The sequence below is a fragment of the Danio rerio genome, chromosome 14, assembly GCF_049306965.1.
Source record: "Danio rerio strain Tuebingen ecotype United States chromosome 14, GRCz12tu, whole genome shotgun sequence".
In the NCBI taxonomy this organism is placed as follows: Eukaryota; Metazoa; Chordata; class Actinopteri; order Cypriniformes; family Danionidae; genus Danio; species Danio rerio.
This window is the reverse complement of record NC_133189.1, coordinates 24365581-24509759: the sequence shown is the minus strand read 5'-3', so window position 1 is coordinate 24509759 and position 144179 is coordinate 24365581. Positions and strand designations below refer to the sequence as shown.

General features: G+C 39.7%; 3 protein-coding genes across 3 annotated transcripts; 1 reads left to right on the top strand and 2 right to left on the bottom strand.

Moving 5' to 3' along the window:
- Window positions 1–11613: 11613 nt before the first annotated feature.
- Window positions 11614–12768, top strand: LOC101884552 (paraneoplastic antigen Ma1 homolog). The gene has a single exon (XM_021481313.3). The coding sequence runs from the start codon at window positions 11614–11616 to the stop codon at window positions 12766–12768; it is 1155 nt and encodes a 384-aa protein (XP_021336988.3).
- A 31425-nt stretch (window positions 12769–44193) lies between these two features.
- LOC137487580 (uncharacterized) lies at window positions 44194–46846 on the bottom strand. Its single transcript, XM_068213325.2, has 2 exons — window positions 46770–46846; window positions 44194–45734 (listed from the first exon to the last, which is right to left on the bottom strand). Exon 2 carries the CDS (start codon window positions 45721–45723, stop codon window positions 44857–44859), a length of 867 nt encoding a protein of 288 aa, XP_068069426.1. The 5' UTR covers window positions 45724–45734; window positions 46770–46846; the 3' UTR covers window positions 44194–44856.
- A 28584-nt stretch (window positions 46847–75430) lies between these two features.
- On the bottom strand, window positions 75431–108159 carry fmr1 (fragile X messenger ribonucleoprotein 1). The gene is given in 15 exon segments (NM_152963.1): window positions 75431–76097; window positions 86341–86420; window positions 86994–87176; window positions 88755–88953; window positions 95993–96079; window positions 96330–96442; window positions 96526–96604; window positions 96714–96884; window positions 102675–102791; window positions 102881–102974; window positions 104618–104766; window positions 105387–105458; window positions 105535–105628; window positions 106129–106181; window positions 108014–108159. Coding segments are annotated over 15 exon segments (1710 nt in total). The 5' UTR covers window positions 108065–108159; the 3' UTR covers window positions 75431–75929.
- Window positions 108160–144179: the final 36020 nt, after the last annotated feature.

Sequence of the window (144179 nt, the reverse complement as noted above, 5' to 3'; positions counted from 1 at the left end):
TGCTCCGCTCTCTCCAGCGCCAAGTCTCTCCACCTCCCTCCGATTTTCCTTTCTTTTTCAGCACCAAGTCTCTCCGCTACCTCCGCTTCCTTCTAGCACACACCTGGCTCCTTTTATGTTCCTTCCGCATAGGCCCTCACTCACCAGCTCTGACTCCTGGAGTTACCCCCGAGCATGACTCTGGCCACGGAGTCACTACTGCCCCCTCCTGCTCCCGACTCCAGCGGGGACAAAACTGGCCCAGCAGCTCTGACTCCGAGCTTCAACTCCCGCGGAGTCTGTCACCGCCCACCCCCGCCCCTTAGAATTTTTATTTTTTCCTTCCAGCGTCGAGTGCTCCGCTACCTTCTAGCGTCGAGTCTCTCCACTTTTTCCCTTCCTTCCGGTGTTGAGCGCTCCGCTCCCTCAGAGCTCTCGAGTCTCTCTGCCTCCTTTCTGTCTCAGCGTCGAGTGCTCCGCTCCCTCTTAGAGTTGAGTCTCTTCGCCCCACTTTTCCCTCTACCCTGCGGCATCGAGTGCTCCGCTTACTCTAAGCGTTGAAGTCTCTCCGCCCCCTCCCTTTTTTCTATTCTTTTCAGTGACGAATACCGCCACTACTCCCTCTAGCTCTACTCCTTTATCTTCCTTCCACTTAGGCCATCACTCCTAGCTCTGACTCCCGTTGGAGTCTCCCAAGCTTCCCTGCCCAGACTCCCACGGAGTCTATGCTTACCCATGCTCCCGCAGGAGCCCCACTCTTTCTCCTACTCTTTCCTAACTATATATCCAGCAGCCGGATATAGCATTGGTATCAGCGGCTCTGGGGGGGTTATTCAATACGCGGCTGCTGTCACGAGCATAAAGCACTTTGGGGAGTTCTCGAGATCTACCCGAGCTCAAACTTCCCTCTCGCCCTGCAACGGGAGGGAGCCTCGGGCTCGAAGCTCTCATGAGCTCGGGGCTCTCTCCCAGGACAGCATGCCAAACTAGCTCATTACCAATCATCAGCTAAGTGTGAACTCTTGAAGTGAAGTTTATTCATAAACTATTTTCGAGAGGATCACGTGCTTATGATTGACACGGCTGGCCCAGAGTCAAGCTACTGTACGAACCACCAATCAGACTATTCCTAACCAAGTATAAATAACCAAACATCTTACTCTTAGTCATCTTCGTCTTGAAGAATCCCCCCTTCCACCCCTTCGCCTCCTCTTTTGTCTACAGGGCAGCACGGTGGCCAGCACTGCGGCCTCACAGCAAAATGCCTCCGGTTCGGGCATCTACCTAAACGGTTAGCATTTTTGTGTGGAGTTCATGTTCTTCCCGTGCTTGCGTGGGTTTTCCCTTGGTCCTCCGGTTTCCTCCCACACTCCCAAAAACATGACACTTAAGTAAATTGACTAAACCAAATTAGCACCAAATTTGATTCAATTCTGTCAGCAACGCATCACCTTAGCAACCCTCACGCAGCAGGAGTGAGGGGGGGGGGGGGGGGTTCTCGAGATCTACCCGAGCTCAAACTCCCCTCTCGCCCTGCAACGGGAAGGAGCCTTGGGCTCGAGGCTCTCATGAGCTCGGGGTTCTCTCCCGGGACAGCATGCCAAACTAGCTTATTACCATTCATCAGCCAGAGTGTGAACTCTTGAAGTGAAGATATAAAAACCTTGAGAAACACCAGGCTCAGTTGGACATGATCATTTCTACGATGGCCAAACTTCTTCTGCAGGGCTGCAGTCACCGGATGTCCATTGTGGAGAACTGCAGGTGTAAGGTGTTCAGGCTCGTCTCTCACTGGGGTTTTTCAGGAACCAATCTCACACTGTCCGCTTCTCCATGACCACCATATCATCAGCTTAGGATACAGCCTGGTCCAGGATTATGGAGACCTTGGCATAATTTCTTGACAGGTCTTGGATGACATCAATGGCACTGCATAATCTCTAGGGGCCTCAGGATAAGTATCCCTAGGCGGAAATAAAGAATACAGAAATTAATTAGCATAGCTGCTGTTTATAATGTTTTTAAACAAGATGCAAAAAAAGTGTTATAAATGAAAATAGCAGTTAAATAACAAACATAGAAACAAACATGTAAAGCATTTGAGTATTTCTAACAAAAATGTCTGGTGCATTAAGACAGGAGGAGTGTGTCCTACAGGTGGTTTATCAAGCCCGCTCACGTGCGCGGAGCACCCATGCATCATAATATCATGTGATGCATTGTGTGTATGCTTTGCTAAAAAGATTTTTCAAAAGAAGTTTTGAACTGAGAGAGTGTGTCTGAGTCTCAGACATTATCAAGAAGGCTATTCCAGAGTTTAGGAGCCATAACGTAGAAGGCTTGACCTTCTTTAGTAGACTTTAAATGCTAGGAACTACCAGAAGCCCTAAGTTTTAATACTAAAAAGCGGGTTGGATTGTAGTGAGACAGAACATGGGTTAGATAAACAAGAGCTAGATTATTTAAAGATTTATAGGTAGAAAGCAATTTTTTAAAAACAGAAAGTTAACAGGAAGCAACTATAAGGATGATAATATTAGGGTTATATGATCATATGTTCTATACGTGGTAAGAACTCTGGCAGTGCATTTTGCAGTAACTGAAGTTTATTAATAGAGGATGCTGAGCAACCAGCGAACAGGGCATTACACAGCATTACATTAAAGTAAATGATCTAAGACTATGATCTAAGATGATCATAAGACTAAAAAATTCCTCCAATTGAACATTGTCAGGTGGATAATTCCCATAATTCTGATAAGTAGCCCAAACTGTCTGTCAACAAATGTAGATTTGTACATCTGCGCAACCATTCAGGCAGATCTGCCATTTACGCTGTGTTTAGGTGCACACAAGAGAGAAAGTGACAGTGGCGAAAACAAATGCTGAATCAAAACTTTTTAAAAACCTAAATTAATATTGAAGTTAATTTTGCACAGGTAATGTTAATGTAAATGTTTTAAAACTATTTTAGTTATGCAAAACTTATGTAGATTGTGTTGTTTTGAATGGGTTATATGCACAGAAGCGTTGTTTAGCCACTGAAACCTTCCAGCGAAAGATTCATATGACTATTTTCAATTTCATTAGGTTCCTTTTACAGCATCGATAAAGTAGATTTTTATTTAGTTTAACAACAAAACATCAGTCAATAGCGCTATTGCACCTAGCCTGCTTTACTGAGGTCAAGTTGTTTTTATATTCACATTGGTTCATTTTTGAACAATGAAAACCTGTAACGTGCTCCCTATATTGTTTACCATGCTACTTTAAATATTTGGTCTGAAATAGCATATAAATATGGCTTTGTAATAAGTGTAATTCCTGCACACTGCCAGCCAGCCACTAAGCATACAGCAGTCACTTTAGGACAAAGCGCGTGAAAGAGTGAAACCAGCTATCATTGCCATGCATGAAATATTACACAATATAAAAACTTTCGCTTGCTTCATATTCGAAAACCTGCTAGATATAATACAGGTTTTCATTCGGAATTGAAGTATTCTAAAGTACTATAAAGTTTTCTAACTAGAGAATTACATGATCTAGTCAGTGGGTTGTCTGTCATCGTTAAAAGTGTGCATTCGTGATTTCAGCAGGCGGCTTTGGATGACAGGGGAGGGATTGTGTTTCAAAGATATTATGCTAACAGATAGCATTTAGGCAGATCACCTACTACACCTTTGTGTTGGGCCAGCATGAAGGAATTGTGTGGAACCCAGCATTTTTACACTACATGTCAGAATAAGTAAGTTTATTGTTTCTCTCATTCATTTACAAACTAAATTTCAACAATTATGCTAAAACTAGTGTGACAGGGAGAGCATGGCCGAACATCCAAGAAGGTGGGAGAGCGAGTGGAGACACCAGTGACTGGTCAATAGTCCAATAATAAATAATTTATAACAACTGTTTTCTCTAGTGATTGGGTCAGAGAGACACTGTTTTAGGGGAGCGGGAGAGACGAGTCTGTAAAGAGAGAATTGAGTGAATGCACACACACACACACCTTGAGCCCTGTGCTGATTATGCTCTCTCTATGCGACCCTGTCTTTTTTAACCCACAACAACAAACTTTTCTATAACTAACATAGGGTAGTAACAGGTGGACATTATGACAGATAATATATGAGTGAATGAGCTCCTGGGTGAGTGAATGAATGAAGGAATTAATGCAAGATTTATTATGAATGAATGGTCAAATGTGTCACTGAATCAGTGAATTAATCAATAAAAAAACTGAGTGAATGAATGAGTTACTGATTAAATGAGATGCAAAGTTAATGAATAAATAAGTGAATGATTGAAACAAGTTACTGAATGAATGAGAGTTAGGTAATAAATGAGTGAACGAGTCACTGAACAATTCAGTGAATGAATGCGAGTGAGGGAATGAATAAATAAATGAGTAGCTGAGTGAAAGAATGAATGAATTCATGAATATAAGTGTAGCCCTTATTAAAAAAGAGCTTACTTAAACCTACTTGCATCTAAAAGCAGAGCATACTATATTTTTATACATAGAAATATACAGAGATTATAATTATATTTTTCATATTATGGTAATCTAATAGACAGAGAATATTAACAGACCACTATTCTGTTAAGAAAATGCATTTTAGTATGCATACTATTATAGGAGTTATATGGTATGTTTCCCTTTAAGTAACTCGTTCGCTACATTTCAGTGTTTGGTTGATTTGCACTTGGGTGAAAATGTGCTTTTTGCTATCAAGTTTGTGTGTTAATACCTGATTGGGTCTATACGAATTAGTCCCCGCCTCTCTTATAGGTGAATAAGCTATTATTGGTTTATCGTGAGAGTTGAGGAGAAGATCGAGAGAACGAGACCGCAGAGGCTTGTCTCTGAGAGAAACTTGAGTATTATAACTGCAAATCGTGAGTTATATACAGTCTATATTGATTTAAAGTGTTCTAAAGTTGTTTAAGAACCTTAGTGTAGGAGACTTCCGGTTTCGATATGAGCGAGTAGCACGCACGTCAAGACAGCTCCGTGAAAAATCTAATATAACTTTGTCAGAACATCTTGTACAAGATAGTGAGCACTAATATACTTATAGTCTCACATTCTAGAAACTACTAACCGACATCAGGATTTAATTTGTCCAGTTTTCTTATTATGCCGGCAAAATCTCGAAAAAACTCGGACCAGGCCGCAACAGCCTCCGGCTCTTGTGTGGAAGAAACGCCTGAAGAGGATGCTCCAGAGGCGGGCAGCTCAGTCATCCTTAATGCGATATCTTCTCTCCGTGCAGAACTTCACTCAATTAAATCAGACATTGGGGAAATTATAGATTCAAAGATCGAGCAACTTGCTGTCACTATCAGAGGAGAACTGTCAGCATTTAAAAACGAGGCCAACTCGGCAATTTCGGAGATTAAAGCTACGGCGGATGATCATGCCGCGAAATTAACAACCCTGGAAAGTTACGCTTCTACTTCGTCGGACACAATGGTTAAGATGGAACAAGATCTGGTTAAACTGAAGCTCACCGTGGAGCAACTTACTGAAAAATGCATAGACCTCGAAAGCCGCAGCAGAAGGCAAAATATACGCATACTGAACATTAAAGAGGGTGCTGAATTCGGAGTGAAGCCTAGAGATTTCGTTGCTCAACTCCTGACAGAAGCCTTGTCACTTGAGAAACCTCCACTTGTGGATCGTGCCCACCGAGCTCTACGCGCCCGCCCTGGAAATGATGAACCACCTCGCGCTTTCATTTTGCGCCTGCATTATGTCCACGAGATGGAAGAAAAAATGCAAAAAGCGGCTAGGATGCAACAGATTGTCTTCAAGGCACAAAGAATTAATATCTTTCCGGACTATCCACCTGCTGTGGTAAAACGACGCGCACTTTTCAAGCGCGCGAGGGAGTTGCTGAAGGATAAACCAGGAGTGAAATACGGACTGCAATACCCTGCTAAACTGAGGGTATCACACAACGGCAAAGAGTTCTACTTTACCGACCCCGACAAAGCGGTTAGGTTTGCTGAAAGCAACTTTGAAATACCAGGAACAGTGTAAAGGATGTCAGACTCAAGATAAGTCAAGATAAGAATAACGTAACTGTCGAACTTTAATTTTGAGCATTATTCTCTAAAGGACTCTTGTTTCGTTATGTTATATTGAGATGTTCTTCAAAACTCTTTATTACGGAGCTGTGCTGCTGATGCGAGTTTGTTTTTGGAAGTTTAAGGTTTGATAATTTTGAAAGTAATTGTCTGTTTTTGACTAACGTTTATTGTTTATTTTATTTTATTTATTTTTTTTTTTCGTGTGTAATTCCGTATCGTGCCGCGAGTTCTGGTTTGTCGGTTAGATGACGGGGTTAATGTTTAAGTTTCGGGAAAGGAGCCTGTTTAAGATACCTTATAGTAAACGAACAGTGAAGATTATTGATTTGATCTTTTTTAAATCAAGAAAAAATAACAACTAAATGTAGTAGGAAGGGTCTCAAATTTGTCTCGTGGAATGTAAAAGGATTAAATCATCCGGTTAAGAGAAGCAAAACAATAGCGCATTTAAAGTCTCTTTCCTCAGATATAATATTTTTGCAGGAAACTCATCTAAAAAAAGATTCCAAAAATAAACTGAAGGGTAGCTGGATAGGACAGATATATCAATCCAATTTTTCAGTTAAATCTAGGGGGGTTGCTATTTTATTTAGAAAAGGGGTTCCATTTAAACTAAACAACCTGGAAACAGACAGGGAAGGACGCTACATCATTCTATCTGGTGAGATCTGTGGCTTACCAATTACGTTAATAAATTTGTACGGTCCAAACCATGACGAACCAGAATTTTTTAGAAAAATATTCTCTTTAATCCCCAAACTGTCCCAAACCAATCTTGTCATAGGCGGGGACTTTAATTGTGTCCTTGACGGATATCTTGATAGATCCTCGATTAAAATTGCCCCACATTCTAATTCAAGACATTTTTTGAATGCTTTTATCGATAATTCTAATTTGGTGGACATATGGAGACTTATGTACCCAACTGAAAGGGATTATACATTTCACTCACATGTGCATAATGTATATACCCGTATTGATTTTTTTCTAGTCGACAGCAATCTCATTTCTAATGTTTTAAACTCTAAAATTCATGACATACTGATTTCAGACCATGCCCCTGTTTCATTTGAAGTCATTCTTGATCAAACATCTTTTACTCGTCCATTGTGGAGGATGGACCCTCAGTTAACAGCTGATCCTAAATTCATAGATTATATGAATTTGCAGCTAAACATATTTTTTGATTGTAACGATAAGCCAGAAACATCACCAGCATTACTCTGGGAAACGTTAAAAGCGTATATAAGAGGTTGTGTTTTATCATATCAAGGGTCCAAGAATAAACTATACAAAACAAAACTAAGTGATTTAGAAAAACAAATCCACCAGCTAGACATTGAAAATGCAATAAACCCCTCATTAGATGTTTATAAGAAAATTTTACAGTTAAGGTACGAATACAATAATATAGTCTCTGCTAAAATTAATAGAACTTTTCATTATGTAAAACAGAAATATTTTGAATTTGGAGAGAAACCCCATAAATTACTAGCTAGACAGTTGCGCAAAATTGATAGTGAAAGAACAATCCATAAAATAAAAACCAAACATGGGACTCACTGTATCTCAAATAAAGAGATAAACAAATGTTTTAAGGAATTTTATTCAAAGTTATACTCCTCAGACACTGAGTTTGACTCACAAACAATGGACTTATTTCTACATAAATGTAATCTCCCCAAGTTATCTCCAGAGGACAAAGCATGTCTTAATAAAAACATTACTTTGGAGGAATTAAAGATCACTATAAATACTTTAAAAAACTGTAAAACTCCTGGTCCAGATGGGCTGCCTGCTGAACTATATAAAAAATTCGGCCACATACTTACTCCATATTTGCTTAAAACCTTTCAACAGGCATTAAAAACTGGACTACCTCCAACTTTCTCTGAGGCTATTATTACAGTAATTCCTAAAAAAGATAAAAATCCAGAAGAAGTTGAGGCGTATAGACCTATCTCTCTCCTCAATGTTGATCAAAAAATATTGTCTAAAACACTCGCTAATAGGCTCTGTAAATTTATCAATAAATTGGTTAACGTAGATCAGAATGGATTTATTCCAGGAAGAAGCACTATCCATAATATAAGAAGATTATTTAACATAATTTATCACCCTAAGGCAATCCGAGACAATTTGATTGTAATATCATTAGATGCCGAAAAGGCATTCGACCGAGTCGAGTGGGGTTACTTGTTCGCTGTCCTGGAGAAATTTGATTTGGGTGATGATTTTATAACTTGGATAAAAATTTTGTACAATAGTCCATTAGCACGTGTTTTAACAAATAGAACAATTTCAGACTCTTTTTATCTTAAAAGAGGAACCAGACAGGGTTGCCCTCTCTCGCCTCTTTTGTTCGCATTGACGGTAGAGCCTCTTGCAGAAGCCATTCGATCCAATTCTTGCATACATGGCTTTCATACTTCAAATACTATTAATAAAATATCATTGTATGCAGATGATATTTTGCTTTATATCACCCAACCACAAGTGAGTCTCCCAGCTGTACTCAAGATTATTAATACTTTTAAAAAGTTTTCTGGCTTTAAAGTTAATTTAGAAAAAAGTGAACTCATGCCCATTGGTTTAAAAGACCTATCTATAATACATACTTCTCCATTTAAGGTGTCCACAGAAAAAATTGTATACCTTGGAATTGTAGTTACCTGTAAATACTCTCTACTCTTCAAAGCTAATTTTAACCCCTTATTTTCTAAACTACAGAAGTGTATAGACTATTGGAAGACGCTCCCAATCTCTTTAATTGGCAGAATAAATGCGATAAAAATGATTTTTCTTCCTCAAATATTATATTTATTTCGTAATATTCCAATACTATTATCCAAGTCCTTCTTTAAGCACTTGGACTCCATTATTCTTCCGTTTCTGTGGAACTACAAAAGTCATAGAATTAAAAAAAATCATCTTTGTAAACCCAAACAGGAGGGGGGTTTAGCCTTCCCAGATTTTCGTCTCTACTACTGGGCTACACACATACAAATCTTCACATTATGGTTGGAACAATCGGCTACTGCCCCAGACTGGCTTCAGATAGAGCGAGATTACTGCCATCCTTATGATCTTGGAGCAATGTTATTATCTCCAGTGATAACAGACCAAACAGTAGTTAATAGTATTGTTACAAAGAATCAGTTACGAATTTGGAGACAGATAAGAGAATATCTTAAGATAAAATCACTTTCTCTCCTAATCCCAATTGCAAATAACCCATCATTTCTCCCTTCAAAATTAGATACAACCTTTAATCAATGGAAGAAGTTGGGTATAAACACAGTCAAGGATCTTTATATAGATGGGGTTTTAGGTTCCTTTACTCAATTACAACAGAAATATAACCTTCCAAAAATACATTTTTTCAGATTTTTACAAATAAGAAATTACCTGCGCACACATAATGTTTCCCTAGAGGAGGTGCCGCCCTCAATTGCTGATGACTGTCTCACACAGTGCAGGGGACAAAAACATCAATTATCTCTAATTTATGAAAGGTTATTTGCAGCTAATGCCCCCACTACAAAGATGATCAGAGAAGAATGGGAACGAGAGTTTGGCATCAAAATTTCAGAAGAGATTTGGCAGAATAGCTTAGAGGACATTGATAAACAATCAATCAACACTAGATTATGCCTCATCCAGTTCAAGGTCTTACATAGGCTACATTTCCCAAAAAAGAAATTACATAGGATTTTCCCCAACATATCTCCCATTTGTGATAAGTGCAAATCAGAAGAAGCTGATTTAGCTCATAGTTTTGTATTCTGTCATAAAATACAGGGATTCTGGAATGAGGTCTTTAAAGTGCTTTCAGATGTTCTTGACCAACATATAGATCCTGACCCAATGCTTATTATATTAGGACATTCTGATTATACATATTCATTGAGCAGTCCACAACAGAAATTCCTTGCATATTGTTTGATTACAGCCAAAAAGCTTCTATTATTGTATTGGAAAAATGTTAATCCTCCAACTGCCAAACTATGGCTTGAAGAATTGACATCTACTCTGCACCTGGAACGAACCAGATTTATTTTAAAAGGCAACATTGGACAATTTCAGAAAATTTGGGGCCCTTTCTTTTGTTACTTCATGGGGAATTCTTCCCCCCAAAGCAATGTATTGTAACTAAAAGTTGTTTTGATTATCACTGTAGTGTATACTTACAGGCTGGGCTTGGGGTGTTTGGTTTTTTTTTTTTATGTTTGTTTGTTTGTTTGTTTGTTTTGTTTTTGTAAATGTATGCATATCAGAAAACTAATCCTGTGATTATTGTAAGTTTATAGTTGATTTAAAGTGTTCTAAAGTTGTTTAAGAACCTTAGTGTATGCAATAAGTGTTATAATTGCGAGTATATTGAGACCGTTTGCGAGCTGAAGACATTGAAGCTCGTGTGAGACCATATCCTCGTGTTTTAGCAGTCAATGCTACACTAGACTGACGCAGTGTTTTAGCGAGTGAACTGTTAAGAGAGTGAAAGCTCGTTCAGGAGGACAGATTCATTGCATCGGCGGGAGGGTTCATGCTGTGTGCTGACGCTGCATCGGACGGACGGTTCGCGGTGGAGGACATCGATCGCGGGACGGACGACGATCGTGACGGCTGCAGGAAAGCCAGGTACATTTACAGTGTTTTCTTTTTGCTCTTTTAAGAGTGAAGAGGCCATTTTGCAGTTTCAAAGGCCACTACGCACCCGAGCAACATAACAGGCCTGCATCGAGGGTGGGTGAGACTGTATGTGTGTGTGTGTGTGTGTGAGAGTGGGCCCACTTTCAATATTTCAGTGTTGCAAAAGTGTTCATTTTCTGTTAACGTTTACAAAAAAGAGAAAAAGGTGTTATTTTTACATTTATTTAGAGAATATTTGCTTTGAGATTCTATAATCTGAGATACGAGTGCACTAAATAATTGTGAGTAATCTAAATCATTCAAGGGTGAATTTACAGTTTTAGTAAGGGAGCGTCTAAAAAGTGCATCAAGTCACAAAAGTGTAAAATGCTTATTGCTTAAGTGATTGGGGTCCAGTTGTTGGATACTCATACTGTGTGTTTATTGAAGGTTAATAACTGTTTCTCTTTGCAATTAGTGTTTTATCTATTGTGTATTGATTATAATTATATTTATACCTATAATATCACCTTTATAAATAACAAATACCTCTATACTCATCTTTATTTTTATTTTGTTTATAAATAAATTTCTATTTGTTTATAACTTAATTTGTTTTGCTTACTTATTCAGTGAAGTTCTCTAAAAGTGGTATCTGATTAGGGGGAGTGAAATAATAGTCGAGAGGCTAAACTGTAGGAATCCGGTGCTCCACCCTATAGAGCTTAGGTCAGGACAAAGCCTAAGAGGGCAGGGGGCGCTACACAAATTGGGGGCTCGTCCGGGATACACTCTCACCTTTTCCTGATACCCTAAGAAGAGTAAATTAAACACCTTAATACACGTTAAGAACACTGAAGAGGAAAAACTGACACCATCCTGTAACTAACTGATTATTATTGAGAAATGTCTTTCAGAAGTGACCCACAACTGCAGAGTGAACTTCTTGAGTGGTGCAGAGAAGCAGTAATCGACCCAGCTCATGCGTTGTTGCTGACAGGAGTACCACAAAACACTGAGACTGCTTGCATTGAAAAAGTGGCCGAGAGTGTGAAGCTTTTTGGACGAGTACGGGTTCGAGACTCAAAATGTGGAGCCACTCCGACAACTCTGTTAGTGCTGTGTGAATGCAGAGAAGTTGTAGATCCCACTAATTGCCCTGAGGAATTGCATCCTACAGATGGTGAGGAAGCCTGGATGATTATCTTAGCTACGGAAAGAGAATCAGCTCATGTTGCTCCAGCAGAGTTTGCTGACAAGCTCTCCAAGTTTCTGAAGGATGAAGGCAAGTCTATGACTGATGTACATGCTCTATTTTCTCCACAGAATGCAAATCCCAGTTCACCTGAGTCAATAATTCGTGCAGTGGGTGAAATTCTTGAAAAAACAGTAAGACCATCGAGTGATGGAAGTGCCTACCGTCGTTTACGTACCTTCTCTGGTATTGTTCCAACCCCTGTAGGAGAAGAAACTATGGATCACTGGATTGAACAAGCTAAGTTGATGATATCTGAATGTGAGTGCTCTGAAAAGGAGAAACGGAGAAGAATTGTGGAAAGTTTAAAGGGACCAGCCCTGGAAATCATTAAAGCTGTCCGTATGTCGTGTCCTGATGCTGAAGCGTTGAAATATGTGGAAGCTCTGGAAAGTACTTTTGGATCTTCTGAGTCTGGAGAAGACTTATACTTTGCTTTTCGGCTTCTTAGACAGTGTCCTGGTGAGTCACTTTCTGCTTTTCTGAGAAGAATGGAGAAATCACTGACTAAAGTCATCCAAAAAGGGGGACTGACTTCTGCGAATGCTGATAAGGCTAGAGTAGAGCAATTGATTCGAGGAGCTGTTGAATCCGACATGATGCTATTGCAGTTGCGATTAAGGGAGCGGAAAGAAAATCCACCAACTTTCCTGAGTCTGTTAAATGAGGTTCGTGAGGCTGAGGAGATAGAAGCCACTCGACGCAAGATAACTGCTACTGCAAAGCCCATACACTTGCAGGAAGAAAGCATTTGTCCCACTGTTGTACATGAACTTAAAGCAGAAATTCAAGAATTGAGGGCTTAGATAAAAACTGATCGTTCAAATATTGCTTCATCCATGATGATCGAGAACAGAGTGAAACCACGCAAATTAAGCCCCACAGACTCAAAGGAAGTCTAAGAGACTGAGGTTCAGGTGTTGAAAAAACAAGTACAGCAGTTACAACAACAGTTAGCTATAATGAGTGTTGGTCAAAGTAATTCAACAAGCCATGCCCAGTTACCACAAACCCCTGTTTCAAGTTCATCGCAACACCAGCTTTCAAAACCCAAAGCTGACTACTTTTGTTACCGATGTGGTGAAGAGGGACACCTCGCAACTAAATGTAAAGCCCCTGAAAATGCCACTCTTGTAATCAACAAGCTAGTACGTTCCTTAAAAAGGGCTAAAGGAACAAAGAGTAATCCGAACAGCCATGCTGAAGATAGAGCTTGTTTTGCCAAAAAGAGCCAGATACACAGCTGTGAGCCAAAGGGTCTTCCCAAGGGTTTAGTTGGACCAGCGTCTACCATTGCTGTGAAAGTAGGAGGACATCCATGCTATGCTCTTTGGGATAGCGGATCTCAAGTCACTATTGTTTTCGACTCCTGGTATTCTGAACACCTGTCAAATGTGCCCATACTTCCTTTTTCTGGCCTATCCATCTGGGGCCTAAGTTCATCCAATTATCCCTATAAAGGATACATTGTAGTTGATGTCACATTCCCTGTTGCTCTTACTGGTGCAGAAGAAACAGTCACTATCCTTGCTTTAGTCTGCCCAGCCCCTAAAGGACCACAGCAGTTTCCATTAATCATCGGAACCAATGCTAGCTTCTTCCAGCGAATGACAAATGGTGAAGGTACTAATATCACACGCAGTGCCCACTCACTCAGAATACAAACACACCTGGACACCACATCTTTTGCTGTCGACCAACCTGAGGGCCAAGTGAGATGGAAAGGCCCAGGTATGCTTAATGTCCCATCACAAGGTGAGCGATATGCTTCATGCAAAATTGAGTCTGAAAAACCTTTGAGAAGAGACATCTTTCTCATTGAAACCTCTCCTGTTGATTCCCTTCCTGCTGGACTGCTTGTTTCCCCTGTCGTTCTTCCTTCATCAGCAGTAGATGTAAACAATTTCAGGATTTTGATTCAAAATGAGACCAGCAAAGAACTCTCAGTTCCTCCAGGGACTGTAGTTGCTCAAATATTCCCTACAGATACAGTCATTGTTGCTCATGGAGTTACAGAGTCTAACGATCAGATTAATCCTGACGTGTTTAACTTTGGTGATTCGAACATACCTACAGCTTGGGAGAAAAGATTACGCTTGAAGCTGGCTGAGCGAAAGAATGTGTTTTCGACACAGGAATGGGATGTTGGCTTGGCTAAAGGAGTCACCCATCAAATTAGACTGCATGATCCTCACCCATTCAGAGAGCGTTCAAGGCGCATTGCCCCAGCCGATATCGATGATGTCAGAAGGCATCTGAAAGATCTTCTAGCTGCTGGTATCATTGAGGAGTCCAGAAGCCCATATGCATCGCCTATAGTAATAGTGCGCAAAAAGAGTGGTGCTGTGAGAATGTGCATTGATTACCGGACTCTAAACAGTCGCACTACACCTGATCAATATGTCACCCCTCGCATTGATGATGCATTAGACTGCCTAGCGGGAAGCAAATGGTTTTCAGTTTTGGATTTGCGAAGCGGCTATTACCAAATTGCGATGTCTGAGGAAGACAAAGAAAAAACTGCATTCATTTGCCCACTGGGGTTCTACCAGTTTCAACGTATGCCACAAGGAATCACTGGGGCCCCAGCGACGTTTCAAAGATTAATGGAGAAAGTGGTTGGAGATATGCATCTATTACAAGTGATTGTCTATCTTGATGACCTCATTGTCTTTGGAAGTACACTGGAAGAGCATGAGGAGCGATTGATGAAAGTCCTCGACCGTTTGGAGGAATGGGGGCTGAAAGTGTCTATCGACAAGTGCCAGTTCTGTCAGCCAAAAGTCAAGTATGTGGGACACATTGTTTCTGCTGCAGGAATAGCTCCAGACCCCGAGAAAGTAGCTGCGGTGACTCAGTGGAAAGAGCCTACTGACCTAAAATCTTTAAGATCTTTCCTTGGATTTTGTGGATTTTATCGCCGTTTCGTTAAGAATTACTCCTCCATTGTAAGACCTTTGACAGAGTTAACGAAAGGTTACCCACCTGCAAAAGGAAAGAGTAAGGTGGAAGGAAAGAAGTACTTCAAGGAGACTGATCAATTTGGTGAGCGTTGGGACAACGCATGTAAACAAGCTTTTCAAGAGATAATCAAGTGTTTAACTCAGGCACCTGTACTTGCCTTTGCTGATCCATCCCTACCGTACGTACTCCACATTGATGCAAGTCTGAGCGGCATTGGTGCTGTGCTGAATCAAGAACACTCTGATGGACTTCGACCTGTTGCTTTTGCTAGCAGAAAGTTGAGTGCTTCAGAACAGAGATATCACATACACCAGCTAGAGTTCCTTGCATTAAAGTGGGCTGTTGTAGACAAGTTTCACGATTACCTGTATGGAGTTCCATTTGTTGTGAGAACTGATAACAATCCTCTAACTTACGTACTGACAAGTGCAAAGTTGAATGCAACTGGTCATAGATGGCTAGCAGCCTTGGCCACATATAACTTCAGCCTGCAGTATAAGCCAGGCAAACACAACATTGATGCTGACGTGCTTTCCCGTTATCCTGCGGAACCTGCCACTTCCTTTTCTTGGACTGAAATTCCACAGTCTGGAGTAAAAGCTATTTGTCAGTTGTCCAACTTGTCTTGGAGTGATGAAAAGTCCAGACTGATAGACCAGTTAGGTGTTTCACCTGGTAGCATCCCCACTGTTTACTCTTGTCCTGCGTTGCTTGATGTTTGTCACCTAGAACAGTTGACTCATGCTGACCTAAAATTGTCACAAGAACAGGATCCTGTTATTGGCAAAGTAAAACAAGACATTGCACGAAACAAGCCACTCACCCCTATAAAAGGTTCTGATCCTACCCTCACTCTCCTGCAACGCCAAGGTCCCAAACTTGTCATTCGAAATAATCTGTTGTACAGAGTCACCAAAAACCAAAGTGGAAAAGAGAAAGTTCAACTAGTGTTGCCAGAGAAATACCATTTAACAGTGCTGAGGTCTCTGCATGATGAATCTGGTCACCTAGGAGTAGAGAAGACCACAGAGTTACTGAGAGATCGTTTTTACTGGCCACGTATGACCAGTGACATTGAGCAATACATCAAAAATTGTGGTCGTTGTATTACACGCAAGACCTTACCTCAAAAGTCTGCCCCATTAAGCCACATTACCAGCAATGGTCCACTAGACTTGGTTTGTATCGACTTCTTGTCCCTTGAGCCTGATAGTAAGGGTATTGCTAATGTGCTAGTGATAACTGACCACTTCACCCGCTATGCACAAGCATTCCCTACTAAAGACCAGCGAGCTGTGACAGTTGCCAAAGTGTTGGTAGAAAAGTTTTTCGTTCATTACGGATTGCCCTCACGCATTCATTCCGATCAAGGAAGAGACTTTGAAAGCCGGTTGATACAGGAACTTCTGGGAATGTTGGGGATCCGCAAATCACGGACCACACCTTACCACCCACAAGGTGACCCACAGCCAGAACGCTTTAACCGTACCCTTCTGTCAATGCTAGGTACTCTGGAGCCAGCCCAAAAAAGTAAGTGGAGTCAACACATCACTCAGCTTGTACACGCTTATAATTGTACAAAAAACGAGGCTACAGGCTACTCCCCTTATCAGTTGCTTTTTGGAAGAGAGGCTCGTCTGCCCATAGACATATGTTTTGGCATTTCCCCTGCTGGTGAGAAAGGAGTGACTAATCTGCAATACGTTGAGAAAATGAAAGCTGAACTGCAACAAGCATATCAGCTGGCGGCTGAGACTTCGTTGAAGGCTCATCAAAGAAACAAGAAGCTCTATGACACAAGAGTGAAACCTCAACTGTTGACTGTTGGAGACAGAGTGCTCATTCGAAATCTTGCTGTAAAAGGAAAAAACAAACTCCAGGACCGATGGAATTCCTTACCATATGTGGTTGTGGAGAAGTTTAAGGACTTACCGGTCTATAAACTGAGGCCTGAGCGTGGAATGGGAGCAATAAGGACAATGCATCGAGACCACTTGTTACCTGTTGGAGAGAATGTGAGATTCAGTAAGGCGAATGACTTCAATCCCTCAACACAGTCACCTGTAACAAGAGCACAATCAGGAAAAAGAGTACAAAAGGAAAAGAAAGTTGAAAATGTTGAGCAAGTAAGAGGTGAAAACCATGAGACATCTGAGAGTGAGGATGACGACCTTTGTTATTACTACCCAAAGTTAATTCCTGCTCTGAGAACTCTGCCAACACCTCAAATTGTTGTGGAACCTGAAATTATACCTGCTGAATATGGTCCAGAACTAAATTCAGAGTGTGAAGCGAGAAAAGATACAGTGGAAGAGGAGGAGGCGAGAGAGGTTCTCAATCAGCCTGCTGAAGCTGTGGATGATCAAGGTGTAGGAGACAATGACCACAGAAATGTTCCCAAACCGGGGTCTGAACCTGCTGTGTGTCGTAAGTCTTCAAGAGAAGTGAAACCAGTAATAAAGCTGAGTTATGATGATTTGGGCCGACCCACTGATAAACCATTAACTATGGTTCACCGAGGGATGGTAGTACACATTGAAGATTTGTCAAAGACCCGAAAGAGCTGCAACACAGTTTGGTGTCACCCCATGGCTCAGTGTTCCCAGTGTGTCCCTACAGCCCCTGGCCCTATTGTCAGAACTGTGATTCAATTTTAAATGTCTCATGAGGGCATGAGAAGTTTAGAAGGGGGAGGATGTAGCCCTTATTAAAAAAGAGCTTACTTAAACCTACTTGCATCTAAAAGCAGAGCATATTATATTTTTATACATAGAAATATACAGAGATTATAATTATATTTTTCATATTATGGTAATCTAATAGACAGAGAATATTAACAGACCACTATTCTGTTAAGAAAATGCATTTTAGTATGCATACTATTATAGGAGTTATATGGTATGTTTCCCTTTAAGTAACTCGTTCGCTACATTTCAGTGTTTGGTTGATTTGCACTTGGGTGAAAATGTGCTTTTTGCTATCAAGTTTGTGTGTTAATACCTGATTGGGTCTATACCAATTAGTCCCCGCCTCTCTTATAGGTGAATAAGCTATTATTGGTTTATCGTGAGAGTTGAGGAGAAGATCGAGAGAACGAGACCGCAGAGGCTTGTCTCTGAGAGAAACTTGAGCATTATAACTGCAAATCGTGAGTTATATACAGTCTATATTGATTTAAAGTGTTCTAAAGTTGTTTAAGAACCTTAGTGTATGCAATAAGTGTTATAATTGCGAGTATATTGAGACCGTTTGCGAGCTGAAGACATTGAAGCTCGTGTGAGACCATATCCTCGTGTTTTAGCAGTCAATGCTACACTAGACTGACGCAGTGTTTTAGCGAGTGAACTGTTAAGAGAGTGAAAGCTCGTTCAGGAGGACAGATTCATTGCATCGGCGGGAGGGTTCATGCTGTGTGCTGACGCTGCATCGGACTGACGGTTCGCGGTGGAGGACATCGATCGCGGGACGGACGACGATCGTGACGGCTGCAGGAAAGCCAGGTACATTTACAGTGTTTTCTTTTTGCTCTTTTAAGAGTGAAGAGGCCATTTTGCAGTTTCAAAGGCCACTACGCACCCGAGCAACATAACAGGCCTGCATTGAGGGTGGGTGAGACTGTATGTGTGTGTGTGTGTGTGTGAGAGTGGGCCCACTTTCAATATTTCAGTGTTGCAAAACTGTTCATTTTCTGTTAACGTTTACAAAAAAGAGAAAAAGGTGTTATTTTTACATTTATTTAGAGAATATTTGCTTTGAGATTCTATAATCTGAGATACGAGTGCACTAAATAATTGTGAGTAATCTAAATCATTCAAGGGTGAATTTACAGTTTTAGTAAGGGAGCGTCTAAAAAGTGCATCAAGTCACAAAAGTGTAAAATGCTTATTGCTTAAGTGATTGGGGTCCAGTTGTTGGATACTCATACTGTGTGTTTATTGAAGGTTAATAACTGTTTCTCTTTGCAATTAGTGTTTTATCTATTGTGTATTGATATAAGGTTGTATTAATAATTCATATCTTATTATAAATGGCATTATAATTATATTTATACCTATAATATCACCTTAATAAATAACAAATACCTCTATACTCATCTTTATTTTTATTTTGTTTATAAATAAATTTCTATTTGTTTATAACTTAATTTGTTTTGCTTACTTATTCAGTGAAGTTCTCTAAAAGTGGTATCTGATTAGGGGGAGTGAAATAATAGTCGAGAGGCTAAACTGTAGGAATCCGGTGCTCCACCCTATAGAGCTTAGGTCAGGACAAAGCCTAAGAGGGCAGGGGGCGCTACACAAGAATGAGTGAGTAAGAAACTGGTTGAATGAAAGAATGTTGGACTGGGTGAATGAATGAATCAGCGATTAAGTAAAAGAATGAGTAACAGTGAGTGAATAAATCAATCAATATTGTAGTGAATGAATTAATGAGTGATTGAATAAATGACTGAGTGAATGAATGAGTGAGAGAATAAATCATCATTTAGTTCATTATTTAATGACCAGAGTCTGTCAAAAAGCACATTATTAAAGTAAAAGCCATATTGATTTGTGTCCTATTTATTACTTGCTGAAAATATTCACTCTGTCAAAGCACTCAAATCTAATTTGAATCAATTCGTATGAGACCATTAATGTAAACACCAGTATAACACATTTTTTCAAACACCAGGTGTTACATGAGGTGAGAGGCATATGTGGTGATGTCATTGGCCATTGAACATTTCCTGCTTGTTGTCAAATTATATTATAACTGAAACGAGTGGCAATTCAATCATAACTTAATGTTAAAACAGGTATCATACCATTATTTATCAATGTGTGGCACTTTTTGAATTCTCAGAAGCTATGGAAATTAAAAATTGTAAAACAGGAAATACGCTGGGACCATTGTTTTTGTTTACATCCCTCAAAATGGTCTATATACTAAACAGCTTACTGTCTGTCTTCAGAAGAAGTAACATTGTTATTACTATGTGCTAAGTTTATGATACTTTTTATTCTTTAATTTGTACCTGTTCATCATACATTCTAATAAAAGCATCCTGGAGTTACAAAGAAGGTTAGGCAGACAGGTATTGACTGCGTATTAAAAGAAAGAAAAACAAAACACCTGCACAACGACACTGTAAATAAATTTTGAGCTTCTTAAATTTTTAGGTTGTATTAAATTTAAATGTCAACTCTCGTGGTAAAATAGTAAAAAATTAATAAAATAGCAGTTAAATAAAAAAATTATGTGCAAACAAAATATGCAATGGGTGGAAATCCACAGATTTTTAGCCTACAATTGAGTCTATTTATTGACATGTAAATATCATTCAGTGTTCATATTAACTTCAGAAATATTGCCTGACAGGACGACGCAGTGGCGCAGTAGATAGTGCTGTCGCATCACAGCAAGAAGGTCGCTGGTTTGAGCCTTGGCTGGGTTGTTTCTGTGTGGAGTTTGCATGTTCTCCCTGCATTCGTCAAGGTTTTCTTTGGGTGTTCCGGTTTCTCCCACAGTCCAAAGACATGCAGTACAGGTGAATTGAGTAAGCTAAATTGTCTGTAGTGTATGAGTGTGAATGGATGTTTCCCAGAGATGGGTTGCGGCAGGAAGGGCACCCACTGCGTTGAACATGAATGTGTTGGCGGTACATTCCACTGTGGGAAATTGATAAAGGGACTATGCCGAAAAGAAAACGAATAAATTAATAATGTTGAACAATAAGCTAATATTTAGATAACGTACATTTTGCATAGGAATATTTTCTCATTAAATAGACAATAGAGTCTCTGTTTACCAAACAAGTGGTTCTAATTGTTGATTTGCTGTCATTCCATATAAATCTGCAGTTTTTTTGTATTGAAATTAATGTCTGCACATTTCGCTTTGCTTTTTATATACACACACACTCACACACACACACACACACACACACACACACATATATATATATATATATATATATATATATATATATATATATATATATATATAGGCCGTCTGCCATTTTATTAGGTACATTTTACTAGTATTGGGTTCATATTAACATGATAGCATCCTGCAGTGTTGCAGATTTGTCGACTGCACATTCATGGTGTGAATCTCCCGTTCCACCACATCCCAAAGGTGCTCTATTGGATTGAGGATCTGGTGACTGTGGAAGCCATTCGAGTATAGTGAACGTATTGTCATGTTCAAGAAACCAGTCTGAGAGGATTCTCGCTTTATGAGATGGCACGTTATCCTCCTGGAAATAGCCATCAAAAGATGGGTACACAGTGGTCATAAAGGGAAGGACATGGTCAGCAACAATATTCAGGTAGGCTGTGTCATTGACATGATGCTCAATTGGAACTAATGGGCCCAAAGTATGCCAAGAAAATATCTCCCACGCCATTACACCAACCAATACCAACCTGAACTGTTGATACAAGGCAGGATGGGTCCACACTTTTATATTGTTGATGCCAAATTCTGACCCTACAGTGTCAGTCTCTGAATGGACCGCACACTCTAACCAAACACACCAATTGTGAACGCAAAAATGAATGATGTTGTAGGTGGCAGATAGATTCTGTTTTCAATAAAAGCTGATGCAGAATAAGAAGGAGGGGAAGTGAAGAGCGGTAAGTGAAGTGCGGGAAGTTGAAGTGCACTGCAGAGCGAGTCACGGAGCAAAAAGTAAATCCCATGTTTGCCGATTGCAATGAATAACATGCTTACCTGAGAGAGCCGCAGTAAACAACCTAGCCTCTCCTACCAACAGCGCCACTGTTGGGGCGACGTGGACATCCAGGTCATAGCTGAGTGTGTGTATGACGAGAGCATTGATGATATTCCACGAGGACGATTTCTAGATTCAGCGTTTCCAAATGGATCTGTCGCTGTGGGGTCCAGTCTACTTCTCTGCTAAATTGATGGCTAACTGTGAGTTTCTACTACCTTAGCTGACCGTCCAAGGGGCATGTGCAGGATAAATTATTTGAAGAGCAGGGGGGGGCATGGTTGTTGTTGCACGCGTACTGAAGAGCGGTGTTGTCGCGCGTTCTGATCAGCTGTGTTGTCGCGCGCGTAGTCAAGAGCGGTGTTGTCGCGTAAATATATTTGTTTTTAATTTCTATACTCCATTTGGTAGGTTTGGTTCTACCTGGCGCCCGAACAAAAATATATACATTTAAGGATTAAAATCTTTTTTTTGTAAATTCATTGGTTTTCTCTAAAATTGAAGTATGCCAGCGCCATAACTGGCGCGCAAACAGGGATCGTAAAATACTTGAGACTTAAACACTTAAAAGGACAAAATATTAAAAAAAGAGGAAGAGACTGTGACCTTTTTTTGTCATCAAACATTGAACTGTAAAACTGCTACCTATTTTTTGTGACTTTTCAAATGATGTTTCTTGTGAATGTGGGATTTATTTTTTTAACTAATTTTCTTCCAGTTAATAGAATTGGGTTATTTAAAGTGTTCTGTTGAAATTGTCATGTCAAGTAATTTTCAGGAATAATTATATATTTTTTTTCGTTTGTTTTCACACCTATATATACACATCTACTTTGATTAATCTTTCTACCTTTTACACAGCCAGCTAAGAAACTTTATTCAATGATGTCTGTCACACAAACCCCTCAGGCTCCATTTACACTAATGCGTTTTCTTTTTAAAACGCATAGGTTTTGCTGCGGTTACGACATCTGTCCACACTAACGCTGCTGCTCTGTCTCAGAGTGGATGGGGGAAAACGGAAACAACTGAAAACGGAGGCGGGGCTGCAGACAATTGCCTACCTGATTGGGGCTTTTCCTCAACATTAAGTAGCCTACACACATTTCAGTCTCAAAGATTTAAAAAACATACAACAAAACTTTCAAAAAAGTCATGACCAGTTGACAACTGAAATTCAAAAATGCTGATCTCTGTGCAGATTTTGAAAAGTTCCAGACTGAAGTGACTGATCTGTGTAAAACACAAGACAGTAAACTGCTGAGTATGTTTAAAGAAAATAAGAAGTCCACCACTCTTCACTCTGCCTGCCACTACTTCAATGACACTCAACTCTTCATCACCTTTACCTGCTCCTCCTGTTTTTATAGAGGTAAGAAGTGACCAACTTAAAATGACTTTTACGAATTTTGGCCATCCAGCTGACAATTCTGACCCTTTGCTCTACCTCTACCCTTTGCTCTTTCTGCTTTGCTACTGTTCGGACGTCTTTGCCTACTGCTCCGCTCTTTGCACTCTTGCTTTTATATCTTATACCCTAATTTTAACTTGAGCCTATCAGCACAGTGCTCAAACATTTATTCAGATCAGCATCTATTCTACAAACTTTCTGGAATATATCTTAACTAACAAAAGGGGAATTACCGTTTAAACAATCCTCCTGCTACCAGCTACCAGCTGCTTACATTCCGGAGACGGGAAAACACGGCTGTGAAAATGCCTCTGGATCGGATTAATTCAGAGTCTCACTGCTGTACAAGCTGCCACAAACTTCTACAAAGGATTGCAGTTCTTGAAGCGAAGTTGCTTGCAATCCGACCAGCACACAGCCGGTGAGTCCCATAAATCTGTTCCTGCTACTGTTTTTAGCACAGAAAAACAGAATAAAACTGTTGAAAATGAGCATTGGCATAAACAAGGTGCGAGACCAAAGGGTACTCGTGGGGTCAGATCATACACTGCCGCATTAGCGTCTTCTACCCGAAATACAGCTCGGACTCAAATACAGCTTCAGAACAGATATGAAGTTTTGAGTAATATGGGTGAAGAATCCCCAAATGAAGAATCCATAAAGAAGGTGGTCAGCGGAGAGGGAAGACACGGGTCCACCCGAGAGGGGGGACTGAACCGTGGTGGAATAGGCATGTGGGATCACCTAGTGGGGATCACGCATAGCAGGCACCTATACCCAAAACGCGGGCTGACCGGCGGGCAGGCCTACAACGTAGTGGGCCAGCAAGTGACTCCTCCGCTGAGTCAGTGCTGGGGGCCATGGAGGAATCTGCAGGGCTCACCTGACGGGGAACTTACTGACAGATAAGAAGGCGCACATATCTCCGTGTTAGGGAAAATGGCGCAGCAAGCGTGTTACAACACCCTACCGAGTTGTTTTCTCAATCACCAAATGGTTACCTAATACCCTTGATGAAACCGGCTCCACTCGCAGATTGTAAAACCTAGCAAATGTGTTGGGTGTCACCCAGCCCGCAGCTCTACAGATGTCTGTTAGAGAGGCGCCGCGTGCACGCGCCCAAGAGGATGCAACGCTCCGAGTGGAGTGCGCACGCACTCCCGGGGGACACGGCTCAACTCTGCTCGAATAAGCAAGTGAAATGGCCTCCACAATCCAGTGGGATAATCTTTGTTTCGATACGGCACTTCCCTGCTACTGACCGCCATAACAGACAAAGAGCTGCTCAGATGATTTAAAGTACTGAGTACGGTCCACATAGATGTGCAGAGCGCGAACTGGACAAAGTAAGGAAAGGGCTGGGTCTGCCTCCTCCGGGGGCAGCGCTTGCAGGTTTACTACCTGATCTCTAAAGGGAGTGGTAGGAACCTTGGGCACATAACCCAGGCGGGGTCTCAGGATAATGTGAGAGTAATCCGGCCCGAATTCCAGGCCGAGTCATTGACCGAAAATGCCTCCAGGTCCCCGACCCTCTTAATGGAGGCCAACGCGACAATCAGAGCAGTCTACAGGGACATAAATCTTAAAGATACTGATTCGAGTGGCTCAAAGGGATCTGTGTGCAAGCTCGTGAGAACGAGGGCGAGATCCCAAAAGGGCATGAGGTGGGAGGGAGTGTTGCCAGAGCACAACACAGATCTGGCAGGTTCGGGGGTCTTCTCTGCGAGAGACACACCATTCAGTGAATAGACTCCACTTCAGGGCGTAGGCACGCCTCGTGGAGGGGGCTCTAGCCTGAGTGATGGTATCAACCACCGCACTCGGTAGGTTACCTAAGTCTTCCTCGCGTCTAAGGACCACAAGTGGAGGTTCCAGAGATCGGGGCGAGGGTGCCAGATGGTGCCCTGTCCCTGAGAGAGTAGGTCCTCTCTCAAAGGGATCCGCCAGGGTAGGGCCATCGCGAGGAGGGAGAGCTCTGATATCCAGGTCCGGTTGGGCCAGAGAAGCGCAACTAGCAGAACCTGTTCCTCGTCCTCCCTGACCTTGCACAGTAACTGCACGAGCAGGCTCACTGGGGGAAACGCATACTTGCGCATGCCCCGAGGCCAGCTGTGGGCCAGTGCATCCGTGCCGAGAAAGCCCTCGGTCAGAGAACAAAACAACTGGCAATTGCTCTTTTAGGAAAAATGTGACTATATGCACCTCTCTGGAGGACCGGACCCAAAGAACGCCAGGCAAGGGAGAATCCCAGCTCGACCATCTGCTGCCGCGTATACCCACTCTGGACCGGGAGACACTCGTTCACTCGGAAGTAGCTGTAGTCAGCAAGAGGAACCCTCATCGACTCGATCAGAAAAGTCTCTGAAGCGAAAAGGATGGCGTCTGCTTGCTCCACGTGTGCTTATATGCTGGGTTAATTGGCAATGAAGCACACATGCGCAAGCTTACGCTGCCAATTCATTGGCATTCATTGGCCCGTTCCATACTCTTTCAGACAAACGGCTTCTGAACCGAATCCTCCCAATTCATGGATTTACCTAAAATCAAATCCACTAATAGCACCCGAAGGGGAACGCTAGTCATAGGAGATTCAATAATTAAGAATTTCAGGAGAAAATCTACAATGACATACTGCTTTCCTCATGCAACAGTTTCTCATGTAAATAAAGAACTTAAGGAAATTCTGAAAAAGCACAAGACTGCAAAACGGATTATTATTCAAGTGGGGAAGAATTATATTCGGAAGGAACAGTCAGAACTGCTCAAGAAAGATTTCTGTTAGATCTTGGAAACAGTTGAAGGATTAAAGTTCAGCCGTTCTTAAGTGGACCCTGCAAGAGGGACAAATATGTTTTCACAGCTTCTTGGTCTAAATGTATGGCTACAGAAAACATGTAACAAGAAAGGACTGAATTTCATTGACAACTTCAATCTCTTCTGGAACCAAAGACAGCTGTTTACATCAGACAGCCTTTATCCAAACAAACTTGGTGCAAAGGTGCTAAAGGACAATATTTTTTTCTCCCTCAATCATCCATCAGCTGTGTATGCCACTGAACTGAATTGCACACACACACCTAGCAAATGTCCGGATGACCACAGGACCTCAATTCAGCTCCTAAGTGGACTTGTGGCAGATGAATCACCCAAGGACAGTGATAATGCCACGCAGCCAAAACACACAATGTTGATAGAAACACTATCAGTTGCTTTCTGCTCAACAGCATCAAGTCTCGTCACTCAAAATTGATCCTCAGGAAAACATATTTCTGCAGCTAGAATCTCCAGATCCACAGCCTCTGTCACCGGACACGTTCTCATTGTCACCTTGCTCGCCCCTCTTGGGTTTTTCAAAAAAGATGGAGGAACTGGTATATGCTGGAACTAAACTTTCAGACTCCATTGCCGCAAGCCCCCAGTTAACAACCAAAAAGCGGCCTGCTCCACAACCACCTATGAGCTCACCTGGAAGAGCCCTCTGACTTTTGCCACACCGCCAGGGCCCAAACAACAACGCCCCATCTTCAGCTGGTGAACACAACAGCTCCCACTGATGTGTGTCGGGGGCCTGCTTAGATAACAGTGTCTTTATCAAATGTTTTCAGAACAAGCAGGAACCCAGTGTGTCTGTAGCTTTCTCTTAGCAGATATGTGTTGTGTTAAGTGACAGAAAACCAAAGACTTCTTTCAGCCGTAAAGCAAATAATTCAAATCTGGTGTCTATTAAATGTAGATCTGAGACTTCTGTAGAACATACGGCTAAAACTGTTAAGTTAGCACTTTTAAACATCAGATCACTCAACAATAAGTCACTTTTAGTCAATGATTTTATCAACCCAAATTGCCTTGATTTCATGCTTTTAAATAAAACTTGGCTAGATGACAGTTGTAGCGCAGCAGTTCTGAATGAAGCAGCTCCTTTAAACTTTGATTTTTTGAGTGTTTGCAGAGTTAATAGGAGAGGTGGAAGTATCGCTGCCCTGTTTAAAAATGTCTATGAGTGTAAACAAGTGTCATTTGGGGACTATTTGTCCTTTGAATATCTGAGTATAGCACTGAAAGGTGCTCCACGCATCTTACTGATCATTATCTACAGATCTCCAAAATATTCTCCAGCTTTTATTGATGATTTTACAGAGCTGTTATCAATAGTAACATCTGAATTTGATTATTTTAGTATTGCTGGGGATTTTAAAATTCATATTAATAATCCAGAAATCTATGCTGTAAAAGACCTGATGACTGTTTTTAGCACTTTTGATCTGACTCAGCATGTTCAAGGACCCACACACAATCGTGGACACACTCTTGATCTACTTATAACTAAGGGTTTACACATTTCATCGACTGTTGTTAAGGATGTGGAACTATCTGGTCATTTCTGTATTTTCTTTGATATATTGATTACTCCATCTATAAAGACAGATCTGTCTCTGTCAGAAAGAAAAGCATAAATGAGAACACTAGTGAGCAGTTGATGAAGGCCATATCGCTAGCACCAAGTATATCTGCAGATCTGCAAAGAAGCACTTTGAATTGCCACTGTGTATGAAATGTGTTATATAAATAAACTTGCCTTGCCTTACCTTACCTTACCTAGCTCGCTGTCAAGATTTCCTTGCATTACATCCCCTTGTTGATGCAGAAAATTTGGCCACACTTCATACTGTTTTATATGGAACAGCTCGTGACTGGTGGGAAGTTGTCAGAACAACTGTAGCCTCCCGGACTGAATTTAAGTCTGCTTTTCTGTCTGCCTTCCTCTCTGAGGAGTATAAAGAAGTGTTGGCTGATAGAGGTAGGACAAAAAAACAGAGAAAAAGAATCGATCAGAGACTTTGCATTTTCATATAGAGCTCTTTGTAAAAGGTGGAAGTCAAAATTAACAGAAATTAATTAGGTGAAAATTATTCTTAAAAATATTTAACCTTATCTTGCTAGCCAGCTACGTGGTCAAGTGAACACTGTTGAGGAACTGGTAAAATTAGGCCATCAGCTGGAGAAGAATTTTGCTCAGCAACAAAAATGTCAGGTACAGAAAAATCTCAAGTCACTTTAAATACCATCAAGAAACCCCTCTATTCCACCTCTAAAGAAGCCTCCTTATCAGTGATGGTGGTATAAGGGATATAATTCACCTGGAAATTGTCCTCATTTTTTTTTCTGCACAGTTTAACCAACACAGGAATCAGCATAGACCCAATAATGCCAAGCTGTTCAGTCAACCATTGAAGCCTAGTGGTCTACCTCATCACACCACTACACCCTCTGGGAACACCATGTCTATAGGAGTTATGCCTGAGACATGTTTAATATCAGAAGACTGCAGCTTTGTCAAAAAGTCACCTTCCATTCATTCGCCTGCAATTCCTCAGCAATTAATCGTTCCCATTACTATTGCTTCCTGGGTAGGGAAAGCAATCCTTGATACAGGAGCAAGTTACACCTTGCTTAACAAAAATCTATAGACTGAACTTGTCCCACAACCAATTTTGAAGCCATGGACCCTTGGACCTTTATATCTTGCCGATGGTAAAGATGAAGTCCTATTAGGATGGGTAACTTTGTCAATTATTCCTAATCATAAGTCTTTCCCAGTGCAAGTTGCAGTTCTCCCTTCTTAGCCCCTTGCATACTCTGTGATCTTAGGATTGGACTTCATCTTTTCCAGTGGGTTACAAATTAATGTGACAGACAGAAAGTATTCATTCAAGATGACCTCTGATGAAGAATATCTTTTCCAGCCAGGCCATGCAAGTGTTCCACACCAGTCGCCCCATCCAAAAAGGAGGCCCAGTCATCAAGATGTCCAAGAGAGCACCTCCCTTCTTAGTTCAATTCCTCCACCTTAAATGCAATCAATTCCACATGACAATATTAAGGATCAAGACCTCATAGACATTGCTGTAACTAGTGCTCATTTACCTATTGAGGGAAAACAAAGACTTCGTCAACTCCTAGAAACCAACTTTAAGGTGTGTACTCTCCGTGTGGGACGTACCAATGTTTTTCAGCATCAGGTTCACATCATTTATCCTATACCCATCAAGCAGCAGCCTTATCATCTTACTTCATCGAAGCAAACTGTTGTGAAAAAGCAGTTGAAAGAGATGTTGAAGGAAGGCATTTTGGAGCTGTCTTGCTCACCTTGGGCATCTCCCATTCTCCTAGTTCAAAAGAAAAATGGGAAAATGTGATTTTGTGTTGATTACAGGAAAGTAAATCGTATAAGAAAAAGTGACACCTACCCTCTTTCACACATGACTGACATAATTGAATCTTTGTCTAGAGCAGCTATTTTTTCATCCATAGGTCTCAACAGTGGTTACTGGCAGGTGACAATGGATCCTGCTAGCAAGCCCATGACTGCCTTTGTCACCCCGTCTGGTGGGTTATTATAGTTTAGAGTCATGTCCTTTGGATTAAAAAATGCTCCCGCAACTTTTCAAAGGCTGATGGAGAGTATTTTTGGAAAACTTAGAGGAAAAATTTGTTTCGTCTATATCCATTATATTATTGTCTACTTTCCATCTGTGGAACAACAATATGTGGACCTGCAAACAATTTTTTCACCGGTTGCAGAGAGCTGGCTTGACAATCAATCTTAAAAAAAGCTAATTTTGACTGCAAGAGTTGATGTTCCTTGGTCATCTAGTGAATATTCGTGGCATTTCTACGGACCCAACAAAATTGGAAGCCATAAAAGCCTACCGAGTACCTCGAAACATCAAGAAGGTCCAGCGTTTCCTTGGACTTGCCGGGTTGTACCACCAGGTTTGTCACAAAATTTTCTCAGATCGCAGAGGCCATTAATGCCTTGAAAAATAAAAAACACTAATTTCATTGAACATCAGATTGTCAGCATGCTTTTAACCAGCTCAAAACCTGTCCTACCTTTCCACCCATTTTTGCACATCCAAATATTGATTATCCCTTTACCGTCTATACAGATGCCAGCGACAGTGGCCTAGGTGCAGTCTTGACACAGCGGAAGGACCAAGACACTGAACAGGTGATGCTAGCAGAAAACTCACTAAAGCAGAAGCTAATTACTCTGACCGAGACAGAATGACTTGCCTTGGTATGGGCTCTAGACAGATGGCAGCACTATCTTGAGCCAAAGTTGTGACTGATCATTCTGCCTCACAATGGGTAATGAGCTCTACAAAAACCACCAACCGACTCATCAAATGGGCACTACGCCTCCAAAAATGTAATTTTATCAGAGTATAGAAAAGGCAGACTTAATACAGTGCCAGATGCTTTTTCCTGGATGTCAAGTGGACCCACATGCAACCTACTTACCATACAGGAGCAATTAGAAGAAGAAGAGTTGCCTATTTCTGCTGTGGATCTTTGGGAACACCAACGTGAAGATCCTGAAATTATAAAAATTCTTACAGAAACAGCTGAAATTAGGCAAGACACCAAACAGAAATTTGAGGTAATTGAAGATAAACTGTATCTCAAAACTCCTTTGACCTAAGAACAAATTCAGTACCGCATATTCTTACCCAAGAGTCTCATTTCTACAGTCATCCAACACTACTGTACCATTCGCATCCATTGAGTGGTCATGGAGATGTTTTCAAGATCTTTAAACGTCTGCAAAATCTAGTCTTCTTGCTGAACATGTAGACTGACATAAAGAACTATGTTAAATGCTGCAAAAAGTGTCAAATCTACAAACACAGCAATCAAAAACCAGCTGGAAAACCTTAACCAATTTGGACAACCCATCACAACAAAATGCTGGGAGTGGACCTTATTGGACCATAACCATGCAGCATCCCTCACCGCATCTGTTAGTCTGTGTTCTGTTGACTATTACTCAAGCTGGGTAGAATTGTTCCCCATCCGAAAAGCGAGTGCAGAAGTTGTGTCAACAATTGTCAAATAGGAGATTATTACCCGTTGGGGTGTCCCAGACTTAATCTTATCTGACAGAGGAACACAATTTGTATCATCTATCTTTAAAGAATTATGTTCCAACTGGAATATTTCCCAGAGACCAACGACCACTTACTACCCACAAACTAACATGTCTGAAAGAATTAACCATACTATAAAGTGTGTGATCTCCTCTTATGTGGAGGAAAACCTCAAAAAATGGGACCTCTACTTACCAGAGTTCTGGTTTGCAATAAACTCCTCCATCCAAGAATGCAATGGAATGTCTCCAGCAGAGTGACATTTAGGCAGAAAACTTCACAGACAGGCGAGCCAGTGGCGCAGTAGGTAGTGCTGTTGCCTCACAGCAAGAAGGAAGGTTGCTGGTTCGAGTCTTGGCCTAAGCAGTTGGTGTTTTTGTGTTGAGTTTGCATGTTCTTCCTGTGTTCACGTGGGTTTCCTCCGGGTGCTCCGGTTTCCCCCACAGTCCAAAGATATGCAGTACAGGTGAATTGGGTAGGCTGATATATATATATATATATATATATATATATATATATATATATATATATATATATATATATATATATATATTAGTGCCGTCAATCGATTAAAAAAAATTAACTAATTAATCGCAACTTTTTTTAAAAATGTAGCGCGATTAATCACATTTAAAATACTGAAACTTGTAATTTTGGCTATTCAAATGTACAATTAATGTGAAAGCAAGACAAAAAACTATTTAAATTCAAAATATAATTGTTTATTAGAATTTTTGTTTAATTTGTTACATAGATTTCTTCATGTAAACAACATACCCACAATAAACCATCAAGATCCTGGCTTGACAGCCATATTTATTAAATAAATTAAAACACAGGCATGTTAATGACATTTAAATTTCAAAACAATCAATGCCAATACAGCAAACATTTATTTCTATAATGGATTCTAAGTGGACTGCAAAAAAATGCCAAAATACAGGCATTACAGATATGGAAAATGAAAAATTATAATAATAAACTATAGAATACAAAATGTTGCACTCATTGTAAAGTTTTATTGCTGTGAGTTGAGAACATTAATTATAGAGTAGAAACAATTTTGCTTAATCCTCCTTTACATTCATCCAGTTGCTAAGATTAGGAGTATCCAACAAGTGCCCAGAGACTCCCGGATGCCCGCAAATGAATGATAATTTCTCGCAAACCGGTCGTTAAATACATTGCAAACCTCTCTTCACCGCATCCCTCCTAGCTCTTCAGGTAGCCTATGTCGCGCGCAACTCACCCCCACCGTCCTTCAGGTTCATATATATATTCATATATATATATATATATATATATATATATATATATTCATATAGGTATATTCATATATATATGTATATATATATATATATATATATATATATATATATATATATATATATATATATATATATATATTAGGAATGTGCGGAGCAGCTGGTATTTGTACCTGTATTTGTTGAGTGGGGAAAAGTATTTGTATTTATATTTCATTTGTATTCATATATATATATATATATATATATATATATATATATATATATATATATATATATATATATATTCATTCATATTCATTTATATATATTCATATATATATATATATTCATATATATATATATATATATATATATATATATATATATATATATATATATATATATATATATATTCTCATTTATTCATATATATTCTAGTTTAATAAGAATATATTATCTTTATCCAGTACATCAGGACTCAGTAGCAGATTAAAACATTGAGAAAAAAACCCAAAACATGTTTGATCCATTAAGTTTGTCAAATTGTCAAAAAAAATTGGGGGGATAAATCAGGGGAGTTCAACTTTATTATTTATAAAGAGTTTAGAATCATGCAAATCTTTACTGATTAAATAAGTAGCATTATATACTTTATGCAAGCCTTTGTCATTATTTAAATGATGTAAGTCATGTAACAACAAAAGGTTAATTATTGCCATTGATGGTTCTATGTAGAACCATGGTACCTTCCTAAAATATAACACAACATTTTCTTTAATAAGCACAAAACAGTTTAATGGCATTACTGTGACAACCCCATTTTTTGAAACCTTTATTATTAATTTGTGGGGGGTGGGGGAGGCATATATCTATTAGATGTATATATTAGAAACATATATGTAATATCTCTATACAAAGCCTAAATCTACTCAAATTTAATCTACCAACATTAAATGAACCATGACTAAATGATAGTGTTATCAATAGATGCTGTTCAATGGGTCTCTACTGAGAAATATACTTTAAAGTAGAAGTCACGAATCTCGGTCCAGGAGGGCCGGTGTCCCTGCAGGGTTTAGCTCCAACTTGCCTCAACACACCTGCCTGGATGTTTCAAGCATACTTAGTAAGACCTTGATTAGCTTGTTCAGGTGTGTTTGATTAGGGTTGGAGCTAAAATCTGCAGGACACCGGCAATCCAGGGGCCTGTTTCAGCAAGGAGGTTCAAACAACTCAGAGTTTAAACTTGAACTCTGAGTTGATTTACCGAGAGATTCAAAACTCAGAGTTTTCGGTTTCAGAATAGCGGATCTGAGTTGGGTCAATCAACTTTGAGTAGACCAACTCAGAGTTAAGCGCGCACACCATGACTATAAAAAGGCATTATCAATGGAGCACAGATATTACGAGAGACCATGGCAACATTTAAAAAAAAAAAGAGATTACCATTTCTTTCCCCAGCTGAACTTGATCTGCTCATACAAAGTTATAGCAAATATGACTGTATATATTTAAAAAGAAGCAACCATCAGTGAAACAGAGACAGTTAGCGTGGGAAAACAGCTGCTCAGGTTAATGCGTAATTTTTAATTTAAAGAATTTAAACGTACAAGTATAATAAAATAAGTAATGTAATGTGTGACGTTTATACTTTTTTCTAAACTTTTATACACATTTATCAGTTTTAATAGATTTAACAGTGCACTTGTGTGTCTGCCTTTTTATTGATCAAGTGATAGATGTTGATATAACATTAAGCAGGTAAGCAGTGCGAAAAATAATTTTTAGACAGAATAATAATCCCATTAATCTAGTAACAGTACATGTCGAAGGTTAAATTAATTATTTATGAAAAAAAGGACAAGCCTCATACGTGACTTTGTTCTGTGTCTGACAAATGTAGGCAATAGCTGTGTTTCCATCAAAATATAGGCTATTACATAAATTTGTGCAGAACTGGAATAACGCCTAAAAGATGCAAATAAAGCAGCATTTTTATTCAACGAGTCAAAGAGAACTCAATCAACAATTCCTGATTAATTTGCGCCAAATATCAACAGTAAAAACAATTTACTGCAGTAGAAGAAGCTGCGTCAATGATTTTTTTAATTAATGTACTTGCGCCTCAGAAGACAATTGACTCACAATGAACACGTGGGGGCGTTTGAAGCCAGACACGGAGACTCTTGACACGCTCCTAACGGTCGGAGGTAATTAATAATATACACTAAAACTGAAACAGTTAAGGCATTTTAGAATGACTAAAACAACATTTAAGATGTTCTACAGTGTTCTCAGTCTGCTGGTTTGTCTATACACACACACACATTTTCATCATCATCTCTAACAAACCTTTTTTTAATGTACAAACTGTAATTTGTTAAGTGCACTTCGTAGTTTATGCGCATCTTTTCTTATCAGAAGTTTATCCTACTCAGTTATGCACATGTTTTATTATGCGTATTTTCAAAAGTTAAGTGCATCATAACGTTTCCATCAATCGTTTTTATGAGCATCTCCAAAATGAGCTCTAAAATAGGTGTGTGGAAACGTAAGGCTAAGGCAAGAAATATGCATCATCTTTAAAAAAGGGGAGGAGACCGACAAACTTGGCGTTTAGAGAATAAATTCTGCTCCCGACCAGGTTAGATTCACAGAGTAAGTTACCACGGTAACTGACTCTGAGTTAAAGTTACCTTTCTTTCAGAAACAGGCTTGACCTACCCTGATTTCTTGAGTTTAACAAACCTGCCATTTTGAAACGGAAAACCCAGAGTTTCTCTCATTTCAGGGTTAAAATACTGAGTTTTCACTTAACCTCCTTTCTGAAACAGGCCCCAGGAACAAGTTTGGTGACCACTGCATTAAAGAGATACTGGATATTTTTAACACCCCATCTGAAGTATCAAATGTTTTGCAGGTTGTTGAACTGACTAGACAAGGTCATCAGTCAATTTTGTGAGACAGTTAAAGTCAGCAGGTGGTCTTTAATGTCTACTGAAGTGTTCAAAACCAGTCCCACCATTAAACAAACGCCTACAAGCAGTACTTGCGTGTCAAATGTTTCCTTGTTTTACAGATGAACATCTGCAGAATTTCCCAAGCTGCTGGAAAGCTCAATGCTATCATTATTTTTTTAGGTAGGAAGGAAATATGGATTGAGCTACAAGCAGCAATTAAGGAACCAAGCAATCTAGAAGCAGAATAGTCAAAGTTTTTGAGTGGCTTTTACCATGAAGCCTGTGGTTATTATTTTTACCAAAAAACTAGAAACTACCAAAAACGAAAACTACAATTAACTTATAATTACTTTAAAAAAAAAACAAAAAACATGTTTATTTAAAAAAAAGAAAAAAAAGAGAAAAAAGAAAACAGAACTGAAACTGCATTGTATACATACCAAACTGACTGAAATGAAGTAAAATTATAGCAAAAATCTTTTCATCTTTGTAAATGTATTTAAAAGTAAATCTGTTTGCTTCACACTGCTAGGTGACCATGCTGCACCTTAAAGTTTGTAATCCTGATGCCACTGGCCAGATCCTTCAGTCTTCCTCGCTGTTGCTTCCATGGGGTAAATCAAGGGCTTAAATGAGTGGATCTGGCAAAACGTAGGTTTTTCATAACAGAAAGTCGTAATGGAATTTAAATAAGTAAATCATGCTTCAGTTGGGTTGCAAAACATAAAAAAAAATTCAGAACACAGTGATGTTCCCATGTCCAAACATGGGAAGATTGTCAAAAAAGATCCAGTTCGTGTTAACTTCACATCACTACGATTTAATCTTAGAACAGCTTTACACACATATTTTACCTAAGGCTGCTATCTTGTGGGCTGTTGTATTTGAATTTGAGGATTGGTAGATGGTAACGGTAGACTGTAGTATTTTTGTGTCAAATAAATGTAGCTCATCTTTGAGGTTTTTTTTTTTTTTTTTGAGTTGCTATTATAAAATATTTATTTGGATAATTTTGTATCTTTACACCATTAAATCCTAATTTACAAAAAAAAAAAAAAAAAAAAAAAAAAGATTAGTACTAAAAATAACCACTAAACTAAAACTAAGCAATTTTAAAATATAAAAACTAATAAAAACCAGTAAGAGTTTAAAAACAAAAAATTCAAAATTAAATAAAAGCTAAAACTAATGAAAAATACAAAAAGCTATTATAAGCTTGAGTCAGACTAACCGACTAGCCTGTTAATTTTCAGTTTAGTTAGCACCAATCCTGTGTTTTAGGTATCATGAAGGTATGGAAAAGTGGGAACAGGCATCAGAGCAACTGGCAAAACAAAGATTAGAAGCATAATAGCTGAAACCTCATATATTCAATTACTTGTAATGTGTCAACTGGTTAATGCATTTGACCAATTAGTCAATTAAGTTTGGTGTCAATGTTGCAGATATACAACCTCAGATGCAGTTTTTTTATCATACTAGCACATTTGTCTGTGCAGTAAAGAAAAGAAAAGAAAAGAAAAAAAACACCTTCACTATTAACACAAATTCTACAACGTTTTGCCAGCATGGTCTGTAGATGAAAATAGGGCCAGCAGTCTAGGGGTTTGCAAAATGTTTTTGAACAAAATCACCATGCCATACAATACAAATAAGGTAGACAGATGATTATATGAAAGAAAAAGAGAGGGAGACATACTGTACAAACTAAAACAAAACCTCTTTACTAATTTGCCAACAAAAAAATTCAAATTCATCTATCCATATCATTATATGCACATAACATATTAAAAATAAAAGTTTGTGTTTAGTGTTCACATAACATATAACGATGTTTGACAAGTTTGTACACACCTTATTGGCAACTCCTGATAAAGCCGAAGAAAAGTGATTGAACATATAAACATATAATTTGACATAGGTTGCATCTATATCAACGTGACAGCATGTAGGATGGTTGTGCCATGATGAGTGTGAGAGCAATATCTCTAGGTACTACTTTGAGGAAAAATACCAAAACAGTTTTGCACAGCTCTGTATATAACACTTTCAGACACTAAAACTGTAAGTAAAGGTGCTTTACCACTGCATTTTATGACACAATTTGTTTTAGTACAGCTCACTTTTGGGTGTTTTTCCACTGCGTTCCATATATATTCATTTGTTCCCAAACCCCTCCTTAGCGTGATGCAAATCTGTGCTGATTGGTCCGATGACATAGTCTGTTGTGATTGTTCAACTGCGTTCAGCCGAGACAGAGAGTATATGTGAGCCCAATGCAGGAGTGCATTAAAGCAATGCAGTCAAACACCTGCCTATTGCTTTATTCTTAACCATAAGAAAAAACAGTGACACACATTCAGTATTAATACACACAGTGGCAAAAGCTGAACTATTTTAAAACTTGACGGCCACACGTGTAAAAGCAGCTAATGGTGGCCATAGCAATGACAAATGAAAGAGAATTGCGAGCTCAAAGGCATTTAAATCTGTAAACAAATCAGCAAATGTTGTGTTTTCAATATGGTTTAGACGCGATATGAGTATTTCAAAAATCAAATGAAATGCATAATTTGCAAGCTAAAGAAAACAAGGAAGAAATCTTTTTAATCTTCATTATTTACTGTAGTAAAGTTCGTTGCTGTGTGAAGAAGAAGAGAGGGTCGGCGATTCAGCTAAGCAAAATGTTTTATTATTTTTTTAAATGGCACCACATGGAAGGTGTATGCTTGTGGGTGTGCTCTTTCTTCTCTCAATTGCTCCTCCCATTCACCTTAAGAAGGGAGTCTTTCTGGCCCAGTCACTAGAAAGACAGGTGTTATTTATCATTTCTGATTGACCTGCTGATTAGCTGCCAGGCTCTGAGCATGCTCTTCCCCCTTATTGGGCGTTTGATCAAGCTCACCTCTCCACATACCCCCACCGCCCGCCTCAGACCAGGGTGCCTCTTGCTGAGTTTGTGGATAATGTACAGCACCGGCTGTTCCACTCCCGCCACCTCCTGTGAGAGAACTGCCCCAGTCGCCGACCAGACGCATCCATCTGTAAAACAAAGGGGAGAGCAAAGTCAAGAGTGTGCAATAGTGGCCCCCCGCAGAGTATAGACTTTAACTTCGAGAAGGCCTGTTGGCATTGCTCCGACCATTGGACGATATCTGATCCCCTCTTTTTAGTGAGATCAGTCAATGAGCTGACAAGGGCTGAAAAATTAGAGACAAAAGGCCTATAATATCCCGCCAGTCCCAATAACCGTCTTATCTTTTTTATGGTCTTAGGTCTCGGACAGGTTGCAATAGTTGCAGTCTTATCAATTTGGGGCTTCACCTGCCTGTGACCCAAGTGAAAGTCCAGATACCTTACCTCCACTTGCCCAATTGCACACTTCTGTGGGTTGGCCGTGTGCCCGGCCCATCTCAGCGCTGACAATACCACCCTCAGATGTTGCATATGCCACTGCCAGTCATTACTGGAAATGATGATGTCATCTAAATAAGCAGCAGCATATGCTGCGTGAGGGCAAAGTATTTTATCCATCAGATGCTGAAATGTCGCCGGTGCCCCAAACAGCCCGAACGGAAGTGTCACAAATTGGTGTAAATCCATAGGCGTATTGAAAGCTGTTTTTTTTTTTTTTTTTTGCGGGATATTGGAGTTAAGGGAATCTGCCAAAATCCCTTTTTTAAATCTAATGTCGAGTGATACCGAGCAGCACCTAACTGGTCAAGCAACTCGTCAATACGCGGCATTGGATAGGCGTCAAACTTCGACACAGCATTTACCTTGCGATAATCCACACAGAACCGGACCAAGCCGTCAGTCTAGGGTACCAAGACAATCGGGCTGGTCCAGTCACTGTGGGATTCTTCTACTACACCCACTCAACAAATTACTTAATTCTTCCTTGTGTTCAGGTAGGTGATACGGCCGGGTCCTAACGACCATGCCCGGTTCGGTCTTGGTATGGTGCGGAATCAGGTTAATACGACCGAGCAGGGGTGAGAACACAGAGTATTCCCGTTGGAGGTGCCGGATGTTGAGGAGCTGGCTCGCTGAGAGATAATCGCCCCTGGTGACCAGAGCGCTCGGCCGTTCCTGGCTGGGGCTCTCTGGCCTCAGGGCATCCTCGTTAGTAACAAGCGTAGCCAGCGCCACTTCCTCCAGCTCCCTCCATTGCGTCAGCAGATTAACTTGATACATCTGACGTGAATCCACCCTGTCCAAACGAACCACCTCGTAACCGAGATCACCGACTTGTCATGTGACTACAAACAGCCCTTGCCATTGAGTAATTTAGAGCTGGAAGTGGGAAACAGTACAAGGACTTTATCTTCCTATGAAAATTTACGTAGTGTAGTGCCCTTGTCACGTCGTCAACGTTAGTCATCCTGGGCCTTGAGCAAATTCTCCATACAGAGCAACCCCAGTGTGTGGAGTTCTGCTCTAAGGTCCAGAATATACTGAATTAAATTTTTACTCTACTCGTTCTCCCAAGCCTCTCTAACAACATCCAAAACTTTGGAACCGGTATGCACCGGATCAAATCAGCATATGAATTTCGGTGCCTTATTTCGGTGCTGCAACAAGAACGTAAAGCAGGTTGCACATTAGAAGCGCCACACAGCGCCATGAATTTGCAAGTCAGCGGCTGTCCGCGGCACCCAGGCACAACTCATGACTGTTTATACTGTATTTCTGCCATGCCACAGAGCACCATCTGAATAATTTCATTTTAAATAACATGCGAATGTTCAATTCAATTCAATTCAGCTTTATTTGTATAGCGCTTTTACAATGTAGATTGTGTCAAAGCAGCTTCACATAAATGGTCATAGTAACTGGAACAGTGTGGTTCAGGTTTTAGTGTTTAAGTTCAGTTCAGTTCAGTTTAGCTCAGTTCAGTGTGATTTAATCATTACTGAGAGTCCAAACACTGAAGAGCCAATTCATCGATGCGTAGCTCTACCAATCCTAAACCATGCGAGGCAGTGGCGACAGCGGAGAGGGAAAAAAAACTTCACCTGATGGGAGTGAAGAAGAAAAACCTTGAGGGAACCAGACTCAGTTGGGCACGACCATTTTAATTTCTCCGCTGGCCAAAAGTCTTGTGCAGAGCTTCATTCGCCGTGGTTTAGGCTGGAAGATGGCCTCAGCGAAGACTCGTCTGTCCCTGGAGCGCCGCTGGAATCAGACTCATGTTCTCCACTCCCCACGACCATCAGCGCAGCAGCAGCTCAGGATATGGCCTGGTCCCGGATATGGAGTCCTTGGGATCATCACGTCGCTGGTCTTGGATCCAATCAATGACTCCGCATAATCTGAGGACCTCGGGATGAGTATCCCCAGGTGAAAATAGAGAATAAAGAGAATAATTAGCGTAGCTGCTGTTCATAGTGTATATAAGCAAGATGCAGAAGCCTGTGTGGAACCCGCTAGGTGATGCATTGAGTGTATGCTTTACTAAACAGATAGGTCTTTAATCTAGTTTTGAACTGGGAGAGTGTGTCTGAGCCTCGGACGTTATCAGGAAGGCTATTCCAGAGTGTAGGAGCCATGAAAGAGAAGGCTCGACCTCCTTTACTTGATTTTGCTATTCTAGGTACTACCAGAAGCCCTGAATTTTGAGATCTTAAAGAGCGAGTTGGTTTGTAGCGAGACAGAAGGTTGGTTAGATAAACAGGAGCTAGATTATTTAGAGCTTTATAGGTGAGAAGTAATATTTTAAATTCAATACGAAACTTAACAGGCAGCCAGTGTAAGGAGGATAAAATTGGGGTTATATGATCATATTTTCTAGACCTGGTCAGAACTCTGGCTGCTGCATTTTGTACTAATTGAAGTTAGTTAATAGAGGATGCTGGGCAGCCAGCAAATAGAGCATTACAGTAATCCAGTCTCGAAGTCATAAAAGCATGGACTAGCTTTTCTGCATCTGAGATGGATAGCATATTTCGTAATTTAGCGATATTTCTCAGATGAAAGAAGGCAGTTTTTGTGACATGGGATATATGGTTTTTAAAAGTTAGATTGCTGTCTAATATGACACCCAGATCTTTTATAGTAGAGCTAAAACTAACTTTGTATCCCTCTTATTGTAAATTGAGTTGCGAGATCTGCTGTGTGCAAGATTTAGGCCCAATAAGTAATAATTCTGTTTTGTCGGAGTTTAAGAGAAGAAAATTGTTGGTCATCCAGTCTTTGATGTCTTTGATACACTCAGTTAGTTTAGAAAGTTCAGACGTCTCGTCAGGTTTAGTTGAAATATATAATTGAGTATCATCTGCATAGCAGTGAAAGCTGATCCCATGTCTTCTAATAATGTCTCCCAGAGGTAGCATGTAAATTGTAAACAGTAAAGGGCCTAAAACTGATCCTTGAGGCACCCCATACTTTACTGGGCTGACTTGTGAAGGCTGTCCATTAATATTCACAAACTGGTAGCGGTCAGTTAAGTATGACTTAAACCATTGTAGAGCCTGTCCCTGGACACCTGTAGACTTTGACCACAATATCCTCATAAATCGCTTAATGGTATCAAATGCCGCACTAAGATCGAGTAAAACTAATAGCGAGACGCACCCTCGGTCAGCAGCTAAGAGTAAATCATTGGTTATTTTCACTAAGGCGGTTTCTGTACTGTGGTGAGCCCTGAAACCTGACTGAAACACTTCAAAAATATTGTTCGTCTGCAGAAAAGAGCATAATTGAGTGGAAACAACTTTTTCTAGTATTTTAGACATAAATGGAAGATTTGAAATAGGTCTATAGTTAGCTAAGTTGTTGGTGTCTAGTTGCGGTTTCTTAATAATAGGCTTAATAACAGCTAGCTTGTAAGAGTTTGGAACATGGCCTATAGATAAAGAAGAGTTGATAATGTTAAGAAGAGGTTCTCCTATAGCAGGTAGCAGCTCTTTCAGTAATTTTGTTGGAATTGAGTCCAGCATACACGTAGCTGGTTTAGAGCTATTTATAATTTTCACTAACTCTTCATGTTCTATGATTTTGAAGCAGTGTAGGTTATTATTATGATTCAATTAAATATTTACAGGATTTGGAGTATAAGCCGGTGCAGAAAGTTTGGCATCTCCTATTTTCTGTCTAAAGCCTTCTATTTTATTACTGAAAAAATTCATAAAGTCATCACTACTAATTTGCGGTGGAGTAGTTTGTTCCAAGGATGACCGATTATTTGCTAATTTAGAGATGGTGTTAAACAAAAATCTAGGATTGTTATGATTATTTTCTATCAGTTTGCGCAGGTGCTCGGTCCTGGCAGATTTTAGAGCCCTCCTATAGCTGGACATACTGTCTTTGTACGCAATTCTAAAGACCTCTAAATTAGTTTTTTTCCATTTACGTTCCAGGGCGCGGGTTGCTGTTTTGAGCGCACGAGTATGACTATTATACCATAGTATAGTTTTAATCTCTCTAGCCTTTTTTAATTTGATGGGTGCCACATTATTTAGTGTGCTAGTAAAGATGGCATCCATACTGCTGGTTACTACATCAAGATCATTTGAGTTTGCGGGTGCATTACGAAATAGAGAGAGATCAGGTAAGTTATTTATAAATTCATCTTTAGTTGACGGAACAATAGTTCTACTAGGGCGGAGTATTGGAGCGGGTTTGCTGATTTCAGGTAAACACAGCTTATATAGTAAGAGGTAGTGATCTGTAATATCATCACTTTGTGGTATAATGTCTACGTCAATAACCTTGATTCCATAAGACAGAATTAGATCTAATGTATGCTTTAAGCGATGGGTTGGACCCACAACGTTTTGCTTTATCCCAAGAGAGTGTATTAAATCCATAAACGCGAGCCCTAATGTATCATTAGCGTCATCTATGTGGATGTTAAAGTCACCTACATTTAGCATTTTATCAGTTTTGACAAGTAAGTCAGAAATAAAATCAGAAAATTCTTTTAGAAATTTGACATAGGGTCCTGGGGGTCTATATATGGTGATTAAAGCGAGAGATAACATAGGTTTTTGCATAGTATCTGGAAGCTGAACATTAAGCGATAATATTTCAAAGGAGCTAAACATAAGTCCGTTTCTCTGTTTAATATTAAGGAAATCACTAAAGATTGATGCAACTCCACCACCATGACCAGTTTGACGAGCCTCATGTTTATATAAGAATCCTGGAAGAGTTGCTTTATTTAAGCTAATATAGTTATTTTGTTTCAGCCAGGTTTCAGTGAGACAGAGTGCATTAAGATCGTTTTCTGTTATTATTTCATTAATGATAAGTGCTTTAGGTGCAAGTGACCAGGGGCCTCATGTATCAACGCTGCGTACGCACAAAAAACTTTGCGTACGCCAGGTTTCACGCTCAGAATCGCTCACGTTTGGATTTACTAACAATGAACTGAACGTGGGAATTTGCGCAGGTTCACGGCAGCTTTCTGGCAGGCGTACGCACATTTTTTGTGCGTGTCTGTTTTATTTCCATTGGCGACTCCTAGAGGCAGTTGTGTTAAATTCTTCTCTACAAAGTGTCTGATCCTTGCAATGGCGTCTGTATGAGACGGGTTCATATAGTAGGTATGTAAGATTTCCATACCATACAGTTGACCAGCTAAACATTAAAGCACAATTTGCAGCGGTCGCCTGTTTTCCCAATGTAATCTGAGCTATCTACTGCACGCACATTGCTATAAAGACACTATGTGAAGATAAATTTGCATGCGTGAATCAGAAACATTTCCATTCAATAAATGTGCAAATAAAATATGATGCACAAACTTATTGATGATTCCTACTTGTCTTTCTCGTGATAAATAGTGGGCAAAATCTGATATGTAGCGGGGAAAAAAAGAAGAAGGAATTCATCAGACGCTGGATTCGAACCGAGTTTATGCTCGAACGTGTCAGAACATGATCATATGCTTCTTATGAGGTGCGCCACTGAGACTGCAAAGGGTACTACAACATTTTACAGATATAAACCACACTATTTCTTTTTTAAATGCATTCAGTGCGATGTTCAGACCCAACTGTGTTAACCGTATCAGCTAAACTCTCCCACTCTATTTTTTTTCTTTTGTTGTTAATTCCGCCGAACAAACTTGCAAATAACACCGCTTTTCTCCGGTCTACCTCCGAAAGCAGCACCTCCATTTCACATTCTGTTCAAAGTTTCTCTTTTTGCTTGCTTTTGCCATTGCTTTTTCGTTGGGTTTTGACATTAGCATAGTCATTAGCATATTCATACGGGGGAGGAGGCAGGGAGGGGTTTTGTGCTCGTGCATGTTGCGCTCAGTTTCACGTTCATTCGGATGTACAAAAGAATATGCGTGAGACTCGGCGTACGCAGTGTTTCATACATCTGAATTTTTTTCTGCGTACGCACATTTACAGCTTTGTGCGTACGCAATGTTTTAGTAAGATTTCCACGCAAGTCTTCGTACATGAGGCCCCTGATGTTTAGGAGACCAAGTTTTACGAAATTTGTATTTTCACTTTCAACTGGTTTTTCTGGTTTGATTCTTACTAGATTTTTTCTGGAGCACACAGTACGTTTATTTCTTAATCTAATAATACGAGGAACAGACACAGTCTCTATAGGATTTGCCAGATATGCGTTACTGATGTTTAAGTGGGGTGAACAAGAGTCTAGGTGGCTATAATGTGAATTTTGTGAATTTTTACCTGCTAGTCAGATGGTGCGAAGTAATCTGGAGATGTTGTCCGACAGGAGTTCAGCTCCGGCTCGACTGGGGTGCAGGCCGTCAGGACGGAAGAGCCTAGGACGCTCCCAGAAAAGATTCCACTTATTAGCAAAGAGCAATTTCTGTTCTTTACACCATGTTATTAGCCATTCATTCAGAGCTAAAAGTCTACTGAACCTTTCATTTCCTCGGCGGTGGGTAGGAAGCGGCCCAGAAACGATGATCTGCGTGGCGGGCGAGGTGCGTCGAACCGTCTCGATCAGGCTCCTGAAGTCCTTCTTCAGGATCTCCGACTGCCGGAGCCCGGTGTCGTTTGTCCCCACGTGGAGGACAAGGGCACCAGGGCTCTTGGCAGCGCCCAGGATGGTTAGAATCTGTGTAGAAATATTTCTCACACGGGCACCAGGAAAGCAGAAAGTACATACTTTATTACCTTTTGAGGAGGCGGCACGGACGTGACGAACGATCGAGTCACCGATGATGGCCACATCGGGACCCGACTCGCGGAGAGGGGAAAAGCGGTTCTCCGTGGAGATCTCGAACACGGGAGGAGACGTTCTGTCCCGAGTTCTGGGAAGCACCTTGCGCGGCTGCACCCAGGCGCCGTGGTAGCCGGGTGTCGGCGTGAACGACGCCTGGCTGAGCCGCGCCCCGGGTGCGCTGGGCCTGGACAGAGAAGGACGCGGGGTTGAGGAAGAGGGAATGATGTGGTTGTAATTACCACGTACCTTAGATGATGAGACGGCCTTAGCATTAGGTACAACAAGGAGTTGTTCCCGTAGCCTCGACCGTCTCACCAGAAGCGCAAGGATCTGGGACTCCACTTCTTCCAGCTCCAGCTCCAACGCCTCCATCGATGCTTCTCCTGCACACAAGGACAGAGACGGAAGCGACATTTTACGGGGTAAAGAGCAAAGCCAGTAAGTCAAAAGTGTATGGTATAAGAGGTCGGTAGCTTTAGCTGACCAGCGGCGCTAGCAGGCTAAAGCTACAAACAACAGGCGGATGCTCGAGGGACAGACCATTTTTAAGGCAGTTTTGTTTGTATAAATGTATTAAGGGTTTGGTCACCCTAAGTAGGAGAGACAAATACTTAGCGAATGAGGAAGAATTTTATGATTAAGATTTAAATTGCGAGTAAATAGCAAGTCCAAACTTCAAGCACACGCAGTATGCGACCGAACGGAGACAGTGACGCCAGTGATGTGCACGTCTGGTGTGTGATACTATCAACTGAAGGCAAAGCGCGCAGTACGGCACATGCGGTGAGTGACTCACTTCATCAACGCGCATGAACGCGTTCATCTAATTTGCTTAAACTAAGCATTCTACAGTATGGCTATATTTTTCAAGCAAGGATTCTGACACACCAACATGCAGCAGATGTTTTACAAAAGTTACGTGTAAGGGAGAAACACGTCAACTTATAAAATGTGAGGGCTCATGGAATCTACTTAAAGGTGAGGAATGGACTGTCTTTGACAGCTTGTGACATCATCTGACACATTATCCGAGTATGTTTACATGGACACCAATACTCTGATTTTAATATGTTTAAGACAGTACTCTGATCACGTGTCTACTAAGTAAACAGTGATTTTTGATTATCCTAAAGGACCACAGGAACAAACTGCGGAGTAAATGTTAGGCTTGTGACACAATGATATTACTGATCTATGTGGTATAACATGTAATTGGGAATCATGAATGTAACATTCAAAAAGCAGCTCATGTAAACACCTGATATATATATGCACAGTTTTGACAACGGTACCAGCACCGCTATCGAAAAAAACCCAAATGATGCTCAACCCAAGTCTTGAAGCAGGCTTTGGTGGATGGAGGATTGGTTACACCCTGAATCTACAAAAGCTTGATATGTACCCCCTTTTATACTCACTGGTATCCGGTATAGCCCGTTGCCACCCAGGATGCAAATCAGAGCACTCACAACCTTCATGGAGCAGACTTTTGGTGCGCTATCCTCGTCCTCATCCCTCGTCCACTATACCCCCGTGGCCAGCAGGACCAACCGATTGAACCGGAGAGAGATCTGTCACTGTCTGGGTAACCGCCAGGGGTCATGGCTCCACCCTGCTCCTCTTGGGACACTCGGCAGATCCGCCTCGGTGCACCGCCGTCCGGGTGCTGGTGTAAGCAGTCCCCACAGTCCAGGCCTGGGTACAGGAGGAGAGAGAGAGGAGGAGAAGAGAGAGAGGTTATTTTGCCGACCCTGGACCTTGCCACCAGGTGATCCTCCATCAGCCGAATGGCCGTCTCCAGATCATCTGGCCGGTGGCACTGAACCCACTCCAATGTTCGGGAGGGAAGGCGGGTGAGGAACTGTTCTAGTACCACGGCATCCACCAGCTGGACGGTGGTCTGGCAATCCTGCACCAGCCATCTGCAGCAGATGTCACGGTGCTGCTGGGTGAATATGAAAGGGCGGCCGCTTTCAGTCAGGATCAGCGACTGGAAGCACTGACGTTGCTCCTCCGAATTGCGGCCGGCCCGCTGAAGAATGGCTCACTTCAGGCGAGCATACTCCAGGAGATTCTGGTTCAGTAGCTGCTGTGCGATGATCTGAGCTTCTCCCGAGAGCAGCGGGATGACTCGTAATGGCCACTCGGCCCGCGGCCAGCCACACCCCTCCACCATCTTCTCGAATAGATCGAGGAACACTTCCGGGTCATCCTCCACCGACATTTTCTGGAAAGTGATGGGAGGGTGGGCACAGTTGTCGGAGCGGGCCGGATCTCCTGGGACAGCAGACTCCGGATTAGCTTGCGGTTCTCCTGCTGGGTCTCCACGAGGACTTGAAACCGCTGATCTGGTCTTGCTTCAACTACACCTGCGCATGATGTTGTTGTTTGTGGAGAACCGTGAGCGTCTGGATAACTTCCGCACATGGACTAGTAGACGGAGTATACATTCTGGCAGCGAGGTTTCTTCTTCTTCTGGGGTTTCAGCACCACTGTACTAAAGTTTGTTGTTGTGGGAAGAAGAAGACGGGGTCGGCGATTCAGCTAAGCAAAATGTTATATTATGTTTTCAAATGGCACCACACGTGAATCTGTATGCGTGTGTGCTCTCTCTTCTCTCGACTGCTCCTCCCATTTTCCGTAAGAGTCTCTCCGGCCCAATCACTTGAAAGACAGGTGTTATTTATCATTTCTGATTGACCTGCTGATTAGCCACCGGACTCCGAGCATGCTCTCCCCCTTATTGGGTGTTCGATCAAGCTCACCACTCCACATTTACACTTTTGAAATAAAGCAAGGAACTGGTCCTTGAACTGTGTACTGTAAAGTTCCTGTCAAGCTCTGGCAAGTCCCAAAAATCAATAGTCCTTTCTTTAAGAAATGTCAGATGATTATCTCGTTGTGTGCGCGTGTAGATGGCTAAAAGTACTCGTCAGAAAAATGACTGGAACACAGCACAACCATTGACTCATCACAGCCTAATCTTTGCGTAGGGAAAATAACGCTAACTTTCCCTCTTCAGAGCAGAGCTCTGCTACAGTGTTTGTCTTCCTCTGTTTCTATCGACAGTGTTTGCTGGCGGGGCATACCGGGTCTGCACATGCATCAAATAGGAGGGGCTTAAGTTCTGTATCAACATCACACCGGCATGGCTAGAGAATAGTTACCGTGGCGATTCATTTGAATTACTCTGAGTTGACTCTTTTATAGATAAATTAATAGTTTTAAACACGGTGCAATTTCAGATTTAAGCCTTAGCTGGATATTTCACTTCACTTAGAGCTGTGTTACACAGTGCATGGACAGTAATTTTCAAAAACCCATAATAGGGGCTCTTTAAGCTCATTTTAAATTAGTTTAATCAAGCATCAAAAATCTTAGTAGATTTTTTTAGAATAGAAGCTGGATCTTTTTTTTACAAGATCAGGTACTAGATCAGGTGAGATTCCAAGTGAGCCATACCATTACCAAAATGTGATACACACTGCTGATCTGAGAGAATCATTTCACAATATTAACTTACTATTTATTCAATCTTGTATACGAATCTATATAATTTGCACTGCAATTGGGCTCTATACTAGAGTCATTTAAAAAAAAAATGCAGCTTGTCACACCATTTTCTGATACTTTTTATGTTTTATTATTTACTTATTTTTATTACATTTTTCTTGTCTGAAAATAAAGTTTTTGGTAAATGGTGACTTAATTGACATTTCTGTGGAACTAATTATTCATATACAAAAAAAAAAAAGAGGTCTTCAATAGGACTTGTTAACATTTAGAATTCATCAAATAAATTCTTGTTTGCTCAAAGATGTAAATCAATGCCAAGCTCACCGTTTTCAGAGAAGTGTGTGGAAAGGATTGACCAATCAAACATTGTCCTTTTGAAGGCTTTTAAAACAAAGACGGATACAATAAGTGCTTGTGCACAAGACACATTATTATGCTTCTAGTTGAATAGGTTAAGAAATGACTATATCCATTAGCTTCATGGCATTTTGTTGAGTCATGCTAAAGTACGACTATAGAAATCTTGCAACTCGTATTGAATTTGGCATACTGACCCATGTAAAACTGTTCAATCTTACAGTTAAGAGAGATGAAAAACCACAAAAGGAATGTTTTGTGTTTTGCTGACACATACTTGGAAACATTTCACACAGTTATGCCTAAAATAGTATATAGTATATACTATACAGTATATCAACTCATTTTAGCACCTTTTGGTTACGGTAACATTTGACAGTTAATATTAGCTTGCTATTTACAGTGAGAAACCATGAATAATTCAACAGTGTATATTTTATAGACAAACTGATTGTAATCAAATGTCACCTGGCTTTCTTTTTTCATTGGTACAATGTTGGTTATCAGAAACTTTAAAAGGTAAAAATCTGAATCTGGCATTTTATAGATACATCATATAGAGACGTTACCATTTCTATTGTCTAGCATCCACAACTGACACTTTTATAGTACATTTTTTTTGTGAAAACTAATATACCCCCTCACCACTACAAAATAAAAACAGGAGTGACCACATAACAAAAAATATGTTATATTAGTTTATAGTAAATACTATGTTTTTGGTCCATACTATAGTAAATAACTGTAATTGATCTGTTATTAATCTGTACCGGTTCAATTGTTGCAGTGGTAATACAACTACAGTAATATAATCAAATTACCTTATACTGTAGTGTGAAGCTCCGTGACGTTCTAAATTGAGCTCAGGTACTTTGTTTCCACTGATCATTCTTGAGATGTTTCAGCAGCGTAATTTGAGTTACCCTGTGGTAAATTCAGTTGATTGGACATGATTTGAAAATGTATACACGTGTCTATCGAAGGTCTTAGAGTTGACAGTGCATTTTAAAGCACAAACCAAGCTAGAAGACAAAGCAATTGTCTTTATACCTATGAAACAAGATTGTTTTGAGGCACAAGGCTGGCGAATATTACAGAAAAACTTCTGCTGCTCTGAAAGTTCCAATGAGCACAGTGGCCTCCATTAGCCGTAAGTGGAAGATGTTTGGAACCACCAGGACTCTTCCTAGAGCTGGCCTGCCATCTAAGCTGAGTGATCTATGGAGAAGTGCCTTAGTCAGGGAGGTGACCACAAACCCGATGGTCACTCTGTCTGAGCTCCAGCATTCTTCTGAGAGGAGAACCATACAGAACGACAACCATCTGTGCAGCAATCCACCAATCAGGCCTGTATAGTAGAGTGGCCCGACGGAAGCCATTCCCCACCTGGAATTTGCCAAAAGGCATCTGAAGAAATGTTAGACCATAAGAAACTAAATTCTCTGGCCTGATGAGACTAAAATTGAATTCTTTGGAGTGAATGCCAGGCGTTATGTTTGGAGAAAACCAGGCACCTCTCATCACCAGGTTAATACGATTCCTACAGTGAAGCATGGTGGTGGCAGCATTATGCTGTGGGGATGTTTTTCAGCAGCAGGAACTAGTAGACTAGTCAGGACAGATGAAAAGATGCAGCAATGTACAGAGACATCCTGAATGAAAACCTGCTTTAGAGTGCTCTTGACCTCAGACTGGGGCGACGGTTTATCTTCCAGCAGGACAAAGACCTAAAGCACACCACCAAAAATAAAGAGTGACTCTGTGAATGTCCTTGAGTGGCCCAGTCAGAGCCCAGACTTATATCCTATTGAACGTCTCTGGAGAGGTCTGAAAATTGCTGTACACCGTCACTTCCCATCCAACCTGATGGAGCTTGAGAAGTACTGCAAAGAGGAATGGGCAAAAATTCCAGGTTTGCCAAGCTTGTGGCATCATATTCAAAAAGACTTGAGGCTGTAATTGCTGCCAAAGGTGCATCAACAAAGTATTGACAAAGGCTGTGAATACGCATGTACATGGGATTTTTCTTTTTTCTTTTTTTTTATAAATTTGCAACAAATTTTTACATTTTTTTTTTTTACATTTATTATGGGGTATTGTGTGTGGAATTAAATTAATTTAATCCATTTTGGTATAAGACTGTAACATTGAAAAAAAATGTGGAAAAAGTTAAACGCTAAGAATACTTTCAGGATGCACTATATTTAATATATTACCATTTCATACTACAATTAGTAATTACTAATATTTTTCACAGCATTCCCCAAAACACAACACAGACACTCCACATAGTAGGACATGTAGTATGATTGAGAACAATACATAAACAACTAAAATGTACTCCACTTGAGCGTCTATATGAAGACAAGGAGTTTTAAGCAGCGTTATTGTTTCTCCTTCAGAGAGATAAGCTATCAGATCCCTCAGACGCAGCGACGCGCCGCTTCATTACGAGCACAAGACTTCATACTCATCAAAATGCATTAGGAGACAAGCATCTGACACGGCCATTAAAACGGCTCTAGTGCAAATTGAATTTGACTACTCTGGTGAGGGGCCGATTTGCTCACGGGAGCACTTTGCTTTTGCTCCACGTCTTTGGACTCGCTTTCTCTCTCTCCCTCTCTATAGACGTCAGCATGGCCCTCCATTTGTCTGGAGAAAAAAAACAAAATCAATAATTTAATTTCACTTTTCAATTAAGTGAACTAACAGAGGTTAGTCTCCGTGTTCTTTGACCACAAATTTGTCCCGTGCCATAAGTCTGAATAAGCACTCATTGAAAATAATGACCGGCTCCAGCATGTCATGTATTATCTGAAAACGTATAAGGACACATGGGTAGGTAACACCATTTGACTTCTGCTAATTAATAGCATGCAGTAGATTTAATGGGCCCTTCCCAATCTTTTTTTATCTGGTGATTTATTCCAGGTTAACCAGGGGCTCAGCGTTGCATTCCATTGTCAAATTAATTACCATTTCCGAAAGACGTATAAATAATGTTTTCATCGCAGATGCGCTGTATTGACAGACGCACCGAGGTCAATCATGTTACATTATTCGGTTAATAGTTCTGAAGGCAACAGTAAATTGTATTAATTGGGTAAAAAGAGCTAGTTTAGTGTAGCAGTCTATGAAAAGAAATGTGGTTCAGATTATTTTTCTACATGACAACCTTGATCTTATGAAATATTTTACAGTGCAGAGTGGTTGAAAAGTACATTTATAGAGCTGATCTATTTAACTGAGAGTAAGTAAATCTACATCAATCAAATTCAGATTATTGGTAACTAATGATAACTATTTTTCCCTTTTTTTCCCTCCCTCCTTCCCTCCTTCCTTCCTTTATTTCTTGCCAAATTATATTTACAGTAACTAAACTTTAAAGAATACACTGTATTTGATAAGCAGTAAAGCAAACTGTAAAAGACAGTTCCTGAAAAAAATCAAACTGTTTTAAAGCTATTTAGAGCATAGATAGATAGATAGATAGATAGATAGATAGATAGATAGATAGATAGATAGATAGATAGATAGATAGATAGATAGATAGATAGATAGATAGATAGATAGATAGATAAAAACGTTTCAATTATTGCACGTACACTACCTGACAAAAGTCTTGTTGTCGATCCCAGATGTAAAAGCAACAAAAAATATCTTCTAGTTGATCGTATGTAAAAGTGGCAAAAGGTAGATGTATTCAATAAATCATCTGTTGAATTGCATCCCAATCATCACAAATATTGCAAAAGACCTGTTGGAATTCATATGAAACCATAATTCTCACAGAAATCAGTCAAGTTTGGTGAAGGAAAAATCATTATTTTGGGTTACATTCAGTATGGGGGCCTATGAGAGATCTGCAGAGTGGATGGCAACATCAACAGCCTGAAGTATCAAGACATGTGTGCTGCTCATTACTTTACAAACCACAGGAGAGGGCAAATTCCTTAGCAGGATAGTGCTCTCTCATACTTCAGCCTCCACATCAAAGTTCCCGGAGCAAAAAATTTCAAGTTTCTCCAGGATTGGCCAGCCTATTCACCAGATATGAACATTATTCCACATATTTTGGCAGATAATCTACAGTAGAGGCCTTTGCCTTTCATCTAGGCCACTTCAGGTAGTGTAGTTGCTAACATGGAAAACCATTTCTGGGATATTCTGAAATTTTAAAATTTGAAAACATGCATGATAATTTTATCATATGTATTACAGACAATAGAGATAAAAATTAAAATAAAATTAGCATCTAAAAATGTTAACTTTTCTCAGAATCACATAGTTTATGCTCACAGTTGTACTTTTCACAATAGACCCTTTTCACATTTCCGGGTTTCTCAGCAGCGGAAGTCGTCTTAGCTAGGTAAACTTAGAGCGCAATGAATGGGAAAATACAACAAATGATTTGTTTTTTACAACCCTGATTGCTCAAATAATAAAAGAAAAACTCTATAATGATGTTATAAAGACTTTTAGAAAAAAAAAAAATAAACAATTGTGTGAGACTGAAAACAGCAGCCAGAGGAAAGAATAACATCAAATTTACTCTCAGCCTCATAGACGCTGCATTAGAAACACCTCACACAACCGGTAACTAGTGTTTTTGTAATTTGACGCAAAAATGACATACTGCATACATAAATTCATATAAATGCTCATACGATTTTTTAAAAATCTAAATATTAAAAGCTTTCAAGGATTTAAGATTATGATGACTGTAAAACGAGTCATGACAGTCTTGTGAAAAGGGTCCATTGTACAAAGGTAACAAACCATATACACTGTACCTTACTCTAAACCTGAATAAATACATAAATAAATAAAAAATAATAAAGAATGTTACAGCAGAGTATGATTAAAAAATTGATTAGTTTACAAATGATGTAAATGTGTTTTAAGATAACATATTATTGATTATCTGACCATTTATTAAATTTTTCATTAAGGGGAAAAAAATATGAATAATAATAAAAAAAAAAGAAAATAGCAGTTTTATTTTTCCTTGTTTTTATTTGTTCATTTCGGCTGAAAACTATAACAAATTGTATGTATATTTTTTTCCGATTTTGAATAAATTTGGTTAAGAAAATGTTTTACAGTGTACCTACCTAGCACAATATAGTTAGATTGTGTGATGAAAGAAAACACTTGATTTGTTCTCCGTGATTGAAATGCTTCATATCAACTGGCTGTGATGTTCCAGACAGACTGATGATGCTGGTTTGACAGCTCAGTGTATGGCCCCTGAATCCCTGTCTAGCACAGACATGAGTCCCACACACTCAGACGCCACAGGCCACACTGAAATGAGCCATGGGGGACCCAGAGAGAGGGAGAATGAGAGAGAGCGAGCAGTGGATGATTCAATATGAGCATCTGAAGCACAAAGTGTTTGCTCCTAGTCTTTACGCACTGTTCATATAAAGATCCTATAAAACCACTGAGAACAGAACAGACCTTTTATCAGTTACAGTTACACAACTGCTCTGTTTTAATTCTGTCAAATAAGACATGTCTGGGATGATTAAAAGAAGAAATGCTGCTTTTTTGTGTGTGAATTGCATAACGGTAGTTTTATCTCTGTCTGTTGGAAGATCTGAAATCCCATAACGCAATTCAAAAGCAGAAATAAAAAAAAATAAAAAAGAATCACGAAAAATACAGAAAACTTTTAATTTTTTTTTTTTTTTTTTTTTTAACAGTATAGAAATAATAAAAAAAAATCTTCCTGGAATGAAACAGTAATAATTGCTATTGTAAATAGTTGTTTTATGCATGTAAATAAAGACCAAAAAAAAAATTAAATAGCATTTCAAACTATTAATAAAAAGCTCCATTGTCATTCAGAGTCACAGATTTACAATACACAAAATGTTAAAGAATTTTGGTACATCAACTTGTTAAAATATTATTAATATGTTTTAGTATTACAAAACAAATAACAAACAAAAATCATAATCCTTCCCATTTCGAGGCCGACCGCAACTTGATGTAGGAGTGCGGTTTCCCCGCCCACAGAGTTGATTGACAGCCGCATTTTAACATGTCTCCGTAGTAAGGTGTACAACCATATCAACAAAACAGGACGTGGGCAAAGCAACCGTGATTAAAAGATCTGGGGCCTCATGTATTAATGCTGTGTACGAACAAAAACTTTGCATATGCCAGGTTCACGCTCACGTTTGAATTTACTAACGATGAAATGAACATGAGAATGTGCGTTGGTCCACGCAAACTTCATGCCTGGCGTATCTGCATTTCTTGTGTATGTTTGATGTATTTCCAATCGCTACTCCTAGAGGCAAGTGTGTTAAATTGCACACTACAAAGTATCTTTGAGCCGTGTAATAGCAGCTGTAAGGGATGGAATCATCCGCATGTCTAGCAGGTATATAAGGCTTTCATACCATACAGTTGACCAGCCAAACATTAATGCGCAACTTGCAGCGATCGCCGGTTTTCCAATGTAATCTGAGCGATCTACTACTCCACGCACATTGCTATAAAGATCTGAAGATGAGTTTGCATAGGCTATGTTAATCGGAAACGTTTCCATTCAATAAATGTGCAAATAATATGTGATGCTCAAATGCGCTTAACATAATACACACACTTATTAATGATTTCTACTTGTCTTTCTCGTGTTGAAGAGTGGGCAAAATCTGATAAGCAATAGGGAAAAAAACAAGAATAAGCTCAAAGATGCTGGAGTCAAACCAGGTTCATGATCGTGTCAATTTTCATGTTGCCATGCGCTTTTCCCAGATTATTAAATGTCCTATTCATAAATATACCTTGTTCATTTTTTAAACTAAATATAAAAGCTAAGTTAATGTATCAGAAAGTGAGTTTAAATATACAAAGAATTGATACACTCACCATACTATTTCAGATATACAAAAACCCAATTGCAAATGAATTTAGATTAATTTAATAAAAACAAAACGCACATAAAAACACATACTTTAGGGAAGAGCAACACAGTAATGAAAGATTATAACTGCTCACTCACTTTAGCTTTTCTATGATTTGTTTTCTATTGTAATTATTTACAAAAAAATAAAATTATATATATATATATATATATATATATATATATATATATATATATATATATAAAACCACAAAAAACTATTGATTAAATCATATGTAAAGTGAACATCACAAAACATGTAATTTCCCAGCAAGTACATAAATTATTTGATTTAGAATTTAATAATAACAGCAAAAACGTATAGATTAAGATGAAGTTTGCTGAAAATTAAATGTAATTAGATCTTGGAATATTTTGTAAGATCATTTACAGATTACTGAGGATTAATTTTTTGTTTTCCTAATATTAAATCGCACATATAAATGTTAATTTTAATAATTATTTATTTAACTTTTTAGAGAGTGGGCAATTAAATTCTCTTTTAAAGAGTTACACACATTCTAATTAGGCATTCACATGCAGGCTAAAGACAGACAAAAAAGTAACAGAAAATTTGCCTACAAAAAGAAAGTGAGATGTAGGACATGTAGCTAGTTCTCTTTCAAACATTCGCTCGGTATCTCACTATGGGAAACGCCTCAGGCGTGACAGACTGTGGAAGCACCAATTACACCACGTCCGTCTGAGGACGGACAAATCACAGCTCGCCATTAGGAGCCCACCCTCTCCTTTATAATCCGCTGTGATTCCCCGAATCGGCATTCTAGCACTCTTCCTCGTGAAGACTTTCCTTAAGCACCCAGGCTGCGCTGCTCTGTTCACAAACGTACCTTGAAGGCTAACGTTGCCGAATGCAGCTCAGTCATCTGAATCTGTCGTGGGTTCTTTGCTCGTCACAGAGTATTTTTTACTGCTTTTACTAGCAGCAACTGATATAGCTAACGCGTTAAGGCGAGCTAACTCTGATTTTGACTCACCATGTCTAAAGTCACGCTGGAGAAGGGGAAGGAGACCTCTTCGCGCTCCTGTCCGTCAGCGTGCGGATTTATGATCTCGGGCCGGGATTCACAACCGATGTGCATCGCATGTATGGGTGTGAAGCATGCCCAGGCCTCGTTGGCGAACACCGAAAGCTGCGTGCACTGCCAGGCAATGCCGATGAGGATTTTGGAGAGAAGGCTTCGAGTGGCGGGATCTTCCAAGGACGATCCGGTTCTCTCTGCCGCTCCGTCGTCAGCTAATGACGCCAAATCCTCTCCCCCGCGGGATCTTGCTTCGTGGGGGGACATCATGGAGGTAGAATCCCCCGAGTATGAGCAGCTGTTCGACCAGCAGCTACTGGCGGGCGGGGATGAGATGGAAGGGGATGAGGAGGAGGATGATGAGACACTAGCCCGTCTCCTCCGAGATGAGCCGGACGATGAGGAGGAGGATGTCATCCGCCCTTCTTCCCACGCATCCAGGCCGACTAGCGCGCAAAGCGGTGAGATGGCGTCGACCGTGGTGGATTGCGACCTCACAGAGGTTTGCAAACGTGCTGCCGCCAAGCTCGGCGTGGCGTGGCCTGTGATTCCTGGTCATCCAGGAGTTAAACGGGATGTGTATGATGGGAAAAGGCTCGCTCCCCGCGCTCCCCCAGCAAAACAACTCTTCCCGCTCTCCCAGATTGTATCACGGAGATGAAGCGGTCATGGAATAAACCCTTTACCAACCGTGTGCCCGTCAAGGGTTACTCGTCACTCGACGTGAGCGAGATGGAGGGGCTAGGGCTCTCTAACCCTCCAGTGGTCGAGCAGACGGTGGCTCTTCACCTGCATCCAAACAGGCGGGCTGCTGTTTCATCGGCCACACCGTCCCTCCCTGGTAAAATGGAACGCTTCACTGCTTCCATGTACCAGAAGATATATAAATCTTCGGCGTTAACAGTGAGGGCTTTGAACGTCACTTCATTGCTGACGGCCTATCAAGCCGAATTATTAGAGGAGCTTGGCAAGCAGCTGGACGCTGGCAATCCAAACCCGGCAGTCTGGGAAGAGATCTGCAACATTACAGACCTCAATCTGCGCGCCTCACGCGGGGCGGTGCAAAGCTCCGGCTGTACCATGGCTCTCGCCGTTGCGGGCGAGAGATCACTGTGGCTGAATCTCTCGAGTATCGGGGACAGGGAAAAATTGGATTATCTCGACGCTCCCGTAGACTCGAGTGGGTTATTCGGTCAGTCGGTCGCGTCGATGAGGCAGAGATGCGACCTTAAAAAGAAGGACGAGCACAGAGCAGACGGCTGCCCCCCCACCCCCCCCCCCCCCCACCCCCCGCTGCTCCGGCTGCAAAGTCCAGATCCGCTAACCCCTCCGCCAAAAAGAAGAGGGACTCCTAGGACGCTACGTTTGGAGAGGAGAGACGGGCAGCACCTAGGGTTTTGGTTCAGGTGCTGAGCATTCAAGCCACCATGCGGTCTGCCGAGTCCAGGCACACGTTCGCAAGTGCGTTGTCACAAAGCACTTCATTCCCTGTGTTCATGGCAAATAAAAAATCCCCTGTCGCATCCAGTCTCAATGCCAAGGGCGCAGAAAGCCAAAAACAAAATAAAAACACAGAGAAAAGCGAAAGCTCAAAGCCGAGAGACGGGCCAGTCTCTGAGCCAAACAGATCCTGACCAAATTTCTCTCTGGCCACAAGAGGGCGCCAGCGCTCCACCAGTGGGGCCGGTTCGGCAGCAGCCTCTGTCTCTTCACCCGGAGGCCTGGATAGAGTGTTCTCCGCACCCGTGGGTCCTCGCAACTGTAACCAAGGGTTACAGGCTTCAATTTGCTGGAAAACCCCCTCCTTTCAACGGGGTTATAGCATCTGTGGCGAACGAGGATTCAGCTCAGGTGCTGAAGGCAGAGATATCCTCCCTCATGGAGAAGGGAGCTATAAGACGAGTTCCAGTGGAGGAAACTCAGACAGGTTTTTACTCACGTTACTTTCTAATCCCAAAGAAAGATGGGAGTCTGCGCCCAATACTGGACCTGCGTGCTTTAAACAAGCACTTAGGGAAGTACAAATTCAAGATGCTCACAGTAGGAGCTCTCACTCGTTCGATCGGCGGGGGCGATTGGTTCGCCTCGATCGATCTCAAGGATGCTTACTTTCATATAAGCATCTATCCAGCACACAGGAAATATCTCAGGTTTTCCTTTCAAAACGAAGTGTTCGAATTTGTTACTCTTCCATTCTGGCTCAGTCTAGCTCTGCGGGTGTTCAGCAGATGCATGGAAGCAGCGCTGTCTCCACTGAGACACAAGGGTCTGCGCATATCCGCTTATCTGGACGATTATCTGATATGCGCTCGTACACGCGGGATGCAGAGACTCTTTCGTCTCATCTCACAAGGCTGGGATTCAGAATCAACAACGCCAAAAGCCAGCTGATTCCGTCCCAGGAGATAGAGTATCTGGGCCTGCGCCTAGACTCGGTAACTTACCGCGCCATGCTTTCGGAGAGAAGGATTACGGCGTTCGGTCTATGCCTGACCCATTTTCGCAAAGAAAACCTTGTCTCGTTCAGAACCTGTCTCCGTCTGATGGGCATGATGGCTTCATCTCTGTCTGTGATCCCACTGGGGTTATTAAAGATGAGAGATTTTCAGCGTTGGATTCCCGCAAAGCGCCTGTGCCCGCGCAGGCACCTCGCGTGCAGGGTACGGCTATCCACGGAGTGTGTGATGGCTCTGCACCACTGGAAAAACCCCTGCATATTCCGATCAGGGGCTCCACTGGGGAGTGTGTCTCTGAGAAAAGTCGTCACTACGGACGCATCCCTAGCGGGATGGGGAGCCGTATTTCAGGGCAGATCGGTAAACGGTCGTTGGACACACCGACTGCGCGAGCTTCACATAAACATGCTGGAGCTGATGGCAGTTTTTCTGGCTTTAAAACATTTTCTTCCATTCTTGAAGGGTTTTCATGTTTTAGTCAGGACGGACAACACAACAGTGGTGGCGTACATCAACCGCCAAGGGGGAACGCGATCATTGCAGCTGCACAATCTAGCGCGCAAGCTGATTGTCTGGAGCGCCGCTCACTGCGCGCGACGCACGTCCCGGGAGTCAGAAATGTGGGGGCGGATCTTCTGTCGAGGGGCAACCCGACGTACGGAGAATGGGTTCTCCACCCGCAGGTGGTGAATCAAATTTGGGAGATATACGGCAAGGCTGCCGTAGATCTCTTCGCCTCGCGGGCAAACGAAAAATGTCCGCTGTATTTCTCTCTCGAGGATGAGGATGCGCCGTTGGGTGTGGATGCGCTGGCGCACCCGTGGCCAAACGTGCTGCTGTATGCATTTCCACCGTTAAGTCTAATTTCTCCCACCCTGGACAGAGTAAGAGAAAGCGGGTTGTCTCTCCTTCTAATAGCCCCCCGTTGGCCGGGCAGGCTGTGGTTGGCAGAGATCGCCGAACTTCTGCAAGGAGAGCCCTGGCCGCTCCCACTGCGATGGGACCTGCTGTCACAAGCGGGGGCACAGATATTTCACCCTCACCCAGAACAAATCAACCTTTGGGTCTGGCCCGTGAAGGGTTAAATCTAAATGCTCTCGGGTTTCCACGGGAGGTCATAAGCACTATCCAGAGCGCTAGGGCTCCTTCAACACGCTCACTGTACGACCTGAAATGGCGTGTGTTTGAGTACTGGTGCACTAGTGAAGGGCTTATCCCCTTCCAGTGCTCGGTGAGGGATATTCTCTGCTTTTTACAAAGCTTACTGGATAATGGGAGAGCGTTCTCTACCATTAAAGTTTACCTGGCCGCTATTTCCACTTGCCATGTAGGGTTCGAAGGGGTTTCAGTGGGACGGCACCCCCTTATATGCCGTTTTATGAAAGGAGTGAAGCGCGTGAGACCAGCGGTGAAATGGCTGGTCCCGTCATGGGATCTGTCTCTCGTTCTGGACGCTTTAACTCGAGCCCCATTCGAACCTCTGGAGGATATTCCTATTAAGCTCATATCACTGAAGACGGCCTTACTACTCGCTCTAGTCTCAGCTAAGCGAGTGAGCGAGCTGCATGCTTTGTCGGTGCATCAAGCGTGCATGGATTTTAGCCGGGATGAGGACAGGGTTACACTGCTACCAAACCCGGCATTCGTTCCCAAGGTCAGTGATTCTGCTTATAACTGTTCTGCTATTGAGTTGCATGCCTTTCACCCCCCTCCGCATTTGTCAGCGGAGGAAAGAAAGTTACACACTTTGTGTCCCGTACGGGCATTACGCCTCTACGTGAACAGGACGCGATCGTTTAGGAGAAGCGATCAGTTATTTGTGTCATGGGCCACTCGCCGTAATGGTGAGGCTGTTTCATCTCAACGGCTCTCGCACTGGATAGTGGAGGCGATCGAACTGGCCTATACATCTAGGGGTCTTCGTTCCCCAGAGGGTTTAAGAGCTCATTCTTCAAGAGGTATCGCTACCTCATGGGCTTTGTTCAGAGGGATTTCGGTAAGAGATATTTGTAAAGCGTCAAGTTGGTCTTCCCCGCATACATTTATCAGGTTTTACCGCCTTGACGTCACCGCGCCTTCATTGGCTCACACGGTTCTTAATGTGTGTCCCTTATAAGCTTGAAAGGTTGTCTTTCTACCGATTCTGTCCGGGGGCTTCGGAAAGCATGTGTTACGGGAGTGGTATATATCCTTCCCATAGTGAGATACAGAGCGAATGTTTGAAAGAGAACGCTAGGTTACTTGCATAACCCCGGTTCTCTGAAAACAGAGCGAGGTATCTCACCAGACTTCCCTTCACGCATTACACTCGAGAAGAGCGTGCTTCGAATGCCGATTCGGGGAATCCCAGTGGATTATAAAGGAGAGGGTGGGCTCCTAATCGCAAGCTGTGATTTGTTCATCCTCAGACGGACGTGGTGTAATTGGTGCTTCCACAGTCTGTCACGCCTGAGGCGTTTCCCATAGTGAGATACCTCGCTCTGTTCTCAGAGAACAGGGGTTCCGCAAGTAGCCTAGCGTTTCCACGTATAGAAGTAAGTTAAAACTGAGCCAAAATAACAACATCATTGCTGTTGTTTTATCGCTGCATATGAATTGTATCACAACAGTTTGTTTATGGATTTACATACACTCATATCGACCCGATTAAAAAAGTTTCACGTTTGTTAAACAATATTTGTGACTAATAGGGATGCAACGATTATAAATTTTGGCTGTATGATTATAGTCTAAGAAAAAAATCACGGTTTCACGGTTATCACCATTATTTGCATTTATTGATTTCAAAACCCCACTAGTTTAAGGCTTGTTTAAAATTGTTTTAAATTTTAAAGTGTTGTAGTTCAGACCCAACTAAATATTTGTTGTCATTTTAATCATTTAAGTTCGTTTGAATGAATATATACAAATCTGTAGATATTATCGATGCAGTTATTAGGGAAAATTGCTCATTCAATGCGTTTTTGGTCATTGTCAATATCATTGCACCGGCAAAAATAGACACAGCGGCGAAACTGTCGCACTACTTAAATGACGCACTGCTTCTCCGTGCAGTATGAAAGCTCTAATCTGTTAACATGGACCAAAAAAAAAAAAACACTCTGCTCACGCTTGCAGTGTGAAACAGGCTTAAGTCTTTCAGCACTCTCTCTGAAAACACTTGATTGGTTTAGGATGGCATTGGCCACATGATCGCTCGATTTGCAAACCTCCTCCACCTCATTGGAATGAGCTAGTTGAGTGATTCTCACCCATCACTGTTTGATTGACAGAGACAACACAACTAAAGAGAGCGGCAAACATTAACGTAAGTGGCATAGCTCAAAGCGCATGGAAACATGTTTTGAAACATTCGATCATGAACTCGGTTCAAATCCAGCGTCTGACAAACTCGTTTTTTCGCCCACTACACATCAGATTTTGCCTACTCATCTCGAGGAAGAAAAGTAGGAATCATTTATAAATCTATGTATTATGTCAAGCGCATTTGGGCATCACATATTATTTGCACATTCATTGAATGGAAACGTTTCCGATTCACATATGCATATTCGTCTTCAGATGGCGCCTTTGTAGCAATGTGCATGCAGTCGATCGCTCCGAATACATTGGGAAACCGGCAATCGCTGCAAATTGAGCTTTAATGTTTGGCTGATCAACTGCATGGTATAGAAACCCTATATCCCTGCTAGACATGCGGATGATCTCGTCCCATACAGCTGAAATCTGACATATGCAAAGTTTTTGTGCGTACAAAGCGTTAATACATGAGGCCCCTATTGAGCTTGCTGTGATCATTAATCAACATCAAATGTGATCAAGAATGAGTTTTACAAATTGAAAAAGTTCTTAAAACGATTATTTCAGCCTTACTTTATCACAACAACCGCGTGTTAGTACAATTATAAAAGACAATTCAATCCTGGTCTGTGGATGCTAAATCTGGTTTATTTTGTATATTAAAGGATATTTATACAGCAGTGGATATTAATGTGTAGTTAGTCCCATTTGCTGTGCAAATACAGTGCAAAGTTAAACTTGTGCATTGTGTGTGTGTGTGTGTGTGTCTGTGGTAAGGGTGTATGAAATTTTTAACAACATTGTGTGTGATTCATCGCAGAAAGGCTTGAATTAACTCCACAACGAATACATCAAATAATCATTGGTAAAGTTCTTAATGTAGTATTTCTCACAAACGTTACATGAGATCTGCTTTCTTCATGTTTGCCGAGGTGGAGACAGAGGCACACTCTGACAGGCATGTAGGGACAGTGGGCAGGGATAACCAGCATTAAAGACACAGGGCACAAAAAAAGCTACAAGGTGTTTAAAGAAAAAATCCTAACATTCTAAAAAGTATAACAAATAATTTGGTGGGTGTTTTGAGCTGAAACTTTACAGACACAATATGGAGACACAAAAGACGGAAGCATTTTATCACCCTTATATTTTGATAAAATAGATCTAATTCCACGTGCCTGTCAGAGTGTGACTCAATCTCCGCCTCGGCTGCATCAGATAAACAGCACAATGACAGACAAGGAACCAGATCTCACGTAACATTTGTGAGTAATACTACAGTAAGAACTTTACACACACATTGCATGTATTTAACTTGGTGCGGTTTTTGCACAGCATAAGTGACAGGATACACATTAAAAAGCCCCTATTATGCATTAAAAAAGGTCATATTTTGGTTTTGGGTTCTTCAACAACAGTCTGATATGCATGCAAGGTCAAAAAACACTTTCAACGTTTTATAATATGCATTTATTTTTGCCTAATTATCCTAATGACTCCCATATGATTTGTTCAGCAATTAATTTGCTCCCAAAAACCTGCTGACCTGACTGGTCCGATGACCCCTGGTCTACTGCGATTGGTCGACTGTGTTTAGTGTGAAACCGAGAGAAATGCACACCACGGCTAAGCAACATTGTGGAAGTAGTCAGAGTGCAAAGTGTATGTGTGAGCCCAATGCAGGAGTGCATTAAAGCAATGCAGGTAATTAAGCTATTCATAACTATGACACACATTCAGGAATAATTCACACAGTGGCAAAAGCTAAACTATTTTGAAACCTGACTCCTGCACATGTGTAGTAACAACTGATGGTGGCCATGGCAACGACAAACAGCAGTGGATCGCGAGCTCACAAAGGAATTTAAACCTGTATACAAAGTGGCATGTGACATGTTTTTCAACATGGCTTTAGTGAATATAATTATAAAGAGTTATATAATTATAAAAAACAGATACAGTACAAGCAGCGTGCAGCGGTTACAAGTAATAAAACACAATTAAATACATAATTTACAAGCTAGAGAAAACAAAAAGGCAACCATTTCAATCACACTTAAGTTGCTCACACTTGTAAAATGGAGGAAGGAACTGATCCTTGAATTGTGTATTGTAAAGTTCATCAATAGTCTTTTCTGATCCTTCCTTTAACAAATGGCCAACGAATGCCCTGTAGTAAGCATGTAGATTGCTGAAGCACTCGTCAGAAGAATGACAGTAACTCAGCACAAGACTGGGGCTATAATGCTGAGGTATTTTTGCAAAAATGAACTTTAACCACCGACTCTTCATAGCCTGATCTTTGGGTAAAGAAAATAACTCTAACTTTCCCCCACACTTCGGAGCAGAGCATCTATGTGACATTATTCAACTGGGATCTGCTACAGTGTATGTGGCCGGGGGTTTCACTTTTCCCGAGTCTGTGCGTTCAACAAATGGGCGGGGCTTGAGTTCCATTTCAACTTATTACCTCCACAATTCATTTTAACAGAGGTGGGTAGTAACAAGCTACATTTAATTAGTTACATTTACTCGAGTAAAATTATTGGGTAACGTGTACTTTGAGTACATTTAAATATGTGTACTGTTACTCTTACTCAAGTAAATTAAAGAAAAATCAGTACTCTTCGCCACATTTCGCAGCATTCCTCCGTTACTGTCAAATGATAATAAAAATGATTCATTTGTTTTGTTTGCAAATATTGCTAGGCGCCAAATTGGAAAGGTTGTGTCGCAAGAGGTTGCTATAGAGACGCGTCTCCCACTTTCGTTTAGGGCGCACAAGGCCATGCGCCTGTGTTGAATGATGGCTGACGAGGGAGACGTGTGAGTTACCGCCATCTACGGTTCCGAGAAGGACGGTCATGCTGTCTGTGTAGTGAGTTTATCCGATTAGGTCACCCGGCCTCAAGTTCTGTTTAAACTTCTGTTCTGTTCTGTTTCTCAAAGTCTGATTTTACTCCAAGATGTCAACGACAAGCAGCATGTGTGTTACCTGGTTAGAACCCAATGACAACGGCAGCGCTATTGAGGGATACTGGGTAGAGAAACGAGACATTGCTGCATGTACATGAATTCCAGCTTCAACCTGAAAAAGTAGAGGCAAGTGTCAAAATTATCCCATTTTGAATCTTATTCATGGTAACTATGCAGTCCCATAGCCAGGGGGGTTCGGGTGGTTGGAAAAACCCACCCCTTAATCACAAATGTCCAGAATTCATCCCATACAAAAGCTCATTTATCTTTTGACTGCTGTGCCATCATAAATAGTGTAATCCATTGAAAAAGGCTTTAGGACCAAGCAGAATCCTATATTAAAATTAATTTGAAAACTAATTTGGCTATTTTTGTTATCCATGAATTTTCAATCAAATATACTTTTTTTACAAGAGAGGCTAGAAAAATTGTGAAGCTCATTTATTTTTATTATGTTTTAATGTTTTATTACACAAGTAGCTAAATTCTGATTGAGGACAGTTAAATGTTCTGGCCGGTTTGTAGGCTAAAGCTACAATAGGCTACAGTTTTAATTTAAAACTTCAACAGATTCCTGCTTTTTCTAATGATTTATGATCTAATAAATGTGTGTTTTAAAAGTAAGTATTTGTTTATTTTACTTTATTCTAATTATTTAGGAAATATTTGGTACATTAAATGTGTCATTATGATGACAACCAAACAGGCTAATCCAGCAAAAATAGTGCTTTAAATGTCACTAAGATACAGTATTTAAATCTCAAACATTGTAAATGAGTTGAATAACTGCAAAAAAAAGTCCACATTTTGAGAAAAAGACCCCTATAACAGGCTGGCTACGGGCCTGCTATGGGATAACCAAGTAGCTGTTTAATCGAACAACAGATTAGTACATATTAGTCAATCAGTTTCCCAGAGAGGGGTTGCGGCTGGAAGGGCATCCACTGCGTAAAAATATGCTGGACAGTAAAATCACTGTAAAGCTGCGGTCACACTGGCCTTTTCCTCCTATAGACTTCCATTCATACGCACGCGAATGCGTCAGACCGGAAACGCAGGGTCATGCGTTAAGTTTCGCAGTTTGCTGCGGTGCAAAGTTCAAGCTTGGTGAACTCTGACCTGCGAAAATCGCATCACTTGACTGCGTGAGACCAACCAAGGATCAAAACATGACCTCTCTGGGCAGAAATTTAAAACATGGAGCAATCGCTCGCTTTTTTTAATGCATAATTTTGTTTATTCCCACCCCTTTTCGCAGCTCAGCCTAAAACCTCATTCAGCTGTAACCCCCACTTTTTAATAACATTACATTCTCTGTGTCTTCTTTTAAATAAATAAATAATAAAAAAAGATTCATTAATTTCAGGCGTTTTGTTTTGCTCAGAAAATGAATACAGAAACAAGTCCCTTTCTTACTGCATGTACACTAAATAAATATGCTGTATTATTTATATTTTTTTTATGAACACCTCTTTAAAGTTCCCTGTATTATTCTTATAAAACATAGTGGGTTTTATTTATTAGACTTTTATTATTAGAGTACAGTGATAGATTTGTAAACCTGATTGAGTGTAGATTTGTTTATTAAGAAACAAACAAAGATGACATACTGCAAAACATCCCATATCATTCCTAATATACACACTGCACCATGCTGTTTGTTAACATGCTGGATTATTGGAGTACACTTTCTTTTTTTTTTTTTTTTAAATAAAGCATTTGACTGGGGCAAAGCTGTGATAGATGTACAGCTCCTGTCATTACATACTAATTAAACAGTACTGCAGGCATGATTTTAAGTGTTGTCATTAATTTCCCATGCATTTATTAATGACCGCACAGAGAAAAGAGAAAGAGAGACAGAAGGGGAAACAGGTTTTTGAGTGCTGCTTAATATGAACTAGCTTAGATGAGAGCGAGCGAGAGAGAGAGAGAGAGAGAGAGAGAGACATTAGTATTATGATTTAATGTATGTATTAAAACATTAGTTATGCTTTTGCAGAATTATTATTTATATTTAATATTTATATTAAATATTTATTATTAAAATGTAACTTTTATATACAATACAAATCAAAACATTTTTCCAAATATGTATGTATTATTTAATATTATTTTATTATGAATTGTAATAATTTGTGTTAAGCATATACATGTAACTGTTTACTTCATTATATTACAAATCTATTATTTTCTTATTATATAAGATATACTCTAATATGTAATTATTACTTAATCTAGCAATGGCTTAGCAACCACTCAGAAAATCCTAGCAACTGCCTAGCAATGCCTTAGCAAAAGCCCACCAACCAATCAGAACACCCTAGCAACCACTTAGCAACACCTTAGCAACCATACAGAACCCCTATTAACTGCCTAGCAAGAAACATCCCAATTTATACTAGAAACATGCTAACATATATGTAGTGCTCTGTCTCTGCCAACTATCAAGCATCTTAAAAACTACATCCATTATTTAATCTTTAAAACTCCAAACTTTCAGACGAAGCTTTCTCAAGCCACCATAAAGTTTGTGTACAGTCTTTATTTTTCTAGTATTATTTTGTTTTAAGCATAAACATACCCGTTTACTTCATTATTTTTTAGATCTATTATTCTTTGTCTTTATGTATTCATTCACTCCTGGTTATTCATTGGACAGTGATTTGACAATACTGTGGAAGTCATACCATGAAAGATCATTGACATCACAGCTAAACCAACCTTAAAATATGTGTACACTGTCCACATCATAAAGGATTATTCCACTGAACTAATTTGCCCTTTTTAAAATTATTTAAATAGTTTTGCTGCATAACCATTAACATTCTGGTTACTGTCTTTTTTGTTTCTTTTTTCTGTCATTCATTTCTCATCATTGTTTTTAGTTTATTACTTTGATAATGTCAACATATTACATATGTTATGCATAGTTAAAATGCTTTGGGAATATTGCAAAAATAAATGTCATGACAAATAAAATGCGTGCCAGAGAGATAGAGAAAAAAAAAAAAAAAAAACAGAGATACACCCCAGGGGCCTCATGTACAAAGACTTGCGTTAAATTCATACTAAAATATATATAAAAAAAACCTTTATGCCTCCTCCCCCATATAAATATGGTAATGACTCCACTTTGGCAAAACCAAAAAAAAAAAAAAATAATAATAATAATAATAATAAAAAAAATGGCAAAAGCAAGCAAGAAGAGAAACTTCACAGAATGTGAATTGGAGGTGCTATCAGTGGTAGACTGGAGAAAAACGGTTATTTGCAAGTTTGTCCTCCGGAATTAATAACAAAAGAAAAAAAATAGAGAGGGACAGTTTAACTGACGCGGTTAACGCAGTGGGGTCTGAACATTGCACTGTGAACAAATTAAAAATAAACAAATGGTCCGATGTACAGGTTAGGAGAACAGCAGCGCACTGTCAAAGTGTAGACCGAACAGGCGGGGGAACAGGGGAACTAACACCCTTTGAGGATAGAGTTGCCTTAATTGTGGGCGACACTTTACTGTCTGGAGTAGTATCTGTGTCTGTGGGAGACAAAGATGTATTAAAGGAACACTTTGTTAGAGTGGTATAGCAGCACCCCTTGGCTCTTAACAAGTCAGCGCCACCAGCATTTCAGCTGCCCAATCGCCCTCTCTACAACTGACGGAGTGCGAAAATGGGCATCATTGTATCTCTGCTCTTGGTCAGTTTGTGGGTTGTTGAGAGGGGTTAACAGCCATGTCTTTAAAGGATAAATCGTGGTCTCCTGATGCAGTTAAATTATTATACTCAAAATAAAAAATAAAAAAACTTAGTTGGAATAATATCTTTAAATACATCACTCACCAAGCACTCCTCTCGCACCCTGTCACCTTAGAGCCTCCTTACGGTCTGTCTTTGCAAATTTGGACAAAACTCAGCACAGAGCTTCAAGAGAATACCTCTTGGAAATCCGAAACGGCTAATAAGCCAGTCATCTTTGTGGGCCAGAAAATTCCCGTGATCCTTAAAGAATGCGTTCCCTTCAGATTCAACCATTGACAATGTCCTCTAATAAGGCCAACACTGCCATTGCCATAGAGCAGTGGTGCTCAACCCTGTTCCTGGAGATCGACCTTCCTACAAAGTTGATCAAACCAAATCACTTTTATTATCACATTATCAGCAGCATGTCTGCTATGATGAGTGAGAAGCTTAGGTGCTGGCTCCAGACAGTAAAAAAAAAACAGCTCCAACCCTGATCAAACACACCTGAACCAATTAATTAGGACCTGAACAGCACTTGATAATTACAGGCAGGTGTGTCTGATATAGGTGGCAACTGAAATCTGCAGGTCGATCTCCAGGAACACGGTTGGTCATGCCTGCCATAGACTAAGGGTTGTATACATTTGCAAATGCTGTTCTAAATCACATAATTGGTATATTGGTACATGTGTTAGTGCGATATAGTGTACAATTTAACATAATTGCCTCTAGGAGTCGCCAATGGAAATAAAACAAACACACACAAAACACGTACGCCAGACATGAAGTTGGCGCAGACCAACGCACATTCTCACGTTAATTTCATCATTAGTAAATCCAAACGTGAGTGTGAAATCTGGCATACGCAAAGTTTTGGTGTGTACGGGACGTTGATACGCGAGGCCCCTGGTCACTGTTTATGCTTCAGTGTGGTTGTTAGTGTAGAGGAAACTAGGTCAGTCTGGTGGATCCGTCAGGTGCATGATGGCATGAATTTCAGTGTAAAAACAGACTTTGTTTGCGGTCGGAAATAATTGGCCCTTTCCTCCTGCAAAAAAAAAAAAAGAAGGAAGATCAGCTAAATTTCTGTCAGCTCTTGTGCAAATCCAATGAAACAGTATGAATGAAAAGTACAAAGCAAGATATTCTGAAAAAACCTGAAACCTGTAATCATTGACTTGCATATTAAGAAATACAACTACTTTGGAAGTCAATGGTTACAGGTTTCCTTCTGGTAACACCTTTGATGGTTCGTTTGAGTATTAGTAGACTGTCTGCTTAAAAGCTGTTGATACTGCTTCATCAATAGATATTTAAGGGCCTACTCACACTATGCCATCCGTACCGTGCCCAGGCCCGTTTCCCGGATCGTTTGAGAAGTGCGAGTGCGCTGAATCGGGCTCAAGCACGGTTCACTTGGCCGGCCCTGGTCCGGTTGCAAGAGGTGTGCCTGAGCGCAGATCACTTGGGCTTTGGCGCTGTATGCTTGTGTGTGAGTGCAAAACGCGACAAAGCCCGAAACTAAAAGCGATACGTGACTTTTAAGGGGTTGTTTCATATGGATTTATTAATCATTCTTACTGTTCAGTGATCGCAAACTGCCGTAGTTTATTAAAGACGCAAACTCCTCACTGCACGTCAGCTGCGCGCCTTCAGCAGACCTCCTTATTCCTGCAGCACGAGGGCTTTATGATTGTTTATGAGTGCCAAAAGTGGCGGATCTGTCCGGTGACATATCTGACTGCGTGTCACCGCATCCCTAAGGACTGTTTGGCGAAATATTTGACTACATGTCAATGCAAAACAAACGACTGAAAGGATAAAACTAGAGAAATCTCCACTGTGCTGCTGGATGAGAGCGTATGGCAAGCCGTTTTAGCATTTAAACCATGTTCTGACTATCCATAAATATATTTAGAGATATCTCTAATTATATTTTGACTAGTCATAATTATAATTCGACTAGTCAGATTGGAGATATCTGCAAATATATTATGACTGACTAGTCATATTCCTCCATTGAAAAATATTTGCAGATATCTCTAAACGAGTTTTGACTAGTCACAATTGTAATTAGATATATCTCCAAATGAATTTTGACTAGTCAAAAATCCAATTCAAGATATCTACAACTGTAATTCGACTATTAGTAAATTAATTAGAGATATCTTCAAATTTATTTGTAAATATCTCTAAATATGACGAATTAAAGATATCTCCAAATGTATTATGACTAGTAAAAACTCAGAGATATCTCTAATTACAATTGTGACTAATCAAAACTCATTTAGAGATATCTGCAAATATTTTTCAATGGAAGTCAATGGAGGAATATGACTAGTCATAATATATTTGCAGATATCTCCAATCTGATTTCGTACTAGTACAATTGCAAATGCAGATATCTCTAATTGTCATTCTGAGTAGTGGAATTATAATTATGACTAGTCAAAATATAATTAGAGATATCTCTAAATATATTTATGGAGTCAGAACAAAGATTTAAATGCTAAAAAGGCTTGCCATAGAGAGAGCTTCTGACTGAACAGAGCAGCAGCGATGACGTAAGCATGCCAAGGCCCAATATAGTGTGAGCGCGGGCCGTCGAGGGAGACGGGAGGGGGGACAAGCATGCCTTGGCCCGGTTCGAGGCAACTGTACCTAGTGTGAGTACGGCCTAACTGACAATAGGAAACTTAGCTAGTACGTCAATTTACACTAACCCTGCCTAATCCCAACCCTAATCCTAACCCAACAGCCTATTTATAATCTAATGAGCATTAGTTGGCAACTTGGCATGTAGATGGAATGTACCTTAATTCAACAAACGGACCATCAAAATAAAGTGAGCTTCCTGCTTTCTTCAGAATATCCTTATGTGTTCATCAAAGAAAGGAAGTCAAACAGGTTTGATACAAGCGGAGGATGAGTATATGCTGACAGAGTTTTCAGCTTTGGGTGAACTACCCCTTTAATTATCCGACATTCAGACTTAACTGTCAAACAGTAACTTTGACTGCATCAATCCAAAAATGAAGGCTACATTAATTATACAAAACAAACAACAACAACAACAACAACAAAAAAATCATAATTAATAAAAATCATAATTTGAGTAGGGATTTTAAAAAACTCTTATGTTTAAAAGTATAAGGTATTTCACAGAACAAAATAAAAAACAATTCAAATAAGAAAATTTTGTAATTATCCTAACACTAAATATTAAGTGAGTTTTTTTTTCCCTCAAAACAAGCTGCTAATGGGGTAAGCAAAATAATCTTGTTTTTTCCCTTTGAGATAAGATTATTTTGCTTACCCCATTAGCAGATTATTTTATTATTATTATTATTATTATTAATAATTCCTTTCCTTCTGAAATAAAACAAGTGAACTGTTTTTCACAGCAGAACACAGCAGAATGTGCAGCTGCTATATATATTCAGGTAAAACAACTCAATGTCAGAAAGTGTCCCAACTCACCTGCTTTCACCCTATTAAAATGCTGATGTTCAGCCAGCACTCATTAGTAAGAAAAAACAGTCCTGCTGTCATTGTGGTGCGGGAGTTGGTCTGTGTCACAGCTCCACCAAGCGGTGAAAAAGAAAACATTAACCATACCACACAACGAGCAACAATAACATTTAACGCGTTGAGGAATCTGCCGCCTAATCAAGATATTCTGTCACGTTTAATGACGGCCAGTTTTATGACGACATATGGAATGTAAAACGTCCAATCCCCGGAAGGAATAAAAACACTTTAGATTGCAGAGGAAGATCAACCTTTATTTATTGAAACTGCTTGCATACAAAATATATTGCACTATAACCAAACAATGTCAACATAAAACCCAGTCTGTTCTGCTATTATGTACAAAGAAATTATTACCCAAAGTGCAGTAACATACAAGGTCAGTCTACCTCGGTTCAGTATCTACAGTATTTCATGTTTTTTGTTTGTTTTTATTCCTTTTCAGCTCTTTATTCAAATCACAATAGCCTAACGATGTGTGCAAGAGATGGTTTTACAATTTGTCATTTTTCATATACATTCCAAAAAATAAATAACTAGAAAACAGTCTGTTTGGCAACACTTCAAAGTTTTTTTTTTTTTTTTTTTTTTAACAGACTGGTGAACTCTGCCATCTTGCCAGTTTACTGCACACCGTAGATGTGCAAGTTTTTTTAAAAATACTGAGAGTAAACCATTTTAACACCTTACTTCCAAATAAAGGCTAAATTTTAAAAGGGGGCCGGATGCAGCCAGGACGCCCCGTTCGAGTGGTTTATCATTCCCATCCCACAGAGCTGCAAATCCTCTGCCAGTCACAGGTTTTTTTTGCATTTCGCGTGAAACGTAACCCCTTCCGTTTGGTTTTCACAGGACACTGATCAAGGCAAAATCACTTTGAAACTGGTGTAAGCTTTACAGGTAGAGCTGGATATTTGACTAGCGAGCATAAAATGAAAAAGAGTTGTTAAGAAAAAGGAGCAAAGAGGATACAACTGACTGGCTTTCTTGCTGTACAGTCAAAAAAACTACCATGTTTACCGTCACAGTAGGTTTCAAAAGAATCGTGGGTTTAGAACAGCTTTGCGTCTTCTCAAAATTGTAAACTAAAGTTTAATGCACAAGCACTAATCGGATAAGATAGACATTTTGTTCTCCTCATATCAAAGTTAACGTTGTGTTTCCCCCAAATCTCGTCCCTCTCGAAGCTGCAAAAGTACAGTAGACTCAAAATTAGCGAAGAGATCTAAACTTCAGTTTAGTTATGTTGACAGCATACATGTGATTCACCTGCTGAAGAAGTCTTATCACATTCTAGTTTATTATAGGTTTATAGATTATAAAGTACTTGCAGAGTAACACAAACATGATAAGTGCACATTTAAAGTTCAATCTAAAAAGAACAGCAACAATCTCTTAACGGATGATGTAATAATATACAGTATGCAATCCCACAGTTCAACATTTTCAGTCTATGATGAGCCATTGTTAGGACAAAGACAATGTTACAGATATAATCTGATATAAGTGCTTCACACCTGATGCTGAAAAATACAGCAGGAAAGATGGCAGTTTACTGTGGCCAGCATGAACAAAAAAAAAAAATGAAACAAAATAGAGCATTTCCACCCTGTTTGTGAGAAAACATCTGAGCAAATTCACCTTTATATCATGATGGAGGTAAAACAAGTAAAAAACAAAAGACATTTTGTTTAAAGGAAACTGCTTTGCTACCTCTATTGAAAACAAAAAACAATTGTTCTAAAATGCAAAGATATGCTTTACATCAAATTAATCTTCATTAATGCTTTCATTGTTGAATTAGCATTGATATTCAACTCGGGTGGTTAGTTACAATCAATGACTTCCACAGTTGACTAGTTTAGTTAGGCTAATACCTTTACTACTCACAACTCAGCTATGGCAAAATAGATTTCCAATCCTGCTTTTCAGACATACAAAATGTTTGTGAAATACATGCAGCACAGAGAAAAAAAAAGAAACACCTTTTTTTGTTTGTTTTTAAAGTTGTCGGCTGAGATTGCAACAAACTCTGCTCAGGTGACAGGTGTTGTTCACGCCTTCTTCCCTGATTTAAACATCCAAATTATGATACTATCCACACTAGTTAAAGGCACAGATCCAGACAGGAGCATTTTTTTTATTTTTTACTTTTTTTTTCTCTTCGTTTTTTAAATTTTTTTTGTATTTTTTTTGTATTTTTTTGCTAATGATGTGGTTAAGATCTCACATCAGAATGGGCTCGAGAAACCATGGACACCAAAGCGTGTAAAAACAATGTATGCCATGAGATGTGGCATAAACTTGGGCGTCGAGAGCTTGAGTTCATCCTCCAATGCGTTTCTTTCCCTTTTTTTTGGACATTGTGGAAAACAAACTTTAAAAACCAATTTCTTGGAAAAGCTCTTTTTTTTGTTTTTATTCCATTTATGAGAGACATTTTATCCACAGCTTCTTTAGGTAGTTATTTAGAAAGTCAATTAGAAAACCTGTAGCTTCAGTTGAGATTTAGAGACCGGTCTCTCTAATCCGTGAAGACTACCAAATTCAACACACCGTACACCAAGAGACCTCGTCTTTTAACCCCGCTAACAATTACAAAGTGTGCTTTATGTCATGTCTTGCGACAGCCCTACTGACCTGGTTCTCTTTGGCCTAATGTGTCTCTAATGAAGAAGCATCTGGATTGGTGGAGCTGAGTGGGAGAATGAGGGGAAGGGGGGCTTGTTATTCTCTACGAAACGCCGTTCACTACGGCCTGGCTGTCGGAGCCGTCCTGCTTTTCTTTCTTCATCACGCGTTCCTTTATGGGTCTCTGCCGGTTCCCTCCGCTGTCTCCTGCCATAGCTTGAGAGCTTCGGCTGGTGTGGATGCTCCTCTCGTTATTGCTGTCGATGCGGATCTGCAAATCCATCAGATCACATGGGTTATACACAGTAGAAGGCAAAATTTGGTCAAACTTTATTTTAATGGTCTGTTTGTTGAATTTAAGTTGCATTGCATCTACATGCCTACACATTCTCAATAGATTATAAGTAGAATGGTAGGTTTGGATTAGGGTTAGTGTAAGTTGACATATACTTGCAAAGTTTCTTATAGTCAGATAAATGTCTGTTTAGCAGCAGTAACAACAGATATTAAGCAGACAGTCTAATACTCAAATGGACCATCAAAATAAAATGTTACCCAAACTTTCCATCTCTCCTGTGAAATTGATTCTTTTTCAAATTTTGCCTAAATGAAGTTTCATAAACTAATTTCGAGAGGAGCACGTGATATGATTGACTGCAGCCGGCCACTCATCTAAGCTCATTAGCTAGCCAATCGGAACGATCCAAACCCACTATAAATAACCTAGCTAAAATGTACACCCCTATCTTCGTTTTCCGAAGAAGCACAGAAGGACGGACACAGCTCCTCTTCAAATCCTCAAATCTTCATCTACCATACCATCGCCTGCGACATTAACTTCAACCTACTACAAATCAACAACGACAGCAACAACAAAACTCAAAAATTCAACGGACACGCCATCATCAACTAAACAACAACATCATGGAAAGAGACAATACACCCGCTCCCCTAGGAACACCAGCAAAAGGACAACAAGCCCCAACCGGAAACCAAACAAACACCGAAGCTCCCGTAAGAGGCAGAAGACCCATCCGCTCTACAGTTTCAAGGACCCATCGCCGTACACAGTCTCCATCCCCCATAACCCCAAACCGCAACTTACCTTCTCCATCTTCATCATACGCATCTGCAAGATCCTCATCCCTCATCTCAAATAAAATGACAGTCGCCGAACTCCGTCAGACCATTACAAACGCCGGTATATCCATCCCCAACCGCTGCAACAAAGCTGAACTGTTGAAACTCTACGAAACCATCCCTTCACCAACTCCTCCCCCTCAGGACAGCAGACCAACTCGATCCCGGCACACCCCCTATCCTCAACCGACTTCTGCACAGCAAGCAACTAACCACCCTGGACCACCCAAGAAAGCAACCAGGAAAACAAATAAAAAGCTACCTCAAGCTACTGGACAGTCTGCACCCGTTACCATTACCTTTCAAAACACAGACAATACACAGGAAAATCACGCCACTCCAGGACTTCCCACTCCCCTTCTCTGGCCTCCAGCTCCACTTTCCAGCGGAAACTCCATTCCTGCTCTTCCAGACATCTCTCCCTCTCTCAACCCTCCTCATTCTATTCTCCCTTCTAACCTTCCCCATTCTTCAACTCAGTTTTTTCCCACTCAAACTTTTCCTACGATCCATAACGCCGTTCCTCTTCCTACTAATTTCCCCTCTTCTACTACCTCCTTTTTCCCCTCTACATCCCTCCACCAAGCACCCACTGTCATTACTAACCCTCCCCAACAGTCTACTCTTCGTACTAACATCTCTTCCGCACGGCCCCCCTTCACTCTAAGCACCGCCACACCCCTTCCCATTCCGCAAATGCTCCAGTCCTGGAACCACCCCCGATCTCCAATGCCATCAGAAACCTCATCCTATCAGGTGCCGACACAGACCTTTCAACACTCCTTTCACCCATAGCACCTCCCTCGGCAGAGCGACAGGTGGATTGCGGCGAATTCACTATTACCCTTAAACCACCAGTCAGTTCACAAACTCGCACACTCTCCATTGCCGAATTTCACGTAGCCTTCGCACGATACACAGAAACCATCTGCTCTCCTATGGGGGAACACATTTCTACACATATCATAAATTATTCTCAGCTAAATGCGCAATTCGCGTCACTCAGTGGAATCAGTGTACTTATTGGGGGGCTTTGGACACTGATCTCCACAACAGAGTATTCTTAGGATGTCGCAATCTATCCTGCGCGGTCTGCCGCTCTAACCTTCACCCGACCACTTCCTGTCCCTTCGTAATTCCCTCCGCCGATAAAGAACTACAAACCCCAAAATCCACCAGCTACGTACCTCGCCCTTCTACTTCCACTATCCCCTCTCTACTTCCTCCTCCCTCCTCTCAAAACCCTCCTTCTCAAATCTGTCAAAGCTTTAATATCGCTAGATGCTTTCGCCACCCGTGCAAATTCCTGCACACTTGTAGCTACTGCGGCGGCGCACACGCTCATGTCGTCTGCCAAGTACTAAAAGCAAATAAAAAACATAGAAATTACTTGTCGACTCCTGTTGATATTTCTAATCTGTATTCTGAATTATGCTTGCACCCTGATCCTAATTTTTCTGAATTTCTCATTTCAGGTCTATCTAATGGATTCCACCCTGGTGTTTCGACCCTTCCTTCCTATAACCTCGCATGTCCTAATCTCCAATCCGCTAACGCCGAACCAGATGTGGTGGATCATCTAATCAAGAAAGAGATCGATAATAAATTTATGATCGGTCCCTTTCTTGCCCCCCCGTTTAGCACCTATCGGATTAGTCCAATCGGCGTAGCAACCAGAAAATTTTCTGGGAAAAAACGACTAATAATCGACCTGTCTTCTCCTCATAATTCTGCCTTTTCAAGCATTAATAGTTTAATTTCACCCGATGAATTCTCATTGAACTACCATGACATAGACCAAGCAATTTCTCTAATTAAACTCGTCGGCCGTAACGCTTGGCTCGCTAAAGTTGACATTACGTCAGCTTTTAAAATTATGCCGTTACACCCTGATTTCTGGCACCTCTTTGGCATCAATTGGAAATCCCAATTTTATTTCGCAGTCCGTCTTACGTTCGGCTGCAGAAGCAGCCCCAAAATTTTCAACATGCTTTCAGAAGCTATATGTTGGATCCTCGCTAATAATTACGGAATCCCGCACGTAGTCCACCTCCTTGATGATTTCCTCATCATCTCTCCCCCCATACCCCACCTGCTCAACACCTAGCGACTACTAAAGCAGTTTTCGCTAGGCTGGGTATCCCCCTTGCAGAAGAAAAAACCGCTGGACCCAGCACTCGCTTAGAATTTCTAGGCATTAATTTGGACTCCCAAAAATTTGAAGCTTCGCTGCCCAAAGAGAAAATTGATCGAATCATTTCTCTATCTTCCATATTTTTGGAGAAACATGAATGTTCTAAACGCGAACTGCTATCAATATTAGGACATCTTAATTTCGCCATGCGTATCATTCCTCAGGGACGCCCGTTTATCACTCACCTCCTACAACTTGCAGCTTCCGTCCACAGCTTAGAAGCTAACATAACGTTATCCGACCCCTGCCGCAATGAACTCAGCCTGTGGATTTCCTTCCTTAAGTGCTGGAACGGCTGCTCATTCCTGTATAGCGATCTAATTGCATCCCCCGTAGACATCCAGCTATACACGGACGCAGCTCCCTCGGTAGGATTCGGTGGTTTCTACCAAGGCCGCTGGTTCGCCTCTGATTGGCCCTCTCAAATGCTGGAAACTCCTCTACCTCAATATTCGTCTGCTTTATTCGAATTATACCCCATAGTAGCCGCTGCCTTATTATGGGGAGACGAATGGTCTGCCTCTAGCATTCTCATTCACTGTGACAACGAAGCCGTTGTGCACTGCATTAACAGAGGGCGCTCTCACTCTCCCGCTTTAATGCCGCTTCTCCGTCGCCTTATTTGGACCGCATCCAAAAAACAATTTATCATAACTGCTATACATGTGCCCGGTTTTCATAACCAAATTGCTGACGCTCTTTCTCGCTTTCTTTTCCAGAGATTCAGACAACTAGCGCCGGAGGCAGAGCAGCACCCGACTCCCATCCCTCCTTATTCAGAGATGATATTCCAATAAATCATCCAATGCATGAGCTGCACCAAACATCCATATCCCTCATTCTGCAGGCTGTGGCTCCAAGGACCTTACAAGCATATCTCACTGCATGGAAAACATTCAAACACTTTCATTTCACATACAACACCATATTCCCAGATTTCTCCCTACTTACAATAAGCTCATTTATTACATACCTTCATTTTCATAAAAACATGCAGGCAAACTCCATTAAGAGCTATTTAAGTGGTATTCAGTTTTTTCACAAACTCATGTACGGCTCCATTTCTGAATCCATTGCCAACTCTCAAGTCAGCCTTCTTATTAAAGGCATACAGAAAGCACGCCCCCCCACCCCAGATGCCAGATTGCCCATCACACATAACATACTCTCCAAATGCATTTCCACGCTCAGGAAAGGCTACACATCTTTTCAAACAGACCGCACACTAGATGCAATGTTTATTCTTGCCTTTTTCGGATTTCTCAGATGTTCTGAATTTACAGTAACATCAAAATTTGATCCTTCTATTCACCCCACTATAGCTGATCTGACCCTGATTGATGAGGAGACAATTTCTTTCCTCATCAAACAAAGCAAAACAGATCAATCAAGAAAAGGACATTGCATCTACATATTTAACATTCCCTCCTCCACAAGCCCCTTCCAAACACTCCTAGCTTATATACACTATAGGAAATCACTAAGCAACAGTCCCTTAGCCCCCCTGTTCATAGACGACACACACAACCCAGTGACACGCTTTTGGTTCCAAAAACACCTCAAAGCTACCCTACATCATTCAGGCTTCCCATCAGAATCATACTCCAGCCATTCATTCAGAATCGGAGCCGCCACTACAGCTGCACACAAAGGGTTAACGCAACAACACATACAAACACTTGGAAGATGGTCTTCCGACGCCTTTAAATCGTACATTAGGCTGAGCCACAGCCATCTTAAGGAAGCCCAGAGGACCCTCACTAGCAGAAATGCCAATCCCAGCGGCCAAGGGCACAGGCATAATCCAGGGACAAGTCAAGACCCAGCCATGCCAGCTCCCCAGGGGCGGAAGAGCTACCCAATTATGTAAAGGAGCAGGCACGACCCAGCCTCCTAACGGTTTCCCTTCTTCCAGCTTGAGTTGCACTCAGCTTCTCTACCTAGACACTCACCTTACTACAGCAGACGTTCCTCCTGCCCAAGCCCCCTTCTGCCACTCCGCCCCCCCAGGCCGCTGCCACAGAAGTCTCCACTGCCCCCACCCCATTCTAGGACTTCTGTAGGACCCCGCCCCTTGGCTCTGAACCCGTACAACGTTACACAGAGCTTTGATTCCGGCAGGAATCATATTAGTCTTGCCCCAGCCCTAGCTTTTATATATTATATATCATTTCTTATAATGCTATATAATATAGTCTTATTTTATTTATTTTCTCTGTTCGATTTGTTTTATATAAATGTATATTCATATGCACCCACGCATATAAATATAAATTTATATATAGTGCCGCCACCCTCATGCTCAGTTCCCGCTGGAACACTCCCAGAGCACCTATTCCGCCCGTCACCCTCCAGTAGAAGTCTCCATCTCCCCATCATCTCTCCCGACTCCTACTGGAGTTGGCCAAAATTAGCTCACCCAACCCTGAGCTGTGACACGAGCACGAGTCACTGACCCTCCCCGGCCCTAGACCTTATTTTTCTTTATTTCTTATTAATTTTTCACATTTATCTTTTATTTTTTAAATTTATTTATATATCTATATATCAATATGCACCCACGCATATAAATATATACTTATATATAGTGCTGTCACCTTCAAGCTCTAACACTCGCAAGAGTTGCTCACGAGCATTCGACCCCCGCAGGGGTCATCGCCCAAACGCCACTCACCCTTCAGCTGGGGCCTCCACCCGCCCTCCATCGTTCCCGTCCCTAGCTGGAGATGGCACTTGCAGCTCTATCTCCCGCTGGAGAGCCCAAAAGAGCTAGACTCCCGCTGGAGTCAAGTAAAATCGCCCCCCCAAGGCCTTAGTTTTTCCCCATTATATATATATATATATCTATATATCACATATACATATATATTTATATATAGTGCTGTCACCCTCAAGCTCTAACTTAAGCAAGAGTTGCTCCCGAGCATTCGACCCCCGCAGGGGTCATCGCCCAACCGCCACTCACCCTTCAGCTGGGGCCTCCACCCGCCCTCCATCGTTCCCGTCCCTAGCTGGAGATGGCACTTGCAGCTCTATCTCCCGCTGGAGAGCCCAAAAGAGCTAGACTCCCACTGGAGTCAAGTAAAATCGCCCCCCCAAGGCCTTAGTTTTCCCCATTATATATATATATATCTATATATCGCATATACATATATATTTATATATAGTGCTGTCACCTCACAGCTCTATCTCCGCAAGTAGTGTTCCTCGAGCAATTACTCCTTAGGAGCCCCTGACCCCCCCACAGCCCTAGTAACCCCCTCATCCAGCTGGAGTCCTCACTTTTCACTCCTCATCATTTGACTCCAACTGGATCCCCGTCCATCCCACAGCTCTGACCCCCGCTGGGGTTTCCCTTAGTTTCTAATCCAGCTGGAGTATTTATAGCCCACGCCAACTCGGCACGGGCTCCCGTAAGAGCCCGTATCCCCCTTGGCTCCCATCGGAGCCCCTTCACTTTCAACCACTATATCCAGCAGCCGGATATAGCATTTCAAGCCTTTCGGGGAGTTTCTTCGAATACACGGCTGCTGTCCCGAGTCTCATGCATTTGGGGAGCTCTCGAGAACACCTGACCTCGTACTCCCCTCACATGCTTTATGGACCTGGCGGGAACCCTGGGCTCAACTATCTCCGAGCTCAGGGTTCTCTCCCGGGACAGCATGCCAAACCTGCTAACTTGCTAACAAGTTGTCAAACAGTATCTAAGTGTGAACTCTTGAAATGAAGTTTCATAAACTAATTTCGAGAGGAGCACGTGATATGATTGACTGCAGCCGGCCACTCATCTAAGCTCATTAGCTAGCCAATCGGAACGATCCAAACCCACTATAAATAACCTAGCTAAAATGTACACCCTTATCTTCGTTTTCCGAAGAAACCCCCCATCCACCCCTTCTCCTCCTTTCCTCTTTTGCCGAGGGGAGCTCTCGAGAACACCTGACCTCGTACTCCCCTCACATGCTTTATGGACCTGGCGGGAACCCTGGGCTCAACCATCTCCGAGCTCAGGGTTCTCTCCCGGGACAGCATGCCAAACCTGCTAACTTGCTAACAAGTTGTCAAACAGTATCTAAGTGTGAACTCTTGAAATGCTATTTAACAAAGAGAGGTTTTATTCAGGGGTCGCCACAGCAGAATGAATCGCCAACTACCCTGGCATATGTTTTACACTAATAAATCAGGGACTACGCAGAAGAAAAGTGTTTCAAGTTTCAAACATCTTTAAACATAATAGTTAACAAATAATTGATATGAGGGAACTTTTAATTTTATAGCCATTTCAGCTTCTCGGGCTATTTAATGGCAGAAAAAAACCCAATGAAATTAACAAACATTTAAGAAAAAACACTTTTCTATAATAAAAAAGTTTATAACATTAAGTAAACTTTACAATAAATAATACATAAAATATGATGAAAATCTAAAAGAGGTTTTTAAGATTAAAGAGCCCATATTATGGGTTTTTGAAAATTCCCCTCCATGTAGTGTGTAACACAGCTCTAAGTGAAGTGAAGTATCCAGCTAATGGGAATAAATTTCCGAATAAATCGCGGGGAGCGGTCGGTAACGGGTTTAATTTGGGACGGGAGCGGGCTGTCTAGCAATATCACGGATATTGCTATGCGAATGAGAAAGATGTGTCTGCTTCGTGCTTGTTAGTGCGCACGCGCGCGTATGAGAGAGAGAGAGAGAGAGAGAGAGAGAGAGAGAGAGAGAGAGAGAGAGAGAGAGAGAGAGAGAGAGAGAGAGAGAGAGAGAGAGAGAGAGAGAGAGAGAGAGAGAGAGAGAGAGAGAGAGAGAGACTGCAAACGAGCTTTTTGTGCTTGGTGCTGTGTTTATACAGACAGCTTGGCTGTCTGGACTGTATAGCTGGGTGATTTTTGGTCCCCCGCTCTAGCGGGATCGGGCGCGGCGGGCAGAAAACGGAGCGGGTTCTTAGGCTAAAACCTGGCGGGTGCGGGCGGAAGCAGGAGCGTTGTCGTCCGGAGGTGTGTGTGTGTGTTTTTGTGTGTGTGTGGCAGCTAAAATCCACGCCTACACTATCGAGCGTGTATGAACTGTGATTACTTTTATATTGCTGATTGGCTATTGGCCATTTCGCTCTCTGACTGAAGGCAGTCGACCAATCGCGACAGACTGTCATCGGTCCAATCAGCGCAGATTAGCTTCGCGCTAAGGAGGGGTTTGGGAACAAATGAATCACTGGACGATTCATACGGGAGTCGCTGGGATAATTAGATAAAAATAAATGCATATTATAAGACCATGAAAGTGTTTTTTGACCTTGCATGCATATTAGACTGTTGTTGGAGACCCTTACAACCAAGATATGACCCTATTTCATGTATAATATGGGCTCTTTAAGTAAACGGTACTTTCGCAGGGTTCACATTTAAAAACAATTCTAATATAAAAACAACATTCATTTAAACACCTAAAAATCATTGTCTGATAACATTAAAAACAGAGCATTTTAAAAGTATGTTATAACAGTTATGCCCCATTCACATGGGGCGTCAATGCTTTCCATTCACTTTGAATTAGTGAGGTAAAGCTAGGACTGGCCGATTTTGCAAAAAAACAAATATCATGATATCATGTTTCATATCATTCGATATCGATAATTATTGAATATCTTTTAATAATACATTTAGGAATATTATAATTTCTTGTTAACTACTTTAATTTACCAACATTACTAAGGCAAATAGATTTGATAGTCAAAAACAAGTGTTTAAACAAAATATCTGATATCTTTATATTAAAATAAACATAAGTGTTAAAGATCAACATCTTTAAGGTGTGAATAATAATGATACAGTAAACTTCAAACTCTGTAAACAAAACAAATTATGATAATCAAAGCTGATATTTTAAAAAAAGAAACCAATTTTAATAAAAAGGAACACATTTTATCAAAACTATAGCCTTCATAACAATTTTTTTTTTGTTACTGACAATAGTGTTGTCAAATAGTAGTCAATAAATATTACATATCATCCAGCTTGACGTCAAGCATTGCCGAACTGATTTTGGAACGGGAAAGAGAAGGAAGTTGAGAATTTCTTAACTTTAAGCGCAAATGAAAGCATCAGCCATTCAAATTGGTTTATGCAAATTCTTCAGGTCAAACAATAGCCGATTGCGAACTAATTTCATTGGCTGATGCTAGTTTCATGATGATCGCATCAGTTTCAAATTCCAACACACCCTCCGTCAAGCATTGATGCAGAAGGTCTGTGTGAATCAGGCATTAGGTTGCAATTACAACATTGACTTTTTGGTGCCTGATATTAACTCATTTATTTTGTCCTTTGTCGAGGTGACAGTACATCATATTATACAATTATTTTGCAAGACACTAGTATTCACCTTAAAGTGCAATGTAAAGGCTTAACTAGCTTAATAAGAACTCGGCAAGTTTATTAGATAAGTCACTGAACAACAGCCAATCAAAAATATAATAATTTATTAAGGGGCAATAATAATGGTATTTCCTAAATATTTCCTGGTTCATTTCTGCTGTTCAGTCCATTGAGGTCAAATTTAAGCAAAAATAAATAAATAATACTTAAAAAAAAAGTTCTGCAGAGCTTTTTTTACAGACAAAACGGCCTTAATTTTAACTATGTTGGCACTTTTTTAAGTATGACAATAATAAGCAAGATTATTTGAAAAAAGAAAATCACCCCTTAATAAAAAAGAAAATATAAAGAAAATTAAAGAAATTTTTTTTGTTTGTCATGTTTTTGTACAAACTATACAACACAAACATTTTATTTAACATTTTTCTGGTTCGCTTTCAATTTCTGAATATTTGATACACTTGAAATTACCTGTAAACTTTTGATTTGTTGTATGCAACAACATAGCTGTTCTAAATGATTAAAAAAATATATTTGTTATGATTATTTTGCATGATTATTTATTATTTAGACTATTATTCTGAGAATTATTTAATGTCCTGCAACGTTTCCATATAGTGACAGGAAGAGTAGAATTTAATTTATACAGATAAATAAATTATGCATTTTTAAACTATCAGTCTAAAAAATTACATGTCCTGTACTTTGACTACATTTAGACGACAGCTATTGACTACTAAGGTATATTTAAAAATACATATTTTTATTCATTCACAAAATATACAAATAGAATAGTAAAGATTTTGTGAGACCTGCAGTGACTCTTCCTGGGGTCGTAGCTTGGAGTCTCTGGAACTACGGGAGCGGGAATCATTCCAGTGCATGTCCTCAGCTAATAAGAGAGAAAAACAAATACTATTAAGAAAACAGGCTAATTTATGTAGAACTCTTGACATTAACAAACATATACAGTTGAAAAATAAATAAATAAATAAATCAATAATAAAAAGATTAGCCCTCCTGTTCATTTTTAAATCTTTTTTTCAAATATTTAATTATATACAAGTATGTTTTTAACAGAGATATTCATTACATGACAATATTTATTATTTGTTACACATTTTAAACATAAGTGTATATAACTAATTTCTAATAACTCATTTATTTTGTCTTTGCCATAAATTACAGTAGATAATACTATATTAGTTATTTAGGAAGATACTAGTATTCAGTAATAAAGTTAGGCTAATTAGGCAATTATCAAATAGGATAACATTGTTTTGTAGCCAATCGAGAAAAAAAAACCTAAGGGGGCTAATAATATTGACCTTAAAATTTTATATAAAATATAAAAAAAAAAATTTCAAATAAAAGGGCTAATAATTCCATTACACACACACACATGTAAATATGGTGAGAAACATTGTAAATTGCCTTTATAGAGGTAACAGCTTTAGAAACTTACTTTTGTATCCTCCTCTTCCTCTACCCCCACGACCACGGGGCCCCCCACCCCTTTTGCGTCCATCAGGGGCCCTTTTGGGATAACCCATAGACTCCTCATCTGTGGGGGCTAGAGACCAGTCACTGAGCTCATCTCTGTGGTCTGATTCAGTCTCAGATGCATTAGATGCCTCGGAGTTGGTGCCTGAGACAAAAATAAATAAAATAGAACTGATTAAAATGTATCATTAGGGATAGGACAATACATTTATACAGAAAATTGATAGTGTGGCACGAAGTATCAATATTAGTGCTTGGTAAAAATTATTAGCAGTCCTGTGAATTTTATTTCTTTATTTCTGTAATTGACAGAGCAAGGAATTTATCACAGTATGTCTGATAATATTTTTTCTTATGAAGAAAGTCTTATTTTTTCTAATCAAGTTTCAATCTAAACTTTTAACTTAATAAAAAGTTGTTAATAAACAGTTGTAGTTACATAAATCAATGGTGCACAATTATGCAACAAAGTCAAATAAGCTCAAGAAAAACAAACCTTGAAAGAATAAATTATGCGGTTATTTTCCAGCGACAGGCTTCAGCCACTGTTTAAACTCATCTTTTTCTATTTAGAAGTACACAAACTAACATTTTCTCATTTTGCCGTCTGTTTCACTCTATGGTTTTGCTACATGTAGAGAGCGTCACATCACCATCTCTCGTTTTAATGCAAATTACGTGACATCACCCAGACGGAGGAGCTTGGCCAGAAGCGCCCCGGCCCAAACCAATCGCGTGGATCAAGCACGCCATTGTTAACATTAGAAGGAAAATAAATATATTTGTGGGTTTTTGGAGTCAAACACTACGGACAACGCTTGAACAAAAATTTTAATTATTAAAACGTAATTTAGACTTTTTAATACCTTTTTAGGGCTTTAATTTTCTCATAATTGATTTATTAACTTTCATACTTTTTAAGACCCCGTGGACACCCTGACGATAAAAATAATAATAATAAGACCAGAAAAACGGTTTACTGACTTGTATTAATTGATATTATTATGCCATAATATTATTAAATAAACTCTAAACTGTTTTTACGCATGAATGTGCAAGGAAAAATGTTTATTGAGCATTTTCTTTTTCAGAATAAAACCTAAGCTGTACATACATACATACATTCATGAATGCATATCTGTATATATACAGTGAGTGTATATTTTCATTAACTATCAAGATAATTTATAGCACCCTCAAAGCATGATTAGAGTCTTGTGTTTTTAGTTTACTTAGCTGTTATCAGAGATGTTCTTAACAACCTAACCTCAGAATGTTGTAATGGTCTAAACAGAATCATGTTATCCAGAGAACCAAGTAATAAAAGTATTTTCAGGGGCAAAATATCAGGACTGTATCGCATTGCGGGTTAAACTTGTGTCTGCCATCTTGATGAATTGTATGTTTATGTATGTGTACAATTCTTGTCTCCTTTACATATTGTTGGTATTTTAGTTTGTTTTGTCTCTATATACAATTGACATTTATCATAATTTGTAAAACTATATCCATTTTATTGCTCCTTAATTGCTTGTTAATTGTATAATTTTCATATTGTTTTTAGGGATACAATTTTACCATCTTTCCAGGGACAACAGATATAAAGTGGCATTTTGGCATTTTTAATTCTGGTTTATTGATGTTAATTAATGTACACTGTCCTAGCAAAATAAACAATTAAATAATAAAAAAAGCTATAATATTAATTTGAGGCCATTTCTACCTGAAGCCAGCGTTGGGCCTCGTCTTCCTCGTCCTCCTCGACCAAAAGGTTTGCCTCCACCTCGCGAGGGTCCCATTCCATTATCAGCCATGAAAGACTTTTCTTTCTCGGGTCGTCCCGGCAAAGCTCTGGGTCCTCCACCGATCTGTCTAAGCTGCTCATCGATCTGCAGTCTCTCCATTCGTAGCTGATCTACCTCCTGAACAATACAAGGAAATATGAACTTGTATAATTATTGTATAATTAACAATTTCTGCTTTGTAAGGAGCATTAACAAAACCCTGTAAACCATTGGTCTCAAACTCAATTCCTGGAGGGCTGCAGCTCTGCACAGGTTTGCTTCAACCCTGATCAAACACAGCTGATACAACTTAAACACCTTGATTATTTGGATCAGCTGTGTTTAATAGGGTTAGAGCAAAACTGTGCAGAGCTGCAGCCCTTCAGGAATTAAGTTTGAGACCCATGTTGTAAACATAAAATTGGAACATATCTCTACATTTACATTTTCTGAAGAAAATGTGGTACTAACCAAAGTAAAACACTGAACAAACATAAATTATATGCTAAAAAACAGCTTTGTGTTATTCTGTAACTTTTCTTAATAATATATAGATTGAAAATATAAACCATGACTGGCAAACAGTGTTAATTTTGTTGACGAAGACTATGACGAAAAATATTCGTCAACGAACATTTTTTACAGACGAAAACTAAATAAAAAGTCAGATACGATGACGAAATTTAACTGACACTTTAGTCAACGAATAAAAACGAGAGGAAAATGTTGGGGCGGGACGAATGGAGAAGAGATCCAATAAGAACTACCCTTTTGTGGGGAAATCCAATCAGAGCGAATCTTTTGAGGGCAGGTTGACCTTGGCAAAGCCATTTTCAAAAGCCGTGGTTTTCAAGTTATGAGAACGTTTGTTATACATTATATTTAGTTACACATTATACTTGATTACAAAGCTTTAGTTAATTTAAGTTGACTTTTCTTGTTAGCAACACGCTAAAGTTTTGTTCACTCGGTCCGAGGGCAGTGTCTCATGAACAGACAGACAGAAATGTCAGAGCTTGGTCTAGGACGAAAACGAAGAATTAACATCTGGTAAAACTTAACATATGACAACAAGGACAACAAGAGTGTCTGTAAACCATGTGGAGTAAAAATCGCTGGGAAAAACACCACCAACTTGAAGCGACATTTACAGACAGCTCATCCAGAAATACATACCAAGGCAAGCATAAACTCTAACGTTAAGGTTAAGGTTAAGATAAACCACCGTGATTCTGCTAAACTTGGAATAAAATTGAAGCCAAAGGAAATTAACTTTGAATAGTATTGATTAAACGAATTGTCTCGCTGAATTAATTATTATAAATATGTGCACTATTATAATAGATGTTGTGGTGTTATATATGACTCAACAAAAGGTGTGTGTGTGTGTGTGTGTGTGTGTTATATGGCAAGAAAGAAGAAAATATCACAACTTTGTATATCATTTATATATCCCCATAGATACAGAAGATGTCTGATGACCGTGGGCCAGGTGGAAATAAAGCTAGTGTTGCTACTATTACAACACAGCAGCAGGCCATCTCAGATTTCCTAAGGTCTTCAAAGTACAAGACTGAATCAAAGGAACAACAGACCAAGGAGCAGGCCATAGCTAGATGGATTGGACGGACAGGTTTACCACTCACAACAATTGAGTATGAGGACAATGTGCTAATGATGAGGATGGTAGATGGGAGACTAACAGTTCCAAAGAAAACTAAAATTAGCAATTTAATTGAAACACAGTATAAACATGAAAGACATAAGTTCAGAGAGAGTCTGGCTACTGCCCAGAAAGTATCCATTGGCCTTGACTTGTGGACAAAAAAAAGGATTGACAGCCTCATTCCTTGCTCTAAGTGCATGCTACTTTTGTGTTGAAAAAAGTAAACCTGAACACATATTGTTGGCCCTTCAACAAGTAGGTCACCCACACACTGCAGAGGCTATTAAGGCATGTGTGGACAAATGCATGCAAGAGTGGACCATACCAAAGGAGAAGATCCTGATGGTAATAACTGACAATGGGAGTAACATGGTGGCAGCCGTTAAAAACACCACAGCAGAAGAAACCAGCTCTGAGGACGACTCCCCTGGGTCCATGATCGAAAGTGACTCTGAAATCGATGACCAGCGGTAAGCCATATTTACTTTATTCTTTTTCCTGAGAGTCAATCATCACATAAATTATTACTCCCTGCCACACACTAGATATATACAGTATACACATATGCACACCAGCCACTTTATTAGGATTAGACTTATTTGATTCTCTTTTTTTTTTATTGTTAGGTATCTTCATGTCGACATGGAATTGGACTGGACACCATGTGTTGTGCATACCATACAACTGGTGGTCCACATGTTGCGAAAAGAAACAACTGTCAAAAGAGTTCTCGATAAAGCCAGGTTTGTGGTGAAGCTCTTTCGCAAGTCCTCTGTTGCAACACAGAAGTTATTGGACCAATATGGTGTTATTGTTGTAAATGACTGCCCCACACGCTGGTCAAGCACATTTAACATGATCACACGACTCCTCAAAGTCAAAGATGCAGTCTGTCAAATCTCAAATGACATGGGATGGGACAGTTTGCTTACTAGTGAGTGGCAAAAGCTTTCCTCATTGCGTAACCTATTGCTGCCTTTTGCAGAACACACTAAAACTCTTCAGAGTGACACCACATCTATGTGTCTAGTGGTTCCTGCCCTCTTTGATCTGCTGACCCACCTAACTGACTTTGCAGTGAACACTCGGTACAGAGACCTCGCTACTCTTGCAGATAAGATGAGATCAAATCTGAACCAGCGTTTTGCTGGCATCTTGGATACAACTGATGAAAAGTTTTCACCACTTGCAGCAGCTGCCTGCTTTGTTAACCCAACTGTCTGTGAAATCATTGTTAATGTTGATGTGGCTAATTGAAATATCCAGGAACTGCTAAAGCAGGCAGAAGACTATGTAGTCAAATGCACAAAACAGGAGGGCCAGTCTGAAAATGATGAAGAGGAGGTTATTGAGGAACCAGAAACAGCGCCATCCTCAAAGCAGCCGGTGTTTAGGTTTCTCTCAAAATGCCGCACCATAAGGCCTAAACAGAAAACCTCCACAAGCAGCATCAGGCAGCAGATTATCAAGTACAAGGAAAAACTCTCCCATCCCATCACTGAGGACACAGGAACAGACTTCTGGCTGGGAAAGTGTGACAGTGTTTACCACAGTTTAAAACCTTTTGCATTAGACTTGTTAGCTATGCCCGCTTCTCAAGCTTTTGCAGAGAGGGTATTTAGCATCACAGGTGACCTCACAAGAGGACGGCGCAACAGAGGAAGGGTCACATTGGAGCGAAGTGCTTTCCTTAAGATGAACAGAAACAAATAGAAATATTGTATTCACTATTGCAACATTTCCTGTAGTAGTATACAATTTACACAGGACAGTAACCGCTAATGAAGAAAATGATGCTAACATACATTTTTTTTTGTTTGTTTGTTTGTTTAATGGGATTTACCTGTATTTTCACTGCTGAGAGAGCAGAGAGGAGTTTTTATTTACTTGAACTTTAAGGACTATTTCTTTTGGCATTGTGTGGCATTGCAGTAAAGTACATCTTTTGTTCTACATTTAAGAATTGCACTAATTTGTTCTGTTCAAAATCTTGTTGATTTTACAGAGTAGCAAGGCATTGTGTCTTAGAAGTTATTTAACTTCTCTTGAGGTACATGGACATTTACAGTAGTGATTTTTATTTTTTGTATTTAGATACCTTGTGCAGTGGCATTACAACCAGTTATTTTAATTTTTGAGAATTGCACTTTATATTTCTTTATGCTTTTGATTTTGCAAAGACTGTAGAAGACAGGAAGTTCATTGGTTATCTATTTCAATAATGCTGTAGTTTATCTTGAAAGAATGTCATATGCGTTTCATATAATTCAGGGACAATGCATATCTTTTTCAGGGAGCATGTATATTGTTCAGGGAGAGCAGGTCTTATGGTTATTTTTTTTGTTTTTGACATGTAATAAAATGTTTTTATTACAACAATTAGATATGTGCCTTTATTCTATATATGCTTCCATATATTGTATTATACTTACAATTACGTGAATTATGGAGAAAAATCTGCTAATATTTGGTCTACTAAAACAAAACTAAGACTAAAACTCTTATGATATTTAGTCAACTAAACTAGACTAAGACTAAAAGATTTCAGATGACTAAAATAGGACTAAAACTAAATGGTGTATTATTCCAAACACTAAGACTAAATCAGAATTTGCTGTCAAAATTAACACTGCTGGCAAAAAAAAGTGTTTCAGCGCATTCTGTGAAGCAATTTAATACTATGCTGTTATAGGTTGCTTTAACATGACATCATTGATGACGCTCGAAATTCAGATGGGAGGCAGAACATCAAAATATTTCTGTTTTATGTTGTTTATAACTGTTTAAATTGGCCAAAATTAGAAATGGCTTTTATAGACTTATAAAAGCTTTAACTCATAAAGGGGCGGAAGTTCAAGAAACTGGCTGAAAAACAGAAGAAAAGCTGGCATATAATAAACATTTTTTCAATACATCCATGTGTACAAACTTTTTTGAATGCGATAATTCATTTGACAGCAATAATAAAGATTATAAACAGGCCTAGCTATGTGTATAAATATGTTAATGTGTTATATAAAAATCAGAAACAAACACCACCATGCTTATACAGATCCAGTAGAATATAATTAACAAACCCTGCCATGTAATTGTTGCAAAGAAAAATCGGTCTTGTTTTGCAATATTCAAAGTCTTTACTGGCGTTTAGGCAGAATTAACAATTGTAGCATTAACATTGAGATGCACAACAGCGGTGAATGTTTAATGGCAAGTTCATCGACAGAACAACAAAAGAAATGCAACCCTTGCAACAAAACTAGATGGTTGTTATTGTGGAGCACTGTTTACCCCTTAAAAATAAATAAATAATAATGTAGACTATGTGTCTACGCTTTTGTATGCTTTCATCTGTTATTGTGGGACGTGTGAGAGATATCCTATTGGGGGAAAAAAAACTAACTGTATTACTTTATAATAAACATTTTTTTTGAACCACATAGTATAATGTGTACAACTCTGTTCATGAATGCTACAGAATACTGTAGCATAGTAAACTGACAAACTGTAATAAATGCTGTAACGGTAGTTTAAACTGGTGAATTGTGATTATAGTGTAGAAAACTGAAGCCTATTAAATAATTTGTTTATAACTACAGTTGTCATACACCAGCAACAATATAATCAGTTTAATTCAAGTAATTATCTATTCTATAGTATGCTTTTAAACACTATAGTACTTACAGTAGTATTTTACATGTAACGTAATTATGAAGTATGTACTGCATCGATGACAAGCAAATATATATTAGATCAGTAGATTCTTAATTATTCATGACTGCATGTGCTTTTCAAGGCAAGGCAGACCTGCCAGTGCCAAGCTGTGAGACACGGACCCACGACACACAGTATTTAGACGTTCATGAAGGGTCGTATGTGTTTGTTTCCATGATCCACGGGGTTTGTTGCATGTTTTTCTCCGCGATCCTGTCAGGGCTAATACAGCAAAGCTGTTTGTGTGCAGCAAGCATTTTTTTGTTGGGAGCGCAGTATGAGAATTGGAGAACGTTGTCTTTTATCAGGAGTTTGTTCACATTTAGACACATCGCCGTGCTGCTGTGTTTGCCTAAATCCTCTAGATTACCAACAGGGCTAATGCTGACAACAGTCGTTCGCTCCCCTCCTTCTCCATACCCACTTCTGGCCTTTGCTCGCGGAGCTCCACGCCCATTATGATGCATCTTTTGAAAAAATTCTGAGGTAGACCTTAACCGAAAGTGGGGGGTGTCATTACACTTTAAAATGCAGGTTAATTCAGGTTTTACTACAGTAATTTGCCATTTTATGCTACTAAAAAGCTAGTCTTCACCATTTATGGACGTGAAGCACATACTGTAGGGCAGTGAACACAGCACAGTTCATCTTTACAGCTCGAAAATATAAATAGGTCACAAATATATATATATATATATATATATATATATATATATATATATATATATATATATATATATATATATATATATATATATATATATATATATATATATATAGGGCGTGTCAAAATTAATTGTTTTTTCGATGCACCACGATGTAGACGTGGACAATTCGGTATCGGTTCAGTAATAATCATAACCGGTTATTTACTGACGTCATTTAGCTCATATGCGCTCTGTCTAATTATTATTATTATTATAATAATAATACAGATAAGATATAATGACAAAAAACAATACATTTGATAAATATAACAATAATAATAATAATAATAATAATAAAAATAAAAAGTTTAAATTATTTAAATAAGATACATGAACTTACATTAACCATTTCTTATGGTGTGTAGCGTGTATACATATTTTGCAGCTAGTCCAGATGTCAATTCCTCCTGTCCGAGTACATGGTAAAGTTTTTCTGAGTCATTTAAAGCAAAAAATGTATTGATCACTGCTGAAATTGGGGGGGGGGGAATATTTCTCTAGTCGTGGTGTGTTTGGGGCAAAACAGAAGGAAGTGTGTTTCATCCTCTATTTCAGGGCTATTCAATTAGTTTGTCATAGGGGCCTGTCCATGAAAAGCATGCCAAACGAAGGGCTGGAGAGATATAACTTGCTATATGAGTAATGACGCATATAAGGGCCCATATGCTGTATATTAGACACCCACGCTGGCTTTTTCTATATTAAATTGTTAATATATTGTATTTTGAAACTACATAATATCAGTGCATTGTACAATAGACTTTTTTTTCATTTATTTTTATTTATTTATTTATTTTTTTTTTGTTTATAAATCATCTAAAAAAAAAAAAAAAAAAAAAACATCTTCAAAAAATAAAAAATAAAAATAATCACCTAAGTAGTCTGTACACAAAATTTTCATATTGTGACCTTGGAACACAATTGATTTTTAATGTACGATTTATACATCAGAAATTAGAATAGAATGAACGCTTTTTTAAATAAATAAATAAACCTTTTTTAAGGGACAAAAACATTCTTATGATAGAAGTTAGAAATGAAAAAAGTTTTAATATTTACAACATTCAACATGGCAACCTAAAGTGGTTCTTACCTTTAAATAGTTCAGATGGTAGTCCAGCAGAATACGTGCATTAGAAATGCTCTCCTTTGTTCCCACAAACACAAATGGCACCATACCCTGCAGTTAAGAGATATTGTATATTAGACCATTTTACATACACAAACAAAGCTTCATTTTTGCTTCCCTATTTCCTAAATTGCATGTAGACACCATTGGAATATACTCAAAAATAAAATGCTAAGAAAATTGATTAGTTGGCTGTAACACAGTCCCCACCAATTACTATAAATTAATGCATTTTCTAAGCATCATCACTTTTGCTATCCATAAATACAGCAATTCTGTACTCAGCCACCCACTCACTGACCTCCTCTAACGGAGAAGGCTTTTTGTCATTTTCAGGTTCCACTCGTACTCTGACAACACCCGATTTATCCACAACCTCTTGAATCAGCTTCCCACTCTTGCCAATGACTTTTCCTGTAGAAAGTAATTTAACGAATCCTATTAACCATCAGGTCTAGTATGTGAAGGAGAAGGCTGTTCATTTTATCTGTCCTCACCGACTAAATTCCTAGGAACTTTGATAACATCTTCTGAAAATTCCAGGTAGCTTCGGGCCTTCCGTACAGCCTCCTGGTCCTGGAGTTCAAACAGGATCGCAAAAATCTCAGATGTGCGTAATCAGGCTTACATATTCTGATTGCAGTCCTATTTATGTAAAGCAGAAAGTCACAGATAAAGTGCTTACCTCTCCATAGATGTGAAACGTGCATGTCTCTTCATCGAGATCAATGGTTGTAACTCCAGAAATCTTTCTGGCTTGCTGGATGTTTGCTCCATGGGTGCCAATGGCCAATCCCATGAGATCGTCCCGCACCACAAACTGTTCATGAAACCTTGAGGCCAGCTGCCGAGAACTCTGATGAAGATATAACAAGATTTTGAATCTTACCTGTTTTTAATATTCTGATATTCAACTTTTGTTAATCTCTAGGTTTAGATCTATATAGAGTATGCTTTGGTTTTCAATATACATTTGTTGTGCTTGAGAAGGTCATACATACAATAGGTTTGCAACGGTTTTCTTTTTCTTTAGTGTATAAAGTGTGTCTTTTGTGCTTTTATGATATCTGCTAAGCTGTAAATGCTTATGGTCTTCTTTCAAAAGGATTTACACAATCTAATAGAGACAGCTGCAGTAGGCTTTTATAGAACACAATCTAGAAAATGAATGTCTTGTGTGCAAATTGTTTATCTTGAGTACCTGCATTGATTTGAAATAATAAATATGAGCATAATGTTTTACTTTGTTTTAACTGCTTTTGAAGTTGCTTTTAAAATTTTATAACAACCCATGATGCTTTGCATGAATTATGAGAGTAACCCATGTTACACTGAAAACAATTAGTGAGGTGTTTTTAAAATCTGGGTACAATAAGGTGTTCTTCTACTCATATTTCATCCATTAAATTCTAAAAGTCAACTTATTAAAATTAAGAAAGTACTTTCAGCAGACCATAAATAAGACCAAAAACTCAACTTTGCTCAGCAATACTATTGATGTAGGAAATGCAAAGAAAAGATAATCACAGGAGTATTTTAATTAGAGAGAAATTTAAGAGCAGAAAGTAAGACACACTAGCCACGTTAAAACTATCGCGCCTAAAGCAAGCGAGCCAGGGCAAGCCAAGGCCAGTCGCATTTCCATTGTCACTTCCGGGGCCTAATCGGGCCAAAGCGGGGCTTACTCGGGGCCAGCGGCCAGCCTTTTTGAGCCCGCCGAATACCTTGGGCCAAAGAGGGCCAGCCGGGGCTTCGGGGCGGAGTGAAAGGAGAGGCGGACTTTGCCAGAGTCTGGTAAAGATAGCTTGCCTTCATTACACTAGTTTTATAATCGCACATGAGTACATGCGGCAAACAAATAAAAAAATAATAAATAAGGATGTTGCATAAAATAATTATGTGACATTCTTTGCTGTGTCCTCCTTGATGTTTTAATAACGCATAATCTTTACACCATATTAAAGACACAGCAGCCAGTTTTGTCAAGTTTAAAAGATACGTGTGCATGATACATGCTCGTTAAATGCCTGTATGTGAATGTGAGACCGAGCAAAAGAGCGCTTGCTTGACAGCCTGATGCCGTGAGTGGCTTCTTTCTTTAATTATTTTGGAGATAATACACAAAAAACAATTAACACTGGAGAAGGTTTAAAATATTAATTATAAAGTATTTAGATACGATGATGTTGTTTAAAACCTGCAAACAGCATTTTTTGGGTGAGTGAAAGCAGAAACTAGGCTACCTTTTTTCCAGAGCCACTTTACAAACGGATTGGGGAATATTGCAAATACAAAATGTGTTATGTGTCCTCAGACAAGTGTTTATGTTTTTATATGACGCGGTGAAATTTAAAAATGAAATTTTAAATACATGAAGAACTTTATTAGTGAAAAGCTGCTGAGCGCAACAAAATAAAGGCTATATTTTATTACTTGCTCTTATGTGCTGAAACACTTAACACCTTCCTTTACTTAAAAATCACAAAATAATGCAACCTCAACAAATAAAGGGGAATTACATTAGGTGTCATAAACCTAGGAAAAAATAAATACATTTCAGGTCTATCCCGAGCATTTGGGCTGAATGTTTGACGGCATCTATCAAAACGAGGATGTTATAAAATACATTTCATACCGAGTTATTAAAAGAGAATTTCTGTGGTTTTATATTATGGATGATGCGCTGGGTCATCCCTCCGTTAGTGGCGTGACCACTCGATGCAAGATGCCAACAGTTGGTCGGCGAGTAAATGAATATGATGAATGAGAACACACAGGCATGTGCGTATAGACATATACTGTACTGCTGTACAGTAACATGTCATTTGTTTGTTTTGGTTGTCTTCATTTGATTGGTTTCGTGATGGTGTGATGGTGAGCTTTATCAGCCTAATTCCCGCTGAAGAGGGCTGGTTGTGTGACGTTTAATTCGGGCGACATTCTGGGGGTGGGGTTTGCATGACGCGCTGCGAGCTACTAGCCCGACAGTGGAAACGCGACATGATTTTGGCCTCACTGCGCAACCTCCCGGGTGATTGGCCCGGCCCGATAAAACCCCTGACTCGCACTGGCCCAACAGTGGAAATGCGGCTAAATCAGAGCACTTTTTGCTTAAAAACAAAGGTGCTGCAATAATGAATAATATGTGAAAAAAATAATTTATTGTTATAGAGAATATTATCCTAGTCTTTTATACCAAATGAACAAAAAAAATGAACCCTTTGATATGGAATCAACTAGAGTCTATAATGTGAAATACTTTGCATATATGGATATCTACAAATCAGTCTCCACATTGCTACACAGCCTGATACACAAGTGAGATGAAATACCTTGAGTAAAGAAGCACCAGGCAAACAAACAGTCTTTTTAGTATTTTTAGTAAAAAAATCCAGCACTGCATCATTTGCATTAATTTGCAAATTAATTAATTCATTCATTCATTCATTTTCTTGTCGGCTTAGTCCCTTTATTAATCTGGGGTCACCACAGCGGAACGAACCGCCAACTTTTCCAGCAAGTTTTTACACAGCAGATGCCCTTCCAGCTGCAACCCATCTCTGGGAAACATCCACACACATATTAAACATATTAACGCAAACAAAAAATTTTTAACTATGAGCTTAAAATATGTGGTGATAACTGAATGATGTCCATCATTATAATTTTTAACTCAAAGAACAGGTCTTTTAGAAGCATAACAACATGATTTAATGTAATATTATAGCTTAAATCCTTATTTACTATTTTAAAATTAGTTAACTATTAGAACTGATTATTAAACTGTTTTAGAATAAAACATGAAACAGAACTTGAACAGAAATTTACCTATTCCGGTGATTTCAAAGCAGATTTTTTTAGCATCATAAATCCAATTACTTGATTCAGTAATAATTATTTAATTAAAAATTTTTGAATATTGTTTCAAAATAAATATATTTAATATTAATAAAATATGCTTTAAGTCAATTAAACGTGGTGATAAAAAACATTTATATTCCCAATAAAGGCTGTTGATTTAAATTTTTAAAACAAAATCGATAAAGTTAATAATAACAATTATAGTAATAATAAAAAATATATAATAATAATAATAATGATAACAGATGTTTAAGTAGTAAATTAGCATTTTACAATTATATCTGAAGGATCATGTAAATCGCTGACATTTCCATACAGTGATCTGAATAGCTTTATAAAATTAGTAACTAAATAAGCTATTCAAAATCCTGCAACAATAAAGTACACTTTTTAATTGGTGTATTTGGTGTTTCAAATTGTGGTACATTCCAACAATTTCATCAAACATAAAATGACAATAATTTAATAATGATTCTGTGATTATGACAAATAAAGTGTTACCCAAATTAGGAAAAAAATACTGGTATAATGCAATGGTAATGTTAAAATAGGAGCAGTAAAACAACATTTGATTTAACTTAATTACAGCACTACCACTCATCTCTTAATTCAGTGGTTCCCAAACCTGAGACCCACTATTCCCCCAGAAAATATTGTAAGGCCCACCTTCACATTTAATGATATTATCGCTCATATTAGTTTGCAGTAGGTATGACAAAAATGTTTGTTTTCAAGCAAACAGTATGTTTATTGCTATAACTAGATATGCTAGGCACAAATAATAGCCTGATGTAAAATATAAAAGCAACTCTTTTATATCTCTTTGCCTGAGAAAATGGAATAAAACCGAAGCTCGGGTAATTATCTTGGTATTTCCTGTTTCCAGTATTGCTAATGCTGTGACCCAAAATGTTTGGAGCTTCCTCACCTGGGTCCAGTATGCTTGGGTCATTACTATTAGCTACTGAAGGCAAATCAGTGAGACTCTGTACAAATTTGTCCATTTTTTGGTCAGCTAGGTGGATAAAATGAACCAAGGCAACATGAACATTCCCTCAATTGTCCAATACTAATTTATTATTGTTTTTTTTATGACACAACCCCCCACAGAGCACGCTAAAGCCCCCTTGTGGGCTGGGCCCCAATGTTAGGAACCGCTGTCTTAATTTATGAAATACATAAACATACAAAATGTTGTTTTTATTATGAAACTTGTGCTGCATATAGAGCTCACAACATAGCATATCATATCATATCATATAGCATACTTCTGTATAGCACATAGTCTGCTTTTTTTTTTAAGTATGTATTCTATATAATTTGATTAATTTTCTTTTTTTTTAAACCCCACAACAAGTTGCAATTAAAAAGTGTTAGCACAGAGTTACAGAGAAACATATTTAAACGGCTCAAACAATACCTATATGGAGTCGATGCATCTGTAAATATAGCTCTGTATATCAACAGGGTATCATATTATGCAGGAGCAGGAGTATGGGCCATCACAGCTGAGCATATGCACGTAATACCCTTTTACACCTGTTAAATTTAGACCATCTCCACCACCAGTGACACACTGCAAGACATACTAAATGTAAAAAAATTAATGACTGAATTTATGATATTACACCATCACTCTTTTCAGAAATGAATAAGTTTACATTAAAAAAAAAATTATATATATATATATATATATATATATATATATATATATATATATATATATATATATATATATATATATATATATATATATATATATATATAAAATAAATTTTTAACGTAGAATTATTAGCCCAACTGTTACATTTTTATTCTTAATATTTATTTCCCAAGTTTTGTTTAATGGAGAGAAGATTAACATTTCTAAAAACAATAGTTTTAATAACTGATTTATAATGACCAATTTGTTTCATCTTTGCCATAATGACAGTGCTTTACAGGATATTTTTGAAGATATTAAAGTATTAAGTATTCAGCTTAAAGCGTAATTTAAAGACTCAGCTACATTAATTGGGTTAACTAGACAAGCCATTGTTTAACATTTTGTACTAATAATAATAAGGGCTACGAATATTGACATTAAAATGTTTTAAGAAAATAAAAACTGTATTTATTCCAGGCAAAAATAAAACAAATTTTCTCCAGAACAAAAATGTTTTTATTGGAAATACCCCGAAAATTTTATTGCTCTGTAAAGCATCACTTGTGAAATATTTAAAAAATAAACAAATATTCACAGAAGTATACAACAAATATTCACAAGGCTAATAATATTGACTTCCACTGTATATTTCATTAAACTACTGGGTTTCTGCAGGTTTCATCAAGTTATACTGAAGTCTTTTAAAGACCTTTTGAACACCATTATTAATTAAATAAAAGACCTACTGAACATCATTTGTAGTCTTAATACAGCAAATTGTAGTGAAATAAAAACTACATTTTTCATTCTAAATTTATTTAAAACATTTTAAATCTAAATTGCTCTTAAATCATATTTATAAGAGTATTAGAGGTATTACAAATATAAAGAATAGAAATAAATCAAATTCCCACAAAGATATATTCAAAGTTAAATATGATTTTTCAGTTAAATTTTTGTTAAATAATTTAGGATTCTTACCGTTTTGTCTATGACTTACATTTTAATAATTACTTTTTTAGACTTTCTAAGACCCCTTAAAAAGCAATGAAAACAGTTTTTAGAGTATTAGCTTTAGATTTTTGCTAACCAGTTGTAAAGGAGTGGATTTAACTTGACACTAAACATCCATAGCCGTACCTCCAGCTGTCTGGTTGCTTCCTCATTCCTCAGTATCAGCGCCAGCTTTGTGCGCAGACTCCTAAAGTGCATGTCACTCAACATGGATATTCGCTTTGCTGTAACCTCATTAACAGACTAGAATAGAGAGGAGACAATGAAACTTAAAAACCTGAGAGAAAATAAAAAAGCACATCAAAAGTGTGTTGTAAAACATTGCAAATTACCAAAATAACCAACTGCTTTTCTTCAGAGTCGTAAGTGACATTAAACGCTCCAATTGCTTTTTTAAAATCTTTATGTGCTGAGTCTTTTGCACACCTAAAGAAACAAACAAACAGGAAAAGAATAAGTTACTAAAGGCACATTTTTCAGAAAACTTTTTCAAAATATTGTTTTACATTGGCATTTTTATTTTTTTGTGGACTCCATTAAAATGTTTTTAGTAGTTAAACAATAAAAAAAGAAATAGAAATAAAATAAATTCTGTTACTCCTGTTACCATTAAAAATGAAAGAAGCATTGAATAATTATCCCATAAATAAATATTTAATTATCAATAATTACCTATTATATTGAACTGAACATTTGTAATATCAATCTTTTTTGAGTTCTATTTTTACCTTTTGACCTACATCATTCAAATTGTTTTCAACTACAATGAAAACAAAAGCACCATAAAAAGTAGATTAAGCCTAACATTTGTTTGTAACTGTAAGTTTGTGTGTACATGATATAAAGTCTCTATATGAGACCCTGAACCAGAAAACCAATGTTAAGTTGAAGTTATATTTTTAGCAATAGCCAAAAATAAATTGCATGGATCAAAATTCTTTATTTTTTTTCATGCAAAATAGGGCTGTACAATATATTGTTTCAGCATTGATATCGCCATGTGCGAATTCACAATAATCACAGCGCAAGATATGCAATGCTTAGTCTGAAATATAGTTTGCCAGGAGCTACAGAACACATCTTATTTGTAAAGTCACTGCTAAGTTTAATCATAATAGAGTGAAGGTTTATAATAATCATGTGTTTTAAGGCCTGTGACTGAGCATTTAAAGAGAGTTTTAAACATCTGGGCACAAAAAAGTATCATGTTTGAAGGTAAAACAAAGATTCATTGTATTTAATTGTTTTCGTATGGTTAATAAATGATTAAGAATAGAGAATACATACCAGAATACTGTTAGACTACTCAAAAAAAAAAAAAAAAAAAAAGTTGTTTAAACCATTTTGTAAAACTGCATTCATATTGTAATATTTATTGAAAAAATAAAATATCGCAATTTTCACATTTTTAGAATATCGTACAAAACCTTAATAAAATATTTTAAAAAGTTATATTTTTAATATATAATATTTAAGGTAAAAAAATCAAATAATGATTTTTTTTTTCAAATTTCCTACATTAAATAAATAAGAAAAAAGTTTTTTTTTCTTTTGAACTATTAACAGGTATTTAAAAACAATTAATTAAACAATCGTTTAAACTCATTTTTTTTCAATATTTAGATATTTTTGAACCCTCAGATTCCAGGTTTCAATTAGTTGTATCTGGGCTAAATATTGTCTTAACCTAAAAAATTACACATCAATGAAAAGTTTACTTATTTGGCTTTAAGAAGATATATAAAATCACAGTTAAAAAAAAAAAAGACATTTATGACTTTTATGGTTTTGTGGTCCTGGATTAAACCATAAAAATTATCATAAAGGATTTTTAAAGCAGCTCTGGAGAGAAGTTCACATTTTGTCATTGCAGTTTAATATTCACATACACTATTCTGCTTTGTAGTTTGATTAAGTTTAAAACTCTGCTTTTGATTTATTTATCCAAAATTGGCCAAACTCCATGACATCCTGCATTAGTTAATGATTTTTTTATGACTGGATTTCTCAATGTATTGTCCAATGCTGCAGGAATCCCCACTAAAATAATGAAAAAGCTACCAACTTACATCTGTCTCAAGTCTTCAGGAACATCTAGTCTGGTTTTGAGAAAGGTGTTCTTTGTTGCTGCTTTGTTGGGGTTCACAGGTCGTAGCCTCTCTAATGTGACGATTTCATTTAGGGTGGCATCACAGGCTGCATATTCTATAACGTAAAACTAAAAGAGCAGGAAAGTGAACACAAATAATTAGCAAATACATAAATTTACATACAACTTCATGCAAGCATAAAACAAATTTGAATCAATGTAATGTTTAATGTTTTAATCTACTACACGAAAAAAAAACTGGCTTGTTCAAACTTATTTAAAACAAGCTAAATAAACAAAAAAATAATAATTATTGAGATTTGTTTTGGGACAACTTAATTCTTTTATGTTCAATCAACTTAAATTTGCCAAAAAGAGAGAGAGTTACCTTAATCGATTTGTATTGGCAAAACATGAATAAATGTTGATAAGTGTCGAAGCCTTCATTTTTACAGTGAACACTCAAAAAATTGCTTGTTTAAACTAATTATTTAAAAATAGCTTAAACAACACAATTTTTGAGATTTGTTTTGGGACAACTTAATTGTTTCATGTTCAATCCACTTTAATTTGCCAAAAATAAGAGAAGAAAGAGAGAGAGAGAGAGAGAGAGAGAGAGAGAGAGAGAACTTAATAATTTGTGTGTTCATGAATTGTGTAAAACCCTTTTTTTTGTTTTTTTGTTTTTTACCAGTGTAATAATGCAATTTTGTCCTTCTGTTAAAGTGAATAATGTTTAAATCACTTACTTCTCCTTTCACCATGCGAACTTTGGCAAGCCACCATCCACAGGGTTCCTTATCATTAGCCCTAGAGTACACCTGCGGAAGAGAAAGGTTTAAAACTTCAGCGCATTTGTTTAACATTTGGTAAAGGATTAAAGAAGCTATCACATACCTCCACTTCATCGCTCTCATTTATTTCTTTCTGAAAACCGGTTGGAGGTGGAAACCGAACATCCTGGAAAGAAATCTGTCGTTCTGGCTGCCAACTGCATAGTGATAAAATATGGGAATATATTTTACCTTTATATTAGGGCTGAGCAAGTGTAAAATATATAAATAAACATGGTCAATTCAACGTCCGCTATGCAATATTCTTATATATTACACATTTAGACTACTCATTGTATGCATCTGAAATTGAAGTGAGTTTTGTTTTAATGCATTAATGTGTACATAAAATAAAAAGAGCTTAATAATAATAACAATAATAATAACAATAATAGTAACAATAATAATAACAATAATAGTAATAATAATAATAATAATGAGTCTGTAGCTCTTCATTCATTTAATTCAACATTTATAAAGTGATGCTCACTGTTCATTTTTTTATATTAGAATATCTAGACTCATTAATTGAATAAACAATTGAGATGAAATAAGAAGAGAATTAAGGCATCTAAATTTATACTGAATTTCTAAATATGAAAATTTATATCGCAATACAAAGGAAAATAAATAAATTAAGAGTTTGCGAAGTACTTACTTGTTCTCAAAAGCCACTGTGACAGTACTCTCATGAACATCCTTAATATAAGCCTGCAAAAAATAATAAAGTATTATTACCTCAAAAGCTGGACAGCATTTACTGGGCATCATGGGAGCATATGATTCAGTGCTGACTGTTTATATCTACAGAACTCTAACATTCATTCTTAAACAATAATTCAGTTGACTGTTGCATTATATTTTTTAGCGGTACATAAATACAGACAAGTCAATTTCTAGATAAAGATTAAAAATAACAGAGTGGAATGTGACCAGAAAAAACTGTTATCAAAATAATACAAACTATTCAATAATAACAAACAAAAATCAAACAAATAAATAAGTTAATCAGATAGATAAAATATACATCCCCATTTTTCACTACATTGTGGTGTACAGAATCTGTTCACTAAAATGTGACAATAATAGTAAATATAAATACTACTTCTACTAATAATAATAGGGTGACGCAGTGGCGCAGTAGGTAGTGCTGACGCCTCACAGCTAGAAGGTCGCTGGTTCGAATCTCGGCTCAGTTGGCATTTTGGTGTGGAGTTTGCATGTTCTCCAAGCATTCGCGTGGGTTTCCTCTGGGTGCTCCGGTTTCCCCCACAGTCCAAAGACATGCGATATAGGTAAATTGGGTAGGCTTATATAATAATAATATTAATAATAATAATAATAATGACACATTAAGAGCAAGAATCATTTGTGGACATATATTTAAGTTAAAATATTTTATACATCACCACTATCATTGAAGCCACAAGGTTAACTATTTGTCAGCAAGAGGATTATAATTTTAAATATTATAAGGCATCATCACTTGATAATAAACTAGAATAATCAGAAATGTTTTGTTGTTTGATTGGTACATAATTATGTCAGATATACTAAATGAAGATGAAACATTTCTGTACAACTTTGACATTTTATTTTGCACTTTTTCTTTTTGGAAACATTTAAAGTAACATTAAATTCAAAAGTAGTGTCTAATTTAAAATGCATTCTATGCATACAAGTATAGATATGTATATTTTGCAATTTAGACTTTGTATACTTATTTATTTCAATGTTTTTTTTCCCCTCTGGTTGTCTTTGAACATGAATAAAAAATTATTTACGAACAGTTCTACAATTTTTAATAGCAGTTCATAGTCCTAAATTGATAGAGGTAAAGTTAGTTTTATATTCGGATAATCAGACTTTCTCCTTAATAATAAAATTTCAGAAAAGTATTCTTTGCAAATTCTAAATAGGGAAATCATATTAGCAGCAAATGACCATTAAAGTACAAAATTGTTCACAGTGAATTAGTGTTAATGTTGTTTTCAAGTCAAATCTGCAAGCTAGTTTCGATAAAAATTCAAAGTAACATAGTAAACAATATAGGGACTTTTAAATGAACGTACATATTTCGCAGCACTCAAACTGAAGAGATCAATACTATTATAGGAAACGTATATGTTATACTATATAAACATTTACTTTTATACTGACAACAAGTTATGCTTTAAATGTATCAAAACTATACAGATGTTACACATTAATATAAATTATCGCCCAAAAGCGGAGCATTCATTGAATCACAGATAGACTCAACCAGAATTGAACCAGCTCGCAGACAGATCCTTCTGCCAACACTGCTGATAACCATTAACAACATGTATAATGTCAGATTATTGCGATAAATATTTAAAGCCTGATCATTCAAACACACCGTCGAAGAGGCCTTGTGTTATAGGCAGATCAGGCCTACTGCACCATCCTACATTGTGAACTGCGTTCACGACGGGCTCAAGCGCATTTCCAAACCCCATTTTCCTTATTCAGTGACCAAGACACAAACGGACGGCTTGTAAATGATGAAAAGTGAAGCCCACCTTGTAGAAAGCTCCACTCGCTCCTCGCACTTCCACCGCGAGCTCGTCCATGACGCCAGTAATTTAATACACAACAGACCACAGCTGCAGCAGGCGCGCGCTTTCTATTTCACGCAGCGGTGTTGTGCTCGGACGGGGTCGGAACTACCGTGTGTGCCGATTAGCGAACTCGTTTTCAAAGAAATGAAAGCAAAACATTGATGAGTAGACGGTCTGCAGCGGCCGCTGTTGAATGCATTGATGTAAACACAAGAGCCTCCCTATTTCCCCCGTCACGTGACACGGGCCCGCTTCCCTGCACTTGAGAAGACACGCCCCCCACGTGACTGTATTCGGCTGCTGCTTCTGTTCTGGTGCGCGGCAACTTTTCTGCGTTGTCTTTGTAAATAAAATACATGTGCATCATTCCTGGGATTGGGTAGTACCCCCCCCCCTTAGCTTTTAAAGTTGTTGTTAGCTAAAATTAAAATGTAGATCTATCTATCTATCTATCTATCTATCTATCTATCTATCTATCTATCTATCTATCTATCTATCTATCTATCTATCTATCTATCTATCTATCAATATACAGTTGAAGTCAGAATTATTAACCCCCCTGTATATATTTTCACCCAAATTCTGTTTAACGGAGAAGATTTTTTTTTCAACACATTTCTAAACATAGTTTTAATGACTCATTTATAATAACTATTTACAAATATTTAAAAAGGAAAAACTAATTCAAAGGGGGGCTAATAATTCTCAATTCAGCATAGCTACTATTATATACTAGTATATGTATATACTTTTATTTAGAAACGAAAAAAAATTACAATATGGAAGTAATCTGCAAGATACAGGCTAAATGCAGTCACAAAGTAAAAAGAACTTTCATTCATTCATTTTATTTTCGGCTTAGTCCCTTTATTAATCCGGGGTCACCACAGCAGAACAAAACGCCAACCTTCAGCAATATCCAGCACATTTTTTTTACGCAGCGGATGCCCTTCCATCGCTGGGAAACATCCATTCACACTCGTTCACACACATACACTATGGACTATAGCTTACCCCAGAGGGCCGCAGCCCTGCACAGTTTAGTTCCAACCCTGCTCCAACACACTTACCTGTAGGTTTCAAACAAGTCAGAAGGACTCAATTAGTTTGCTCAGGTGTGTTTAAGTAGGGTTGGAGCTAAACTGTGAAGGGCTGCGGCCCTTCAGGATTTGAGTTTGACATCCCTGGCTCACCCAATTCATCTGTACCACCTGTCTTTGAACTTCTGGGAGAAACCAGAGCACCCGGAGAAAACACACGCGAATGTGAGGAGAACATGCAAACTCCACACAGAAACGGCAACTGACCCAGCCAAGGCTCGAACCAGCAATCTTTTGCTGTGAGGGGACAGTATCACCACGTCGCCTGTAAAAAGAACAATAAGTAAGAAATAAAAAGGAAAAAATTAGAACAAAATAAAGAAAAGGGAAGTACAAAATGAAATATAAAAACAGAAAGCATAAAAGACTAACTTACTGGAAGCATAATATTTTCATAAGTTTCCATTAACTTGGACAATTTTGTTGTTAGACAAACATATAGCTTTAAGTAAGGAATTAATTTCAATTAAAAATTGGGCAAATGAGTGAGAGGATTTAAGAAAATTTTATTTTAATAACAAATTGCTAATAACTGAGTTATTTTATCTTTGCCATGATGACAGTGAATAATATTTTACTAGATAATTTTCTTTTCTTTTTTCATTTATTTTTTCATTGCAGTTTCCAAATTTACATACAAATAGGGTCTTCCATGTTCACAAAACAATCAAACATCGGATTCACAAAATTGTAGAAATAAATTGAATTATAAAATACAAAAAAATTCCATTATTAAAAATGGAAGTTACATTAATGATTTAAGGACATTATAAGAAACAAGAAAATTAATACACTCATATTTGTTTTGTATATCATCAAAAATAAACAGATCATATTAATTTGTTGCTTATCAGTTACAATTCAATTGTGTACTTTTTTGTCATATTGTGGCACCCAGTCAACCCTTTTCTTTTTCTTTCTTTCTTTCTTTCTTTCTTTCTTTCTTTCTTTCTTTCTTTCTTTCTTTCTTTCTTTCTTAATTTATCACCTAAACTATGTACACATGGAACTGAAATTCCTGATGAAATATAGGAAGAGGCTCTGAGTAGAGAAAATGGCTCCACTTCCTGCGCTCGCCTCAATATCAAACAATTTAGAATTATTCATCGATCCTACTACACAAAATGTATACTCTAGAAAATATATCCTTCTATTGATGAAGTGTGTGATCGATCTAGAAGTAAAAAGGCAGACTTTTTCCATATGTTCTGGGCTTGTTAAAAGTTAAGTGACTATTGGACACAAATATTTAAAACATTAAATGACGCCTTTAATTTAGAGATAATACCTAGTGTTGAGTTAGCTATCTTTGGGGTACCAGAACACAATATATTGTTGACAAACAAGGAAAAAAATGTATTCGCCTTCGCTACTTTGTTAGCAAGGAGAAGAATTCTACTTGAGTGGAAATCAGCAGCTTCACATAAAGTTTCAATGTGGATGTGTGATCTGATTTTATATTTGAAATTAGAGAAAATTAAGTATTTAATGAAGGGATCTGTCCAAAAATGGCAACCTATGACATGGCAACCTATGATCATATATTTTGAAAGAAGGAAGACTCTCTCCTTTAACTGATTTATATAAATAAATCTGTGCAAACAGGTTTAACTGTGATCACCAAAATAGTTTAGTTTGATATTTATGTAAAAGACCACTATAAATGTAACAGAATATTGATTTGTATTATCATGTACTGTAGATAATTATTTATTTTAATTATTTTTTAAAGTTTATTTATTTACTATTATTATTATTTTATTCTTTTTATTTATTTATTTATTTACTATTATTATTAATATTTTCAATCTTGCTATACTTTTATCTATTCCTGTAATAATTGTGTAAAGAGGTGGCTGACACAGAGGGATCCATTTGCAGTATTTTTATTAAACACAGTTTAATAAACAGTAGCACACAGATGTTGTGCGTGTGCAAACTCACATCAAACACAGTAGTATGTAGTCGTTTGGCTGGCGGCAGGTAAACACAGGATGAGTAAGCAGGCATGGGTCAAAGGCAGGCGGCTAGTATCAGAGTTGGTAAGCAGGCTAGAGTTCAAAGGCAGGCGGCTAGGATCAAAGTCGGGATTCAGGCTGAAGTACAAGGCAGGCGGCAGGCAAGACTGGATCAGTAAACGAAGCAGGATCACAACGGGAAGGCAGGCAAGGATGAGAACGCTCAGTAGTGTTAGCCGGGGCAAAACAAGACTTCGCAATGAAGCAGTATGTGTGTGCTGCTTATATGTGTGTGGAAAGTGATTGCTGGATGCGTGTCAGGTGTGTCTGCAATCAGTGTAAGTGGATGACGTAATGTCAATAGTCCGGTGATGATGACCTCTGCTGGCCAGCGAGGGGAATGACTAGGACGGAGTCGGTGACAGAGCCCTCCTCCTGCGAACGGCTCCTGAAGTGAAGGGCGCCACGACGCCGGGGTCTACCACAGGGACGAGAGGCCGGCATTTCCGGGTGTAGACGATGAAACTCACTTAGCAGAGTTGGGTCAAGAATGTCCTTGTGGTTGATACATGTTTGTTCTTCCGGGCCGTACCCCTCCCAGTCGATCAGGTATTGTAGATGTCCCCCCCGGCGTCTGGACCTCAGGATCTCATTGATCTGGTACGCCTCCTCTCCATCGATGATGATTGGTGGGGGACCCTGATCACCGGCTGCCACCTCCTTATCCACCTCGGCTGGTCCAGTAGCTGGCTTGAGCAGTGATGCATGGAAGGTAGGAGAGATGCGATAGTGATTTGGCAGGTTAAGTCTGTAGGAAACGTGTGTAATTTGTCGATCAATAGTTAAAGGACCAACATACCTGGGACTGAGCTTCTTGCATGGGAGTCTAAGGCGAAGGTTCTTGGTAGAAAGCCAAACCCATTGACCAGGAGTGCAAGTGGGACTGGGACGGCGGTGACGATCAGCCTGTTCTTTAAATCTTCGGACTGCATGGAAGAGATGTGTATGGGCTGCGTTCCAGGTTGTCTCACACTGTTGAAACCAATGATCAATGGCAGGGAGTTCGGATGGTTCGCCAGACCATGGGAACAGGGGCAGTTGAAAGCCTAGAATGACTTGGAACGGTGTTAGGCCAGTAGCTGCTTTTCTAAGAGACTTTTGGGCATATTCGGCCCACATCAGAAAACGACTCCAACTGGTTTGATGCTGATGACAGTAGATTCTTAAGAATCGTCCGATTTCCTGATTTAGCCGCTCCACCTGGCCATTGGACTGGGGATGATATCCAGAAGTTAGACTGATGTTAATCTCGAGGTTTTTGAAGAAAGCAGACCATACTCTTGAAGTAAATTGGGGACCTCTGTCAGACACGATATTCTCTGGTAGCCCATAGAATCGGAAAACTTGGTTGCATAAGAGCTCAGTGGTTTCCAGTGCTGTGGGAAGTTTCGGTATGGGGATCAGCCTGCAAGCCTTGGAGAAGCGGTCTATGACGGTGAGTATGGTAGTGTGACCCATAGATAGGGGAAGATCAGTAATAAAATCGATGGCTATGTGTGACCAGGGGCAACGGGGAACCTCAAGAGGCTGTAGAAGGCCGACTGGACTGTGACGGGAGTGTTTGTTCATGTTACAGGGAGCACAGTTCTTCACAAGGTTAATGACGTCCTTTCTTATTTTGGGCCACCAGTAGTGGTTACGAATGAGATCAAGGGTGCCTGCGATGACTGAGTGACCGGAAGTGGGGTTGGTATGGATCGCATCCATTAATCTGCTCCTGAGTGGTGATGGGACAAATAACTTATTAGCTGGACAGGTAGGAGGAGAGGGATGTTCAGCTGCGGATTGGGCAATTTCAGCATCAATATCCCAAGAGATGGGTGCCAGAATCATAGAGTCGGGTATAATAGGTTGGTCATCTTCGATTTTGGGATCCTCTTCAGATAGACGGGAAAGTGCGTCTGCTTTGATGTTCTTGGGTCCGGGAATGTATGTCACAGTGAAACGGAAGCGAGTAAAGAATAGAGCCCATCTTGCTTTTCGGAGGTTTAGTCTCTTAGCTGAACGGATATATTCGAGGTTCTTATGGTCTTTTATGACAGAGAAAATGTGTAATGCTCCTTCTAGCCAGTGCCTCCATCGCTGATTTCATGGCCAAAAGTTCTCTGTTGCCTACGTCGTAATTTCTTTCAGCTGAGTTTAACTTTCTGGAAAAGAATGCACAAGGATGGAGCTTGTTCATTGTGGCTTGCTTCTGTAATAGTACAGCGCCAATGCCTGTATTGGAAGCATCAATCTCCAGGGTGAAGGGGAGTTTAGGATCAGGGTGACAGAGAATTGGTGCTGAGGAGAATCGGGTTTTCAGGAGGGTGAATGCTCGTTCTGCATCTGGGTTCCATTTGAGCTTCAGATTATTTGACTTAACCAGAGAGGTGAGTGGTGCAGCTACTGAACTGAAGTTACGTATGAATCTTCTGTAAAAGTTCGCAAATCCCAGGAAACGGTGCATCTCTTTTACAGTTCTGAGTCTGGGCCAATTCAACACTGCAGTTACCTTGCTGTCATCCATAACGACTCCATCTGCACTAATTATGTACCCCAGGAAGGAAGTGCACGTCTGGTGAAATTCGCATTTAGACAACTTAGCGTACAGCTGGTTTTTGATTAGCCTCTGAAGGACAGCTCGTACGTGGTTATGGTGATCTTCGAGTGTCTCTGAGTATACAAGAATGTCGTCAATATATACAATGACCTATTGATTCAATATGTCCCGTAATACCTTGTTGATGAATGCTTGAAACACAGAAGGACTGTTTGCCAGGCATCACCCGGTATTCGTAGTGCCCGGTGGTCGTCGAGAGCCCGGTCTTCCATTTGTCGCCCTGCCTTATGCATATGAGGTTGTAAGCACTGCAAAGATCAAGCTTGGTGAAATACTTGGCTGAGCGTAATTGCTCCAGGGCAGCTGGGACTAGAGGCAAAGGATATCTGTATTTCACAGTGATGTCATTCAAACCTCGGTAATCAATGCATGGGCGGAGAGTACCATCTTTCTTGACGAAGAAGAAGCCGGCGGATGCAGGTGATGTGGATGGGCGAATGAACCCCTTATCAAGCTCCTCCTTAATGTAGGCATTCATGGTTTCTGTTTGGGACAAAGGGAAGATTCTCCCATGAGGGGGCGTTGTACCAGGTAGTAAGTCTATTGCGCAATCGTACTCACGGTGAGACGGGAGTGTGGTGGCCTTCTTTTTGCTGAAAGCTTCTGCTAAATCTTTGTATTCATCAGGGATCATGGAGATTTCAGAGATATCGGGACTGGTTGTCACATTGTTGAGCTGGACAGGGACGATAGAACATAGACAATTTTTGACACATGAATCACTCCATCTTATGATCTCACCGGTTCTCTAGGATATGAAGGGGTTGTGTGCCTGTAACCAAGGTAAGCCGAGAATAATGGGATTTTGCGGGGATTTAGTGATTAGCAGGTCCAACTTTTCCTTATGAAGTTCCCGTCTGAAGTGATAGGGGAATAGTGCGGCAAGTGATTTTTCCATCCCCTAGGGGGGGTCCGTCTACTGCCATGACAGCCAGGGGAAAAAAAAATCACAAGAAGTTAGTGGGATATTATGACTGCGAGCAAAAGCCTCATCCATGAAGTTGCCAGCGGCTCCTGAGTCAATTAAGGCGACAGTGTCAATATTGGTGTTCCTGCAACACACTACAATAGGGACAACCATAGCGCTCTTATTAATGGCAAGAGTTGAGGTTGCACTCACCGATTCTGGTTTGGATGGAGGTTTATTGGGACATTTGAGCTTCGTATGACCCCCAAGACCGCAATACGGGCAGAGGTTATTCTTTATGCGTTTCTCACGCTCTTCCGGGGACAAATGGGCTCGACCCAGTTGCATGGGTACACCTGAACTTGAAGGAGCTGGCGTGGATTCCTGACTGGAACAGGAAAGTGTTTTTGGGTGGGAAGCAGATTATCCAGCCTGATTGAAAGCTCAATGACCTGATCGAGAGATTTGCCATCATCTCTGCATGCTAATTCGGTGTGCAATTCAGGGTTCAATGCTTTGCGGTAGAGAGTCTTAAGAGGATCGTCAGCCCAGCCAGTTTGTGCAGCCAAAGTGCGAAAATGGAGAGCGAACTCCGCCGCTGGTTGATAATTTTGCTGGATAGATAATTCTTCACCTGCGTTTCGACCTCCCTCGGGATGATCGAATACCACAAAAAAAAAAAAAAAAAGCTGGAGAAACCCCTTAAATGTTGGAAAAGTGGGGGTGTTATCCGGCCAGACTGCAGTAGCCCAAGCCAGGGCTACTCCGGAGAGCAACGAGCAAACGGAGGCGATCTTGCTGTTCTCATCAGAAAACATATGGGGTTGTTGGGCGACAAACAGCTTGCATTGAAGCAGAAAACCTTTACATTTATAAGGGTTACCATAAAATGTCAGGGAATGCCAGGCAGGGACTGGTATGAGGAGAAGTAAAGGTTACCGGAGGTTGATGAGTAGATTATCTGGCGGTGGGTTGCGCTGAGGTCAAAATTTTTAAATTTCGCATGGTACTCACAAGTTCCTCTGTTAGCTGTGTGAGATGAGCAAGCTGTTGCTGGTGGGTCGCTAGGACTTGAGCTTGAGTTGTGAGTTCGTTAGAAAGGACCTGTAGAGCTGCGGGATCCATGTCTGGCGAAGTCTTCTGTAACAAGGTGGTTGACACAGAGGGATCCATTTGCAGTATTTTTATTAAACACAGTTTAATAAACAATAGCACACAGATGTTGTGCGTGCGCAAACTCACATCAAACACAGTAGTATGTAGTTGTTTGGCTGGCGGCAGGTAAACACAGGATGATTAAGCAGACCGAGTCGGTTACAAATTGTATTTTAATTTTATTTGTTTGCTAATTCATTTCGGCTGCAGTGTTCAAAATGGGGGGAAAATTACATCCTTAAATGTACAAAATGTTTTGTTAAAGTTGAGAAAATAATCACAAATAAATGTAAAAAAAAAAAAAAACGAAGAAAAATCAGACAAAAAAAAAAATTCCGAAAAATTTAGCTGATAGCCTGAAAAAAAGCTTTAAACAAAAATGCTTACAGTTTGAAATACCTCAAATTAGTAACTGGTTTGACATAATTTATGAAATCTATAAGATGGAAAGGCTAACAATGAACCGTTGTTTACAGACTGAGGAGTTTATTGAGATATGGAGAAAATAAGTAGAATATATTTTACCATTAAGACCAGATTTATTATAGAATGAATGAATAGTCAGAAAGATGTTAATTTTATTTTGTTTAATTTGTGTATTATTGCTAGTAATGAGAGAAAACATAACAGGAAAGATAGAAAGAAGAACACCAGCTTTTTTAAATATTGCATAATTAAGATCCTAAAAGTACCATCCTCATAGATCCAATGTCCTTTGCCCACTCACCTCTAATTCGGTCAATTAAAGCATCATTTGGAGACATAGGGCTCTATTTTGACAGTCCATGCGCAGAGCGCAAAACGCAGGGCGCAAACACTTTCAGGGCGTGTCAGGACGCCTTTTTGCTAATTTAAGGACGGGAAATCTGCCTTACGCCGCGGCGCATGGTCTAAAAGGGTTGAGTTTATTTTCTTAATGAGTTATAGGTATGTTTTGAGAATAAACCAACTAGAGTCTCATTTCCCATTCCCTTTAAGAGTCAGCTGCGTCGCACCAAGAGTGCATTCGCTATTTACAGGACGCAAAGTAAATCTAAGTGGAAAAAATGAGCATTTCACAAGCAAACAGTAAACAGTTAACATTTTTTTTTTAACAGAAAACTGTTAAACAGAGCATCTACTGTGTGAGAATGAGAGATAATGGAACTACTTTCACATTCGCTCTTGGATAGGGAAACCTTTACGCACAGACATCAATTAGTCTATAAATAAATAATTTTGTTTGTTAAGCGCAAATATTCGTTTCAAAACTATTTCTAAATTCAGTTCTAATTTCCAGCAAACGAATAAATGAATAATAATATCAAAATGTGCTCAAAAACCTGAATTATATCCTAAAACATATGCTGTGCCCCATATGGTCTAAAACCTGACAGGTGGGCAAATCTAAGCTTGTTTTTAATAAAACAAATATAAATATGGATATAATAAATAATACTACTAATAATAATAACATTATACAAAAGCAAATCGTTATGAATGAACTGAAAAAGCCTCCCGAGATAAAGAAGACATAAAAGCAGTGATTTTTCATATTTATGTAGGCTAGAAAAAAATATGTTTTGTAATATTTTAATCCTTTATATTTATATCATATATCTATTCTTATTATATCCTATATATATCCTTAATATTTAAATTGTTTCATATGTAAAGATATTTGCCTATTGCTCTCTTGTGCGTATTAAGCAGTGCGTAAGCGAGGCGCAACTCTGCGCCGGAGTTTAGACTGGGTTTGTTTTGGTCTAATGAAAAATCTATTATAGTTTCTCAAAATAGCAACGCACCAGTGGTCCGCCTCAGAATGCCTTCCTTTTTAGATTAGAACGCCTATGGGTGCACAAATGAGCGCTAATGCATTTGCTATTTAAACAGCGTAGCGCAACGCCTCAAAACGACTCTTGCGCCAAGCTTAAACTACCAAAAGACTATTGCGCCGCGCCTTGCGCCACACTGCGCCGGGTGTATGATAGGCAGTGTTGGGAGTAATGCGTTACAAAAGTAATGTATTACAGTAATGTATTACATTTTCCTGTAACGCAGTAGTGTAAGGCATTACTAATACATTTTCAGTAATATTTTACTCGGTACATGTTCAGTAACGCGTGCGTTACAACACACTTTTCAGCCGCAAGAAATTAACAAGTAAAAAATACCACAGTTCTATTTCCTGTTCATGGCTAGAGAATATATGCGCGTGCTGTTATTAATCTCCCTTAGTCTGGCTATGGGACCTTTTTACTTTGAACGCGGAATGATTTCAGCTTCTGAGCTCAAGGTCCGGCGATATTGGCTCAGCCCGGTTCACAGTACGCGCAGCGGAAAAGCGGCAAATAGATGAAAATGGCAAAAGACAGTGCATTCGCGAGACGGATGTAAGTGCATATGGCGTTATTTCCCTAACAAATGTCGTAAGCTCATTCATGTAATACGAGCGAGTGAACGTGTTGGCTGGGCTGGGCTGCTCACGTGCAAAAGACCTGCTCTCGCTCTGTCAGATGATGCAGACTCACAATCTATGCCTTGTGTTTCCTCTTCCTTTCGTTCTGTTGCTCTCCAGAGATCCTCCTATTTAATTGTCATCCCAAGAATGTTTATATGGTTTATATATTGCTACACTATTTACTTACAGGTTAAGATAAATTCTATAATAAATACTATTGTTTTTGAGTGTAAGGTATACTGCCTATGTTTTAGGCTATAGTATTTACAATGAATGCTTAAGCATACTGTCGTATTAAGAATAATGAACTCATAAAATTAAATATAAAGTGTAGTTTTACTACAGTAAAGTGTGGTGAATTGTAGTACATTCTACCCCATATTGTAAAAAAACTACAGCTGTCACGGTTTATGGATCTGTGTGTTCCTCCTGTATGTTATGTATCATGCCTTGTGTGTTGTCATGTGTGAGGGTGTGTGTTTGTTTACCTTTTGTGTTGACAGCGTGCTAGGATCAGCTGATGTCATCAGCTGACTTATCATCCTCCAGCTGAACCTCATTTGGCTGGCTATATAATTCCTCCTGTGGTATGTGCTGGTTATCAGTCCGTTGTTGTCCTTGTTTGTCCTTGTCCCTGATTGTTGTCTCCCAGTATCATCCGCTGTCTGTTTGATGTCATCGTTATGGCCTGTGGCTCTCTTTTGTTTGAACTTTCTTGTGTCCTCTGTTCATTAAAACACTCGCATTTGGATCCTCCTTGTCTTGATTTGTGACAGAACGGACTGATCAAACATGGATCCAGCGAGTATCTCCGGCCTGGCTGAAGTTGTTGCACACGCTACCACACGCATGAACAGACATGATGATCAGATGGTCACTATCAGTCGCGCTGTCCAGGCGCTTGTCACTCAGATCTCTGATCTCACTACACGATTGCAACGTCTTCATGCTGTCGGTCTTCAGCAGCCTGTTGCAACTAACCTTAGTCCATCTATGCCGGTTCCTGAGCGAACAGCTGGATTTTCCGAACCTCGCCTTCCACCTTCAGCGTTCTACTCCGGAGAGCCTGAGTTTTGTCGAGCCTTTTTAGCGAAGTGCTCATTGTACTTTTCCCTGCAGCCTTCCTCGTTTTCCATGAAGGAATCGAAAGTGGCGTTTGTCATCACGCTTCTCACCGGGAGAGCGGCGCAGTGGGGAACTTCTGTGTGGGAGAGGAAACTCCCATGCTGCTCTTCATTTGACACCTTTTCGACAGAGCTTAAAAAGGTATTCGATCGAGGTTTGGCGGGCAGAGAGGCGGCACGGGCGCTTACAGAGTTGCAGCAGGGGCAACGGAGTGTCGCTGACTACTCCACTGAGTTCCGCACCCTGGCGGCCGAGAGCGAATGGAACGGGCAGGCGCAGTGGGACGTCTTTCTCCATGGGCTGGCAAACCAGATAAAAGATAAAATATTCACCCTGGATCTTCCTAAGACCCTGGACGAACTCATTGATCTGGCCATTCGTGTGGATTCTCGTCTTCAGCTCAGGGAGAGAAACACGCGACGCACGCACGCTCTGGTGAGATCACCTTTCCCGGCTGTCACGGTAGTTCCGGGGCAGGAGGCCACGCCCCTCGCGGATCCCGAAGGCGTGCAGATGGGCCGCTCTAGGCTGTCGCTGGAGGAAAAGCGCAGACGCCGCAGCGAGGACCTGGTGTTTCACAGCGGTGGTGTTGATCACATCGCGATTCAGGGTAAAAGCCAGAGCCCGTCAGTAGAAAAAGAGTTTACTGACGGGTGGAGTATCTTTGAACAAATCTTCCCTTGCAGCTACTCTTTTGAATGTTATGTTGGAGTGGTCATCTGGCAATTTTAGTACTCAAGCAATTATTGACTCTGGAGCGGAGGGAAATTTTATTGACTCTGCTTTAGTGAAAAAACTCAGACTTCCTGTGATTTCTCTCTCCCAACCTATATCTGTTTATGCTCTTAATGGTTCTTCTCTTCCGTCCATTACTCATTCCACTGGTCCAATAAGACTGATCACCTCTGGTAACCACTCTGAAATTATTCATTTTTTTTAACAGAAGCTCCTGTCACTCCAGTAGTCCTTGGGCATCCTTGGCTGGTAATACACAATCCACATATTAACTGGAGACAGGAATCTGTAATATCTTGGAGTGAGAGCTGTCATGCTACGTGTTTGTTGTCTGCCTGTTCTTCTGTGTCTCGTTCTGTTTTTCAGGAAGAACACATGGATCTGTCAAACGTGCCCAAGGAGTACCTCGACCTGAAGAGAGTGTTCAGTAAGTCTCGAGCTGCTTCTCTGCCTCCACATCGTCCCTATGACTGTGCTATAGAGTTATTGCCAGGTACGTCTCCGCCTAAAGGCAAACTTTATTCGCTCTCTGTTCCAGAGAGGGAGGCCATGGAGAAAAATATTTCTGATTCTCTAGCAGCCAAGATCATCCGCCCTTCTTCATCACCAGCAGGGGCGGGGTTTTTTTTTGTGAAAAAGAAAGATGGCTCCCTCCGTCCTTGTATAGACTACCGAGGGCTGAACGCTATCACGGTAAAGAATACATATCCTTTGCCGCTGATGTCTTATGCCTTTGAACGTCTGCAGGGGGCATACTTTTTCACGAAATTAGACCTCCGCAACGCTTACCATTTGGTCCGCATTCGAGAAGGCGATGAATGGAAGACTGCCTTTAATACCCCCAGGGGGCACTTCGAATATTGTGTTCTTCCTTTCGGTCTGTCCAACGCCCCTGCAGTCTTCCAAGCACTCGTGAATGACATGTTGAGAGATATGCTAGATCAGTTTATTTATGTTTACCTGGATGACATACTGATATTTTCTCATTCTCTCCAGGAACATGTTCAACACATCAGGCGAGTGCTTCAGAGGCTGCTAGAGAATGGGCTTTATGTCAAGGTGGAGAAATGCGTTTTTCATGCACAGTCTGTTCTTTTTCTGGGACATATCGTGTCAGTCGAGAGGATGCGCATGGATCCAGAGAAAGTTCAGGCTGTGGTAGATTGGCCAACCCCAGATTCCCTCAAGGCCCTGCAGAGGTTTCTTGGTTTTGCCAATTTTTACCGGCGTTTCATTCGCAACTTCAGCCAGCTCGCCGCGCCTCTGACTGCCTTAACCTCCCTCAAGACTCCGTTCAGGTGGTCTAATGCAGCGCAAGTTGCGTTTGATCGTCTGAAAAGCTGCTTTGTTTCAGCACCTATTCTTATTGCCCCTGATCCATCACGACAGTTCGTGGTGGAGGTTGACGCATTAGAGGTGGGGGTCGGTGCTATCCTGTCCCAGCGCTCTTCCTCGGACGGCAAGATGCATCCCTGCGCGTGTTTTTCTCATCGTCTCAACAATGCTGAACAAAATTATGATATTGGTAATCGAGAGCTGTTGGCCGTCAAGCTTGCATTGGAAGAGTGGCGTCCTTGGCTAGAGGGTTCGGGGGTTCCCTTTATCGTTTGGACCGATCATAAAAATCTGGAGTACATCCAATCCGCCAAAAGATTGAACTCTAGGCAGGCGCGGTGGGCTTTATTTTTCAGACGTTTCAATTTTTCCATCTCGTACCGACCAGGTTCCAAGAATGTTAAACCTGATGCACTTTCTCGAATTTTTGATCACTCTGAGCACGCAGACTTTTTATCTCTGCTGTCACCTGGGAGATCGAGTCGAGGGTCCGCATGGCCTTAGAAGGGGTAACGCCTCCGCCTGGATGCTCACCGAGTCGTTTATTTGTGCCAGAGGAATTACGGTCTGACGTCATCCGTTGGGGTCACTCTTCCAAGTTGGCCTGTCATCCAGGGGTGAGTCGTACCTTGTATCTAATCAAACAACGATTCTAGTGGCCAGTTATGGCTCGTGACATAAGGAATTTTGTGTTGGCTTGCTCAGTTTGTGCTGTTTCCAAGACTTCCAATCGCCCTCCCGCTGGACTTCTTCAGCCTCTGTCAGTGCCATCGAGACCCTGGTCCCATATTGAGCTAGATTTCGTTACGGGTCTTCCCCCCTCCAACGGGAATACGGTGATTTTGACCGTAGTGGACCGGTTTTCGAAAGCCACTCACTTTATTCCTCTGCCCAAATTACCATCAGCCAGAGAGACAGCGGCTGCTGTCATTGACCATGTCATTCGTATTCATGGCCTCCCGACGGATGTGGTTTCTGACAGGGGGCCTCAGTTCATCTCTAAATTTTGGAGAGAGTTTTGTCATTTAATGGGGGCGACTGTCTTTCTTCTGGTTTCCATCCCCAGAGTAACGGTCAAACGGAGAGAGCCAACCAAGATCTTGAACGCATGTTACGATGTTTAGTCTCTCAGAATCCATCCTCCTGGAGCCAGCAGCTCTCATGGGTTGAGTACGCACATAACTCATTACCAGTGTCTGCCACGGGCCTCTCTCCATTTTAGTGTAGTTTAGGGTACCAGCCACCTGCTTTTCCCAGTCTGGAATCCGAAGTCGCGGTTCCCTCTGCCCACGCCTTTGTCCAGAGGTGTCGACATACTTGGAACAGGGCCAGACAGACCCTCCTTCAAGTAGGTTTGCGCACCAAGGCTAAAGCCGATCGCCAACGGTCAAAGCCTCCCGTTTACGTTGTCGGTCAAAAAGTGTGGCTTTCATCTAAAAATATTCCTCTCCACACCGTATGTAACAAACTTGCACCTAAATTCATTGGCCCGTTCTCTGTCACCAAGATCATTAGTCCGGTGGCAATCCGCCTCAAACTTTCTCCAGCGTACAGGAGAATTCATCCCGTTTTTCATGTCTCTAAATTGAAGCCCGTTTTTCATACGGCCATTAATCCGCCCACTCCGGTTGCCCCCCCGCCGCGTCTCGTAGAGGGGGAGATGGTTTATTCGGTTAAGCGCATTCTGGACTCGAGACAGAGGGGACGAGGATTCCAGTACTTGGTGGACTGGGAGGGTTACGGTCCAGAGGAGAGGAGTTGGGTTCCTGCAAGGGACATATTGGATCATTCTCTCATCGATGATTACAATCGCCAGGTAAACTCTTCTGGGAGCGCCAAGAGGCGCTCTTAGGAGAGAGGGTACTGTCACGGTTTATGGATCTGTGTGTTTCTCCTGTATGTTATGTATCATGCCTTGTGTGTTGTCATGTGTGAGGGTGTGTGTTTGTTTACCTTTTGTGTTGACAGCGTGCTAGGATCAGCTGATGTCATCAGCTGACTTATCATCCTCCAGTTGAACCTCATTTGGCGGGCTATATAATTCCTCCTGTGGTATGTGCTGGTTATCAGTCCGTTGTTATCCTTGTTTGTCCTTGTTCCTGACTGTTGTCTTCCAGTATCATCCGCTCTCTGTTTGATGTCATCGTTGTGGCCTGTGGCTCTCTTTTGTTTGAACTTTCGTTTGTCCTCTGTTCATTAAAACACTTGCATTTGGATCCTCCTTGTCTTGATTCATGACAACAGCACTGGATCATTTGTTTATATTACACTTCTTGTGTTACCATAGCAACTATAGTATTACCACAACAGAGTAATTAAAGTACTTAATGACAATATGTGTGTTCAGGGGCCCTGTGGAACAGCTTCTTTTCAAAATGAAGATGATGGCAGGGAAAATGTCCTCCACAATCTCATCAACAATGTGGAAGACAACAGACACTAGTTCGCTTTATTTTAGTTGACATAAAAAATGTGATTGACAATGAGATTTATTTGAAGAGTGAATAGTACAGTAGGCTATAATACCTTATCAAGTTTTTCTATTAGTTACATTTCTGCTTGCGTTAGTTTTTATTTTTGTCTAAATGCTTTTTTATTTGAAATATCTCGTCATATAACATACAGTCAACAATGTTATGGTTTATTAGATTAAAAATTATAAGTCTATTTTAGTATTTTGGTTATTATTAATAAATAGTGTACCAATATAATTCATATCAAAAAGCTTGAAAGGAAGAGGGAACACAAGACACAAATTGTGAGTCTGCCTATAATCTCACTGAGAGAGCAGTGTACTGAGAGCACGCAAGAAAACTTGTGCGTGAGCAGTGCATATTTGAGAGATCCTGAGAATTTGTGCGTGAGCAGCGTATGTGAGAGCTCGCAAGCAGTTTTGTCCACAAACAGGAAATCGGTGCACAAACATTAAACTGAGAAAGCTGTTCATCATGCTCACTTTGTGCAGGACGGTTTTCTGTTGTAAACCACTTGAATGTAAAGTAAATACAATAATAGCAACAATAAGAAAAGAAACAAAATCTGCATTTTGTCATGGCATTGGAGTTTACATATCGGCCTGTTGTGTCTTATATGAATATAGCCAAGCCATTCACAGATATTGCCAGATAATCACTTTACCTCTACCATACTTTTAACAGATCATTTGTAATTCTGGCTGTCATCCTTTCTTGCATTGTCTTGAGCCATCACACTGCCAATTATATACTATATTGTTAGTAGCCTGGAGAGGTCACAGTCATTCTGCTACATCAAATCACTTTCTACTGGATGTAAAATGCTCATTATAGAACATTATAGAATTTTATAATGTTAAGTTCTAATTCTGTAGTTATTTTGGTGAAAGTAACTAAAAAGTATTATAAGAGTAATGTAACATATTACAGTTCTGACACAGTAATATTGTAAGGTAAGGGATTACATTTAAATAACAGTAATAAGTAATCTGTAATGTATTACAGTTTGGAAGTAACTTGCACAACACTGATGATAGGGCCCCATAATAATCATGTATAATGCTGCAATTTGACCTTTAAGAGCAGTAGAAGATTGTAGAATTTTATCCAGCATTGAGGCTGGTGGTAGATCAGGAAAAGTTGAGCTCTGAGCTTGGACAAAGTGTCGGACCGGGAAATAACGAAATAGATTGGAATGAGCCAATTGAAAGTTTTTGGAGAGGTCACTAAAATTAGCAAAGGTGTTGTCTATATAGAAGTCCCAACATCTGGTCAAGCCTGCCTTCAGCCATTGAACATATGTGAAATCTATGTTACCGGGAGGAAACAAGTGGTTATTACATAAAGGGTTTAGCATGGAAAAATCGGTCAGTTTATGCTTCTGTCTAAACTGGGACCATAACTTTAGCGTAGAGCATACAACAGGGCTAGAAGAATAATTAGATGGGGAAAATGGTAACTAGATTTGTTATTAATAACAGATACTTTGGGATTAGAATATAGCAATTGGACCCAGGCTATCAAATGCCTTCTCTGCATCCAGGGATACCACCACCACTGGAGCCTCCCTGGATGCAGGAGAATACAGGAGACCAAGTCTTCTTAAATTAGTAAATGAGTGGCGACCCCTAATGAAGCCTGTTTGATCTGGTGATACAATTTCTGGTATGATGGTGTTAATTCTGGAGGCCAAGAATTTTGCAAGAATTTTAACATCGACATTTAGTAGTGATATTGGCCTGTAGGAGCTGCAGTCAAGTGGGTCTTTTCCTGGCTTCAGAATAAGTGTAATAAATGCTTTTGTAAGAGACTTTGGTAACTCTGAATTAATTAAAGAATTTTCAAACATTTTTAAAAGAAGTGGAGCTAATTTGGGGGCAAAAGACTTATAAAATTCCACTGTATATCCGTCAGGGCCAGGGTTTTTGCCATTTTGCATACCATTATTAGAATCTAGGATTTCTTGTAGATCAATTGGTTTTTCTAGCATTTCTTTTTGATTTGGGTTAATTGTCTGGATATTCAGGTTATTAAAAAAAGATGACATACCTGATGTATCTCCAAAAAAAATCGGAGATGCATAAATCGGTATAATATTTTTTAAAGGTATCATTAATTTTTTTTAGGATCAACTGTCAGATGTTGTGAGGCATGACGAATTTGTAGGATTAGCCTGGAAGCTGACTAAATTTTTATCTGGTGAGATAATAAATGGCTTGCTTTTTCCCCATGTTCATAAAAATTCCCTTTAAACCAAAGCAAGTTTTGTTGGGTTTTTTCGATTGATAACTGATCATATTCTGCTTTGAGTTCCACTCTCTTTTTAAGTAGTTCTTCAGTGGGTGATATAGAAAGTTGTTGATCTATTTTTTCTTTTGAATCTATTAGTTGTTGTGGTTTAGCATTTTTTAACTTATTAACAGATATAGAGCAAAATATAATTTCACCTCTGATGACTACTTTAGTTGTCTCCCACAGAACTATTGGTGATGTCTCTTCTGAATCATTTGTGAGTAAAAAGTTATCTATGGTCATTGATATATGTTTGTGAAAATGTTTATCTGCTAATAGGTTAGAATTTAATCTCCAGTTAGGACGTTGGGTACAGTGATGAGTAAATCGTAAATCAAGAAGTAGTGGTGCATGATCCGATATTATAATCGTAGAATACTGAGTTTTTTCCACAAGGGGAAGTAATGTCTTATCTAAGAAAAAATAGTCGATTCTTGAGTATAAAGAATGAACAGGGGAAAAATAAGAAAATTCTTTCTTTTGAGGAAATAAAAATCTCCACGGGTCCACACAGCCTGTTTGTGTCATAAAGGATGATAAAGTGTGAGACATTTTTGTCTGAGATGTTGTTTTTGGATTTGAACGGTTAAGTGCTGGATTAATAACACAGTTCAAATCGCCACCAAAAATCAAACGATACGAGTTTAAATCGGGTAAAGAAGAAATTATTTTGTAAACAAAGTTGACATCATCCCAATTAGGGGCATAAACACATACTAGGGCTACTGGGGTATGAAATAATTGATCCGTCACAATAACAAAACGTCCTTGGGGGTCTGAAACTAATTTAGAAGCATGAAATTGCACCTTCTTATGAATTAGAATCACTGTTTCTCTTGCTTTACTGTTGAACTGGGAATGAAAGATCTGAACAACCCAGGGTTTTCTAAGTCTCATATGGTCTACTAGCTGTAAATGCGTTTCTTGCAAAAATGCTATTTCAGTAATCATTTTTTTAAGATGAGCAAATATACAAGCTCTTTTGTTTAGCCCATTCAAACCTTTAACGTTCCAGCTAATAAACCGAATAGTAGACCCTCCAGTCCTATTTGTATCACTTATTAATCAGCCATTGTTTTGTAAAGAGTAAGCCTCTCTCTCCAATACATGACAAGCAGGTAAAAGAAACAAAAAAGAAAAGAAAAAAAGAAAAAGAAAAAAAGGAGAGAGAAAAGAGAGAGAAAAAAAAAAAAACATGTTTGGCGGTGATTCTCCCAACCCCACTGAACTTTACCTATATTTGCCTCAAAAACGGAGACAAATTGCAGGCCCCCATTAACCAACCCCCAGTAATTCAATTCAATTAAGCTTTATTTGAATAGCGCTTTTACAATGTAGATTGTGTCAAAGCAGCTTCACATAAATGGTCATAGTAACTGGAACAGTGTAGTTCAGTTTTTAGTTTTTAAGTTCAGTTTAGTTCAGTTTAGCTCAGTTCAGTGTGATTTAAAATACTTACTGAGAGTTCAAACACTGAAGAGCAAATTCATCGATGCGTAGCTCTACCAATCCTGAACCATGCGAGCCAGTGGCGACAGCGGAGAGGGAAAAAAAACTTCACCTGATAGGAGAGTGAAGAAAAAAAACCTTGAGAGAATCTCCCAACTGACTTAAATCCATTTCAACCTCTAGAGGGCAAACCAACATTATTAAACATTCTAAAATGTCAAAACGCCATTATAAAGGATAATGTTTTTTTTTTTTTTTCCCCTCAACGCAGTCACTGTTATCGGTGCATCAGTTTCTGTTTAGTTTAGAACAAAAGCAAACAATATCTTTATCAAATCGGCTATTTCAAAAGAGTCAACTCAGAAAGCTGTGATTGAGTGAGAAAGAAAACAAGAAAAAAAGGTTTTCTTCACATTTATACATTGGTCGTAGAACTGTTTCGCCTCATCCGGTGTATTGAATATTAAAGCTTCTTCATTAAAAGTCACCCTTAGTCGAGCCGGGTAAAGCAACTTAAACGTATGCCCTTCTGGTAGAGTGATTGCTTGAAGCTGTTGTAAGATGAATGTTTCTTTGACAGGGCAGCGCTGAGATCTTGGTAGATCCTGATGATGTTCCCCTTCAATGTGATCAAGCAGAGATGTGTATTGAGTTTGTAAAGTTTTTATAGCATTTTCAGCTGCTGTCACCATCTCAAAATTCTCCCCAGCAAGGCACTCCGTCGCGGTCAGGCGGCTTTGAAATCCTTCAACCGATTCTCTTAACGCATTCACGGAGCTTTGTAAAGGCCCGATAGATTACTGAATCAAGACAGAGAGATCTTCCCTAATCCTAACATGCTGTTTAGTTAGTTAAGAAATCAACAGGTCTATGGACACTGATTCAAAATTTTTAGCGTGACCTGTTTTTCAGCACTGGAGGCGGCGGCGGCGGCCATGGTTGCTAACTTGCCAGCGATGCTCGCGGTAGATCTCCTTGTCGATGGAACTTAAAGATGAGCTTGCTTCAGCTTAGAATTATTCATATTTTGGCCGAGAATGCTCATAACAAGTCATTTAACAGTAACTGGAAATATTTAGCGTTTAACAGGTTTAATTTAGCAATGTAGGTTGGAAGCCCTTCTTCCACGCACCTTACGCCTTCATTGCTATACCGGAAGTCTCACCGTCAGATTTTTCTTCTAACATGGGATTTTTTAGGCCTAAGTTTAAAGTTGAGAAAGAAAAATTGATGGGCATATGAAATATATATTCTTAAACATTTATGAATTTCTTGCCAAAATGCCTGGATTTTTAAACATTTTCCATAAAATATGTGAATGATTTGCTTTCATTTTTTTTTAAGTATCTCTTTTGTTCAGGGGTGGGGAAAAAATGAATGATGTTTTTCCAACTAAATTCCCTCCAGACTGAAGAGGATGTTAATTTCCACTGTGTTTTAAAAAAATATTTTCCACTCTTCCTCAGTAATTTAAATTTTGCATCCTTTTTCCCATTTATTTTTTTATATGTGTTCTCTAATTTATTGTCTTGCATACTTTTATATAATTTAGTAATTATTTTGGTCATGTTGGCTCCTTAAAAGCTGAGTTTAAATATTGTAAGAAGAATATTATTTTTGTTTTCATCGCCGTTTCTAATGTTTTTAATTTTATGTCTTATCTGTAAATATCTATGAAAGTCATGATCGCTCAGTAAATCTTCATTTTTGAAAATTTAAAAATCCTTAACACTTCCATTATGTAGAAAAGTGCAGTATGCTGTAGGTCCTTGCTTATTCCAAACTTTAAAACTGGTGTCTATTTTGTTTGTGGCAAATGTGGAGTCAAATGCTAGCCATCTCAGTATTGATACTGATTCTGTTAAATAATCATTTTTAAATATTTCGTGCCAAGTTTTTAGTTAATTGTTTGTCCATATGTTAATTTCTTTTTCATCGATTTTTACCAAATTGCCATCAGCCATTATGGCTTAAATTGGGGGGTCTATTTGGAGTGACAATTTCTATTTCCTTCCATCTGGTTTTAAAAATAGGGTTGCATAAGCACAGTAATGGTCGTTTTTGGGCCGCTTGGTAATACTTCTCCAAACGTGGCAATGAAAATCTTCCTTCGTCTTTCTGTAATTGTAATGTTTTAAATTTAATTCTTGATTTTTCCCCTTGCCATATAAAACATAAAATTAATCTATCCCATTCTGTAAAATGCTGTTTACTTATTTCTATAGGTATTGTCTGGAATAGACATAAAAATCGTAAGAGTACATTCATTTTAATTGATTCTATTCTTGAATGTAATGCTAGGTATGGTAGTAGGTTCCATCTAATTAAGTTTGTCTTTATGTTTGAATACAGTGGCTTATAGTTTAAATAAAACAAATATGTTAAATCTTTATGAATATTGACTCCTAAATATTTCAATGAATTTTCTTCTCAATTGAAATATAATTTTTTGCTTTAAAAATTTAGATGGTTGACAATTTAAAGATAGAATCTGAGTTTTTAGAACATTTAATTTATATATAGACAATTTTCCAAAAGACTGTAATGTTTCCATAAGTACTTCTAATGATTTGTGTGGTTTACCTAAATAAGTTAATACATCGTCTGCAGAAAGAGATTCTTCACCAAATACCTTAATTCCTTCGATATCAGTGTTTTGTTTTATGCTTTGACTTAGTGGCTCTAAAAATAAAGCAAACAATAGTGTAGAACATGGGAATCCTTGTCTACATGGTCTTTCCAGAATAAATAATTTTGAGAGGCTTCCATTAATTTTGATTCTAGCTGTTGGTTCCTTGTATAAAGCTTATAGAGCTTTAATAATACCTTATAAAGATACAGCAATCTAACTGTATCAAATGCTTTTTTTCTGCGTCTAGTCCCAAGATCAAGACTTCTATTTTTCTTTGTTGAATATGCCTTTGTAACGATCGTGTATAAGAAATGGAAGGATCCAATTGCAAGTAAAAATACTTTATTGACGCAGTCAATATAGTATCACAAGTAACACAAAAAGAAATAAACAAACAAAAACAAGCTATATTCCGACTCTATCGGGGATCAGGAGAACAGACAGGGAACCGAGAAGCTAGGTCTCAGAAAGGGACTCCTCGCCAGTCCTAAACACAAACAGAATGATCAGCAGAGAAATAACGAACTGACACGAGACAAGAGACACGCTGCCCAGATATAGCTGAGTTAACAAGTCGCAGCTGGCAGGCTAATCAGGACAGCAGGACTCCACATAGCACGTGACAAAAACACTGACGTCAGACACACGTGGAACACCAAAACAAAACAAAACCATGTGACCAAACAGACACTCAGAAGTGCGCACACACCTACAACCGTGACATTACCTCCTCTCCTACGAGCACCTCCTGGTGCTCCCAGAAGAACCTACCTGTCGATTATAATCATCAATGAGAGAGTGATCCAGTATGTCCTTTGCAGGAACCCAACTTCTCTCCTCAGGACCGTAACCTTCCCAGTCCACCAAGTACTGAAAACCTCGTCCCCTCCGTCTTGAATCCAGAATGCACTTAACCGAATAAACGGTCTCGAATAAACCGGAGTGGGCGGGTTAATCGCCGTATGAAAAACGGGCTTTAATTTGGAAACGTGAAACACAGGATGTATTCTCCTGTACGCTGGAGGAAGTTTGAGGCGGACTGCCACCGGACTAATGATCTTGGTAACAGTGAACAGGCCTATAAATTTAGGTGCAAGTTTATTACATACGGAACGCAAAGAAATATTCTTAGTAGAAAGCCACACTTTCTGACCGACAACGTAAACGGGAGGCTTAGACTGGTGGCGATCGGCTTTAGCCTTGGTGCGCGCACCCACTTGGAGGAGGGTCTGTCTGGCTCTGCTCCAAGTGCGTCGGCACCTCTGGACAAAGGCGTGGGCAGAGGGGACCGCGATTTCGGATTCCAGACTGGGAAAAGCTGGTGGCTGGTATCCTAAGCTACACTGAAACGGAGAGAGGCCCGTAGCCGACACTGGTAATGAATTGTGTGCGTACTCCACCCATGGGAGCTGCTGACTCCAAGAGGCGGGATTTTGGGAAACCAAACAACGTAACATACGCTCGAGATCTTGATTGGCCCTCTCTGTTTGTCCGTTACTCTGAGGATGGAAACCAGAAGAAAGGCTTACAGTCGCTCCCAATAAATGACAGAATTCTCTCCAAAATTTAGAGACAAACTGGGGTCCCCTGTCAGAAACCACGTCCGTCGGGAGGCCATGAATGCGAAAGACGTGATTAATGACAGCATCCGCTGTCTCTCTGGCTGAGGGTAATTTGGGCAGAGGAATAAAATGAATAGCCTTCGAAAACCGGTCCACAACGGTCAAAATGACCGTGTTGCCACCAGATGGCGGGAGACCTGTGACAAAATCTGCCGAAATGTGCGACCAGGGTCTCGAAGGCGCTGACAGCGGCTGAAGGAGTCCAGCGGGAGGGCGATTGGAAGTCTTAGAAGCAGCACAAACAGAACAGGCCAAAACAAACTCCCATATGTCCCGAGCCATAGCTGGCCACCAGAATCGCTGTTTAACCAGAAATAGAGTGCGACTCACCCCTGGATGACAAGCCACTATGTCCCCATCGAATGACGTCAGACCGAATCTCCTCTGGCATGAATAAGCGGCTTGGTAGGCAACCGGGCGGGGGCGTTACCCCTTCCAAGGCGAGGCGAACCCTACTTTCGATCTCCCATGTCAGAGCAGAAATAAAAATCCCCTGGGGAACAATGGACTCGACAGCCGTAGTGCGCTCGGAAACATCAAAAAGACGGGATAACGCGTCGGGTTTGATGTTTTTTGAACCCGGTCGATAAGAAATAGTGAAATCGAAGCGTCCAAAACATAGTGCCCACCGAGCCTGCCTAGAGTTTAGTCGTTTGGCGGACTTGATATATTCCAGGTTCTTATGATCGGTCCAAACGATAAAGGGAACCCCCGAACCCTCCAACCAATGGCGCCACTCCTCCAACGCGAGTTTGACTGCCAACAACTTCCTATTACCAATGTCGTAATTACGTTCTGCAGGAAATAATCGGTGTGAAAAAAACGTGCAAGGATGCATCTTGCCGTCCGAGGACGCGTGCTGGGACAGGATAGCTCCAACTCCTACCTCTGACGCGTTAACCTCCACCACAAACTGCCGAGACGGATCAGGAGCCACCAGAATATGAGCTGAAACAAAACAGCTCTTTACTTTTGTGAATGCAGCCTGCGCTGCACTCGACCACCTGAAGGTAGTCCTGGAGGAGGTTAAAGACGTCAGTGGAGCAGCGAGCTGGCTGAAGTTGCGAATAAAACGCCGGTAAAAATTAGCGAAGCCCAAAAATCTCTGCAGGGCCTTGCGCGACTCTGGGATTGGCCAATTTACCACAGCCTGACCTTCTCTGTATCCATGCGCACCCCCTCGACTGACACGATGTGTCCTAGAAAAGGAACAGACTGTGCATGAAAAACGCATTTCTCCGCCTTGACATAAAGCCCATTCTCTAGCAGCCTCTGGAGCACTCGCCTGACATGTTGCACATGTTCCTGGAGAAAACGGGACAAAAATCTGAATGTCATCCAGGTAGACATAAATGAACTGATCTATCATGTCTCGCAACACGTCATTAACCAGTGCTTGGAAAACTGCGGGGGCGTTGGAAAGTCCAAAGTGAAGAACACAATATTCAAAATGCCCCCTGGGGGTAAGGAATGCGGTTTTCCACTCATGGCCCTGCTTTATGCGAACCAAATGATAAGCGTTGCGGAGATCTAATTTTGTGAAATAAGATGCACCCTGAAGACGCTCGAACGCTGAAGACATCAGTGGCAAAGGATAGGTATTCTTCACCGTGATGTTGTTCAGCCCTCGATAATCTATGCGTGGTCGAAGTGACCCATCCTTCTTTTTCACAAAAAAAATCCCGCCCCCGCCGGTGATGAAGAGGGACGGATGATCTTAGCTGCTAGAAAATCAGAAATATATTTCTCCATGGCCTCCCTCTCAGGAGCAGAAAGTGAGTATAACTTGCCTTTTGGCGGAGATGTCACTGGCAATAAGTCTATAGCACAGTCATAGGGACGATGGGGAGGAAGAGAAGCAGCTCGAGACTTACTGAACACTCTCTTCAGGTCGAGGTACTCACAAGGCACGTTTGACAGGTCCATGCGCTCCTCCTGAAACACAGAAAAAGACACAGCAGAACAAGCATACGAAAGACAAGATGCATGACAGTTTTCACTCCATGAAAAAACAGTATTGTGGCCCCAATTAATATGGGGCTTGTGGAGAAGCAACCAAGGGTGGCCCAAAACCACTGGTGTTTTTGTGCAGTCTGTTAAATAAAAAGATAAGTTTTCAACATGATTACCCAAAGTGATGAGTCGTATGGGTTTGGTGGAGTGAGTGATGGTGGGGAGTAACAGCCCGCTGAGGGCGCATACAGCGATGGGTTGGGAAAGTGAAATGACAGGAAGCTTTAACTTAAAAGCGAAATCAGTGTCAATGAAGTTTCCCTCAGCTCCTGAATCAATGAGGGCTTTAACGTTCTGAGTTTCAGAAGCCCAGAACAGTAACCTCTTACCTACTGATGGGCGGGGTCTTTTACTGGACATGAGGCCATTCGAGTCCATGTCCAGCTCCTCCGCAATACAGACAGAGTCTCTCGTTTCTGCGTCGCTGCCTCTCCTGCACCGAAAGACGAGACCTGCCCAATTGCATGGGCTCCGGATCAGCTGTCCCAGCCTCCGGAACCATTGGCAGCACGGGAAACTCGGGGACCATTTCAGAGGGTGCACTCAGTCGAGCGCGTGTCTCCCTGTGCAGCAGTCGAGCATCCACCCGAATAGCCAGATCTATGAGACCATCAAGAGTTTTGGGCAGATCCAGGGTATAAATCTCATCCTGGAGACGATCCGACAACCCATGGAGGAACATGTCCCATTGCGCCTCTTTATTCCAGCCGCACTCCGCTGCTAAGGTCCGGAACTCTATGGAGTAATCCGCCACACTGCAGTTTCCTTGACGGAGCTCGGCGAGAACTCTAGCTGCCTCTCTCCCGGAGGCTGCTCGATCAAAAACTTTCTTTAATTCCTCTGAGAACGAGTTGAAGGAGGAACAGCAGGGCAGTTTTTGTTCCCACACGGAGGTTCCCCACAACGCGGCTCTTCCGGAAAGGAGAGTAACCACAAAAGCGACCTTCGATTGCTCGGTGGTAAACAAAGATGGTTGGAGGGTCATATATAATGAACACTTGGCCAGGAAAGATCGACACAACTGTGGTTCTCCAGAGTAGCAGGGAGGGTGAGGAAGGCGAGGTTCAGGTGGATGGCTTATCGCCTCAGCGGCTGGCGCCGGATCTGGAGATGATGCCGCTTCCTGTGAAGCCGCCCCGGTTGTCAACTGCTGAACCTGCGTGGTGAGTGCAGACATTTTATCAACTAAGTTTTGAATGGCTAGATTTGTGTTAGCCAATAATTGTTCCTGTCTGTCAATCCTGACGTTGGTGTGGTTTACGAACTCTGTAAACTGGGCAATACTTGCTGGATCCATTGTCTGGTCAGTTCGTTCTGTAACGATCGTGTATAAGAAATGGAAGGATCCAATTGCATGTAAAAATACTTTATTGACGCAGTCAATATAGTATCACAAGTAACTCAAAAAGAAATAAACAAACAAAAACAAGCTATATTCCGACTCTATCAGGGATCAGGAGAACAGACAGGGAACCGAGAAGCTAGGTCTCAGAAAGGGACTCCTTGCCAGTCCTAAACACAAACAGAATGATCAGCAGAGAAATAACGAACTGACACGAGACAAGAGACACGCTGCCCAGATATAGCCGAGTTAACAAGTCGCAGCTGGCAGGCTAATCAGGACAGCAGGACTCCACATAGCAAGTGACAAAAACACTGACGTCAGACACACGTGGAACACCAAAACAAAACAAAACCATGTGACCAAACAGACACTCAGAAGTGCACACACACCCACAACCGTGACAGCCTTAAGATGGTTAAAGTATGTCTAATACTGTCTTGTGTTTGTCTTTGACGTATAAACCCTGTTTGATCTAAATGTATAAGGTTTGGTAATGTATTTTCTTATCTTTTTGCCAAAATGGATGTGTATATTATAGTCTATGTTTAAAACTGAAATTGGATGATAATTTTTACACTCTAATTTATCTTTCCCATCTTTAGGAATAAATGTAATTGTTGCTTCTCTCCATGAAGGAGGAATTTCTCCTTTTTGCAGTGCCCAATTACATGCCATCTTAGGTCTTGGAACTATGTGATCTCGAAAGCATTCGTACCATTCAGATGTATATCCATCTGTCCCTTTTGTTTGCTTTTAATTTTGTTATTGATGCATTTATTTCTAGTTCTGTAATTTCTATTGTTAAACTGGCATTCTGTTGACTTAATGAGCTGAGAATTTTTTTATATGCTGTTCATTCTTTATTGATGGCTGTGTGTATTGGGTTTTATAATATATTTTAAAACTCTTCTGTATTTCTTCCAATGTATGATGTTTATTCTTAGTTTCAGGGTTCCTTATTTTATAAACTGTTGAGTCTGTTTGTTGTTTTCTTAATTTATATGCTAAAAGTCTTGTAGATTTGTGTCCTGCTTCATAATAGTTCTGTCTAAGAAATAACAGTCCTTGCTGAATTTCTTCTGATAGCAAACTGTCTTATTCTTTTTGCATTTTTTATTTTTTTGTTTTCACCAAGGTCATTTGTTCTTTTATGTAACATCTTTGCCCTTTTCAAATGAATTTGCAAACTATCAATTCTGCCTTGTCTTATTTTATTTAATGCTGCTGTTCTAGCAATCACCTTCCTTCTAAAGACCGCTTTAAATGCATCCCATAAAATTATTGGTGTTACTTCCCCATTATTATTTTCTTTAAAATAGGTTTCAATCTCAGATTTGATGTCGCCTTTTAAAAATGGGTTATTTAGTATACTTGAGTTTAACTTCCAGAGGGCATTTCTTCTGTTGTCATTGATATGTATTGTCATTATTATGGGTGCATGATCAGACATATCTATTGTTCCAGAGTCACATGATGTGACTCTGTGTCTATTTTTTAAGAAAAGTAAAAATATAATCAATTCTGCTATGTGTTGGGCTAAATAATGTGAGTAGTCTCGTGTTTGGATTGAAATTTCTCCAAATATCAATTATACTAATTTATGTTAATAGTGTGTTAATTTTCTTTCTTACATGGTTCTGAGAATAAGATTTTTTCTCGAGTAATCCAGTTTAGATAGTCGAATATTCATATCACCTCTCCAAATTAAAATGCCCTCCGATTTCGTTGATATCATATTTAATAATTGTTTAAAGAAAGGTCATTGGCTTCCTGGAGGGGCATATATGTTAAATATAGTTACTTTGGGTCTTATTTATTTTCCCTTTAATGCAAATAAATCTACTTTCTTTATCCTTTTTTTTCTGATAAATGCTCATGAGTTACTTAATTTGACATAAGAATTGCAACCCCTCGTCTAAGGCCAGATTTATAGGAAGAAGAAAATATCCATTTAAATCCCCTTTTTTTAAGTTTCAGATGTTCTGTTTCATTTAAATGTGTCTCTTGTAAGTGAGCAATATGTGTCTTTTCTTTCTTTAGTTTAGTAATTATTTTGGTTAGTTTTTGAGGGTTTAAGACCCCATTAATGTTGAATGAAATTAATCTTAATCTCTGCTTTTTAGTCTCCATGTCAAAATTTCGTGTATTAACTGTACATAATTTTCAATACCCATTTTCAGTGCTCCATCCTCTTGGCTGCAGTGAACATCAGCCAAAATTCTGTAACCTGTTGTACATTGCATAAATGAAAACCAATTTCAAGACTTCCAGCTGTGAGGTTCTTAAATTAACCTTAATTGTTTTTAGATAGGTAATCCTTTCGAAGAACTGACCTCTTCTCATCACTAGAAGGCTCTCCAAAGTCATTTTATTCTGAAAGTCACTCGTACCTTCTGGCAAAAATGTCCCGCTATGCTCCCGAACTTATAATTTCACTATACGCACATTTAAAAAAAAGCATGCACTAAATTCTCAGTCCACTTTGGTTAAACCTGGTAAACTTTAGTTTCAGTCTTTGTTGAAATCTTGACCTTAAACTGTTGAGGATATAATAATAAAAAAAAAACGTAATGACAAAATTTTTTTCAGTCTGTTTAGAGTTTATATCGATTGAGTGCAATTTAAAAAAATTTCTTCCACTGATTTGCGTCTAAATTGCTGGTGTTTCTCCACAACTGACCGGTCAACTTGCCTCCTTTCTTCACTACTTTTATGTCCCCGTCCTCTTTTATCACTGCTTGACCAGGTCACCCTTTTGATCTTGTCCATTAGTGTCTTTGGCTGTTTCACCACGGAGATAGGTACTCCTCTCAGCCATATTTCACGTTGCTTCTGTAACAGAGCTGTAGATGAGGACTCCGTGCTCATAGAATACCTGCATTTTTGCAGGAAAAGGAGTTTGGAAGCGGATTCCCTTTTCTTTTAACAGCTTTTTCACATCTGCATATCCTATTCACCTTTTTAACACTGTAGTCGTGGTCAAATTGTATTAGCTTTCCTTTCCACTCGAATCCTTTATTTTGCCATGCAATTTTTATAATTTCCTCTTTCGTTCTATAGCCCAAAAATCTCACAATGAAAGATCTTGGTGCTGATCCCGATGGGTGAGGGCTCTGTGGGCACTTTCGATCTGCAAATACATGTCCATCGGTAGTTGGAGGCTTTCTTTTATCAACTGTTCAATGAAGGCTGTCATCGACGGGTAGTTTTTTTCAGACCCTTCAGCTACAGAGTAGACTCGTATATTTGACTTTAAATTGTACATGCAGTTGGATTATCTCCTTGATCACATCCTCTGTAGTTTGCATTCGGTCCTTTATTGCGGTTACCCACTTCTCCGTTTCGTCGAGTCTTCTGTTAGTTTTGGTAATGTCCTCTTTTGGCTCTTGGAATTGTTTCTTGCTATCTTGATGAAAATACTTTATTTCTTTGAATATTGTCTTCAGATAAACTTCCATTTCACTCTCGCCCTCTCTGTGCTCGGTCAGTGGACCGTCATCGTTTACTTCAGTGATGCTTTCCATGTTGTGTTAATCTTTTTTGTCTTTAATCTTGTTTTGCCTCTTTTTTGTCATGGCAATCGACTTCTTTCTACTGTTATGGAAATTCATTTATATTCATCTTTCAGATTAATATGCATTTTCTACATTGCTTAATTTTACTGTGCGTGACTACTCTGTATTTTTTTTTTATTCTATACTTATATACTTTAACGTTGTTGGTCTCCTTGTTTTGTAAGGGACATGGGTCAGAGTGGAGAGACAGCTTATGCAGTATGGTATAGGCTGAATTAGGAATGACCTCGTAAGCAAAACAAGGGAAGAAACCAGATAAAAGGGAGAGCACACTCTTTTTTGGTGTCTCACTCTGCAGAAACTGTCGTTGCTGTATGATTGTGACCTTCTTTGCAAAGAATAAAGCTTTAAAAAGACACTTTGGGTAAGAATTTGACTTCTTGACCACTGAGAGAGCCTTGTTAAAGAAAAATTGCCACTACAATTTGGTGTCAGAAGTAGGATGTCTTGGAGGAACTTTTCTGGACCCTGCGGACGGTGACTGATTATCCTGGGACTTCGTGTCACAGCCCTGCCCCGCTCGGTTGAGGGTTTAGGGTCCGACCGCCAGGCTTGGAGAGGAACCCCACTGACATCTGGGAAAAAGAACTCAAGTGGCATCTGAACTCTCTAGTAAGAGACAAATTCTTTGTTTATTACTAAAAGAAAATTGAATAGTTTTGGGCTTTTGATTAGGCAATTAAAAGGGTTTTCACTGTGATTTGGGCCATCACCATGCTGGTAGATCTGTCTCTGTGGGATAGCAGCATGATTAATGCAAGTGAGATCTGACATCAGGCGAGGATCGAAACCTTTTTACAAGTGAGAACTTGCATTTAGCCGAGATCAAGACCTAACACAAGTGAGATTTGGCGCCTGACTAAGATCAAGACCTTTTTAATACGTTTGGCTAGCTAATTACGATTTACTTCCGGGAGGGGGTTGAAATCAGGGGACAGTGCGATTTACTTCCAAAAAAGGAGGTTGAAATCTGGGGCTGTGCGATTTACTTCCAAAAAGGAGGTTGAAATCAGGGGCTAAGCGATTTACTTCTAAAAAGGGGGTTGAAATTGGGGTCCACGAAATTGGAGCTGGATAGCTTAACTTTTCGATTTTAGGTAAAAAAAATTGCATGCAAGAGACAGGAAAACAATAAAGTATCACAAGTTTCTAAGGCAAAAGGAATGTTGAGTGTTATTTGTCAGGGTTCTGCCACTCTGGTCATGTAAATTCTTGTTTTGGTGGCAGAGTCCGGACACTAGTCATGTCTAGTCTTGTCCTGTTGCGCTTGGCTCAAGTTTTCTTGGGTCGAGCACTTGTTTCTGTCATTGTCTATCTCTGTGTGTGCGCGCGCCGTCGTGGGTGTACGCTCCAGCGTGATGCGGCTGCGCGGGCTCTGCGTGCCTCGGACGCACGCGCTCTTGTACTCGTGTTAGTGTTCGTCTGTCTGCAGCGTGGTGTTTCATTCCCAGCGTCTCAGTCTTGTTGGTTTCAGTTTTGGTCGGCGCTGGGATGAAATCTTGCGTGCAGTCATCTGTTGGTGTTGTGTTTTATGGCGTCCAGCCAGGTCCATTAAAATGACGCTGCAACGTGCACTCATCTCACAGAACGTTTCACTGAACGTCTCACTGACGTATTTCATTTTTTATTGTTTTTGCTATTAAATCCATGCAATTTAAGACGCAGACGTCACGTAGATGTAATGTTGACGTCACGTAAATCACGTGTGGCAGTGAAGTGTCAAGCCAGACGTTACGCGTGATTCACGTGTAGCAGTGAAGTTATTTATTTATTTTTTCCCTAACACGTCATATCATATAACACGCTGCTCACACGGCTTAGTGCAGTGTGTGAGGAGTGCACAATTTTCTTGCCCTTCATACATTCCTCTCAATGGACGTGACATCAGCGTCTGACTTGTTACATGATGTCTGAGTCTACCTTTTTTTTAAATATATATTTTTGAGCAGTTTTTAGTGCGTCTGTCTGCTTTTTGCCGGCTAACTTATACAATATACAATAATTATGTGCAAATTAAATATAAATATGTTACTGTTTTTTTCCAATTGTTTACACATGTTTTCTGAAAGCAGGTCTCATATTGTCAGAACTCTACACACAAATAACAAAACACACACACATTGGGCAAAACTATTCAATTCTTCTGCAAAATCAAACTCTACACTCAAAACAATGTGATTTCTTCTCAAAATGGTCTTTTGTTTTCAAATGACAAACACAAACCATCACATCAATAGACATTAAGCACATCAGTGTTCAACTGATCTTATGAATGTAAAACACTGTCCACTTCTTCTCCATTCATCATGATGACTTTCTGTAAGCCTTTTTTGTTCAGTGTTACACTTTACTACAGACAGTAGGCCTACAGAAGTGCATTTTAAAATGTTTCAGAGTATTGTTTTTATACAAAACAAACAAATACCAAATATATTTTACTGTATTTTCCCCACAAATACAGTGTACACAGTGTTTATTCCAATCAACACAAAGTTGCAGATAACGTGGTCTACATATGCCATCAACAGAAGTACTTACTGAATACAGTCACAGTAAAAAAAATAAAAATAAATTTAAAAAAAGCACTATACTGCATCCTCTTTTTAGTTTTTGTCTGGTCAAGCAGTGGGGGAAATGTCACTTTGCATGGCGAATCCAACCACAAAAAGCATCATCTGCTATAGCTTGGAGAAAGGGTATACGTGTGTGTGGATTTCGGTCATACGCTTTACATCTCCAGGCAGAAAATAAATCCTCAATAGGTTTTAGGAATGGAGAATATAGAGGGGGAGATAAACAACAAAAAAACATGGGTGGGCAGTAAACTAGTTGTGAACCAGTTTAGCTCTGATTTCTAAATTGTAATTCTGTGTGACAGGTGTTTACTCATGTGATGAGTTAGCATGCAAAGTAGGACAACTGACTTTACAATTGTGAATGACAGTGTGTTCCTTGTGAAAACAAAAGATTTTCTGCATGAAAAATGTGCAAAATGCAGATAATTGTGTGTAGTGTTTTGAAAAAAGTGTGTTTTAAACCTGCAATTTGAGTGTAAAGCAGGAATTGTGCTTGTAGTTTAGCAGAATTGGTTCAGGGGGTTGGTGCATCAGTTACATGTTGTAGTCATTGTGTCTGAAGTACAAGTAATTGTGGGTAAAGAATAGGGAAAAACTGTTATAGAGACATTCTGTAACCTACTGGCAATTTTAGTTTTTAGTTTAGATTTAACATTTAAAGCAAATATTAATTTTTTATTATTTCTAATAACATTAGGCTATTCAACATTTTAGGACATTTTAATTCTGCTAAACTACAAGCACAATTCCTGCTTTACACTCAAATTGCAGGTTTAAAACACACTTTTTTACAACACTACACACAATTCTCTGCATTTGGCACAATTTTCATGCAGAAAATGTCTTGTTTTTACAAGGAACACTTTCATTCACAAATATAAAGTCAGTTGTCCTACTTTGCATGCTATCACACAGAATTGCAATTTAGAAATCAGAGCTCATCTGGTTTATAACTGGTTCACTGCCCACCCATGTTTTTTAGTTGTTTATCTCCCTCCATATTCTCCATTCCTTAATCATATTGAAGATTTTTTTCTGCTTGGGGATGGAAAGTGTATGACCGAAATCCACACTATTTTTAGATTTTTGTGAAGTTTATTCATAAACTAATTTCGAGAGGAGCACGTGATTATGATTGAACACGGCTGGTTCTGCATTAGCATGCATGATCCACCAATCAGGCCATTCCTAACCCACTATAAAGAGCCAGGGTTTTTTTCACTACAGTCATCTTCGATTTGAAAAATACACTGCTCTGCATCAGATGCTACTGCTACAACAACTTCTCCAACTACAACTTCAACAACAATTTCAACAACTTCTCAACCTTCTACTTCAAATTGCCTCACCTACATCAAGACCACTAGACGAGCAGATTTCCCATTAATCTACCATTCGTAGGAGGGACAAATGCCCACCTCTACTATCTTTGCACATTGCGACAATGAGGCTATCGTACCATGCATTAACAAAGGCACTTTTGCCCATGCTCTTATTAAGATGCCCCGCATGGATATCAGCTAAAACAATTCATTGTGTTTGCCATACAAGTACCATGTTGTAATGTCATTTCTGATTCTCTCTTGTTTTTCTCATTTCAGAGATCATGTCAGCTGGTTGCTGTCACGGGCAAAGAAGAGGTGAACTCAAATGCAGAGGAAACAAAGTCTTTATTCAAGTAGAGGGTCTCAGGAAAAGCAACGAAACAAAGGTATCCTAGTTTGGTAAACGCTGGGGAAGCATCAAAGAAAAAACTCCACAGTAACGGGATAACCTTGGTGATGGGAAAAGGTCCGATGAATTTGGGTCCCAATTTACGTGAGGGGAGACTAAGGGGAATGTCCTTAGATGACAACCAAACCTTCTGACCACACACGTAACGAGGGGGCACAGAACGGTGGCAGTCCGCAGATGCCTTGTTCCTATCGCCAGTCCGGATAAGGGCTTTTCTGGCGATCCTCCATGTTTGGAGGCATCTCTTAATGAACGAATTTGCAGAGGGAACAATGGCGTCAGGTTCTTGGGAAGGGAATAGAGGGGGCTGGTAGCCTAGGCAACACTGGAAGGGGGACAACCCCGTAGACGAGACCGGGAGGGAGTTATAAGCGTATTCGACCATGGTTAACCTGGAACTCCAAGATGATGGTTCCCCTGACGCAACGCAACGCAGGACCCTCTCCAGGTCCTGATTAGTTCATTCGGCTTGGCCGTTGGTCTGTGGGTGGTACCCAGAAGAAAGGCTAGCCGTCGCCCCCAGCTGTCGGCAGAATTCAGCCCAAAACCTGGACACAAATTGGGGACCCCTGTCTTAAACCACGTCAACCGGGAGGCCATGAATACGGAAAACGTGGTCCAAAACAATTGCTGCTGTCTCCCTCGCTGAAGGCAATTTGGGGAGGGGAATAAAGTGTGCCGCCTTCGAGAATCTGTCCACCACAGTAAGGACTACAGTGTTGCCACTGGATGGGGGTAATCCAGTGACAAAGTCCATAGCTATGTGTGACCAGGGTCGCAAAGGAAAAGGCAGTGGCCGGAGAAGCCCTGCTGGAGGTCGATTAGAACTTTTGTCTACCGCACAGACCGGACAAGCCAACACAAACTCACGAGTGTCCCGTACTATTGAGGGCCACCAGAACCGTTGCTTAATTAACCCAATGGTGCGATCTGCTCCTGGGTGGCAGGCAAGCTCGGATGAGTGACCCCACTGTAAAACCTTGGTCCGGACCGAC

What these genes read in the sequence shown, in the direction of transcription:
- LOC137487580 (XM_068213325.2), bottom strand. Translation starts at nt 45,723, where the DNA reads ATGGAGGCGTTGGAGCTGGAGCTGGAAGAAGTGGAGTCCCAGATCCTT.
- LOC101884552 (XM_021481313.3), top strand. Translation starts at nt 11,614, where the DNA reads ATGTCTTTCAGAAGTGACCCACAACTGCAGAGTGAACTTCTTGAGTGG.